The sequence below is a fragment of the Onychostruthus taczanowskii genome, unplaced genomic scaffold (assembly GCF_017590055.1).
Source record: "Onychostruthus taczanowskii isolate IOZ18803 unplaced genomic scaffold, ASM1759005v1 scaffold38, whole genome shotgun sequence".
Lineage (NCBI taxonomy): Eukaryota > Metazoa > Chordata > Aves > Passeriformes > Passeridae > Onychostruthus > Onychostruthus taczanowskii.
This window is the reverse complement of record NW_024501237.1, coordinates 14,258,254-14,387,713: the sequence shown is the minus strand read 5'-3', so window position 1 is coordinate 14,387,713 and position 129,460 is coordinate 14,258,254. Positions and strand designations below refer to the sequence as shown.

The window sequence follows — 129,460 nt, the reverse complement described above, 5'->3', positions numbered from 1 at the left end:
CAGTATGGCACTGCTGAGGGCTGCAGCAGCCCAACATCAGTGCTAACTAAAATTCCACACAAGTTATTTTTAGCGTAGACACCAAGTATACCTTTTATGACAAAACATTTACTAAAAGTCTTCTCCCCCCTCTCCACTCACTTCCCTCCCATAGGAACAATAAAAAAGATGACGAAAATATCAAATGTTAAAAATTTATATTGAAACAGAGAGGGGCATAGTCAGAAGCATGGGTTTTTGCAGGTTTGAGTAACCTGCAAGCTTTCACTTGTTCCTTCAGGCATCAAAGAGCATTTACCCCCAGGCCTTGTCCAAGGGACAGACATTTGGATTGCATTAAGCTTCCAGGGGGTATGTGTGCAAAACTCCAGTATGGAACAGTTATTAAAAAGGCTGCATGTTTGCTATTTCTGTGGTTTGTCAGAAAGGTCGTTGTTTAATATGTTTTCATTTAATGACAATGTGCCTCTATTCTTGCTATTATTGTTTGTTGCTTTCATGTCCGTTCCTCCTCCTCAGTATCATTGTTTTTCCATGTCCTGTGAAGTGTCTTGCTGTTCTGGTGCCATGGGATTGGGAAGATGTTATGGATTTGTGTAATTTCTCACTACAGTGGTGGTTCATTTACAGAGGGGTGTTTCCACCATAGCCACTTCTCTGAACTTGTTGGGAAGATTTAGTCTGGAGCAGGGGAAAAGGAACCATATTCATTTATGCAGAGCTTCATTACTTCAGCAGATGAAGGCTTGTTACAGTTCCCAGAAGCTCCTCATCGGATCACCACCTATCAGAACTTTCCTCTTGATCAAAGCCCCTACACTTGCATTCACACAGGTCTACAATAGCAGAAAATGGGAGCAGAATTATTCATCCCATGCAGAAAATATACCAAATACTAAATCAAACTCTTCTTTGTAAGCACATCTCCTGAACTGGCAGAAATAAGCTGCCCAGGCCACCAAAAATAACCAAATAAGGACCTGAAAGCACAAATTCCAGCTGAAATACAAGACAGTCAAATAGATCACTCAGTTATTAACCTTGCACAAACTGGAGGTGTGGGCAAGTGCTCTTTTTCTCCATCATATTAGAACTCAAAAAGGTGTTTTTTATTTTGAGATGGGAAAGAACAGTATGGTATGATATTTCCATCATACAAAGAAGCACACAAACAACTTTGAAAAGACAACAGGAAGCATTAACAGATGAGTTAACAGTAGCTAAATATTTATATTGCACGTTTCACAATTATCACAACAAACCCTTCTTTTTCCAGAAAAATATCTGGGTTAGGGGCTAGGACAGAGTATCCAATTTAATTGTTTCTCCTGGTATATCATGTTCTTTTAAAGGGGACAGCACAGCCAAGTGGTTTTCCCTCTGCAGGGGAAAAGATATGGTATCTTCATGTGTGAGCTACTGGGTGTGTTTGAGAGTCAAGAAGCAAACATCAAGGAGACACAGGAAGACAGCTCAGGTTCAGGAGATAGCTGAGAGCAGCAGGACAGGCCAGAAACCAGCCCCAGTGACAATGGGAAAAGTTCCCTAGGAACCACAGTGAGCTTGCAGTCTGCTTCAGCCCAGAAAGCCACAGAGCTGACTGAAAGCAAGACTGGAAGCAGGGACAAAGTGAGCAGCAGGGGATTTGTTTATAAACCCTTCCCTATGTCTAGTCTGTCTTTTCTCTCTCTCATCTCTGTTGCAAGAGGTTTGTCTGATGTAGGCTTAGTTCAAAGAAAACCTGAGGTTTGGGTTGAAAAGCTCTTTGAGGGAGAGCTCTGGACAGACCTACCTCAATGCTCTTGTCAAAGATTTGTATTCTTTAATGACAGAGGTACTTTGGTGTTTCATTTAATTATGCTGACAAAGACTTGGCTGCTATGTGCAGCACAGAAGTAGTGGCTTTGTCAAGCTTTAGCTCTTAGTAAGTGAGTGGGTGCCAGCATCACCAGCTGTGCATGAGGGCACAGTCTGAGCTCAGGAACAGCCAGGATCTCACAAGCAATTCCTGCACACTTGGAAATAAAGGCAGCACAAGGTTCTGGTAAAAAAAAAAATCATAACTTTCCAGTCTTCCTCCACTCCTCCTGTGCTCCATGTGAACTAGGAGCTGCTGATCAAAAGCTCTGGGCAGAGCTTCCTACAAAGGCTGTCCTGAACGCTAGACTGAGTTATTATACAATCAGCTGTGATGCCTCTCGGGCATGGCCAGAGGACAGTGATCAAACAGCTCCAAAACACAATGAGAAAAGGGCCTTTGTCAGTACCAACGGGGAACCTATGACTACCCAGGATCCAGAAACAGTTGTGTCTTGCTTTAACCCACTGCTCCCACCAAAGCAGCCTTTTCTCCATGTCCCTTAGCCTGTTCCACCCGCTCTGGAGAGGGCATGAGCCCAATTACCCAGCACTCAGCAGCCACCAATTACAGAGGGAACAGAGCCCCTGCATTGTCCATGCCCTGTCAGGCAGCATCCGCCTGCCAAGCGTGCTGCAGCAGCCTTTGTCACCGTGCTGTCCCCCCAGCAGCCAGCTGCACAGCTTGAGCGAGAGCGGGAGAGAACATAAGGAAGCCATTAGAGGTTGGGAGCAGTTGCCCAACGTGGCTCAAAGAGGGATCTGAGGAAATATAATGGAATCACTCATGAGCAACTGTCCGTCCGGCCCACATCTGCAGGCGGTCTGCAGCTGCTCTGCTCTCAGCACAGGCCAGAGCAGCTCTCCAGAACAGCACAATCTCTGCATTAGCTCAGTGTACCTGCCCGTTAGTCTTAAATGTGTCAAACATTAATTAAAAAAAAAAAAAACAAAAAAAACCCACTAAACAAAAACAAAACTTGTGGTCTGTGAGAGAGTGGCCATCAAGAGACAGTACTTGGGAAAACAAAAACCAGGAGGAGGAACAATGCCTTCCTGTTGAACAAATGGAGGGAGTTGGCTCCACCTTTTAATTACAATACCATGCCAAGCAACTCGAAGTAAATGTATTTGTGTTTATTTCATATTCAGCTGCCCAGTTGTGCCATGGGAAATGGAGGAGAATGAGCACAGTAATAATGATGGGGCAGGACTGCAGCTGGCACAGACATGGGTGGGAGGAAAAACATCAAGAGTGCCCACAGCCTTCCTGTGAGCCCTGCCTGTGCTCAGCAGGGGTCCTCATCCCTCATCCCATTCTTTGTGTCCTCAAAGAATTAACTCGTTTCCCAGGACACAGGAGGTAAGTCCTGATTCCACTAAGGAACAAAATAAGAACTGTAGTTAACTGCCTGAGACACCCTGCCACCATCACTCCTCCCTCATGCTATCTGCCTTTGAGATGTAACAGCCTTTTTAACAGCCATGCTATTTTATGTCCATAAACAACAAATATCCAAGTAACAACACTTCCACCTGCTCCTTTTCAGTTTTCTTTGCTGTAGATAGGATCAGTAAGGGAAGTCTTCAGAGGAAAAGAGGATCTCTTTTTAAAGTGAGCTGTAAACATTTATCTCACGGTTCACCAAAAGGTACCTCCACTCTACAGTTTTCAGCAGGCAGAAATCAAATTGTCAATCAGTTGACTTTCCAAAATACACAATGACTGCAAGATCAGATGCCAGCTGTACATTCATTATTCACTTGTGCCTATTTTGAGATAGATAAGTCCCTTTTTTTGTTAGACAAATTGTGCTGGGAAGTAATAACTAGCTGCATTCACAAAACCTATCAGTGTTACTGGGTCACTTAAACTTTCATTTATAAACAGTTATCTTTAAAAGAAATGGCCTGAAAAAGAGGGGAGGGAGGGTGTTTCCCACAGCCTGGTATCAGCAGTGGCTGTCTAGGCAGGCTGAGGATGATGATTATTATAGCCAGTGATGATTATTATATGATGTGGACTCCAGAGAAGTCATAAAAGCCTTCTTCCAAAGTAGGCTTTGGAACCATCAAACACATGAAATGAAGTAAAAATTTGTCTCCCTGTGACAGGATTAATACCACAAGTTTATAAAGCAGTCTAAACACTTATTTAGAAGACTAAACCATCCCTGAATTGTGTCAGTTGCTGCCGTAGCCTTTCAGGGATTCACTGAATCTCTGAAGGGACTCCGAAATCCATGGAGGACCTCAAGACAACCAAAGAAAGGCTCTCCTTACCAACACAGGGCTACTGGGGAAAGGGTTTAATATGGAAATGATGTGAAAATCTCAGCTTCTCTTCTACATATAGGATTAAATTACACAGCCAGAAACAGCTGCTGGAGCTCAACAAGAAAATCCAACATTTTAAAAACAGTAGCTCAAAAGGGCAGGGAGTTGGGAAGTCAATATTTACAACACACTCATTTCTACTTAACAGTTAAAGAAATCAGGAGGCAGAGTTGGAGGAGGGGGGAGGAGTAAAATAATTTACTTCACAAAAATATCTCTAAATAGAGAACTAAAAAAGAGTTTTAGTTCTCTATCCCTCTTTCACCTGAAATAATGTGCAATTCCATGTGAAACAGCACAGGTAAAACCAGTATTAATTAGGAATTACATTAAACTCCTGGGCACCAGAATCATATAATCCAGTCTCTCTGATCTTTGTCCCCCAACTAAAAAATCTATACTTTGAGAATTAGCAGGATAATTTCTTTCCTTCCATTCTAGAAGCAAAGCAAGCTACAACACTGTTGCTCCCACCTTATAACCAGATCTCACACAGTCAGACAAACTCTTTGCTACCACACTTGCTAGACTTAGATAAAGGATTTTAACACAATTAAAACAAGAATTCAGGTCTCTTTGCAAGGTATGCATTATGAGATTAATACTTAATAATCCTGTCAGCATTTATTTAAACTAAGGCATTGGAGCAGAAATTTACAGTCATTTTAGCTGCCTGTTGCTACAAACACATTTCTCTAAATCAAGGGAAACAATTAAGCATGAGACCACTTACCTCTAGCAGGTGTTACCCTACATGAATATCCAAACCCAGAATTAAGACACAGCCATAGTGTGTGTCAATACAACAATAAAAACCTGAAAAAACAGCAATTAATTATTTCCTCTCTATCAGCCTTTCAGCAGCTTTGCCATTATATTATCCGCACACATTTGGGATGCAAAGCATTTATTTGCTGTTTGCTCAGAGAACAGAAAAAATAATTGCTTGCTCTCTGAAGACATCGTAGTTAAACTTCTTATGCACAAGGTTAGCAGGTTCAGGAGACCTCATACAAGGAAACAGGCTTTTTTCACACTTTTCAGACAAAAAGAGATAAAAAGAGAGGGAAAATGTATTTTAATAGTGCCACACTATTAAAATACATTTTAATACATTTTAATACAACTGGCTGAAACACCCCTATCACAATACAAAACTAAGTAACTCTCTGGCAGAGTTAAAACACAAATGCAAAGCCTCTGAAGGTCTGAGCCTTCTCCTTTTACTTAAAAACAGACTTTAAAACAAGCAAAGACAGTCATACCCACTTACCTCTAAGAACACACTGCTACCCTTCTACAGCAGAGGAAAGCAAGGCATCTTCAGAGTTTCTGTGTAAAGGCTCCTTAAAGGAAGCAGGGTCACCTGGCCCCAGTGATGAGGCTCCTAATGAAGCCCAACTACATCCTCCAGGGCTCTGGGTGATGATTCCCTGGAGAACTGGCTTGCATTTTGTGTCACTGCTCAAATCAGTAGAAGTGGGGTAAAAGCAGATGGAAGGAGTTACCTTCTTTGGAGCAGTTTTATTTTGCACCCATGTTGCCATAAAAAATGTCGATATAAGAGGGAAAACCAGCAAAGAAAGGCATTTTTGCAAGGTTTTCCTCAGATTTCTATGGCCTCAGTTGCCTTTGCTGACATGCCACAGCCCCATGGTTTTTAACACAATCAGTTTTACTTGCCTCCCACAAGAGGAATTGCTCTGAGTTTGTTTATTGGGCAAAACTGTGCATCTTATTCTCCTGCACCTTCTACGCAGAAGTGTTTCAAAGAAAACCAGGAGCAAGAAGTAAGAGAACAAAAAGAAGTGTGCATTAGTCAAGAACAAAAAAATCATATTCCTCTAGCCTCCTAACATCACTGGAATGCCAGGACACCTCTCAAGTAATAGCAAACATTATCAAATGGAAGAGGACATCAAGGAAGATGGAACTTTGAATGAATAGCTGCGAAACTGAAAACAGGAGTTACCAGCTGCGCTGTGCACTGGGACAATCTCAGTCAGACCAGATTCATGTATTTCCACAAAACTGAGGGCTGATCTCTGCTAGCACAAAGGCTTCTGAAGGTGTTTCCAGGCAAAGAGAGGAAGAAGAGTTCAGGGTTCCTGGTACACAGTTCCCCAGCATGGCTTATGTGTTGAATTAAATAAAATGCATTTTCACATCCCATTTAACTGAGTGTATCCAAACATGATAATCCTAACCCTAACTAGTCAAAGGACTTTGAGAAACCACAACTACTGCATTTTTTGCCAAGTGCTAAGGTAAATGTTTGCTATTCAAAATAAGGATTTGCTTTCCCCCTGTCATGTTACCAGTCTTAAAATTGCTGCTTAAAACCCAGAGAAATACGGCTCTGAGACCCATCTGTTGTTGCTACAAGTGGAGTTCTTGAAAAGTTTGTGTGTATCACTGATGGATTTATTCTGCAGCTTTGCCACCATCATAACCTTTTGTTCTGTAACTCATGGACCATTTTGGGCTTTCTTAAGCTTCCATGGTAAGGCAGCTGCCACATTTTCCAGTGAGTAAAGCAGTAAAACTAAGTCCCCTTTGACTGATGAAGGTGTTGAAGATTATCTTGCTGTGGTTTGCAATGGCTCCCTGACTCTTTAGCAGCTTTGAAACAATCCTCATCTGTAGAGAATTTCTGTTACAGTCCGGCAATGGATGAGCCTTAAGGAAGTGCTGCCATCCCTGTGAGCCACCTCTGCTGCTTACCTATAGCCCTGTGTGTTCCTCAGCTGCAAATTTCAGCATGGCATTCTGTCCCAAAGGGACACATACCATCAGTATGAATACTGAACTCCATTTAACCTTCCATTTCCCAGCTTGGGTTTCTATTTTAATTAACTTGCCAGCTTTGTGCTTAAAAAAGCCCCTATGTATATTTGTATGTATATTTTTATATATATTGGATATACTGGCTTTTTTTGACCTTTTACATCAGGTATCCATCTGTTATATTCTTTATAAATTCTTTTCATATATGTTTCAATGTTGCCCATGCCATGACTTTTCCCATGGGCTCTCTGCTTTCACAAACACTCACTCTGGAGCTTTCCCAGCAGATAAGACCTATTCTACTTTAACACCTGCTTCAGTCACATCTCAGTTAAAGGATGACTTATATTTTCCCTGTATAAAACAGTGCCCTTATTTTAACTCCATCCTTCAAAGAACAGCCTCTCTCGGACTATAAAGACCTCAATAATGTGATGATTAGTAGATGTGGTACTAGTATGGTCTCAATTTCATCCAGAAGAATAAATAGAACTAGCTGTTCAGGAAAAGAAGAATTCCAGTGGGAAATAAAGACAACTGTTGCGACATTTTTCTTCGAAAACAGCATATTCAGAAATAGAAGCTGCACGCATCTTGGGGAGTTCTCTAAATTTGTGACATGCTGCAAACATAAGGGGTTAGCAGGCAGAAAAGCCAAGTGAGCTGGGTGAATATCCAAACAGAGAAATCTGGCCAAAGGGAACAAGCAGTTGGAATTGTGGTAAAACATGTGTTTTGAAGTAAACACCGTACTAGGCCAGTGGAAGGGGTACTGATCCCCACACAAGTGGCAGCAGTAAAGAGAGAAATGCATTAAAAAATTGTCTTTAGCTTAAGGATTCAATAGCTTTCAGGACTGCAAAATATAGGGAAAGTATTCCCCTGGCAACTGTTGATCTAACCTTGCTACCACTGTCCTGTTCTTGAGGATTCCCAGCTGGAGTCACCTGCTCCTGTACACCCTGGCACAGAAATCCAGCAAGTGTGTGTTTCTGAGTTCCTTTAAGGAATCAGAGATCATCTCCAGAGAAATCTCAATTCCCATTATTCCATTTATTATATAACCACATTAAACACAGCAGGTGTCTTCTGATCAGTCTTCATATGGTACCTACATTTTTTGTGGGGAGAATCAAAACAAACTTGGCACGTGGAATGGCACAGGAGCTGACAGGAGCCACAAAACCCTCCTGTCACCCACCAGTGCTGGGGGCAGCAGAAAGGAAAACACCAGGAGCTCAACACTGCGGGGCCAAGGAAAACTGGAGCTCACCTCTGCAGGGATGGACAGGTCTGGTTTTCCCTGTCAGCAACCTCAGAGGAACCTGCTTTCAGCCTTTATATGAATTTTGGTCCCTTTCCCTCCTACCTTCACTGCTTGAAATGGGGCTGGCCCAGCTGCTTCTCTGAGGAGTGTTTTCTATTAAGCAGCTCTCTGCAGGCTTTGAGTCAATGGAGATGACATGAAAAAACAAGACAATTTAGAAAATATGATATCTAGAACTATAATACCTTAAAGAAACCTACACCATGGAAATAACTGCAAATGAAAGTATCTGGGATTTTGGTAGCATTATCATTCTTGTCAATGGAAAAATACAGTCTTTTCAGCTTATTACTACTGTGGTCAAACCTGGCAGCATCCACAAAGGAAATGCTTCCAATGACAATCTAACAAAAAAAACAACAAGTGACCATACAAAAGACCTGCATGGCCTCTCTAACTCAGACTCCAAGCCACAATGAAACAAGAAAACTGAATTGAGTTCAAGTTTCAGCATGTCTCTTCTGTCCCCACATCTGTCTGCCGACATAGAATGTCCAAAAAAAAAAAAAAAAAGCCAACAAGAAGTCAATAATATATAATCTAATATTTTTTAATTTTATGTACAGGAATATAACGTTATGGCAACTTTGTACATGAAATACATACAGTATTTAAACATGAAAATCAGCTAGGTAAGAATTTACATTAGCAATGAAACTGCTTCATGTGCAGCCCAGTTAATACTTAGTTTAAATCTGTATTTTATTGGGGGGAGATTTTAATAGTTTACAATCATAGAAACATAAACATTTAAAACAAGACTCTATAAAATAATTTACAGAAACCCTACCATCTACACTGAGAGAAAGGGCATATGTCTGTGAGTTGTGTGTGTGAGTAACAAGGTGAACAAATGACGTATCTCAGCCTCTTAGAGTATAAAATAATTTAGAAGCAGTTCATGCAATACGGAAGCAAAGGCGTGCCAGTTCCTCCGAGGTTTTCTGCTACCTTGGACATCTACTGAGCATCACATGTGGGTCACTGGACATATGATAACACCGCTGCCAAGTGCTACCAGACAGCACCAGCCTCAGTTCCTTCAGACAATGACTTATGTAAACATAAATATACAAGTTGATATCTTTTCTACACAGTACAAATACAGGTCACAACTTCTCAGCTGTGCAAGTAGTCAATCCGTATATTCGGAAGCAGGATAATGCTCAGTCTGGAGTTCCCTGTGTTCCTCCATCCAGGGGCACTAACAGAACTTTCTTGTTTTCACCAGTTTGCTCTGGTATTTCACCGAATGCCCGCCGTGCCCTATCACGTAAACATCCAGCAGGTAGGACTTGCCAGGCTGCAGGCCTCTGATTGTCTCTGTGGTCACTGCTTTCTGGATGTTCTGGCTGTGGAAGTATTTACACAGAACCTTTTCCGACTTCTTCCTCGTGTCTGGACCCAAGCACTGGTTCTGCTCTCTTTTCTTCTGCTCTTCGTTGTAATTGTCATCCACTTCCCTCTTGTAGATGCAGAATTTGTTCCTCTCCTGCGTGCCCAGCCACGCCACGGTGACCGAGGAACACGTGCGGAGCTTGTCGAAGGCTTTGATGCGCGTGTCTTCGGGAAGGGAAGGGAATGACTGCTTGTTAGGCCTGGTTGTAGCCAGGATCTTCAGCATGGAAGCACCTTTCTTGCTGCCCTTCAGCCTAATAAGGTATTTAGCTTTTGCTTTCCCCCGGAGCTGGAACTGCCGCACACCCTCCACACTTTGAGACAAGAGGAGCTTTCCATCCCTCCTAACTTGGATCTGAACAGCATCCAGGCAGGAATGAATGGAAAAGGTGACTTTTTGGTGAGATGAAACAGGGGCAAAACGTAGAAATTTGGCTCCCTTTCTTTTGATGAACACATCTGTAACTTTGCCATCCTTCAGCTCAACTGTTTTCTGCTTCGCCTCTTCCTTGGTCCTGGCAAAGGTGCCGACATAGGCAGTGCTCATGTTGGTGTTGGTGTTCACTGCAAACATGTCAAAGTAGTACTGCGTGTCCGGCTTCAGGTCAGACACGGTGAAGATGTTCTTGTTCCCAATACAAACTCTATGCAGGTCAACTCTTGGCTTTGGGGATGTTTGCCGCCCAAACTTGGAGGATTTTAGGAAACCACGTTCTTTGCCAGAGTTGTTGTCTGCAGGGAAGCCAAAATGGGCAAAGTCAAAGGGACTGAAATCCAGACCTGGCTTTGGAGCCATCATGAAGGCATCATCAGAGCTGAGCTTGGCTTCAACAGCACAGAGGCTTTTGAAGTTGTGCTCCTTGTTGATGACTATGCAGTACTGGATGGGCTGTCTCAGTAAGGAGGCCGTGGGGCTCGGTTTCCATGCCAGTGTCACCGTGGTACGTCCCAGAGAGGTGACATCGATTCTGGGATCGTAAGGTAACTCAGGATAAGGCTGGTCTGACTCTGGAGTCGTGGTTGCATACACTTTAAAATGGGTGTCTTTCTCTGTCGACAGCAGATCCAGCTGGTACAGCCCAGAGGGGGAACTAGAGGACACAAAGTACTCCACGTCATTGCCTTTGTAGGAGAAGAGCTCCGTGCCTTCCTCATTGGTAATCTGCTGTTTCTGTTGCTCAAGGGGCTCTGGGTCACCTGGAATATATGCAAAAGAAAACATTTGTACAGACACTTTCAGCAAATGTGAAAAAACAGAACTCTAAAAGGCACATTTTACTACATAAAATATGAAAGTGAGATGGAAAAGGGAGGTTTTGTCTTCTGAGGAAGATGTAATTGATCAACACTTCTGTCAAATCAGAGGGGAAAATTGGTTTGGCACTCAGGTTAAACCCAAACACAAAAGAAATTCCACCTGACCAGCGTTAGTGAAGTCTCATGAATGGTAGCTAACTTTCCACTGGAGTGTCAGGCATCCCACTTGGAGTTGCCATGCAGTTTTCCCCGAGGGAAACTCACTCATCTGCCTGTTCCTGGATGTGGACTCTTGGCTTTGGCCATCTGAGTCACACTACAATTTTGTTCCCAAACAGAGTGGGGACCAGAGGTGTGTCTGCCATAGCAGGTGGTGTGTGGGACAGTTCAGCACTTGTGTCAGAGGCTCTGGCAGCTCTTTTCTCTCCTGAGCGGCAGCTACACGGCTCCGTGTCTGGAGATGAGCCCGTACGAGGGGTGAGCTCAGTCCTGCTGCAATGCCAGCCCTGTTTCTCCAGTTTTATCTTCTGTAAACACCTCACAGCACAGCCCCCATCAAACTGAGTCACTCTGGGCAAACACAGTTTGCTCTGGCAGCATCCAGACCCCTGTAACTGTAACCCCAGCATTTACTTCTTTGTAGCCCTTTTCCTTTTCCTGTTGCTGCCTGTTGTCAGTCTCCTGCACTGGAAGACTGAAACAGCAGGAGATCATAAAGACAGGTCTGCTGTGAGACTCAGTGTTTGAGGAACTTTAAATCCAGGAGAAGAGCAGGAAAGGGGACAGGGGAAGCTGCTGATGTTGTTACCTGATCCTTCCCCACTGGCTTCCTCTGGGAGCTCCTGCACACTCAGTTTCCACTCCAGAGGGGCATCACACGGTGTCACTGTCACTGCTAAGGGAGTGTTGTCCTCTTCAACCACAAAGAAATACCTAGAGGGAAGTTAACAGACCCACATGTCAGGAACTCCTGATGGCAGCCAGCTGGCAGGGATTGACTGGGCATGATCAGGGATGGTCTTGGTGGGGCCCCAGAGTCAAAAGTGTTACCAGCAGGCAGAGTGAGTATGGAAAGGCTGGCGGGCCAGAGCTAAGGAGCAGGGCTCACACTTCTGTGTCAAGGCAGAGCAGAGGGGTTTCTGGCCTCCAGCAGCTTTACTTTCTACCCCTATACTACCTAGATACAAATAATCACAGAGATATAAATGTGGAAAACTGATCTCTCCTGGGACTTGGGGATATGCTCTTCCAAGCAGGACGCACATTTTACACTGTATCCAGGAGAGCACATGGAGATACACACACACCCAGCTGCCCTCCCACATCCCCCCAGGCACCACACATCACCAATTGTGAAATGTTCCTCACCAATGAAGGCTGGAGGAGGTATGTGATATGAGGCAATGAAGCTCTTCCCTAAACTCTCTGGAGCCTCAGCTTCTTCCCCAGTCTAACCCTCAGTATTTTCTGACTCACAGGGTAAATTTTGGGAAGTGGGGATTTCAGACCAGGCTGCCTAATGCTGCTTCTTAAAGCACAGTAGGGAAAAAAGAAGAGGGACAAGTGTGGGTGGGTCAAGCCTGTAGTTTCTCATTTCCTTTCCTCTCTGGTTACCTCCAGACATGGTTAATGGCCCCACTTCAGAGAAATTCTGCAGTCTGGGGGAGCTCTGGGCTTATCCCAGAAATCAAATAAATTGGACAGAACCTCAGCTGGGCAGGGCAGATTGGGCTGAAGGCTCACAAATTTCCTTCACCAAACAGAACACTGGCATTTATATTTTTCTGGTTGGGATCCAGTTTTTCTCTCAAAGCACCCAGCAACCAGAGCTACTGTCTTCAATGTTTGGCTTCCTCACTTGGGCCAGAGAGAAATACCTTTTGGGGGTGTCTCGGAAGAGGTAGCTGCTGATTTCAGCTCCGTCAGGGATGACTGACGAGTCGTGGAAGAACGCCTTGTCTCGGATCTGCATCTGGAAGAGCTCCTCATCCCTGGTGGGCAGCTTCTGGGGCCTGGAGTCGAGCGGCAGCAGCAGCAGCAGGAGCAGCAGCGGGCAGCGCAGGAGGAGCATCCTGCAGCAACGACAGGGAGTCCCACCTCAGGAGGGGCACCACGTGCAGCTCGTCTGTGCTGGAACGTGGGCACACCTACAACAACCTCACGTGTGCTTTGTCTTCTGCAGGCACCTTCACTGCCACACAAACGCCAGGAAAACTCGCTGTAAGGACCAAGCTCGCACTGTTACAGCGCTTGGATAAAGGGTGTCCCCCAAGATTTTCCCATCCTGAACAGTGACCAAAGCAAGCCCAGGCACTGGTTTCAAATTGGAATCGCTACCAAAGAGCAAAAGCCTTGCACACGCTTTGGTGAGTTACACTTTGATGTTTTGCCACAGCAGAAACGGAGCTCGCTGGCCTTGGGAGCTCCAGTAAGCACAGAGCAGATGGAGGGTACATGGTCTTTGCTTCCCCTAGGAGACTTTGGTTGGGCTTCCAACAATCCTCTGGAAAGTAAATATTTCCAGTGAAACTGTTCTTGACAAAAATAGCGAATTAGGAAAACATGTGATACAAACCCACACATATTCAAAGCACATTGGTATTAGCATGCAATTCAGCAGGGCTTAATCCTCAAGCCTGATGGGAATTGCAAAACACAAAAGCAGAGAATCCTTTACAAATTAGGCATAATAATTCATAATCTCAGCCTTTTATTATTATGTCTATAACTAGGTCAGAAATTACTACCCTAACATGTACAGTGGGACAGGCTGGAAATCTTTCAGTTCAGTAGATGATCTCATATATAATGGCTCTGGGATGGGGGGCAGGGGGAAAGAGGAAACAACCCATTTCTAGTACAAGTATATCAAGTTTAAATTATTAAATTATAACCATTTTTCATTTGGAGAAGGGGGAAAAAATGTTTAGGCCATTACCTAAACTGTGCTAGCACTAATTTTGGGAAGAAACATGGTAAAAAGCTGAGCTGGCAGGAACAGTTTTATCTTGTCCCTTGGCTGAGTGTGCAGTCATGCACTGCTCTGGGTACTGCACTGTGAAGCAACTACTATTTTATAGCAAACTCTTCCTTTTACCTTTAAGATCAAATCTATCACTGAGATAGTTCTTTTTCCCACCATCCCTAATATTTATGTAAAAATAGCAAACACAAAGCTCCTTGAGAAGTGGCACACTGTAGTTCAAGCCATACTAAAACTGCTTTTCCTAAATCCCTCTCCCTGCTGCCTCCAGCTGCCCTTCTGCCTGTTCTGCTCTCAGGACAGCTACACACAGCCACCCACATGCTGCACAGCAGGGCTTCTGACACCAGCAAGGCTATGGAGGGCTATTTTCACCCTCATTTTGCTTCCTCTGCCTCTGACATTGTTATTTAATAATTCCTTCCACCAACATGCAGGTCCTCCCCACTCACCCCCTCCTCTCTGCTCTCCCCCAATATTAGCTCATTCCCTCCCCTCTTTCTGCTGTTTTCTCCAACTCCTGCTGTCCAGCTCAGTTCCTTCATCTTTCTCTTTTCCCATTGAAATCAGTGATGGGACAGGTAAAACGCATGGCAAACTCAGCAGTATCCATGAGCCAGGAGTGATGTGCACCCACAGAGGATGCAATTTTAGGTCTCAAATGGTGTGCTCTGTTATCATTTGGGATGGTTTAATGACAGGTTACTGCAGTGCTCTGCCCTGCAGAGGAGAAAGGAGTCCAGGGCTTTACCCAACATGCAATTGCTACCTACAGGTAAATCCTGATTTAACTTTCCCAGCCTTTATCAAAATTTATCCCAAACATGGTCCTGAGTTAGCTTTTGATGACAGTGGATATAGTTCCTCAAATTCAGGCTGAAGCGTTGATACTTACCAGTGAAGTTAAAGACATTTGACCTTTTGGAGCAAAGATCATAAGTCAAAATACTTGCTGGCTTGAGTCACCGAAGCCAGCAGAAAGCTCCTCTCACACAAAGCATGATGAGTTTCGTGTGCTCTAACATGCTGTTTATTGATTTTTCAAGTATTATTGTTGGCCAACAGGGATAAAATTCCTTCCAACTTAATCACAACAGTTACAGCAGATTATTTGGTTAGGTAAGAAATTCTGAGGCTTTCTGCAGACAGCGTCCTCCACATGAACCCCCTGAAACTGCAATCCTGTGTATTCCCATAGTCAGTTCCAGTGCAATGTAACCTCTACTAAAATAAACCATTTTGATTATAGGCTAAGCTTCACTTCTTAAATAATTTCACTAGCTAATGCACTTTAAAAACTCCCATAAACAGTGTTTCTGCCCCCCTTAACATCCACAGAGCAGTGACAAGGTACAGATTTGTCTCCTGTGTCTTTATCTAATTGTAAAAGCATTTCGGCTAAAAATAACTCCAAAAAGACACATTAAATTTAGTTCTATATCCCTGCCCGTCCCACACATGAAATACCTTGCAAAGTTGTCAACTGTTACTGAAAAAGGAAACTTTCATAATCTCTGTTCTTTGACAAATTAATAGAATTTTGAGTGCTTTCATTTTCACGTATCTAACCTCAGAGGCTTAAAATGGGCCCAATTTTCATGCACAACACTTCCAAAAGCGGGACAACAGCAAAGAGGCATCCAAACCTCGCTCAAAGTTTTTGGAAGCTGTGCTGTCAGTGTTACACCACTCTTTCACACCAGTTAATAAACAGATTTTAGTTTTTGCAGCACACTCATTATAATTTGGCAGGGTTTCAAACTAAACCCTCTGTAGTTTACTCATGCAAAACATCAAGAGCAAAGCAAAAAGCCCATTTATTCATCCCATGTTTGTTCCTGGGCAAGCTCACCAGTGACTTTGACAGAGTCCCTCAGAAAACGCACTTGCTAGATGTGAGCCTGTGAATTCATGCTCTGCCACCCAGCCCTCAGAAACCCCCCAAAAAAAATTTCCTTGCCTTGGATTTGTTTTTAGAAGCCAGGTACAAGCTGAGGCCTAAGCACTGCACTAAGCCACACAAATTACGTGAAACACATTTGTGAGATTTTTTGTTCTCTAGGCTGTGCCGCCTCCTTAAATGTCTTGTATTCCATTTTCTACAAGTTTGTCTTGTTTTCTTTTCTTTTAAACTCTTAGTCAATATTTTATTGATATATTCCTGCTGACTGGAGGGATTTTCCTGCTGTTTATCACTGAATTTAAGAGAGTGCCAAAATAAACAGTCCTAAGTGAAATAATAAGCACCGTTTTCCTTCTCCAGGATTGCAAAAGTGCCCTCTAATGGCCCGTCTTTACCTTTCACTTCTTCCCCAAACTGTCTCAACTGAGCCTTAAAGCCAGAGGGAAAAGTCCTGCTGGCTGACTGACCTGGAGAGTCAGACTGAGCCATGGAGCATCTGGAGGGTCCCATCTCCTCCCAGGCAGGGCTGCTCCCAGGGGAAAAGGCCACTCGGTTTTCCTGCCAGGCACCAGGACACTGAACCTGAGCAGGCTGAGGGATGCCAGGGCAGGTGGCCAGGGTTTCCTTGGATTTGAACCTGGAATGTGGCAGTGCCGTCCCCAGGTGAGCAGCTCCCAGGCTACACAAACACTGCAGTAGCAAGAGCCACACCTCAGGAGATGTTTGCTTAATGAACACAGCTGTATTTACCTAAAAAGATCAACAGATGAAAAATACGTGCTGTACATTGGAGAGGGAGATAGATGATTTTAAACACTTCAAAATTTACCACCTTGCCAGAGGCTTGGGGCATTTTCCTTCTTTCACAAAGTAAAAATAATAATTTTATAAATGGCATTTTATAAACTTGAGTTATAAGCACATACATGAAAATAATCATTAAGTCAGATTGTGGGTTTTATGACAATTATAATTAATTCCTACCTTTTTAATAATCTCCTTACCCAACCTTTCCAAAACCCCACCTATAAAAGCCCTACACAGCCCTCTCTCCTGCCTTTGAGACCTCCATCTGCAAATCTCCAGGTAAACTGAAATTATGATCAGAAATTGAGAGGATAATGGGATTTACAGCTGGCTCAGGTTCTGAGTTTAGGGACAAATCAGCTGGAGCTGTGGCAGCACCTCATGGGGTTTTCCCACAGGCTCAGCAGGGTGGGCACATCCTCAACCCAAGCCAGAAGCAGGTGGCCTTGGGGACAAATGAAATCACCCCATTTTTGATCCAGCAAACCACGAATCCATTTTGTTCGGCTTTTGGGGATCCAAGCAGTTGTGTCCTCCTGTTTGGGCTTCACTGTGCATTTATTTCACAGACACTCACAGGAAGGCTCAATCTCACCCAACACACCTATGCTGTGGAAAAAGGGAGCAAAGTACTGGATTCACCACATGCAACACTGGTACCTGTTCACAGTCATCTTCCTTGATCTATGGAAATAATGTGCTTTACTCCTCAGCTGTGGGCAGGTCACCCAGACCAGTGAAGGATTTCCAATACCAAAACAAAAAACATCTGGGTTTACCTGGAGCAAATGTGTCTGGAATAACCAAACCCTCACGTAAATTACAGAGAGTGGGAAGAGCACGACTGTAATTTAGTGAGGATAATTTCAAGGCACTGCTTGACACAGCGCTCTTGTGTTGCATTTCTTCTCTTTTTATTGTGTGGATGGTTAACTTTTTTTCCTCCTTACATCCTATTTTTAAACTCGGGTGTGCTGGGGGTGGGGTTTTTTTCTGTTTACATTACCCGTGCTGCATCTCATAATAAGTCTGCAGATTTATTGACGTGATTTAAGTCCAGCTTTGGAAATAAAAGGGCACTGTGTGACTTCTTTGACTTATTATAGGAATGCTGCAAGTAGAGGCCATGAGCTTTTCCCTTATACACTCCATTTCCAGAGATATATGCCACAAATGCACCTCAGCACACACAGTTATCACCTGAGCAACAGAGTTTAAAAGCACTTATAAATTTGGATTGTAATGCAATTAGTTATTTTAATGTGCAAACAAGGAAAAATAATCCCTTTGCAATTTAAGCATTTACTGGGAGCTGCTCAGTTTGTTTGTTTAGGGGGAGACCAGAGGGGAAAAGTGAAGGCCTGCTGTTTAATGCTGACTATTCCCTAAAGGATGTGGAAAACTCTTGGTATGCTTTTCATTTGGGCTTTTTTGTGGTTCCTTTTTTTTTTTAAAGCATCGCTTTTGGAAACTTGTTGTCTGGTCCTGCCTGGTGCCTGGGGAAAAGCATGGGCCAGGCAGGGCTGTGGGACCTCTCCAGAGGCTCGGGACAAGGAATGCAGCCCTAATGGGGATTTTAAAGACCTGTGGATTTTTAAGTCTCTGTGGATTTTAAAGACCAATTTGTTGTGTAGTGCTACAGCCAGCTTGACATGGCAGCTCCTGTTGGCAGGACCAGCTGTAACCGGGAGGGCAGGGGCTCTCAGGGACCTGTAATCCATGGATTAAAGCTCCCTAAGTACGCAGGGACATGATGGACTATAATGGTGCCTTTGAAGCATGGAGGGTCCACCGTGTCAATAATCTGTGGATTAACCAAGCACCTCTTGCAATTCCAATTCAACCCACAATTTTCCTTTGCTGGGAAAATTATTGTTTTAGCCAAGCAAATCACTGTGGCATTACAGGGGAAAAAATATAACCATGTAAAAACAGGAAGGTTTGAAGAAATAAGGGTACATTTCTTCCAAATCTTATTGAACAACAGTGGCAGTGAGCTACAGCTTGGGGGAGAGGTTAACTCCAAAGGGGCACCATTAGAAAATGAAGAACTGTCTCAAATTAGACTTGTTGAAAAGCAAACATACTCGGGGAGATATGGTATCAAAAAAATCAAATTTTACATGGACTATTTTGTTTCTAAGCTGAGACTTATTTATTTTTCCACTTTTAGTGGAAACAGATTCAACCCTGATCACATCAAAATCGTCAGCCTGGAGGTGGTGGCAGCTGGACACTTCAAAAACCAGTTGAGCCAGGAGATGCCATTTGGGATGCTCAAGGAAATGCCTCATAGTTTTCCTTTTCTCAATCAGAGACCACATACCAGCGCTTCTCTCTTTCACAGCCACCTCTGCCCACGAGACTCAGCGCCGAGCGTCAAACCCAAACAAACAGCGCGTCCCCGGCGGCCCCTGTTACAATGCTCAGTTTGTTCCTTGCCTCTCCTTGCGAGGGGGTGGCAGCGGCATGGGAAGCAGGGATGTGATGGAGCACGGGGCAGCAGCCAGCTGGCAGCCCTCCCCCCAGGACAGATGTTACCTCCCCTGGCCACTCCAGCACCGGCTGGATCCCTGCTGCTGTCCCTGCTCGTACAAAACCTCCAGGTGGCTGGATGTCACTCCTGGAGAGGGCAGGCGTCATGGGATAGGTGACTGGTACCAGCTCCTGCAGAGGAAAATATGTCACACTCGGAGAGTCTGACCCAACTCGGAGTAGAGGAATTTTTTCCATAGTCTCAGCAGGGGTTGAGCCCCAGTAGGAGAAATAAGGCAGAGAAATCTCAGTTTGCACAACTCCAGGCCATTTCAGATAACCAGCCCTGAATGCCATGCAGCTCCACCACAAATCTTTCAGCGCAAGCGCTGGCGGTGTTTTATAATGGAAAGTAATTATTATCCCCTTGTTACAAGCAATAAAAGTAGAGCAGAGACTTTCCTTGTTCAAGGAAATCCCAATATAATCCTTTCCTTTAATCATAAAACAATAGCTACTTTCCTTGGCCAAGTCATTCCGCCTTCAGCACAGCTCTCTGGGTGTAGGTTGCTCTCTCTCTGTAATGAATTTCAGCAAGGGGATTAGCGGGGACGAACACACGAACAATTACAAATTGCAACCAACACCAGCGTGTTGGTATTTGCTACAGAGCTTCCCACTGTTCCTCTGGAATACTTCAGGATGACATTACGAGTGAGCACCCTCGCCAAAATCCTCCAGGGACAGGGATGAAATGTCAGGGCATGATACAGAGCAGGAACAGAACCAGGGTCTAGGTCATGCTGTTGCATCCTTAAACCACCAGGGCAGGAAGGCTTGGAAAGGTGCTACAACACAAACCCAGAGTCATTCACTTCATTAACTACCAAAGGAGTTAAGGTTGCTTGAGCCATTCCTGGGGAATACCGCTGGCATGGCAGCTGCTCCTGGCCAACAAGGTGTTTGCTGAAGGGGAGAACACGAGGGGCTGGCACTGTGGGAGAGGCAGGGACAGGCAGGTCACCAGAGTAACTCCCAGAGCAGGAGTGGGGGAAACCAAGCTCCAGCAACAACCTGAGCACTCACATCCTGTAGAAAGCTGTGCCACAAGCACACTGGAATTCCTTATGCATTTCTCCCCTTCTCGTTTTTGGTTGGTGATTTATAAAGGGAATATTGCTTGGAAAACCTGTCAAGTGCAGAGGGGCTGATTCCCACAGCTTCCATCAGACATGCAGTCTCCCTCAGTGTCAGGAACACCACCACACAGGTACACAGGATTACAAACCACAGCCAGCCCACGGGCATTGCTATTCCCACTACCTCTACACACACAGTATTCCCACAACAGTGACTCAGGAATTCTCCTTTGCCATGTCACCACACTGCCCTTATTGCCACAGAGGGTTTCTCACCTGCCATGGCACAGAGGAACAGCAGCAGCTTTCCAGAAAGCTGGAAGAGCAGAGCAAAACAGCATGAACAACAATGCACAGTGCTTGTCTGCAATACCTGGGGAACAGACTGCATCCCTGTGCTGCCACCAGAATGGTGTCCTGCAGCTGTGCTGACCCCAAAGGAATGATGAATATTTCTACTGAACCCAGAGTTTGGCCCATTTGAGAATTGTTTAGGTTGGAAAAGCCCTCTAAGACCATTGAGTGCTGTCGCTAACCCGCACTGCCTATGCCACTGCTAACCCATGTCCCCAGGTGCCACAAGTGCACGTATTTTAGATACCTCCAAGGATGGTGACCACCTCTGCCCTAGAAAGCCTATTCCAATGTTTGACAACCCTTTCCATGAAGAAGTTTTTTCTAATATCCAATCTAAACCTCCTCTGACACAGCCTGAGGCCATTTCCATTTCTCTTATTTGGGAGTAGAGACCACTACATATCACTGGTGACCACTGTAATATATGCTATATTTACAGCTGATCCCTCAAAGTTTCCAATTCCTGAATTATCATCAGAATGCAAATCTTTCTGATTGCACTTACTATGCAAAAGTGGATTCAGTTTTAGTATTTTCTGCCTTCAGCTTTAAAAGTATGCAAAGGAAACCTTAGGCCCTGCAAGTCCTTAGTGAACCCTTAAGGTGCTCTCTCATAATGATTTGTTGCATATCAGAGTAATCCACAGATGCTGTGTCTCATTTTCCCTCGCTGGAAAAGGGCTGCTGAAAATATGTAAACATTTGTCAAGTGTTTGAAAATGGAAAGTATCAAATGTAGTGCTGAGGGTGTTGATATTTACATATTTCTACCAGCAAGTCTCAGTGTTAGACCTGGCAGATCTCAGCCACGGTTACAGCAGCAAAGACTCCAAGATCCAGCATGGCTATTGTCTCCCACACAGATCCCCACCATCCCCAGGAAGCAGCACACACCATTTCTTAGCCCTGGTTCCTGAGGGGTTACACTGGCTGAGAGCACAGGATGGCTCATCCTGGATGAACCACATCCCAGGGAGCACAACCACCTCAGCACTTCTGGGCATCACTCAGCAAATTCCCTTTTGCATGCTCACTTTTAGACTGCACATGGGTAGGTATGAGAAGGAGCAGGAATGCTTACACTGCCTAAATTTTGTATTTACTTCCCCAGCATCCTGCTTTAAAAAAAAGACACAGATTCCCACAGAAAAATTAGTGAAATGAGCTCAATAAATTAGTGAAAGTTGTTAATGAAGATCATGAGCTGCTCCAAATTTCTCGACATAGCTACCTGCTGTCCCCACCATGGTGCCTGACACTTCCCACCGCTTCCAGAGAAAATCCAAACTTCCCCCAGCTGCTCACCCAGCATCACTCAACCCCTCCAGCACTAAGAAGCCGTGTGACAGAGCAAAGATTTGACTCCAAAGGGCAAAATAATGGGGAGACAGTGAGGCAGAGCCATGGAGACTGCCTTGGCCAGAGCTGACACAGGCTCACCTCTCAGGAGAGGCTGGAAGAGCTCCAGCCACAGCTCATCAGCCCCCAGCCCATCACACCAAAGCAGGACAGGAGCACATTTGGGAACTGCCAGTCTTCAGTCTTCCTTCTAGCACCTTTTTGTTTTCTAAGCAGTGGACTTGTGCATTTCCAAGCTGGAAAGTCCTTCCCAAGGGCAAAAGGGATGAGTGCTCCAAAGGGATGTGGCACCAGAGGTTCAAACCTGCCAGGGTCACCTGCAGAGCTGTGGGAAGGGGTCTGAAAAATCAGATTATTGCAAGGGCTGGTTTCAGCTCCACTTTGCTGCTGGGCCAGTGTTTATTTGTGCAGGCTGGCAGGGGAAAGGTTAGCCCTTTATGTGCTGGCTGCCAACAAAAGCGGAGGGAAGCCATGCGGGCGGGGAGGCCGGGCTGTCATGGGTGAGCGAACATCCAAACAGCCCTAAAACCTCCGGCCCTCTTATGGCAACCATACATCCCGGGCTGACAGAGCAGTAAAGGAGGGAGAAGAAGGGAGGAGTTCCTGCATTCAGAAAGGGGGAAGACGTGGTGAGAGCTCTGGTGTGGGATCCAGCACTGCCTTCTGGGGGTGTCCCTCCGCCAGCGACTGGAAATGGCTACAACATTCTTGGATGAAAGCTACTGCTAAAGGACAGAACATCAATCCAGCATCACTGCTGATCATTGCTAAACCCAAAAAGCTGTAAAATCATAAAACAGTATCTTCTTCTTGGTGCTTTGTCCCCTCAAAGTATCTCAGCAGAGGCTTGGCCATGTGTGGGGCTCTGCCCACGGGGACGATGCCCCCGGGTCCCACTTTGCTCCCACACCTTTCACCAAGAGCCAGGAGCTGGGGTCTGCCCAGTGCCAGGGTGAACAGACCCACAGTGACCCCACAGAGTGGTGGGGATGCTCACGTACACTGTGAGCAACAGGCTGAGCCAGAGCATGTTTTGGGCTATGGAAACACACTGTGCTGAGGTCTGTGAATTGTGCATGTTCTAGTTTAAGCCCTAATTGCCTGGATTTTCTCATAAACACCCTGCAACTGCTTTTTCTTAGATGAGTGGGAATTAGAATGTGCTCCATAAATTAACATGGCACATTTCTTTCCCTGAACCTGCCACCCTGCTATCACACACTTGCAAGAGATGTCTTATTGCTTTAAAATACCTGCTTAATTCAAACATTAAATTTAGACTTGTTCACATGATGTGAGAGGGTCTTAAAACCTACTTATTTTCCCTCTTATTATTTTTTTCTGACTATTGTACTATAACAGGATTATAAAAGTTTTAATCGACTGATATTAAATCTTCCCTGCAAAATTGTAACTTTAATACCCCCTAGGAATATTAGACTTTTATTCATTATTTCTCATTACTGAAAAAATCAGTTTGAAAGAGCCCCTAGGGTCTTCCCCAAATAAGGATAAGATCCTATTAGTTGCACAAATCATACTCAAGTAATTCTTATCCAGGAGAGAAAATGCCCAGGGAATTAAACACAGATTTAGTAGCCAAAGGAAGGGAGGGAACAGGGACTAGAAACTGTTAATGCTGCACACTGATGTTTTCCTTAGCATCCAGAGACCAGCTGGCAGCTCCAAGACACTTGGCTTTCCCACACCATCACAATCCTGATCTGTAAACTGCTAAATTTCCATCAGGTTTCTGGATTTCGGAAGGCTGAGGCACATTTATACTGACTAAAAACAAATCAGCAGTAAATCTGCTGCAGCTAAATAAAGAGAGATAAAGAGAGGGAGCACTCGCTTCTTCACAATATTCTGCCTGCTTTGTACAAACATCTTCCCTGTCCAACATCCCTGCAAATGTGTGTGAGGAACCCACGATCCCGCCGCACCTCGGCTGGTCTGGTGCTGCTCTGTCTTGGTCTATAACTGAGCAAGTTATAGGTGAGAAAGATGAAAAGCATCATTTTTCTCACCCCCTAATAAAGTTTCAACAATGTTGTGTTTTCTCAAATCATACAGGGAGGAAAAAAAAAAGAAACAGACTCAATTAGGCAAACAATGCTTTTCCCCTGTAAATCACAGGGGAAGTGTTGGCCTCGGTGCTGTGTCACTTTGGGAGTGTGCGAGGGTCACACTGGAGGGGCACTCATATCCGGACCCGTGGAGCAGGCAATGAGGTAGGAGAGATAAATTATTGCCTTTTGCTTTTCAGTTTTCCAGGTGCTAGCAGCAAGTACCCAAGGCTTCCTATCTCAGCTGTCACACAAGCAACAAACATCTCTCTAGCCCCTGAGTTTAATTACCCTGAAGCCAGAGCAGTCCCAGCTCAGGCCAAACCTGAACAAGCCTGAGAAATTGGTGAGAAACGCTGAAAGAACCTGCCTGGGTGCAAGGGCAGAGCCCACGGCGAGATGCTCTGGGCAGGATCTGCTGCTCCCCGCTGGTAACTCAGGCAGTTTGTGTTCAGTGAAGCAGTCGTGCAGCGGGGCTGGCTTCTCAGGCCGCTCCTGTTGCTGATTACTCCAGTGTCATTTAAAACCCACCCTGTAAAATGCCCCCCATCAGGTTTTTGGTGAAGCTGGACTATCAGCTACCTCACACATGAGGTGACATGACACACTGCCTGTTTCTGACGTGTCCCACATGACTGACGTGCTCCCTGCAGAGCAATCAAAGCCATCCACAAAGTCATGAGATTTTCAGCTGGTTCCTGTTACAGCTCTGTGTTAACATTTATCCTTCTCCTGTTCAGTGGGTGTCCTTGCATGCAGCAAATGAGAAAATTAATTCTGAGAGAACCAACTTCTTTCTAATATTTGCTCTCTTTCTCTCCTGTCTGAATGTATTTCCAGCTTGAAGCACACTCTCCTGGAGTTATGATTTATTATCCTGACTTGTTTCCCAATCTAAGGGCAAATACTTCCTCTCCTAATGACATCTTGTTAAAGTTTTCAAACATAACATCTCCTAAGCCTTCAAAGCTCCTTCCATCCATCCACGAGCTTACTTGCGTCACCTTCTCAGGCAGAAACTATCCCTGTGTTTGATCTAGTGAGGATTTTTGCCACAGGAGTACATCTCATGATGTGAAACAGAACAGTTTCTGCATTCTGCCTTTTCCCCAAAGCAATGCTTGCACACTGACTGCTCCCCTCATGAGTTAGCAGAGCTCAAGCAGTACTTAAGTCCCTTCTCACTGGTCTTACTTGGGATATTCTCCTTCCTTGGATGTAATTTCTGATTTCTTCTGGTTTACTGCCGATACAGTTAGTGACACCAAAATACAGAGCTCACCAGCACTCAGTGTCACACCAGGTGCTCCACGATCAACGTAAACGTTGGTCTCATGGCCTGTCCATATGCTCTTACCTGGAACTTACATTCCAAACACGTATTCCTTGATATATAAACTACGTGGGGTTATCCTTCCTGATGCTGGGGCATTCCCAGCGGCATGTGCACCCTTCTGTAAGGGCTTGCAAACTTGCTTTTTTGTATAAAAGAGGCGGCCCTTCCCTCCTTCAGTCCAGTCTACTCTTCTCATCTGCATTTTACGGCCATACAGAAGAAGAAAGCAAACCCTCCCCCGTTACCTTAACTCTCACGAGTGGCCGAGCTGGTAGCCCCGAGCAGCTCTGTCGCCCTCCAGGTTACCAACCCCAGCCCCTTCGAGCGCCGGGAAGGAGAAACGCGCAGCTTTCGTGCGGCTGCCCCTAATGCAGAAAACGTGCGCGTTCGGCGGGGGCGAATGGAAACCCGCCCGCCTCTCCGGAGTGGCCATCGCTGCAAATTAGCAAAGCTGCCTCCAGCGAAAGCGAGCCAGGCACCGAGAAGATAAATACCCACTTAGCGCAGCGAAATAAAACCAGCCCCAGAAAGATGCGAGACCCCGAAGGGGGACTGAAACAGCCCCTTTCAAACAGTGAAGTAATGGGCTTACAGTTTTATTATGCGAATAAAGTTTAGTGACTTCAAAATGAACGCGAAGCCAAGCAGGACTTGTTATCCCACTAAAATCTGTGCTGTAACTGAAGCCAGTGCCCAGATGTTCCGTGGTAAAATCCCCGCCTCGCTGCTTAAAAGCACCACATACCCTGACGTACAGTCCTGGCTTGCCTTTATCCAAACCTACTTAGATTCTGGATTGTTTTTCTAGCAATCCTTTCAACTGCCATGGGAAGCATAAAAGGTGGTCTTCCTACAAAACCATTTGGTACCAGCCTGAAATGTAACCATTTGCAGAAATAAATCAGGATTTCATTTTAATAAACTGTTTATCACCAGCCTCTCGGGACATAAATCATGGAAGAAAAAGCAGGGTCTGAGTTTAATAAACATCTCATCTTTTTATATATATTAAGGCAGAAGACCCTGGCACACTTCAGAGTGAAACATCCAGCAAACAGCCTCCATCCAGCCCTGCTGAGGGCATGGCATGGAGCAGAAGGCAACTGCATGGATGGGGCTTTCAGGAAAGGGTTTATCCCTTCCTTTTCATGGGGGCATCTAAGGCAGGCAAACCTTCTAAGAAGGACAAAGAGGACTTGAAGAAGTCCTTTCTGCCCCTGCACGCAGTTTCTGGTTTGTGAGCCGGGGCAGCCTGGGCTCTCGGAGCGCTGAAGGATGCTCAGGCTCCAATGAGAGGGTGGTGCTGCACACGGAGCCAGGGCACCGAGCCTGCCCACAGCACCGAGCCTGCCCACAGCACTGCATCCCCAGGCTGGCTCGCAGGAGGAGGACAGGGGTGCTGGGAAAGCCCCGCAGATGGGCCGGAGCTGCGTGCCGGGACGACAGATGAACACCGGCTCTGCGGCGAAGGCATTTAAGCCGAGCGGGGAAGGCAGCGAAGGCGTGACGTGATTTTGAACAGCTTGCTTGACAGTTTGCACCAGATTGTATTTATAAACATTGGGGAAACCTCAGAGCTTTTCCTCCGCGTTTCCGAAGTGCTCACCCACAACAACACAGGCGCGCGGGGCGATCCTACACAGCTCTGCCTCGCCTCACTGACAAACTTCTCCCAATTAAATAAAGGGGCCCAGAGTCATCTCGGTGGGATCAGCATCCCACACAGTGCTCAAATACCCTCTCATCTCATCTCATCTCATCTCACCAGCAAATGCTGACCTTCCCCAGGGCGGCTGGGGCATGAGGTGGCCCGCTGGCCCATGACGCCAGCAGCACGTCACGCGCGTGTGCCACCGCCTGCCAGGTGTGGCTGGCACCAGGCTGCCACTGGCAGAGCCCAGCATGTCCCCACTCAGGAGTGGGACATGCATATTTTGTCACTTCACCGGTAGGGCTGCAATGATATGCTGCGGTGCCCACCCTCCACAGCATGGAAATCAGCGGGATTTCTGTCCAGGGCCACACAGAGACAAGGAGAGCGGGATGCACCCACAGTCCCCATGATGGAAACGTGACAAGGAATTTTGCAGACATATTATAAAGCTCTCACAAAATTAAGAAGAGCTCGTTATCTGCTGAGACAGAAAGCCCATGAGGAACAAGTATCACTGTGCTCACAGCAGGGTCAAACACAGCCACAGGACCCTGGATACACCCACACGGTACCCACACGTGATGCACTACTGCACATGTCACCACGTTCTTAATAGTCAAACTAGAAGGTAAAAAATCTCAGTGCTTTAAAAAGTCCTCTTCTGCTTCAAATATCAGCAAGTTTTAAATTCTAGACATTGCTCTGAGTACTTCAGAGAGTTGCAGTGGCACTAGAAAGCTGACCTGGGCAGCTTTCCTGCAGGTACATGTTTCGCTATGAGGCAGGAGAGCGCGGCTGGGAGGATGAGGCATTCCTGACAAGAAGCAATCTGAAATACCATTCCTAAAATAGTTCAGATTCAGCGATTTTCAAAGCAGGCTGAGCAGAAACACAAAGTTTTTCCCCCTGCTCCCTCACGGCACAGCCAAGGGTGCTGATGGTGTCCAACACCCAAGCACTGTCTTTATGGAAAGCAGGTTATGGCAAAGCCAGCAGCGCCTGCCCAGGGTCACCGATGCCATAAATCACTCACTGCCAACCTCCCAGGGAGGAATTCACCCTCACATCGCTCTCGCCCCTTCCACTTTCACAGGCACAACTCCACTGTCTCGACCAAGCGTGAAATGGGTGCATCGAGGCTGGGAGCCCAGCCTCAGTGCTGGATGGGCTGCCAGAGCAGCCTGACTGGGGGATGCTCCAGTGGAGACAGTGCCACACTTGTGCCACTGAACATCTCCTGCTCTCTGTGGCTGCTCACAAACAGCCAGCTGGGACAGGGAGGTCCGGGAATTTACGGCAGGGACCTTGCCTCCGCTCTGAGCTCGCCTCCTGCAGCTCAGTCGAGCCGCAAGAACAGGGATACTGTTTAATTGTTCTAATTAGCATTGTAACTAGATGCTAACCAGACACTTTGGTGGGGAGGGGAAATCCAAGGGAAGCTACAAGCTTCAGGACCCGCTGTCTGAAACCAGCCTTAGAGGCTTGCCTAGTCCAAGTCGGTGTCCATCGGGATGATTTCCAGAGCAGCCCCGGCAGCATGGCACAGACAGGATCACGGTCTGTGATCGTGGCACCACGCTAACCCGTCCGGGGAACCAGGGCATGCTACAGCTCAAATGTTAAATTCATCCAGAACAAACACGCTCAGAGAATCACAGCTTTTCAAAAATCTGAGCTAGCCTTTAACTGCGAAGGTTTAAATACATAAAAGTTCTATCTGCAAGTGATTAAACAGCGCTTTGTAGCCATTGTCTCTGCGCTGTCGAAATAAAAACAGAACCAAGCCTGCACGTAGCAAACCTCAGCACTTACATCCCACCGTAGAGTTTTCTGTCTGCTTTTTCTTGGTAGCCACTTTTTTTCCCCGAGAAACACGTATGATGCTGGCGGAGCCGGAGCCGCTGCCTGCCTGGCACACACCGGCTCCGCGGCAGCGCCGGAGGACGAGCCGGGCTCCTCGGCAACCCACGGGCTGCGGGGCACACGGCCGCCGCGGGCTGCAAGAGGGCAAAACCGGGGAGGAAAACACAAACCGCGAAGGTGGGGGAGGCACCCGAGAGGGCGCCGAGGTTACCCCGGCAGCATCCCGCAAAAGCCGCGGCGGAGCGGTGCCGGGACGCGGGCTCAGCGCCGCAGCTGCAGGGACGGCGCCGGGGTGGCCGCGGCCCCGGCCCCGCTCCGGCCGAGCGTCCCGCAGCCGGGTCGGGGCACCGCGCCCGCCGCTCGCCCCGGGGCAATCGGAGGGGGCTGCACGGGCGGCCCCGCTCCCGGTGCCTTACCTTGCGGCGTCCGGTCCCGTCCCGTGCTGTCCCTCCCGCGGCCGGGGAGGCTTGAGTTGTTTTTTTAGGGGGGCGAGTGGTGACCTAGCCCCCCGCTCCGGTGGAGACGGGCTGCAGCGGGGACTGTGTCACGCACGTCCCTTCGCGCTTTATAGCCCCTTCTCTTCCCCACCCCTCCCCGCGGGGAAGAAAAAAAAAAAAAAAAAGAAAAAGAAAAAAAGAGGAAAAACAATAAAAAGCTGAGGAAAGAAGCCGGGAGCCCCCCGGGCACCCGCCGCCGCCCGGGGCGAGGGCACGGCTCCGGCTTCGCCTCCCGGGAGGAGCCGCGGGGCGGCCGAGCGCCGGCAAAAGTTTGGCGGAGGGGGCGCGGAGCGGCGGCGCCCGGCGCGTCTCGCTGCTGCCGCCGGGGGGGCGGGCCCGGGGGGAGCCCGCGGCACCGCGGGGAGCCCGGCCCGGCCCGCCGCCCCCGGCAGAGCCGCGCAGGGGCAGCGCCGCGCCGCCCGGCTTTGTGCCCCGCTCGGCTGCTCTGCCAGAGCCTACTCAACATCCATCTTGCAGGGGTTGGATCCTGCCCGAAAGCAAAGCCGGGACGGGGGAATGCGGGGGCCCGGAGGACACGGCGCTCCCGCTCCTCTCTTTCACTCGGCCGCTGCTTGAATCGGTCGGGGCTGCGGGAACGCTGCGGAACATCCCAACAGCAATGGAGGCGGGAGAGACCGTCAAGGATGCTTGAGAAATGGGATTTGCTAAAGCCTCCTGCAACTGAGCAAACGGGTCTCGAAGCTACATGTTCACCCTCTCACCTTGTCCCTCATCACGTTTTGGTCAGAGGCTGCTTTCAGGTTTGGAGACCGAGGGACAATTTTCTTACTATTACCTGAGAGCTGCAATGAAAAGACAAAAACTATCCTTTGCCATTTAAAAACAAACCCATCTCTTTTTGTTTCCTTTCTGGCACATCAGTCGTAAAAACGTCAAGTGCTACATAAGCATTAAACAAGTTATTACTGATAGCAGCTGATGGGTAATTCCCAGAAGCTAATAATTCCTGCCCTTTTATTTCAACAGATTTGGAGAGCAAAAATTAAATAAACCTTTTTTTTTTTTTTCTTTCCCCTTGCAAGACAGCTGAGCGAATCTGACAGGAAAGCTTCAGTAGAGGGATGCAAATTGTCATATTCTGTAGGGTGACGTGTAGGGTGACAAACAGCTCCACTCTGTGAAGACACAGCCCCCAGAAGAGCTCATGCCTTCAGGGACACGCAGCTGTCCAGACTCCTGCTAATTGCCATTAGTTAGTGCCACTTACCTCCCACTCTGTCAACTCACAGAACAGCAGGGTCCAGCCAGCCAGCATTCTGCCCAAGGGTCTGCTCAGAAATATAAGTTCACCGAAAGAAACCCAGGATTAAGAAAAAGAGCCCCGTGGGAGCCCCTATCCAGTTATCCTTCTGTTTTCACGTCCCTATTTTTATGTATTTTAGAATTCTATTCATCATTTTCCAATAGGTTTTAAGGGTAGGAGTTTGGGGAAGGGAGAAAGACAAAGTTTAGGACAAATTTATGCATGTTTAAGGAGAACCAAAAAATACCTGGTAATACACAGCATCCCGACTTCTTCCCTTCCTAGAGGATTGTTTGCTTCCAACTGAAACACCTCAATGAGAAAATCTCAGCATGTGCTCCTCTTCTAATGCAGAAGAGGCAGAGATTCGATCATCCAAAAATGAAAGAAGCTGACTAAATGAGAAAGCCAAAATTAGTGAGGAAAACCTGGTGCATTCTGACGAGCTTCCCCCCAAGCCTTCGGAACGTGCAGGAGCAGCATGCAGGGATGTGCTCAGGTGAAGGCAGCAGCTACCTCCGGGTGCAATTCATGGCACAACAGGGTTTTGTAGAGCCTGCAAAGATGGCTGGCTTGGGTTTGAGGTCATTAGAGGTAAAATATTGCTACCCAGCCAAAGAGCTCTGGAGACCGTGCGCCTCACACACAGGCAAACAGATTATTTTGAAGCCAAGGACAGTTTTAGTGCTATTGTTCTTAGGGGGTATCACTGTCTGTGATTCCAGGGGAAGCAATGTGACATCCCTGGGATGTTATTTGCAGGGGTGTGTGCACACCAGCTCCTCTGCACAGATAACTCTTGTTTTGGATGCCTGCAGTTCCACCTCCATTGCCGCTGTAAATCTCCATTGTGATTTAAAGCCCAGCACAGAGCAAGACTCCCAGCCAGAGGCACAGTCAAAGCACTTCCACAGCAAGATTCAGCTCTCCCAAAATTTATAAGGTACAAAAACATTCACTGCAGATACAGGAAGCAGATTAGGGATTTAGATGCTGGAAACTACAGGAGTATTTGGAAGGTGCTGGGGCAGCCTCCTAAACGGAAACCAAGCCACGAAAGCCAAACACAGAAAATTCTCTCGTGTAGGTGATTACTTTGAAATCCATTAAATAGTAGCTGGGATAGTCCCAGCTGCTATCCCAGCTCCCAGAAAACTGGCACTGAAATACTTCCCCCTGGAACTAGAGATGATTCACAATCATTTACAGGAATATGCATGGTCACGTACAACACCCAAGGCAAGAAGTCCTCAAGTGTAAAATGCTGTTCCTTATGTCTTTGGGGCAAAACTGAGAAACTGAAGGGGAAGAAGAGCAGCAAACCTCTAAATGATTTCTCTCTGGGCACTCACCTTCTCCTCCCACCCTCTCAGAGGCTTCCAGGGAACTGAGTAACCAAATTATTCATCTACATGCAGTCTCAACCTCTGTCTGCAGCCGTGCATCGCTTCCTTGAGGGCTGAAACAGCTTTGATTCCAGTGCGAAATAAATATCCCAAATTTTGAACAACTCTAACTGGATCCCAAGGAGGGCTGTAAACTGTGTGGGTAAGAGCTGCACTCCTCACGGTTTCCCCACACTGGGAGGCCCCGTTAGAGCGGATGGATAGGTGCTACCAGGAAAAAAGATGTGTGTTATGTATGATGGAGAAAAAGAGCAGGAATTCTTTAATAAGCTATCCAGTGAAAGAAATCCTGAATAATAAATCTTTCCCAAACAAAAATGGAAACAGGCAATTGGATATTCTAGGAGGGGAGAAAGAAGGATAATTCATCATATAAATAATTCATTGCAAGTCTTAGCAGCCGGCGCTGCCCTGCATTTGGTATGGAACACAGATGACACTGGGAGTGCTTGCGTGTGTGCTTTAATTTGTGTATACACAATTTTTTGCCCAAGTATATGGTTCTCTTTGTGGTGCAGATCTGAAGATCTGTTATCAGTAGCCCATTGATTAGCATTTATTACTTAGGAGAGGGTATTGCTATTTTTTAACATCATAAACTGAGGTGCTAACCCAGCCTCACCGATCGATGCTGCCTGATAACGCAGGCTGTGATGGGTTTTAGTTATGCAGCATCACACAGAGCTCACTCTCCCAGAAGAGGGATGGGCGGGACAGCAGGGGCCTCCAGAGGCATCTTGGAAGCCTCTGGCTTGGGATCTGCCACTGCCTTCCTCAGAGGAGCCACACACGAGCAGCCGGGTGGAACCTGAGTGGTGACAGCACCCAGGAAAGGCTAAGACCGAAAGCTGTGAGCATGGAGATCATGCTCCTACTTCCAGTAGGAATACTAATGTTGCCTACAGGTTTCATCTGAGCAAGAGGTTTTTTTTCTGCCCTTAAGGGAGCAGGTGGGTGCTGCTTGAAGCAGTGACCTGTGACAGAGGTGACAGCCTTGTGGGGCCGGGCAGAGCACGGGTCTGAGCCAACTCCTTCCCCTGTGTGCTGCTGCTCCATGAGCACAGCCAGGCACGGAGCATCGTGCTTAGCACTCATGGCTGGCTCCCTGCTTGCCCCAACCCTGGTTTCTTTTCCTAATAAGAGGCATTTTCCTTCCTCTCTCCTGAGGGAAATCAAAAGCACGTGCGGTGGTTGGCGCGCTGCTCGCGACTGAACCCAGCATTTGTGCTGTTTCCCCAGGATAAAACAGGCACCCCAACAGCACAGCCCTGTTGGTACAGCACCACAGCACCTCCAGGCTTCACCCAGCTGCAGGGCAAGCTGATGATTTGCCACTGACCCCAAGAAATTATACATTTGAGCTGCCTTCAAGTCATTACTTGCCCATTGTATCCGACTATGTTTTATTTATTAAGCTACTCTTGAAACTCTCCTGGCGTTGACTGTTTTACACCTTCAGTGCATTTTTTTAATCCTACTACTTCATGAACTGATTAACAAGACTTACTGCTCCAACAGCACAAAAATACAATACAAATCCAAAATATGGTCCAATTGAATCAAGAATCCAGCACTGGTTTTTCCATATCACCATTGGAAAACACCTGCTGTTAAACACTACTGCAGCACTTGTTTTATTTTGCCAAATTTGATATATTATTAAAAACCAGTTTGAAGATAAACAACTTCACTCTAAAATCCCAAACATGAATGTGAAAAATAATGACAAGCAAAGCTTTCATGCTCCAAGCATTATTTCTTAATCATAACTTCATTCTACTGAGAAAGAAAAACGATGTTACTTTGCATAATTTAAATACTCAAATCTGCTTTCCAGATAAAATTATTAACAAACCATTGATTTAATCTCAAGTGCCCAACAGACCCTGTAAACTCTGATGCCAAATATCTATTCTTTTAATTAAAACAAATGAATTTAATAAAGATGACTGGTATGGTAATTAAAGCTATTATGAAGTATAGGCTACTTTGATCTAGAACACGCACCCTTTAATTCTTGTGTGAAGGTGTTCCCACAGTCACAGCCCAGACCCAAGCTCTTGTTATATTCCTGTCTTCAAAGAAGAATTGTTTCAGACATGTCACTGCAAAGTGTTGGTTTAAGTCACTCTTTTCCCAGCACAATTTACACACTCACACAATGGAGCAACAAGAATCAGCTGTTCAAAAATGGCACTTGAAACTAAATGCTATATTTTAAATTTTTTCTTTGTAGGTAATGCTTCACATGCCCTTACCTTCAGCTCTGCACATGTGTAGGCAAATAGGATATTCTGCTGCTCATAAATCCCTGGTGCAAAAGCAGTAATTGCAGTTTTTAGGGCCAATTTGAGGACTCCGTAGTGGTTGCCTGTGAAATGCAAAAGACAGCAAAACCTAGAAGACTGGAATGGGTTGGAAGAACTGATTTTGGATTTATGTGGTGGCAACTGATGGAGAACGATTTACCTTTACTCAGGAGAGACAAGGGATGTCTGTCATGTCCTAATTCCTTCCAGGTCACTGAGAAATCCACAGCATTAACCTCCTCTACTTATTCTTCCTCCCTCAAAGTGAGGACCAGCCTTTGACGTCCTCCACTCCCATCTCAAGACCAAGACTTCTCCCTTTCTGGTTAACCAGTGGCACCCAGGATTCTCAGGAAATCGGAATATGCAATTTACTGAATAGATAGAAAACACTGACAAAGAAAGACAGAAAGACAGAAAGAGAAAAGGGAAATTATCACTCATTGACCAGTGATACCATTACTGGGAGAAACTGAAACACAGCAGAGCTAAGATTTGATTCCCTGTCATTACTGACAGGGAGCAATGAGAGAGCAAACCTTTCTCCTGTGGGGAGCCCCAGGTTCCAGCTTTGTTCATTTTCAGGGTCTGTACTACAGCCTGTAACAACACAAAGAGAGGTTAAATTAAGCATGGTGCCACATCTGGCTACTGTAGAACTACAGCCAGCAATCAGAGCACACATCCAGCTCTGTTAAAGCACATATGCTGCTTTTTTCCTACCCAAGTGCATCCAGCAGCACTCAGCAATTAGCAGGGATGTTTTGTGTGCTGGCATTCACATGCACACAGCGGAGGAGAGCTCCAGGCAGTGACAGAATGTGACGGCCAGATATGGAATGGTTCTTCTAAAGGCTTTACTGAAGGCAAGTTCATCCTATATGATTTAGAATGAAAGCTCATCTGACTGGTTTTGGTCTCACAAAGTGTGGCATGAGGCAGGAGGCCCTGCTTGGTGCTGGGCTGAAATTAAAGCCTGTTCAGTATGAACAATGCATTTTTTGGTTGGTTGGTGGAGCTTAAAATAAATCTGATAGCGAGCGCATCTAATTCAGCTTCACCTTACCCCCAGGATGTCCCCAGTGCCACCAGGATGGGTGACAGGGAACAGAAGTGAGCTGCTAGGGCTTGTCTGTCCCATCAGGAGGTGAAACCAGTGGCATCCATTCCCGGTGGTTTCCATGCAGAACGTGACTCGTGGCCACCTCGGGCTGTGCGCAGAGCGGGGGCCAAAGCTGAAGGTAAGCACCACGTCCTCACAGCCAGAGTATTTACACTGCTCCCTGATGTATTGCTGGAGCAGTTTCATTACACAAATAACAAATGGGCTTCTAAAAATGTGTTTTTAAAAGCTTTTGAAGCACAGGGCTGAGAGGTGACGTGCACACCAAAATTAGCAGAGCAATGATGTGTAGCTGGACCTCTGAATTTGTGGATTACACCTTTGCAGACTAAGACTTGCTTCATTCTGCTTTCTTTGCCACACTCCAAAGTTTTATTAGCTGTCTTTTAGGTAACTAAGTTTAAGACTGAATACTGTTCCTTTCCACTCCTCAATGTTTGGGGTTTTTTTCCTTTTAGACCACTAAGGACGTTTTCCACTGCTTTGATTTTACATGGATTTAGTAACTAAGGGGTGTAGTTATTATAATTAAATATGAGAAGCATGCTAAGGGACAGATATATTTGTGGGAATGAGTGCTAAAACAGTTCTGCAAAATAAGACAGCGACAAGAAAATTAAAACATCAGTGAAAGCTCCAAGCACTTCTAGCTGCAAAAACATTTCCTTTTTCCACATCGTTAGCACTGAACATTTCCTGTTACAAGCAAGAGCTTAGGAAGCCAGGCTTGCTCAACTCACCCCTGTTACTGAAACAATCCAATAAAAAACAGGTCTATGTCCTATTTTCCAAGCTCCTCGCTGGCGCTTGATCCCTCAAACACGAGCTCCATCTGGTGGGCTTTCCCAAAAAGTCGGAGCATCCATCCAGCCCTCCCCGGGGCCAAATACACGTGCCCCAGGATGGGAATTCCAGCCATTACTTGCTTCAGGGGATTGATTTTGGTCCTCGGGGTCAAACCCCGAGGTACAAACTGTTCCAAGGAGAACTCAGAGGACCGACCATCCAGCATCAGCCCTTTGCCACAGAGCTGGTCTTGCTTTGGAAATCAAAGCTGCTTCAGTCTCCTGAAGAAAGCACCCAACACCCTCTGAGACATCTCTGGGGGTCCCGTTCAGTCACAGCTCCCTGTAGTGAAGGGCAAAACCTCCCATTGCCAAAAACACGTCTGCAGATGTTTTGGCTGCCCAGTGGCACCTCAGATGGCACTGGGTGACTGTTTTTAGATGGCAAAGTGAGCTAGGTGTGACACATGGCAAGCAGGGACAGCAGCCCCAACCCCTCAGCACCAGCCCAGCTACTGCCCAGAGCTTCACTGATGGGAGACAGCACAGCTCAGGAAGGACAAAGTTCCCAAGTCTGTGCTCCAGCATGTTATCACAGTTTTAAATCCTCTCTTATAAAACATGGTGTCCTGTGAAAGACATTTTGCTGTGTCTAAGTAGGACATCTCTTCCAGAGATCTATAATTGCTTCCCGTCTCAAGTGAGGAGATGATAAAGCCCAATGCAGCAGATTACAAGTTTATTGTAATAAATTGCATTGGCCAGGAAAGCAAAATTTAAAAACGCACGAGATAGAAATGATAGAGAACACAATTATGCAAAGCTTCAAGCCCAACATCTTATGTAACTGCAGGGATTTGCCTCTGCCTCAAGAACACGGCGTGTGGGAACGCACGTAACCATTTTGCCTTCAGAAGCGCTCAGTCCTGGTCTGAGCCTCCCCAAACTGGGCAGGGGAGCAGGATTCATATGGACCTCAGACATGCATGTGGAGGCAACCAGCCCCACTGGTGTGTCTGTTTTTGCACAGCATTCACATGTTGTGAGGAGCAAAAGGCACAACAGAGACGCTTCTGTTGATTTGCCATTCCCTGGTAGCCAGCTCATCCGAGCTATTCAAAGGAAGTTGTTTGCCACTCTGGAGAAGCTGCTTGTTAGAAGGTGGGCAATTAGCAGGAAAAAATGCCAGAGGAAGCTGAGTGTCTGTGTGTGGTCCCCAAGAAAGCCCATGGGACAGCTTGCCTCAAGACATCAAGAAATCTGTACAGAAGAGCAGACTACCAAAGGGCCAAGGAGGAATTGATGGGATACATTTAATTAATCTTTCCTGTCATTTTTACAATTCCAGCTGGAGGAACACACAGAATCAACTGAATCAGAGAGCATGGAAAAAGCACCCTGAACCAAGGCTGGAAATGCTTTTGGGGTGTTACTATTCCAAGTGGAATTGTTTGCTTAAAGATAATTATTTTTCTCAGCATCAGCCTTAAGGTTTTTCGTACAAGCTGATGAAATATTTTCCAGCCCCAGTTTCTTCTCATACTTCTCCACACAGAGCTGGCATTTATTGTCTGTAAACACCCCAACAGTCTGTTACATCTACCCCAAGGACAAGTCCCAGAAGATAAGGTCACCCCCTACCTGGCAATATCCCCAGTGTTGCTGGGAAAATGGGTCTTCCAGAGTTCCTTTTTAAGATTTGCCAGGGCTGGCTCACCAAGGGGAAAAGGAAAGGAAATGGCATTTTAAAACCAGGCAAAAGCCAAACAGCAAACACACCTCTTAGAAGACACTAATTTTCCCCATCACCACCACAATGTCTGAAAGCAGGGTTAGATGCAGCACATTTGTTTTCAAATGGCAGTTTACTCCTCTTAAAGAAGAAAGAGAGAGATGGCTTTAGTATGAGGTGCTTCCTTGATACATCCCACTTTTCCAGAGAAGGTAGAGTGGTTCCTCTGTTTAGCCATCAAGATGATGATGATGGCCATGTCCACAAAAATCCCGTTGTCAAATCAAGGGAAGACCAGCATCAAAGCACTTCAGCCTAGCACCAGCAATGACATTTCCATGTATTGATGGGATCAGCTGCCAGCCCATCAGCTCATTTATCATGCACTAATTCATCATGTTCTCCTCCTTTATTGACAGCTTTGCAGGTTTCTCTGGATTGTCCTGGATCTGGATAACAAATGTCCCACACTTTAGGTGCTTGCTCCCTATACAGCCAAAGAAGATGCTGCCCAGTGCAAAGTCACACATGCAGTTGTTTGAGGAACTTAAAGGTCTCCAAGGCAGAGATGAGTCTGTACAGCAGTGGCTCTACTTTGACACCCTCATTCAGACAAAGTTCCCACTGATGAAAATGGCCAGGTTGGATTCCATCTTCTGAACACACCCAGATTTTTACTTATACCAACATGCACGTGGTGTCACTGACACTGTCAGTGTGTAACACACATCCCACATTTAGGGGTTACGGCCTGCCTCTCCCCCTCAGACAACCCTGCAGAGGCAGGGATTCAGATCAAACCGGTGGCCCTGGCTCACTGAAGCTGGGACTCCTGGGGAGAGGTCCCACCTGGCTGAGGTCCTGTTTGCATTCTCTGATCTCCACCAAGCCCAGAGAACACGCTGAGATTCCCTTGAGCTAAAAGGTTCCCCTGTCTTCCACCTGCTCACCTCTAGGAAGCCAACACCCTTGGAAACTGCTGGCTTTGTATCAAATTTGACATTTCAGAGATGACATAAAGTCACTGGGAAGGCCTGGCAGACACGTGGCCAGCAGAGCTCCATAAACACTGCTCTGTAGGAACCCAGGCAAAAAGCACAGACCTGCCCTGCCTGGGTCCCTTCCCCAGAGCTCCTGAAAGTTTTCTGTTCCCTGTAATGAAGAGTTTGTGCCCTGCAGAAGGTAACCAGCTCCGTGAGGTGAGGAAATGGCTCAGGAAGCCTTTGGGGAAGGCAGTTTTTGTACTGTACTTTCTCTCTACAAAAGAGAAGTGTTTAGATTGCCAGGAATGGTTTTTCAGGCTGGTCTAAAATCACGTAATTTTGGACAAATCCTGTATCACTCTCAGCTGTGAGCACAGCTCTGCTGGGGAGGCACTGACCTTCCTCATCCTGGTGAAACCCCACACACTGCTGGGTGGAGGAGGCTGAGGAGAGGAAAGGTGTCCACAGATGCATCACTTGCCTTTCCACAGCCTGCAGGCAGGGAGGAGACAGTGGTTTAGCTCCAGAGGCCCCTCATCACCAAAGGAAAACCAGGAGTAAAGCAACAGCACAGTTTTGTGAGCAGGAGAGAGTGCTTTGGAGCCCAATTAAATTCTAGCAGTAAACTGGGAGTAGTCTTATAAAAGAGTAAATAATGGAAACACAATGGAAACACAACTTCTCCCTCAGCAGAGGATAAACATAAAGCCTGCACTGGGAAAACAGGCAGGGTGGCAGGGAAGGGGCTCTGCCAGCCCTGAGTGCAGCACATCCAACAACTACCACAGGCAAAGCTGCTCAGCCTGGGAAGACTTGAAAAATCAGACCCTGGTGAAGTCTGAACTCCAGGCTGAAGAGAAATCCTCATTTTCTCTCACTACAACACTCTATCCTGGGGACACTGACTCTTGTTATGTGGCCAGGTTAAAAGATTTAGCAACCTTGCTACATCTCTAGGAGCTTCCTCTCCTGGAGGGAAGAGCACGTGTAGGATATATTTAGCTCTTACACTCAAACCTTCATGAGTGAACGCTTGTTTTCTATGTATATAATAGAAATAGAAATATGCAAGTGCACATAGGAGCACAGGCTGTGCACCAACATCATCACCTGCACACACAGGCCCTAGACCACCTGGAAGAGCCTGAGTTTTCCACACAGGTTTTTCCTACAGAACAAGGAAAATCCATGCAGTTCAGCAAAGCCAGACTCAGTCCGGGCTCTGCAGAGCCCTCCCTCTGGGGACTTCAGAGGCAGAATGTCTGCACAATTTCAGGGGCTAATATGTCAAAGCTTAAAGTAGCCTGAAGAATTTAATGGGGATTTAGATGTCTGCAACTGAAATGTAGTATTTTTGAGAGCAGTTGACTGAGATGAATGGCATCTGCTCAGGAGTCATGAAACACCCTGCCAGGGCCACACCCTCCCAGCACACGCAAATCGAGGTGCAATGCCCGCATCATTTTCTTCTCAGAAGAAGGAAGGCTGACACTTATCATAAGCTGAAGCTGTTCCAAACCAAAATGAAACACTGCTCATAAACAGTAGTGGTGTTTACATACAGAAACTAAACAATTTGGGCAGAATAGACTGAATGAATATGAACAAATCAAACAAGGAACCCATAAGGGATATTGCTTCCTTATTAATATCCTCCCCCTCCCTGGCAGTACTTGGGTTTTTTGTTTGCATTTCCCACATGTCTTATCTGTGCTTTCAGATGCAGAAAGCCACACAGCATGCCAGAGCTTGACTGTTTGCATTCATCAAAGTGAAAATGCCAATTAATAAGAATTCAATTATTTGGAAAAAAAGTTCCTGGCAGTACAGCAGCACATTTCTAAGTTCTTTTCCAATGGGAATTTTACTTTCTGCAAACCTTGTTTGACTCAAAACATAAGAAAACAAATTACAAATAGATGGTCTGCTGTGACTCCAAAGTGAAGGGCTGCAAAGAAATGAGCATGAAAAGCAGAACCTGTCACAAGCATCTGTGGAACAGCAGGAAGTTATGGCCAGCTTGTGACAGTAGCACTAAGACTCCACATGGGAATACTATTAAATTAACAGCACATTGAGATTAATTGCCTTCTTTTTTTTTTTTTTCCTGAGGATTTTAATTTTTTTTCAGTTGTCCAACAGGTATCTTGTAATGCAGCGGGTTTGATTTGGTGGGGAGGTTTTCTGGGTTTGCACCTCTTTCTGAGCTGTGTTTCCAAGTCCTCTGTTATTAATTTATCACCCAGGAACAGAAAAGCAGCTCCAGTGCTCTGACCCGACCACACCCAAATCCTCAGGGAAGTCAGATGTCTCTTCAGAAGCCATGGGCAGTGAGATAACAACATCACACACACTCTTTGAATTTTAATTATCACTATTAAGGATTAGGAACCCTGTGAGCAACCAATTTTGCTGGCATTACTAAGCCAGAGTCAAGCCTGCTTTTAGTTAACTGTAATGGAATATTCATGCCTCAAACCTGATTTTAGTGAGCTCCCTTCCCTTCTGGAGCAAGTACATCACTGGAGGCTCCAAGTCCCCTCTTTGGCATCCCCACCCTCACTTAACTCTTGACCACAGGGGAATTTTAACAGGGAATCAACTAATGCCTCTCTTGCTACTGCCAACATAACAGAGTACCATTATTTCAGTTCAGAAGAGATCAGCTTTTCTCCTGTCAAGCTTTTCTTTCCTAAAAGAAAGCTGGAAATATGGGGAGATTGACTGCCCCTCCAAAGCTGCTTTAGTGTCTGAACAGGTCACTTACACAGAAAGAATTTTCTTTGAAATATCCTGGTGCTGATGACTGTGATTTTCTGCTATCATTGCTAATCCCCTCCATTCCATAATTAGGATTGCTTCTCCTGACATCATTTCTACAGATTCCATGCTGGGGCATGACTATAAAGGACAGGCTGCAAATCTGGCACTGAGGAGAAAGAGGAAAAAACATGAGGAATTGCAAAAAGAGCAGCTCTCATTTTAACCTTCAGAAAAGTGCAGTTTTCCATAACTTTTAGCATAGGGAAATAATCTGCCTGGTGCTTTGTGCCTAACCTTAAGTGAGAGTTTTAAGTGACTGCTATATTTAATCAAAACTAGAGCCGGTTTGGTGAATGACTTGCAAAGAGTCTCTGCATGTGCCAGCCCTGCAGGGTAATGTCGTTGTTTTAAATGGATTAATGTGGGATTAACATGACCAACAGCTGATACACGGGATGCCTGAACACAGGAAGGCACAACAGGAAAACTTCTTCCAAGAAAATTAAAACATCTCCCTCTGTTCTTCCAGCTAAACCAAGCAACTAAATGAAAAGAACCACCCAGGTGACAAAAAGGCCAAAAAAGGAGCTTTGCCATTTGCCAGAGCTGTCACTTTTCTCTCAGTCAGGTCAAGTGCTACAGACACGAGCAGCACACATCCTGCTTTGCTCCACAAGACTTCCCTTCTCCAAATCCTTTCCCTTGGCCCTGAGAAGACCTTCAGACCCTTCCTTGGACTGGTATCTCCCATTAGACCAAAATTGCAATCTATAGTGTCACTGTTGAGAGGTCTTAACTCCTGTCCTGATCCACAGACCGTGAGGAACCCACCAGGTCCCCTCCCTGGCTGCCCCAGCCCTGCTGTCACCGCTGCCAGCTCATGGCAGCGGTGACAAAAGCAGCCCTTGGACAGGAAGCACCTGGGTGCTGCCCTTTTATAGGGCAGGTGGAAGCAGGGCTGTTGCTGCTCTAAGTGAAAACACAGCATTAACCAGCATCCTGGCTCCTGGGGGGAAAGTGTTTTATTAATCAGAAAAATGCTTTCCACCCCGTGGTGTCTTGCAGACCTTTAAACTTGCATCTGCACAAATCAGAGAAATTCTTCTGTCATTCTCACAACAGTTAAAATACAGAAACCATTTTGAACTTGAGGATTACTTTAAAAAAAAATAAAAAAAAAATAAAAAAAAAAGAACTTGAATGCTATTAGAATTACCCTCCCAACCCAGGGCACATTCCCCACCCATGCTAGTGGGAAGCTGAGATTGCTTGACCAAAAGGCATGGTCATACACCACCTGCTTTTTCTCATTCTCTTCTAGACTACTGAAAGAGAGAGAGGTGATGAAGACCAGAAATTTCAGGCACCCCATTATCCTGATTACCCAGAAACTGCTGACCAGTTTCTGGGTAATCAGGACCAAGCAATGACTGACAGGAAGCTGGATGATGCAAAGATAATGAAGTGCAAGTCTTCGAGTGTGAGGATCCAGACCCAAAGGGTAAAAGAGCATTATTTCACCCAAAGTGTTCACCATGCATTTCTAGTTCTGCTGTTTATACAATTCGTTTCATCGGAGAAGAAAATATTTTCATGGGTGGTGTGTTCTTGCTATAATTCATGAGACTATGAATAAAAACAAAACATTTTTCTCCACAGGAAAAAAAAAAAAAAAAAGGGGGGGACAAAAAGTCCCCAAAGACCCCGTGTTTTTAAGGGAGAACTGGGAGTGTTGATATCCAGTTTTGGCACAGCTCGAGGAAGGAAAAATCCCTGTTAAGAACACTATGGTTGACTTTAACTAAAATAACTCACCCCCTCAGAGTTGTCTGGGTCACTGCAGAAAGCATTTCCTTTGGGGGTGTTTGAGCCTGGCAATGCTAATTCAGACAGATGACAGCACCTGCACTGGGGGAGCATACATCATTCCAAGAAAATAAAGCGGAAAAGCAACTTCCAGGCATTTTATGTGCGTTTTAAAAGATACAAACTCCCTATCATACAACACCAGGATTTGCGTGAGCCAAAGTTTACATCTTGCGCCGCGGCCTGACAAACATTAAAAGCCCGTGACTATAAAGACAGCCCAGCAAACACCATTTTCTCCCTGTGAATAGCTCGCGTTCAATCGTCCTTTCGGGCCAGCTAATGCCGTCAGACAATGAGTTAAGCGCCACGAATGGCCGGCGCAAACCTCGGCGGAGGGCTGGCGAAGGGAGCGGCAGTGAATGGAGCACGGCACAGAAGGCAGCGAGCACGGAGCGCTCCCGCTCCGGGCATTCCCGGCGCTCCGAGCGCGGGGTGCTCTGCCCGCAGCGCCGGTCACCTGCTGGGAGCTCCCATTGAAGGAGGTTACATTCTAATTGGATTTCCCGAAGGCAGTGCATTAGCATTTTCCATGATCTCACCCTTATTAGCCAAATCGCTAATCAGGAGGAGCGCGGTTATATTGTGCGCTGGTTGCATTATCTGCTGTTGCAGGGTCTGCAAGCCAGTCCCGAATTTCATGCGGAGATAAAAACTCTCTTCTCTCTAGCAGAGACTCGGGAGTCCATTGTGGAGCTAAGGTTGCAGTCAAACTCTAATCTTCAATAGTTCACCAAAAACAACTTCTCTCTGGGGGCTGCCTCGCTCAGTGCTTTGCTCCTGCTCTTCCCGAGTCCGTCCTGTAAGTCAGGAATGTCAGCTCTTTCATCCCTGTTGGCAGAAGCAGCATTGCTCTACAATGTAAAAGAAGAAGAATTCTTTCCCATGGACTGCTCCCCATTGAGCCCAGAATCAAATTCTGGACATGTTTAATGCTGTAAGGTTATTATTTCTATGCACAGGCCTCTGAATATTGAAAGGAATGGAAATACCTGTTCTATAAGCAGAAATGACACATGCAGGCCATCGTGTAGCTGAGGACTCTGTCTTGGCACAGCTCAAAAAACAGTTTGTGTCAGAACTTAAATCCACATGAAATACTCCTGAGCTATCATGAAAGCAGGCAGGACACCTCATGTCCTGCAAAAATCCATTTCTTCTTTCAGGTGGGGTCCCAGCAGGTTTGGATACCTGTTTCTCAACAGCAGCCTTCTTAAAAGCCTGAAGGGAAGAGACAATCTTGCACATAGATTATCAAATAATGTTTGCTGGACACTCATCCAGCAACATTTTCTGAAAAAAAATTATTGTCTAAATACAATTTCACTTAAAAAGCCAGGCTTTATTCTTGGTTAGAGGTTACACGACAATGTTCAGATTCATTACAAGAATAATTTGGAAATATAAAGCCATATTCACCGAGAAGTTAAACTCATTCAATATTCCTACTAAAATTCTTGCAATATAAATAAGTACACATAGAAAAAAACCCATGTGATTATGCTTTACATGTAATTTGAGAGCCAAAACAAAAGGAGATCTGACCTGGACTCAAAAGGGGAGGTGGGCACCTTTTACCTGGCCTGGCATAGGTGGTACCCTGATCACAATTCCACAAAGGAGTTTAAACAGTGAAGCAGATTTTCCTTTTACCAAGAAGGAGAAGACAGAATTCAAGGTGATCAATCAACAAACCATTCCCTGGAATCAAATAAAAACCCTCATCATTCCCAAACAACAACCACCAAAAAAAAAAATCACACCACTATTGGGCTTGTAAGCTCTTGAATCCAAACCAGATGTGACAGTCTGAATCCTCAGCAAGAACTGCCTCTCTTCTCATCAGGCTTCTAAAGAGATTCTCATAAGGCAGCACAAACAGCATCTTCAGAACAAAGGGCAGTAACGCTTCCCAGCAGAGTTTAACTGGATCCTGAGGATCACCAGCCTGTATGAGCTGCTTTTCTATTGTCCTCACAGGGATTTTACCAGACATAAATCACATGCACTGAAGAGATAAGGAGCTAGGAGCAAAAAAAACCCAGAAGAAAACAGAATAATGAAGTTGCAAGAGGCCCTTGCAGCCCTTGGTTTACTCTCCTGCAGGCTGGAGGCTGTCAGCGATGGGCTCCCTTCTTCAGGGTGGAATCTGCAAAAGCAAAATCAATGGGAATTACTGTGACATTGAGAAATACAACCCACTTAGGAGTAATTTTCCTCCATTTTGTAACACTTTCGTACACACACCCCCCAAAGCCAACGCTGTACTTCGTTACAAGGCTGTAATCAAACCAATACAAGTGGCAGGAGGAGTGAAGAAGCAAAAGAGAGTGGGGATATCAGAGAGCACCTCAGGAGTCTCTGTCTCAACCTTCCTCTAATCCTGATGGTTGACACAGAGCAAACAGTAGGGTCTAATGGCTTAAAGCCCCCTGTAAAACTTTTCCAGACTTCTAAATAGATCAGCTGACACTCAGCAGTGCTCAGAGGTGTACATTGGCATTAGGTGCATCCAAGAGAGCAGCTAAATCTGACAGAGGGAAAAATTAGGTGGTAGTACCCATGGCTAAGCAGGTGTCTGTGGTCCAAAAATGTGTTTGATAGTAAGTCACTCAAGCTAGGAAAATAAAACAAAATTGAAGAAAGGAAATATGATATCACTGGTGCAACACATGCTTCCTGAAGCTTCAAAGGTTTTGGAAAAATGCTCTAACACATCTCTAGTAGCACAAACACAAGTGCAGTCAGTATTCCACTTAAAGAGAAAACATCAGCAATGATGAATCCTGATCTTTTGGCTCATAGAAATAAAATGATCAAATATTGCAGCTGTTTAAATCACATATCCTGTTCCTCTTCCCAAGAGGCTTTTCTGCCTGGTACTCTGAAGAACTACAACACCTTCTGTGATCTTCAGCTCAAGCTGACTTTTAAAAGCACTTTAACTTCACATGTTCTGGAGTTAGGAATCAGAAGTGTGCTAATGGCCTTTTTGCAGTAGCAGAAATCAAGCTGTACCAGTGAAAATGCTGAAAATAATCACATTTTCATTCCCAATGGGGATGGCAAGCTGCTAATTGAATCTGTCTTGACTACTTGGAAGCACTGATAATTTCTCATGTAATGTATGCACTGAGGACATGCTAATACCAGAAATGTTAGGGGTCTGGGATTTTTTCTAGGAAAATTAACATGTCAATTAAATGACTTTTTTTTCTGTCTGGTTTTCACTGAAGACCTCCACAAATCCATTTTTTTCAGTTTTTCACATTTTCCCCCCTCTCCCTACAGATGTCATTATGTTCAATGGCAAACTCCATACTTCTCCCTCCTCTTCTTCCAATTAACTGTAATTATAACAACATTAGCAGCAAATTAGGTGCCTCCAGGGCAAAAATCTGGGAAGCAGCAGAGTATGGAAAGGAAGAGGAGATGAGATTCTAATGGAAGTAAGCAGGCACATGCATGTGCTCATCAGGGCACCCTTAGGGCTGTGCAGGTGGAGCTCTGCTTTCCCTGAGCCTGCCAAGATGAAGAGGTGACCAGCTGCTGCCACAAGCCTCCAGAACTACCCCTGGAGAGCAAAGTAAAAGGCTCCATTTGGGCTTCTCCCCGTGCCTGGCATCACTGGATCCAAGATAAAAACATCCAGCTCAGGCTGGAGAAAGCCATTGGTTATAGCTGATGTCCTGAAGGGGTAACTGGGGTCCTTAAATGCATCTGCTGGGAATCTTTCTGCCAAGGAAAGAAATGCAGTAGGATGAATTGTGCAAGTGAAAATGGCAAGACATGCCAGCAGTTGCAGCATGCAAAAGGGTTCTTGCCCCGAGTAGGCTTTTGAGCAATAAACCTTTTTTCCAGAGAATTTTGCATTAAATATCTGGGTCCAGGGAAAATCTCCAAGATCAAGCTCTTTTTTACAACTGTCTTTTCAATTTGTTACAGTTGGATAAGGAAGGAAGTCAACACTGCTTGCCAAATAAAGTGACATTAAGTACATTTGCTGGAAATCTTTCTGCCTTGCTCCTTAAAAATTTAAAAAAAAAAAAAATCCCAAATCATCAACAAAAACCAAACAGAACAATATAACCAAGAACAAAAAGGTCAGAATCTGACATCAGGAGTGTAACACAGCACAGAGAGACTTAAGAGCTGAAGTTCCTCCTAAGGCAGCACTGCTGGTCCAACAAGACAAGGCTGGGAAAACTTAAGCATATTTTAGGACTAAGACTTCCTGCACAGCAAGGTACCTGGGGAGGGATCAGTCCAGAGGTGGGAAAGAAGAGTTATTCTCTTGGAAATATATTGCTAGGGCAGTAAGGAAATCTCATCATCTTCCTTAATCTCTATCTTGTATCACCTACATTTCCACTTTACTTCTCCTTCTTTATTGGGACCTTAAAGGAAACACCTTTGCTTTTTTGGAAGACAAGTTGAACGCTGCTATGAGTTATCTGAGGTTCTAAGCAGCTTTTGGAAGGTTGGGGTTTTTATTTCCTCTCATTTTGCCCACCCTATTCCCCTCATACTTTCCTGTTTTCTAATTAATTTATTCCCAGTTTGTTAGAAAGGGCTCAAATCTACAAGTCCGAAACCCAAACCATCACACAACCATGAGAGCTCAGTGCTGGACACAACATTGCATAAGTGTTCCTTTGCCAACTACCAAAACACATTTCTGGGGAAAATAACAGTCTGGAGAGCAAACTTTAGAAAATAGTATCAAATAGTGTTCATCAAATTTCTGTAGCAAAGGGTTGGGGTTTTTCTTAATTTAAAAAATTTTTCAGAGATAATCCTATATATATAGATGACAGCAAAAAAAGTTTCCTCAAAAAACCAGAAAGACAAACTGGGCTTAACAGGGGCAGCAGTCCTTTGAGACAGCCTCCTCTTACCATGGGAGCAGCTAAGGAGAGTGCTGCCAGTCACAAGTACAGATATGGTCACAGGAGAAGCAGAAAACATGAGATTACAGCTGGTTACAAAAGTTCCCCTGCAGAACCCAATTCAAATGCAAAAGTACCTGAATGCAAACACCTTCCTTCCTCACAGGAGAGGGAGGAAAACACAATGAGGGTGCCTTATACAAAACTACAGAAAAAATTAGTAAGTCCTGCTTAGTGACATACACCTTTAAAGTTCCAATCACATCATGAGACTCTCACAGATTTCAGATCTCTCTAAACCAGGTTTTTAAAATGGAATATTATCAAGAATATCAGTTTCCCAACTCATTTCACTTGTGTTCAGCTCTGAAGTTACAACCTGTGACCTGTGTTTCATAAGTATTGCTTAACAAAACATGTCCAGTGTCAAAGGAAAATTTGTTAAGGGAAATTTTAAAGGTTTTCCCTAGAAATATCAATCTACAGAAACAGCATTCCTAAAGGAAACTCTTTCATGCCTAAAAGTTGCTTCACTGCTGATTTGTTTCCTATAATGAAGACCTAGCTCAGCAGAGAGAAGATTTATCTGCCCATTTGTAATCTACTGAGAAAATGAAGGATGAGAACAGAGAATCAGGAATGCTGCTGCACATACTGGCTCATTTAGACCCACCAGTGTAATTAGCTCTTGTACAAAATGGAGCTAAGAAATGGGCACATCAAGAACTCTTGCTCATCACATATTCTTGGAGCTTCTATCTTGGAAACCTTTCCCAAAATACTTACAGGCAGATTTAATACAGAAAAAATTATATATAATACATAAAGCCAGGCTCGTGACTCAGTATTTTGAGAGTGGAAGTCTGACCTCTGTGTGATCTATGGATAAATTATCAAAATCATCTGTTTTGGCGGCCAGGATAAAGAGAATAAAAGCCCAGAAGGTGTTAAAGCAGATATCCTACACTGCACTATGATGGGACTATTAAGAAATCCTCTTTAAAGGGACTGGATCAAAAAGGGAAGGGAAAAGTCTTCTAATCCTTGTCCTGTTGACAAGGAGGTGTTTGGATGTTCTGGACAAGGAACAGTAATAGAAAGACAGAGCACAGATTTTCAATAAGTTTTTCTCAGAGAGTGAGAAGTCAAGTCACGTAGTCAAGCAGGGTAGAAGAACTCTCTTTCTTCAGATCCCCCAAGTGCACTGCCCTGGACCACAGCTGCAGTTGGTGGCAGGACTGGTTTCATTCCCTGTTATAAACATCCTCCCTGTATCCTCTGGTGCAGTAAATCACTTGGAGTTTGAGTGGGAGGAATGGCAAAATTAATCTCCTCTTCTGTTGTGCAGGCACAGCACTACTTTCCCTGTGACCACATCAGAACTCTCCAAAGAGTGGCTGTGTAATTATGGGATGCTCATTTTGGTGAGCTACATTTCCACTCTACCCTCTCTTCTGGGGAAACATGGATGACAGCAAATAATGGAACAGTTCCTCTGCAGCCATCTTCTTCTTCCAGATGTAACAAAACAGCTTCTGGACTCAGCAGCCCCTGCCACCCCATCTGGTACCTCCTGGCACCATGGGATGGCAGGTTCCCAGCCAGAAGAGACCTCTTGTGGTGTCCATCTTTTGAGTGGTATGAAACAAGTACTTCAAAACACCCAGGAATGATTTCATATCCAGACACATATATTAATTACTCCTCCCTGTTTCCAAAAAATAGTTTGTGCTGACTCTTTGGCAAGTATTTAACTCTGTTCACTTGCATGGCTCTATTTTCAGACCATCTGAACTACCAGAACAGACGAGGAACAGCAATGGGCATTTTGTCTTTAAGGTGATACAACATCCAAATGCCTGCACTTTGTTACCAAGGTCTCCTAAATCTGACTATGCTGGCCCCCTGTTTTGGCACATTGTTAAATTCGGCCTTCACTGGAGCAACAGAAGCTCTAAGGAGAATTCTGAGGGTATCTTTTCTTTAGGACTATTACTAGGTGTTTAATGAGGCAAATGTGTGATCCTGTAATGTGTAATAGAGACATTTTATGAATTGCAACAAAGCTATAACATAGAGGCTATTACATCAGAAACCTCACCTGTGGTGCGCACACATCAGCCTTGACTCTCCAAGGCAAAGCTGTCACACAAGCACTCAACAGATAGACAGGAAAGTTTACTCTACATCCCTCAAAGGCCTCCATTTGAAAAAAAAAGTACATTTAATACATGCTCTGTACAGCTGTCGTCTTACCATTTGCCTTGTGCTGCACATCTGGCGGAAGCTGGTCAGGAACATACCACTGATAGTCTGGCTGCACAGAACAATAAAACATTATTGCAGCAATATGGACTTCACAGGCACTTCAAACAAAAGAGGAGTGACATGATAAAAACATAATTGTGCATAATTGTGTAGCCTCTCATTAGCCATTCAAAAGTGGTTTAAAACAAAATCTTATATTTAGGTTTGTTTCCACCGATCCCAGTCTCCCAGCTTGCTCCCTGTCCTATGGCATTAGAAAAATTGGTGCAAACCTTTCTAGATCCCACAAATCACACTGAAACATTAAGAGAACCAAACCAGACTTTAAAAGGGCTAAGGAATAAAGTCCAGCAGAATATACCAGCAGGCATCTACCAAAGAACCCCAGAGAAAACTGGCCCACCTGATAGGTGAAGCTGCTCCAGTTTGAATGCATCTGTAGCAGCTGTAAAATGCTCCAGTGTGACAGGAATGAACCATGGAATAAAGTTCTCTCCCCTCCTCCCTTTGCTCACAGGTTAGCAGTGCTGTTACTATAGCGTTAGCTATTATCAAATAACTTCCTGAAAATACCGTGGGATAGGGAAAATTCCCATCTTTCTCATAGGAGGAAGTACTGGGAAGGTTATGTCCATGCAGACACAGTTTTGTCCAGGGAAATCTTGGAAGAAATAATGCATTATAGTTTATACCACCCACTGTGGTAAATGAGTAGCAAATTACCACTAGAGAAAACAACTTTGGGACCAGCCATTTCAGCTGAAGTTGTGTTAGGTTGTCTGTCTGGAATAAGCAGTCCATGCAAGCTTGTCAAAGTCTAGGTAATTGCTGCTTCAAATTAGTTACACTGGAAAAATAAGTCTTGTTTTGCAGAAATTACTCTGACAAAATCATTGAGTAGCCCCAAGGGCAAGCTTGCAGATTTCAATTTGCAGGAACAAATTTCATAGACTCCTACAGAAATTTTTCCTGAATTAAGACAGCAGAATGAAGCTGTAGTTAGAGAAAACAGATTTAACTTTTATGTTTTGTTGTCACTCATGCTTATGCAGCAATAATCACTCTCATCCACTGTCAGGGAAAAAGGAGCTATTGCATTTTAACTTAAATTGTACCAGTCACAGGAATTATTAACTAATTCTGTGCTTGTGGGCAAACAAAGTAGACTTTGATAGAAAGTTTTAAGCACAGGTAGTTTTTCCACCAATGGCTCAAATTACACTCATTTGCATTGGTTTTTGAGTTTCTGGTGAATTTTATGTTCTCTGATCAATTCTTCTCTTTTTATGTACCTACACCCCACAAATCTGAATGAATTTCAAGAACAGGATGTGTATTTCACATCAGACTAACCAAAATGTTTCTACTAGAGTGTAAAAAGGAATGAAAAAGTGCAAGAACAGAAAAAGAATGAAAAAGCAAAAGCACAGCCTAAATATGCAGGATTACATATCAGGACACCCATTAAATTCTAACACCTTTCTTCATTGCTAACAAATTGCTCAGGGAGGTACCCAAAGCCCAGAGCAGCAACTCACACAGGCAAAGAATTGAAAAAAAGGGGTCAGAATGAAACTGGGAGTTACAAAGCAACCAGTCAGACTGACACCGGCGCTCCAGCAGGAATGACAAAGTTGTAAACCCAGTGATCCCTCACAGAATTAGAAACCCAGATGATGAAAGTTCAGGGAGAAGAGCCAAAATCATCTGGGCCAGTGTCCAAATTGCAGGGAAAAACATTCTGCAATACTTCCAACTTTGATAAATAGGCAGATAAGCACACTCCTGAAGCACAGAAATTACTTGTCCGACCACAGCTTTTCCTTTGGATTTCTACAGCCCGAAAGCCTTACATGCATTTTGCAAAAATTCAGCTATAATTTCTCAAATAATGAGCACCTTTCCATATGTGACAGCTTTATAGCCAGAATCAGATATTGTGTATTTAAAATGACATTCACCATGTTTAAATGCATTCTCAGTAGATTGGAACAAGCCTGCCCACTTAGATAACCCAAAGCACTTCAAAAATGTTCTTTGAAGCAGTATTTTCCTTGGAATAAATAACTCCCACTCACAGAACCTGCTCCAGTGCAAAGCTATTCTTCTTCATGCGGAGGAAGACAGGACCCTGTTGTGTTCCAGAAATAAAAAAGGCACATTTCCCATTGTGTTAGCCACACTCAGATAGAACTTCCACTTCTGCTGATTTGGTTTTTATTATCTTACGTTGAAGGCTCAGAGCAGATCCCTACCTCTGAAGTGGGATAATTATACAGCTAGAAAGGGCTCTGAATGTCTGTCATGGGAATAAATTAATCTAAGAAATCAGCAATACTCCAATCAAACAACCTTATTTTTTAAATTAACAAACAAATGTAAAGGATCCCTGTTTTTCTTCTTAGTGCTGTTACAGATAAAGAGTATTTGCCAAAGTGAATTCAATCTTGATCTGAACTAAACACCACACTAGGAAAGCACAGATTCAGTTGCAGCTGAGGATGGCAGGGTGATGGCCACCTGTGGTCAGCATGCTGTGAGAAGATCATTGTCCCTGTCACACAGGGGATGGTGAGGACCTTACCGAGCACTGCTGCTGCTGCTTCTGTGCCCTGCGAGGCACTGGATGTGCCCGAGGATCCGGACAGTGAAGAACCATCCCACAACCCCCATAAGTGACACACGGGGAGAGGAAGAGTGGAGCTGGGTAACTGGGCCTCTCAGGCTGTACTGGGAGGTTTTTTGTCTGTCAAGAAAATAAGAACAAGAAGAAATGCATTAGCAGTGGAATACAGCCAACAGATCATTCAGGTACAAGTGGGTTGTGATGCTGTTTGTTTAGACCCTTCATACTACTTATCATTAAAAAAATTATTTAAGACAGCTGACTTGTGCCACACCACAATCTTGACACCTTTTATGTGAGGAAAATATTGATCCCAAGATATGACAAGCACATTACTGTGTCTTTTATATTCAAAAACAATTCTGTATTTTCATTACACACAGTTGCTTTCAATAGTTTGAAGTGGAACTACATGGAAAGTCACTTTCATGACAAGATAAGTAAATTTTGGTATAGGACCAAAGTTATTTGCCTCAGATTTGGGTCTGCCTTTTCTTAGGCCCTCTGCATTCCAGTAGAGTCAACAGCAATTTGCCTAAGGACAGAGTAAGAAGGGGTAAAAGACGATTAATATTCTGTGACTCTGTGAGTCACAACTAAATAATTTGACCTAAGAAAACAAACCAATAAATATTTTATATGCTTGCTCTCGTCTTTAAAATCCTCCACAAGCTCTGTTTAATCAAATCCCAAGGCAGAAAGAGACAAACAGGAGGATCTCCAGTGTGAACTGTTGTTGCACTGCAGGGACAGACAAGGACAAGATCACTGAAACCAGCCAGAGCGAGCAGCACCTGGCCTCTGACACTTCAGCAAGACCCTATCACCTCTGAGGCATGTCTCAGTTGAGAATAAGACAATCCTGAAGTTTCTGTGTCACAACAATGTTGGGGAGGACAATAAATCACTACAGAGCATTTTGGTAATCAGCCGTTCCTTTAAAGCATTGCACAATTTCGTCAAGACAGGAAACCTCGGAATTTCGTCATTCTTAAATGGGGATTGAGAAAGCTCAGAGTTTTGCATGCCATGATTTTACTATGGCTTCCTACTGACACTACTTTGAAGAGATAAAAAGGATGTTGCAAGAAAAAATTATTGCAGAGGCTGCTCAGCTAATTTGTATGGAGAGCATTTTTTTCCACATTGATATTAACATCACTCCATAATTCAATTGCAGAGGTCAGGATTAACTACAGAAGCTCTTTATTTCAAAAGTTGGTTTGATCTTACAGCTCTTATATCATGTGCCAGTGAAACAATCAAAGTCCTCTGGATTTGTTTATGGTTATGTCCACCCTCCCCCTCCTCCATTTTCAGATATGTTTGAAAAGTTTTTGCAATAAATACTCCCTTATTTTGGAAGTCTTCTCCAATCGTTTCTCATCTTCTTACTGCATTACTTCAGAATGATTTCATCCCAGGTGGTGACCTCATATAAAATCCAATGTCAATTAATGGAAGCCAGAAAGCCTTGAGTTGTGTGGAAAGTGAGAAAAAAAAAATAAAATACACATGTGCTGGCAATGGGAGCTTTCTTTTGACTCATACCTGAGAGCTGAGTTTACTCAGTTGAGATTGCAATCTCTCATTAATTTTCTGCAATGCTTCTTTCTCCTCATTAAGCCTCTCCCGGTCAGATCTCTCCTTCTTGAAGTCTTCCTCGTATATTTGGACCTGCAATCATCATGAACGGTGTGTGAACTTCAGCACAGCCACTTCGTGGTTTGGCTGCTTTCTAAACACTGCCCAAGCAGAAGGGTGAATTCCAAGGGGATCCCTGCTCTGTACAATCCTGCAAACAAAAGTTTCCCTGGTCTTTTTTTGTGACTGATACAAAGCAACAATTAATGGCCATGCTCCAGTGGCACTCATCAATTGAAACTAAAATTGAAAATTGAAACAGTCCCCAGTGCCAGTTTTTGTACAAGCTTGCACATCAAAAAGCTGACTGGCAAATATCAGCTGCAAATATTACAGACGAGATAGCAAATATGAGTATCCATCTTTTTAAGGGATTAGCAGTAGGAGGACAAGCATTTTATCAACTTTTTTCCAGTTTTCTCTTCAGTTATGGGCCCTTTTAACTCCCTCCTGTATATCTCAGGTGCAAGGAGTTAGAGAAGAACCTCCTCAGCCCAGTGTAGAGGCAGAGGGGAGCATAAAGTACACAATTCCAAGTGGAATGGAATGTACACAACTTCCAATGGAAATACAGATGTTTTACCCTGTTCCTAGAAAATAAGCTGCCTTGCAAATGCTGAAGGATGCAGTGGCTTAGTTCTTTTTTATGTGGTCAGGAATCACAGAGCTTCTTCCCATTAAAAAATATCTGACCACCCCAGGCACAGGCAGCGAGCACACAGATTTGGAAACAAAGCACAAATCCATAAATTATTTTATGTGTTAAGACGTCTGCCTTAATTCTTCAGCTAATGGGCAGGCATCCACCTGGTGAGAAGCTGGAGGTTGGTGGCACTTCTACTGACAAACAGTAAAGGCATGTTTGGGTGGGAACCACCACGAGAACTTTCAGAAGCCCTTTCATGTCCTCTTGGTTGCTCACTAAAGACTGCTGACAGTCTCTTCCAAAAAAAACTTGCTTGCTATGTCTCATGCCCTGCCCATTGGACAGATTCAGTTTTCTTTTTTGCTAGAAGCAGCGCTATGACTTCACAGGAGGACTAGAAAAATTTCAATACCTCAGGGGAAGAAAAAGGTCAGCAGAGGGCTCTATAAATTCTTTTCCTTACCCTCCAAAGCAGAGACAAAACTGTCACTTGCTGAAACTCCTGCATCCCTTGTCCATCTACACATTTCTCTCCTCAGTATTTCCTCATTTCTTCTCTCCCAATTCCTTCTCTGCTGTCCCACCTCCCTCCCATTTCCCCAGCTGTACAATCTGCTGGAGCTGCAAGGGAACCTCTTTGGCACAGTTTTGCCATTTATCCTGTTGCCCTGAGAAAGAGGGGACACTTTCCAAGGAATCAATGCCTTCATCTCCACTGCCGTGACCAGGGATGGGCTGATGACAGCCAAGCTCCTGTGGGACTCTGTCACGTCACTCTTTGTCCCAAGAGTCCCTCCTCCATCCAGTTAGAGCCTTGTGCTCCATTTTGTGTAGAAGGAAGTCTGGACTCACTGTACTGATTTATACAACTAGAAAAACACATTCATAAAATGGATACCCCATGAGAATTTTGGAAAAAAAAACTGGTTTACTCTATTTTATTGTGTAGAATGAAATAACTCATTACTGTACAATCAAGTGTAGGATTTTGTTCTCCAGCATGTGGCAAGCATTACATTAGAGAGCGAAATCTGGCTCTGCTGTCAAACGTGACAGAAACAAGTATTTTATTCCCATTGAATAAAATTCCCATTCTGATCACATCCATTTGTGTGTCAATAATGTTAACCCTGACACTGTCCAGGACAACAGACCTGAAGTGTTAAAATTAGCTGAAAACGATATTGTTTTTAAACAGATTCTTTCATATGGAAAGAAAAACAGCTCACAAAGCATTTGAATTGCTCAGGACAAAGATTAAAAAATAGATACAAATCTGTAGTCCTTGGGATGCAGGTTATGGATGCAAATGGTGTGCCTCACACATAGAAAAACGGCAGTACCAATGCTCTAGTTTTCAAGGCTAGGATCTTTGGACAATTCTCTACACTGGCAACTTCTAAGATAAAAGGATCAGAAAACACAACCAGTAATTAATGAAATTTAGCATTCCCTCTGGATGTCATTCAGCCCCTAACAGAGAGCTGTCAGGACACCTCCAGGAGTCAGGAGAGCCATTCTGCTGTTTTGAGTCCTCCACAAGTCCTTGCTCCAGTCCTTTGCCCAGAGCCAGTTTCACTTTGTGGACTCTGCTGTGATGACAGAAAACATCTGGGGAAACATCATTCCAAACGGCTGTAGCTAAACTGGCTCTTCCTTACAAAAGCTCTACACAGCAAGTCTACCAAGCACAATACGTGGGAGAGAAGGCAAAATAATGCGGTGTGAAATCCATCCAGGTTCACTTGAGCTGTTCTTACCTGCTGTTTAAGAACTTCGAGTTGGGTTCTCATCTCCTCAATGCTGTTCCTGTCACCCTTCCCTGGAGGAGTCCCAACAACTGGTGGGTGCTGCTTTATCAGTGTGTCCATAAGGGCCTGCAACATCAAACAGCAAAATTACTAAACAGAGATTCACTACACAAAAAAGAAAAAAAATATCCTTTAAAATTATTAGAAAGAGGTTTCCCCTTCACCTGTAGTTGCTTCAATTATATACATTGGCTGTAAGCCCACTTTACTACAGTAAAGTCTGACTGAAACGTTTTTTGCACTAAAAGTAGGGATTCCTTCACGTGGAACAAAGCAAACCCCCAGTTTGAGAGGAAGGTGTGTAGTCTCCGTAGCTTGTCACTAGAGGGAGTTACGAATACACACAACACTGGCACCACTCTTACCTGTTTTACACTGAAATTCTGCCACAGTTCTTCACAGACTTTACTTTTACAGTACTACACAGATTTCCCTTGGACTGGAATAATTAAATCACTTCTACATCTCTCTCTCTCTCTATATCCACACATTATAACTATGTATTATTTTCTTTACTCTAGCACAAATACCATTCAGTACTTTTCATTCTCTCACATAAGATACAAATCCCTGACTTCATCCCTTTTAGAAGCTGAATTCATGCTGATGAGCCTCAGCTCTCCCTTGCTACCCACACTCACGTGGGAAGGATGGAAGATATTTGGAGAGGGAAGAGGCAAACGGGGAAGAAGTGGGCAAGCAGGAGAACCAGTACCCAAAGTAACCCAAGGATTGATATTAATTACAAGGCCCAACAAAAACAAGCACTTTGCATGGAAGCGTAGAAAAGGAAAGCTTTTTATCTGATGAGGTGCTGTCCCTAAGAATTGTGCAGAAATGAACTGGTTATAATAGTGGCAAAGCTTGTGTTCCATGCCAATACATTCAGAAGGTTGAACCTAAAACTGGGAGGGTGAAAATACAGACACCCTGATTACTGATTAACCCTTCTTGTGCCCCTTTGAATCCCCCTTCAATACTTTTTTGAGCAGATTCTACAACACAGAATTATGTAAGGGAAAAAAAAGGAAAAATCCGGAAAATTCAGTCTTCAAAAAGTTTATCCTAACGGGAAGGTTATTTTTAAACTGCATTTGGACACAATACTGTGAGATCCTGCTTTATCCATTCACATTAAAAAAGTTGTTTGATTTCAGAGAATTTGTAATAATTTCAAGTAGCTGAACCTGAAATAGCAGGGGAATAAAGTTAAATGGCACAGAGGGTCCCCTTCCTGTCTCATGTGTACTCATGACATGAGATTTGAAGGATGCAAATGCACAGAAAATCAGTAAATTACTGTTGGGAAAGTGTATATGAATTTTATGCTTCATTTAAAAGAATGGTCAAAATACCCATCTGTCTTATTACAGCCACACCATAAGACAGCAAAATAAAACATTTAAATAAGTTGTTTAACAAACAAGGCATTGAATTAAAGTTAGACTGGAGCTTTGAGCAAGTCCTGTCAATGCATTTCAAAAGGAGCTAGAGATCATGGGTTCTGTCAGATTTTTTCTTATGGCAGCATTATGTTTTTGGCTTGACTTTTGCACATCATGGCCCTTTAGCTTATTAAAGCACTTATTCAAGTTACACAGCAATGGTTACTGCAATGCATTTCCTCAGGAAGTGTTTGTGGTTCACCATTAAATACAAAATTGTTAGAAAACACCCACCACTTTATGTGATCTTTTGATTAAACAAAATTACATTTATTACTTTCCCTCAGTTAAAAAAAAATCCATGTAGATATTTAATGACAATTTCCTTAGTGAGACATATACACACATAATATTACAGGTATGAATATGTGTGTATATGGATATAAGCAATAGGACAGGACCATGTCTTCTGAAGAGAAGCCATCATTCTCAAACACAGAATACATGTTAAACGAGTTTTTAAGCTGTGTGAGCTTTCTTTTCAACCACAGTCTTTCACCAGGTGCATACAGAAGCATCTTTGTGCCATTTTATCTTTGCTCTGAGGAGGGAGGGTGTAGAAAGGACTTAGACATGACATGTAGAGAGGTTTCCTAGGAGAAGCCAAATACTCCCTGAATTTTTCTCCTTGCAACACAACCCTGCTACCTGCCAAGGAATTGGACCCTGCATGCACAGGTCTGAGATGATGTGAGTTCTTGCTCATTTCCCCAGCTGCCAGATGGTGATCACGTGTTTGCCACCAGGTTGTTCACCCAGAATTGAAAAGCTGGTATCTGGTAGGTCAGTGACACCAGAGATCCCAGAATTAGAGGAATCAGTAGCTCACTTCTGTTCCTACCTTGTTGAGACGACTTATTTCACTCTCATAGTATTCCTTCCTCCTGGTCATTGAAGCATTCTTCTGCTTCAGGAGCCTGTTCTCTTCCTTCATTTCATGGAGAGCTTCACTAAGGACCTCTGTATCTTTCTGGGATGCAAAAACACAGAGAGATGCTGCAGAAATGCAGATGGAAGCATTTTTCAAAAACAATTTTCAGAATCATCTTCTGTCTGACAGATGTGCTGCATTTTTGCTGTCCAAAACACAGTTGGGAGGGGAAGCAGCAGGAAGACAAATCATTGGCACACCCAGATATGATAAAGTCTGTAAAAATTGTTTTGACCACTCACCATATGATGAGACAGAGACCACATACCAGACTAAATCCCTGCTCTTTGCAGTTGCACGAAGGCATGGGAATGCTGGCAGGCCAAGCAGATCAAAATGACATCCACAGTTACCCCAGACCTGCATTTCTCTTATGTACTCAGAAAATAGGACCAGGGCTAAATGCTGGTGGAGGCTCAGCCATTCCCAGTGCCATACAACATTGAAGAACAAAACAGAAAAAAAAAGTATTTCAAATATTTTCTGCAGCTGCTTTATGTGAATAAAAAAGTGAGATCCAACAATCACAGGCACAGAACACCACAGGAATGGGGTTTTTTCTGTGTAAAAGGCTCATCTCTGTGCAGCCAGTTGCAGTTTGGGCTCATCAGAAGTTCATCACTGTGTGCTAACTGAGCCAGTGAAAAACACCCCTGAGTAACTTGCTTACGCATGAGGAAGCTTGACTCTGCTGTGGTCTAAGCTAGCTGGGACATTGCATTTTCTCCAAACACCAGGCAAGATTAGCAGGGTATCTCTACAGTAAGTACAGGATAATCCAGCAGCTAGCTCAAGCTGACAAGCACTTACTGGCTGAATGTGTAACTTAAAAGAAATTGCAGATTTAAGACCAAAGTTCAATGCTGGTTAACCTGTCCCCACAAAAAAAATTGGACTGTATTGTCATTTAGTCCATTATTCATGCATGCAGTAAAAAAAGTCTGAGAGAGTGTACTACTGATCCCTATTTTTTATAAAATTGTAGTTATTTTCCCAGGTATCCTACATTAAAAGGCAGTAACATGAACAAAAATATGGACTGTCTCACACTGAATCAACACTCAGAGCAAATACAGACAGTGATTCAGCAAGTGCATAACACAGTTTGTCTTAAAAGAAGTAAATTGCTCTATGGATTTGGAATCAAGTATGTGCTTGGCTGGGACTAATTGATAAGCAAGTCAGGTGGATGTTGCGCTTATGCAGATGTAAGCTAAGGAGGTTGCATTTCTTTTCCTGCAGCAGCTAACTTGCATCTCATCTGAGCCTGGAAGTGATGCATTTGCCACTTGTTTCAGGTTACCACCTGAATAGAGAAGCCCAACTTCAGCCATCAGCATCATCCAGAAACTCTCACTAGAGGTCATGAAGTACGTGATACCATGAAGCAGAATGAGAACAGGAAGCACCATTCTGTGGGGTTTCTAAAATGGAGCACAAAGTTTTGTGTAGGTGCCCATCATTCAGGCTGGTGGTTTTACTAAGGTGGGAATCCAGCTCAGGGATCTAAATTGAAATGCAAAAGCCCACCACAAGAGGCAGTGCCCAAGGAGTCCTGAAAGGGCAGCCCAACCACTCTGAGGGTGAGGTGAACCCCACTCTGGAGCAGCTGATCAGCCCAGACACTTCCAGACCTGATAACTGCACTGACAGTGTCACTAATATTTTCAGGGAGCTGAGATAGCTGCACATGGATGAGAGCCTGTACTGTCAATACCAAAACCTGGGGGACTGGAGCTGCATTCACTCCTTGAGTATTTCTTGCCAAGCACTTGGTGTAGCATCTGCACTGCTGTTCCTCTTCCATTTGAAATAACCACAGCATTTTCCTTCACAAAGAAATTCACCCTGAACTGAACTGTGAGGAGGGAAATCTGTGCAGTGTAGAAATCAACCTGCTCTTTACTCCCCCCCCCACACACTAATGTTGTGCTGTCTGCCAGTCATATGGAAATGACTCTCTCTCTACACACAGTTCTGTGATGAGGCAGCTCAGCAGCCTTGGGTAGGATATTGAGGAGCCACAGTCTCACCTCTGGGCTCTGCACAACCCACACAAGGAGAGAAAGATGAAAGGCAAGAGAGAGCTCACCACAGAGCACAGGGCACCCTCCTACCTTTTCCTGCAGCAGCCTCTCTCTGCCCAGCACTTGCCACCTCCCCTCCTCCGGATGCTGCTGGTGCCTCTCCTGCTCCAGCTCGCTCACTCTCCTCTCCGACACGTCCAGCTTTGCCTTCATCTCTGTCAGCTGAAAAGCAAGTGACAGACCATGCTGGGCTCACTGGGGATTCTGAAAGGCACAGCACCCTTTAGGGTGTTGAGCCAGAGCCGTAAAACAGTTCCAGATTAAATGAGGAAGAGCCATTTGGATTCCTCTTCTCTTTGGGAGAAAAAGGAAAGGCATGATTCAGATCTCAGCAAAGCTTTCTGGAAAATATTAGAGAGAAAATTTTCCTGATAAGCACATGAATTCATTTTATAAACTTCCTGTTCATAGCAGGAAACAGTTGATGAGAAGTGTCAATCAATGAATCAACTTGGGTTCTGGAATACCAGACAAAATTGTAAGCACTGAACTTCACTAGACAGCTGATGATAATGTCTGCAGCAATGACACCACACAGCCATTAGCAAGGAATAAAAGCTATGTCAATTGGATCTTGGATGGAAAAAAACCCAGGAATCAAAATATTTCTTTACAACTCATTTTGAGAGTCTCTGCTTACAGAGGGCAACTTTCATGGAGAATTTACCCAGACTTCACAAGAGATGGGACAAGAACCAGCATATATGTGATGGTGTGGATCAGGGGCTGGGCACACAAGGCTGATTTTCAGTTGATTGTGCTCTCAGTTATGTGCATTTTTTACTATAGTGTGGAGGGCATGAAGATCTCTGCTGTCATGTCCACACTGGTCCCTACTATTTTAGGGACACCTAAACTGCTTATCTGGTTTTGTTTGTCCTACTGAAGACTGACACACATTGGCTTTGCTTTTATATGATGAAGCTTTTTCAATTTATGAGCTCAAGACAAAGTAAGATATTTACCATGGCTATGGCTGGTATTTAAACACAGACTTAACTGTCAGCAGGTGGCACACATATTGCAGCAGAAGTTGTCAGCATTGTTACCTGCTTTTCATAAAGCTGTTTCATACTTCTAAACTGATGATCCCATTGCTTGTTCACCTCCAAAAGCTGTAATTACCAGGAAGGCACAGTAAATAACACTTATTTCAACATTTTCAGTAAATCAAAAACAGACTGGCATTCTAATCTTCTGTCAGTGAGTGTTCCCAACCTCCTCATCATCTGGCCAGTTCATTTATTTCAGAAGAAGCAAGTTTAAGGTTTGGCAAGCCTTGCAACCCATCTGCCAGTGCTTTGGTATTTTGGTTAAAGCACATGAACATTCAGGAAGCAGCACTCAGAAAACATGCAAATACACAACAAGCTACAGGTGGATCATTTCCAGCACTGCACAAATCCCAAGCTACAACTCCTAAATGGCCAAGGACTTTCCTGCTAGTTTGCTACAAGTTCCATGACCATATTTCCAATTAGAAGGTCTTTGACTTCAAACAAATGAATGGAAGACTCCTACTGGCTGTGATACTACTGAGTGCAAACCCTGCTTGCTGTTCCTTGGCCTTTAGCAATAGTGGTCATTAATCAAATTTGCCCTTTGTACTAAATAAACCTCTGCTCTTCCAGATTCATAGGCATGGTACAATCAGTCATCAAGTGCTTAAGGGTATATTTAGGATTACCTCTCGTCTCTGTCTTTCCAGTGTGAAGATCTGTTGCTCCAGAGAATTGGAAGATAAAGGCTTCTTTTTGCTCAGTAATGTGTGCCTTGACTGGAGACAAACAATGTTCAAAAATTAATGCTTCTGGCCTGTTCTCTTCAAGATTCTCAGGTAAAGCTCCCATCCACCCTGACAGGTGCACATAAAGAAACTGAAACAAACATTTTCTTACACCAAATTTGTATCTAAATACCTTCACACCTGCTGGCAGCTGATTCTGGAGCATGCATCTGCTTTAAACCCACTCAGGCTGTGTTTTAATTGAAGCATTATGCAAGTAGTCACTGAAATAACCAAAATTGTATCTATTTGTACCATCTGAGACACAGAACGCGAAAGAGGATTTTAATTATCTTGCAGATGGCAATACAAACAAGCAGTACAAGCCACAAAAGTTGAGCATGACTTGGAGAGGGTGTAAGTAATTCCCCTCATTTACAAGAACTAGAATAATTAGTAGGATTGCCCCTAGTAAGTGCTTGCAGGCCCAAGGTGATAAACTTTAGCACAATGGGCTCAAAACAAGCAATACAGAAAAATAGGCCATTTGGAGAAATGTAGAAGATCAGTCTGCAATTGTTCAATTTTTTTTTTAAGTGAGGAGTTTCACCCAAGCGGGACAGCAGCAGCTAGACCCTAATTTTTATAATGGCAGTGTTCTAGATCATAATTTCCAAGAAGTTTGTATGGATTGTCATGAAAACAAACATGTGATCTATTAGCAAGGGAGAGAGAGAGAGAGCTGTACTGGAAAAAAAGAGAGAGCCTCATGAAAATAGAACATACTTTGGTCAGATACATGCTCAGCGATTTTTGTTTTCCTCCCTAAATTCTCAACCACTACACGAAAAACAAGAATAATGGTGTGAGCACTTCTGAGGTCTGGAATAAATTTTCTGTAGATACAGAATTTAATGCTGAATACCAATGAAGATCAAAGGACAGTTTTACTGTCTTTTCAAAGGCAAAAAACCCAGCCACATATTTGCCCCATGGCCAGTCCTGCTGAACTCTGATGTGGAGCCCTTGACTTCCAAGCCAGAAAACACTTAATCCCTCTTCTTGTAGCTCACTGACATGTTTAATTTAGAGTATCTGAAGCAATACCTGGCAGCTAATGGAGTTATTCCCATGCTGAATTGCTTTCAGCATCTGGGCCTTAGGCATATATTGAAGAGCATGTTTAAGAATAGTAATAAAGTGAATAGGACAACTCACAAATCTAACAACTACATATACACTTGGCACCAACTAAACCAAATACTGCTCACAGAAGTTGTGGGGCCACTCAAATGAACCACTTTGCACCCTTTGTGCAACTTTTGGAGGGCAAAAAACTCCATTAGGAAAGGTCTTCTTTCTAAGAATGCCATCTGCAAAAATATTTCTAACATTTCCTTCCACTCTTGCGCAGTTTAAATAACTCAGAAAACTCTAGTGGAGCACAAAGGTCAGTCCATAATTGTCAATCTACAAAGTGACCTGTACCAGCTCCTGTTACTCAGACAACACTTCAGAGAACAGCCAACACAGCCACTTACCTGCAATGGTTCTGCTGGAGCTTCCATGTCACTCCCACCTGCCCAGGTGCATCCAAGCTGGCCTAGAGCATTTCCTTCACCGTGGCTCTTTGGAGGAAGAGCAATGAAACAGATTTTATGTTGGCTAAAGGAGAATTTCTTTCAGATCCAGAAGATCCAGGAGTGCTGCCTGTGGAAGCAGCCACAGTCCAGAAAGTAGTGGTGGAATTCTGATTTTAACCTTTTCCTTCTTCCTGGCTGGGGCTTCCCAGAATGGATGAAGCACAATGCCTATGACTAATGTGCCAGGCAAGGCAGCTCTCTGCTTTGTGTGCATGGAAATCACAATTGCCTGGCCAGTTCCCCCCAGAGAGGAAGTTGCATGTAAGGGAAGGAAGGGTATTTGCTCTTTCAGTAAATAAGAGGACAGGCTTTCCATCCCTGCTTCCAGTTATAAAAAAGGACCTCAGAAATTACAACAATTATTGACACTAAGAGTGAATTATCAGAACAGAAAAATGAGTGAGTCATGCTTCTAAAGGAGCAATAGCAAAGTCTGTTAACAACTACAGGGAAGAGCACCCCCATACAAAAACCCCAAGATGTTTAGGGGAAAACCAACAATGGAAAATTGATTTGTTTCCCCAAAGAAAAGCTGCATAGATGAAGAATGACAGATGTTTTATTTGCACTTCTGCCACTTGCCTTATCTGAGCACGGATCCACCTTCAAGATACTCAAGACTTGGGTACTCAAAAGTACCCAACACTCCAAACCTGTGCCTCAGTTTCCCATTTGGAGGAAGATGTTAACCCTACCAAGTTAAACTCACAGAAAAGATTAACAAAGAAAAGACTTCCACAGACTTGCTACACAAAGTCAGGATGAAACAGAAAAGTGCAAAGTGTTCTCATCTTCATTTGTGGAATTCTGAACAATAATGGATTTCAGAGGGAAGCATAAAAGAAAAATTCTGCTCCCTATTGTGGAAAGATCTCTGGGTCTATGGATTTTGCAGTGGCAGCAGAGGTTGCTTATTTCCTTTAGAAGGAATGAAATGAAAGCTAGCCTGTGAAATTTGACATAAAATAATAGAAACTCCTCTTTCAATTTCCAAAAACAGATTTAGAGAAAATAAAGCAATCCTGTTAAATGCTGAAATTTTGCAGCCACATTCCAGATCTCTGGTTCACAATGTGTGACTAAGCAACTCTTCTTTTTGCAAGATACAAACTCCAATTTGGAAGAAAGCTACTGTTTTATAATATTTGGAAATGAAATATGTCCTGCTAACCTGAGGTGCTTTCCATTTTTCTCCTGGTTTATGGAGCAGCTGGAAAACTTGTGGTGTATCAAGAGAAAAAAACCAACGGTTATTTTAATGAAGATATTTCAGATTCTACATAGGAGTCATTCTACTCAACAAAAACTTGAAGAATTTTATCTGTACCTATAACAAAACTAGACATTGAGCATATGGGGTACAGCATTGAAGACTATAAACTGGTGCAGAAAAGCACCAACACCGGGGCATCTGCTTAAACAAAATTATAATCACAAACCTTCCACCTTGCACATCTGCTCTTGAGGGCGATGCCTCTCGAGCCCAGACACTGTCCCTTCCCCAGCTCCCACTCTCACCAGTCTCATCCCCACTCCAGCAGCATGTTCACTTTTGGAGAAAGCTCAGGTTGAACAGCTGCATTTTAAGGCCTGACCTGCAAGGTAAAGCAGCCCCAGTTTCTGGTTTCCTCCCAAGAGCACGCTGGGATGTGGTGAGTGAGGCTCTGAGCAGTCTCCGCAGTGGGGACAGAGGAGCAAACCCAGGGCACAGCCCCAGTCATGAATCACAGCTCCCACTTGAAAGATATTAATGCTCAAATTGAAGAGAGGATGAGGCTGAGACCTTGTTTGATACTGTAATTTAGGTCACAACGGTTTCCTGAAGAGCTGAGTAGTTTCCTGGAAAGCTACCTGGACATTAGAACACCAAGTCCTTTGTTAGTGATTTTTTTCATGACTGCAATAATGGTCACTTAAAGTGAATGATTTTACATAAAATTGGACAGAATAGAACTAAGACTCAAGTACTTTTCAGTGCCTGTCTCATCCAGCTTAGCATTCACAGGGATAACTGGTTGCCATGTAAAAACAGATTGGAGAGACAAGAGTATGTCTGAAATCTGTATGACTGGAAGAAATGCCAGTGAGTAGGGAGCAAAAATTCAAGCTCTTCAGAGATGATGGTATTCTTCCAGCAAAAACAGGGAGGTTGAAGCAAAGTCATTGCCTGTCTCTGAAAACAGTTAATAGCACCAAAAAAAAGAGAAGGAGACGACAACATTCATTTTCATTGATATGGCAGTGATAAAGACACTACATTTGTTTAAGTATACTGCTATCAAGAAAAGCTTGGTTGTAGAACAGCGCTGCAGAAACCTGAGATATACAGAAATCCTTGAAAGAAGGACACTTTGAGACCTATCAAGTTTCAGAATTCAAAAAGACCCACAAATCTTTTAATGGTTTGAAGCTATTGAACAATACAGACAGTTTCAAATTGCTTGGAAAATTCCAGTTGACAATCAGACTGTAAATGCAGTCACAAACCTAAAAATCTGTTAGGTATGGAAAAAAGCTTCTCAGGAAGTAAATGGGAGAATTTGCTGCCCCTCACACTTCCTAAGTTAACTCCAAGTGGCATCTTAAAACAACCTAGAAGCCACTTTTAATTTCTATTTTATTTCCACGATACTCTGTAATTTCTATAAGTAGCAGCTTTGAGATTGTTGTTTGGTTACTTTTAATGTCCTGTTGAAAAATGAAAAATATTTTTGTTTGCATTCTAGGAGGACCTGAGCAGCCTGAGCATAAAGGCCTTTCCGGCATCTTTGGGAAGCTTGCAGTGGAAGAAAAAGCAGAGCCTTGGAGCTGAACCCTCTCACAAGCCTCAGCACCACAAGATGATAAAAGTATAAAAGTTCTCATTTTCAGAGTGCTGGATCTTAATTCTGGGAACTACTTGTGTCACAGTATTACAAAATATCACTCAAATTTAGATAATGAAAACCATTTCTCACTTCTGAAAATTCTGTTTAGTAACTGCAGTGAAACCAAGAATCACTAAAAGGCCTGATGTAAGCAAATGCGAGGCTTTCCTTAATGATAACAAAATCATACAAAAATACCAAGATTTTTTTTTTCCTAGCTAGTCATGCATCTGCTGTGAGGTTTGTTGGGTATTTTCTTTTATTAGATTTTTTTTTAATTTATTGTTCAGTTACAGACTTATAGAAGCTAGATTAACTCTGAGATTACTTGGGTTAAAATTTGGTGGCTTTTGGGGAGTCTTCACTCTGCTTATGTTTCAACTGAGCTTTGTTTTTGGCTTTATTGCTGAAGCTGTTATGCCAGGAGTGTTTGCCACAATATCCATTTTCCTATTCTGAGGCTCATGGTAAAGTGGTAAAAAATGAGAGATTTTAGCTGAAGAATAAAATTGGCTCTTGAGCCAGAAGAAGAATCTGCCTCTTCCTGCCCCAGCCTGGCGCCTGTGGCTCATCAGAGAGGTGTGCTAGGAAGGGATTTTCCCTTCATTAAGTGTGTCAGCCTCAGCCGTTTGTGTTGCTCAGTTACATGCTCCCTCTGACAGAAAAATAGGTACAGATGCAAATTTGTGTCTTGATATGTGGGAAGCAGATAAAATTAGAGCAAGACGTGGTTTCAGAGTAAATCAAAATATTTGAGCACAGGCTCCTGCTTCAGGATTTCCTTTCTCCACTAACCATAAGGGCATGTCCTCCCAAGTACCCAAGCATTTGCAAAGTCAAGCCTGTTGATGAAAATCCAAGTTCCATGTGAAAATAACTGGATGATAATTTGCAAATCTAAAAAATGTAAATCTATTCCCTTTCCTGGAATGGAGAATGCAGCATCAGGACAAGCTGCAACTGAAGGAATCATTGACTGAAGGATGTGCTCAGAAGTTCATAAATTTTTATGGCAGAAAAATCGTGGCAAAAAGGGGAATTTGTTTACAGACACTTATAGATTAGTCTTGAAAGTCATTTAAGTTCAGATGGAAATACCCTTCTGCAGAGTGCAATTTGTACTCTTCACTGCAGAAAAAAAGTTACATGAATGAAAATGACCTGCTGTCTCTGACAAATAACTTCCTGATGAATGACTGACATTTATGGAAGGGTACACTTTTGTTTCATTATTAACTTTTTCTTAACTCTTAAACATTTCATTTGCCCCTCATTTTAAGTCCTAATCAGCATAATTTCACAAACGGTTATTATCTGATGTGGGTTTTTTTAAAATATTATTTCATAATCTTCATAAAAAGTCTACTAGGTGTTAAAAATATGACCTCCTTTCCCAAAACACACAATCCAAGACAGGTACTCCTAGCACCTTACACTGAAGTTGTTGAAGCTCAACAAGACTGTCAAGCTGTCACTCACTTGAAGCCCAGCTCAATAACCAGCCAAGTGAAAAGTTGCCTGACTTAGAAATATAAATAAAAACCAGCCAGCATGTGTCTAGTGCAGAAATATCATGAAATGTCCCTCTTGAAGCTCTGAAAACCACACACACTTCACAGGCAAGAAGTGCTATAAATGCAAAGAGCATAAAAGCACCACAGATTAAATACTGCCAGTCTCCTGTGTGAAGCGCTGCAGCACATCTCAGAAAGGGTCCAGGTGAGCGCTTCTTTCTCTTTCCTCCTCACATTGCCCACATCCCCCAAATCCTGTCCTACGTCCCCTGCTGGAGGAGAGGCTAACACGTGGAACCCGGTGTTTCCATGGATCATTTGTGGCTTGTAATTTCACAGCTTGGTTCTGCGCCGCCTTGTGCTTCGCCACGCTTGTTTCTCCCCCGCCTCCGGGAATCCCCATCCCTCCCTATGGCTTCTCTCTCACCGTTGCTGATCCCACTGGTCTGACCCTGTGGTGTCTCCTTAGGCTCGGCTCAGCTCCGTGCCCCGAGGTCATGAGTCATTCTGGGGATGGCGGTTTGCATGTGAAAGGAGCCGTGTGTAATTTCGGATTTCGTAGAAGAGAGTCATCTCCCTTTTACCTCCTCACCAATTTCCTGCACCGTGCCTCGGCGTGCAGCCTTCAGAGTTTTCCTTTCCCCATCCCGTGCTGGAGTCACACAGGTAAGGGTGTCATCCCTTGCAGGTGGATCATTCACGGGTTAATCACTCCTCTCTTCTGCACCACTCCCTCCTCCGGTTCCCAGTTTGTGGAAAATGGGGAAATTCCTTCTATTCTCGCTATTTCAGGGGAGAGGAGTGAAACTGAGAGGGAAACCCAGAACAAGTTTCTGTCAGGCTTGTTAACCACTGCTTCACTGCAGGCAAAGACAATCGCCTTAGCAGGTGGCTTACGATTTTCTGCTTGCAATACCACAGAAATGTGGGTTTGAATCATCATCATCATCATTTTCCTTCTCCTCTCTTCCTATTAATCTAAAAGCCTTTCTGACACTTTCACAGGTCTCTGTGTACCACATATCTGCTCATTCCCACCTAAATCAGAATGTCAAAATGCATCAAACTGACAGCATTTTGGGGGTTACACAGTTCCAAGGATCTGTGTTATCCAAAAGGCACATCTGACTACAGGGTTTGACACACAGTGGGTTTAGCTGATCTTTTAAAGCACTATAAAATGCACCTTCTCAGTCGCTCTTCCTCATACCAGAAAGTAGCTATATCAGGAAAAAAAAAAAGTGTAGCAAGTTCATTGCATCATTTCAGAAATCCTAAAGTTTCATGCACAGTTAAGTCCCACAGAGAACATCCCCTGAACGTTCTTTCCTGGCAGATAAACATTGCAAAAGCACACTGTGATTACCTTAAGGGAACACGAAGTTCTCTGAGGGCTCAGCCTCTCTTGGGCAAGAGGTTTGGGGTCCTCACAGGGCTCCAAAGTGCTGCTCTTCCCTATCAGGTTCCTTATTTCAACATCCAGCTCTTTGCTTTCACACCTGCTTAGGAAGAAAAAGCAATGTCAAACTCTACACCAGAACTTGAGGCTTTATTCTGAATGTGAGAACACAGATCTGGTCCAGCTCCCTTCCTTCCTGGTAACACAAGCAGAGAGCACCAGGGCAGTGACACACAATCTCCAAGTGCTTTCTGGCAGAAATTAATTTAAAATGCTTACACAAGAAGCCTTTATGAATTTTACCACTTTTCACCTACAAAATCCAAATCGACCCTTTTGGGGATTATATGAAGACTGCCATGTGCCCTAAACCTCACTCACTCACAGTTTCAAGAATTTTAAATTCAGCTTCAGAAAAAAATGCAATCAGAATAGTTGAATAGGTTTAGAACTGCAAAACCAGGTGCTCAAAGTCTTTTGAGTTCAAAAGTCTCAAAGTTCACAAAGTCTTTAGACGGCACATTTTGTTTTCTCTAATACTTCGTAGCAGACACCTGACATGCATTTTCAATTTTTTTTTCCCTTAAAGATTCCTTTTAAAAACATTCACATCTTGGAAAAAAAAATTGGTCTTTTGAGAACATTTAAAATTATAATTTTTTTGGTGGGAAAACTCTTTTCTTTCAGTCTCTCTGATAAAGACATACAGGACTTAGGTGCACATAGGGGCTTGTTCCAAATTCACAGAACAAACTTGCAACTAGGGCTGATTCACTTGATACACTGTCATGGTGGAAAGTGACTTCCAGATAATTAACTGAGATACAATTAACACAAGCCCCTAAATCTCCTTGATCAACCCAAGTTATCAAGAAAGATTCATCTCTTGTGTAAGCTTAGACTTCATTGCCTAATCAGCTTAAACCAATTTAAATATAATTAATGCGTGACCAGAAAGCAAACTGCAAGGCTCAAAAAAAAAAAAAAACCAACCTGTTACAGCAAGAATACTTCTTGATTTCAACAGAAAATACAGAATTCTTTATTTGAACGACCAGAAAAACTGAAAGCTGTAGGAGTTTGTCAATTATACTTCCTTAAATTTAGACAGGCAATCCCCAGGGATTGAACCTCAGGTTCTGAGGAAACTCTTGAAGCAAAATGGATAAAAATACCCAAGAAACAAACCCATTTATCTTAATCATAAGAGTAAATAAGAGTGGTGAATGTCATGCTGATACCATAGGATGATTCATTTAATGCTCCATATTTAAAACACAGAGACTGTAGCAGAAATATATTTTCACTAAGCATGGATACAAAATCATTTCCAAGAGGAAATAAAATACCAAGAGTAGCAAATAAGGACTAGTAAAATTCTGGAGTTGGTGGGGTTTTTTTTAACTTGCTGCTGGTAGTTAGACAAGCTGTACTTTCATGGCCATGAGGATTAAAAGCAAGACCTTCCCAAGGCACATTTTCTTGAGCTCCACGGCGGTGCAGGAGGCTGCAGCTGCTCTGCGGGCTGGTGGCAGGTTCCAAAGGCTCGGCTGTGCGTGGGTGGCAGGTGAGCCCCAGCAGCAGCACGGGCACTGCGTGGCAGCTCAAGGAGAAAACTGCAGCAGGAAAGCAACGAACCTTGCGACAGAAATCCAGCCCTTCTCTGGCCGGCTAAATGTTGCAAAATCCTGGAGAAGCCAGGGCACTTTTTATAAGCAATTCCGTGCTGAAGCAACGAACCTTGCGACAGAAATCCAGCCCTTCTCTGGCCGGCTAAATGTTGCAAAATCCTGGAGAAGCCAGGGCAAGCGGCACTTTTTATAAGCAATTCTGTGCTGAGGTTCCCACACCTCAGGAAGCAGCCAGAGCAGGCACTCTGCACTTTCAAGTGCACTTCCATGGAAAACAGCACCTTCGGCTCACTTGACTCCAGTTCCTGATGCCGTCTGAGACAGCTTTGTGCAGCAGGGGTGCACATGCCCTGGGCAGAGCCCTTGCTGCTTCCGAGGTTGTTCAGAAGAAATGAAAAGCCACAGCACGGAAGCAGCCACTCGCTGCTGCAATTTACCACCTCCAGTTTCCAGCACAACCTACACCCCCAGCTCAGGAGGAGTAGCCAGTGCTTTTAAAGTCTTTTAAGCCAAATGAAGCAGCAAAGCCAAAGAAAAAAATACACAGAATAAAGGAACAATGCCTGGGTGCAGCCCTGGGGACAGTAAAAGATGAGCAGCAATCTGGCAGGAGTGCAGCAGCAAATGCTTAGGCAGGCTGCACTCAGCTCTGCTGCTGGTTTAGCCATTGCAAGTGGAGATGTGTGACCACAACCTCCTGAGGTCAGAACACGAACCAAGCTGAGAAATACCCCATAAACATAGGGGGTTGGCTTTTGATATCTTTTTTTCAGCCAGGAAGTGTTCATTCCTCTGCTCACCACAGTTTGATGTTGTAGCTGTAAATGATAATCACCTCTGGCTGCTCCTACCCTTGTCTCTCCCTACACTCTTCTTTCTGGACTTACCTGGGCAAGGGCAGGATCCAGCTGTGCCTGGGCAAAAGAAAGAGAACTACAAAAGGCTCAGATCTCTACAAACCAATTTCTGCTCTGTGTTTGAAGACCATCATCCAAGTCAGAAAGTTACTTCATTTTTAGACTGAGAAACTATTACTGCATTTATCTGCATTTTATTATCAGCCACTTTGCTAATCAGAAGGGTACATTTATGGTGAGCTAGAACATTAATCAGATCTGCTGTGTAGATGTGATTTGGAATCTGGACTTTCAGAGCACACAGATGCTCTGAGCGCTTGAATATATCAAGGGACTCATGATCAGCAGCTACCCCAGACCAAGACAAGCTGACTACCAGAGCTTCCCCCAGAGAGCTCTAGAGGGCACACAGCATTCAGATTCTGCGCAGAACAGTTTTCAAAACTGCTTTTGGTTTCCTGGAGTTCACAGGTACACCTCTGCAGCATCAAAAAAGCATCAGAAAATATTAAAACCATTTTTCTGTGGTCATACAAGACAAAGTATATCCCTTCTATGTGCTAAAGCTTTCTAAAATATACAAAGATATAAAAACTACATAAAGCAAGCTGTGATAACAGCAGGAGGCAATAAAAGATTAGAATGTTGACTCTTCTTCGTAAACTTTGGGTTAGTTGCAAAATCTCCCTTTTTTTTTTCGTTAAAATATTTTACATTGAAGCAGAATGTATACAGATGTAATGAAGGAAGCTGGCCTCCCAGCACAAGTTTTAGCAGCTTGCAGGGAAAGAAGAGAGCCCAACCTTCCTCACAATTTCCATGTCATATCTAAATAAAAAAGCCATATCCTCAAAAAATAAAAAATGAGGTGTGTTCCCTTTGGTTCTCAAGTTATCATATCCATGCAGAACTTCACTGTGCACTCCACTAAAGCTACTTTCCTTTCTCCTACGTGTTCAACTTGCTGCCTTTAAAATGGTTTTTACTTCTTGCCCCATGGTACATCTTTGCACCACTTCAGTTTTTAGGCTCCACTGGCCTATTTATAGTTTTTGATATCATTTATAATAATATAATGCTCTAAGTAATAATGATTGTTGGCTTATAAACGGTTGCATACTTTTTACAGCAATTCCATTTTTATGTGGAGAGCCAGAATATGATCAGCCCCATGCTTTGGGCTTGAGCAGCATAGATTGAAGGCTGAAAAATAGAATTTCCTCAAATATGAAGGTAGAAGCTCCATAACAATCCCAGTTTTGCATCTCTTGGCTTTCCACATTTTTTATTGGAAACTGGCATTATTCCTTACTCATAGCAGTTACATGGCAACAATGGACATACCTACAAGATGTCCCAAGGCATTTATTGCACAATACTAATACCAAAGCCAGAGAATTCTATTTGAAATATTCATTTCAAGGCTGGTGTGCTGGGGTCATTTTCTTGTGGTGGTGAAAGCACAAATACACACCATAAACAATTGTGAAAAAAGGCTTTAAGCCAGGATTTACAGCCAGATGCCAACACCATGGAGCCATATTTTGATGGGAAATGAATTCCAGAGCTTAATGGTAAAACATGTGCTTAATCCCCTTGGGTGGGCGTTTGGGATATAGGATTCTTGCTTGGCTAAGCCTACGAAGTAAATTCATGGAAAAAAAGAAATTTCTCCATTTGAATTATGGAGAAAGAACTAGTCAGATAAATTTAAAATGTGCCAAATTTCAAGACAAATTGTTTCAGCTAATATTTCTCTTATTTATGACAATAGTCTTCATGTCAGAAAAAGGCCTGTAGAATTACGAGGAGAATCAGATTGAATTACAGAATATTTAATCTAACTTGCACTATAAATAGACTTAAAATACAAATAAAAATAGGGATATAATTCTTTAAAATGACAGTTTATCTGTAGAACAAGCCTATTCTCTTATGTTCCACATAATTTTGCAGAACTTTTGATCTCTTTTAATTCAGTTTTGTAGAACTCTTAGATCTTTTTTCATGCAAATACACTGGGATTTTTATATTGAAATCCCATCCAGTTAAGACTAAAAAACAGCAAAGAATTTCCAGTCCAATAAGAAATAGGAAGAATAAAATTTTGCCAAGAAGACAAAAAACCTTTTGTTACTGAAAAAAAATTTTGGAGCCCTGTAAGCTCTTAGAAGTTTAGCAGACTCTGAGCTGATAGAGAATAGTTTAAAAGTGGTGCAGCTCCCTAAGGACCAGTTGTGCTATTCCAGTACTCAACACTCCACTCAAAGTTTCGGCTTGGGAATTTAAGCCAGAACTTTTGAAATTGAGCTCCACTCCTTCCATGTTCCACCTCACATGTACCACCATAAAAAATAGTTTATTGGGCGTAAAACATACTGTGCTGGGACAAACACAAAAAGCATACCTGCCTTTGATGATTATGAGTAGATACTTTAAAAGAGAGTTTGGGGGGGGGGGAAGGAAACACGTTATTTCAAATTGTTTCTAGCTTAATATTTTAACCTGAATTTCACCCCCAAAAATTTATCCACTATTTCAAGAGCATAGCTGGAAATCCAGGCAAGCATAAACTGAGATCTACCTGTCAGAACTGCTCTGTCCCAGATTAGGGGGATTAGGAATAATCTCACCCCAGTGCCAAGAAGAGAGCTCCATAAGGTATATGATAGGGGTTAAAACATGAACTGTGACCATAGCAGAGAAACCACTTAAAACTTTCCCTCAAATCTGATGTAGCCAAAACATCTGCCTCTCACCCCATAAACGTCCCTACACTTCTGTTCCCTTTACGACAAAGGAATGGGCCTTTTAAGGCACATTTAATAGCCAGCAGCTGTTGGGCTGTCAAATGCCACATCTGGAGAAGCTGTGTGCTGTTAATGTGAGCAGAAACAATTATTCCTTAATACTTTTGCTTAATTTTAAGAATTACACAAATGACAACAAAAGGGGGGCATGTTCTTAATGGAAACACATCTGGTTCTCTCCAAAAACAAGCCAAAAAAAAAAAAAAAAGGGGGAGGCCCAGTGATTAAGTGAAGCAGCACCTATAATCCATCCCAGCTCAGTAAGGAGAAGGAAAGCTAGTGATATACAGGCACACAGTGTCTCTCAGTGTTTGACTACTCCCCTCAGGAAATTTGCAACATACAAGAAGACCATGGTTGTTGGCTTGCATCAAAAGATGTTACTTATCACACAGTGCTGTTCCTGCTATGCTTGGATATTCCTGTCCCTTGGGAAGTTTCCATGCTGCTGCCTCACTCCTGTATCTATACAGCTTGTACATCAGGAAAAGAACATCATTCCCCTTTCACTTGGATCTTCCACTTCATTATACTACCAAGACATTGACTGTCTTCCTGATGGACAGCATTTGGGCTGCATTCCAACCTCAGGAAAGCCAATTAAATTATTTCCACAAACTTTCTCAGGCTTCAAATGAGCCCTAAGTGAGTTGCAGACAACTGTCTCCCTGGAGAGGCAGCAAGTGGGGCACTGTCACCCAGACTCAGCCCCAAGGCCTCACGTAGCTGCGTGTGGATACCAGTGGAAAGGGAATTGATTTTCTGCCATGAAAATCAATCAACTGGAAAGCTTGGCCAAGCAGAGCCACCAAGCAGCATGTGCTCTCTGAGCAGATGAACCCCCTCCACTGAAAGGCACACATGCAGAAAGCTGTGGGGAGGTGGCAGGAACATGTTGAAAGAACTGAAAGCTGAAAGGACATGAAGGGAGGCAAATAGAGATGTTTTCAAGTGCTCACTCCTTTTCTGTGGAGATCAATGCCTGGAAAATGTTGTGCCCCTTTCAGGGCACTTTGCTGGCCTGAAAGGGGCACAAAAGGCACATGCCTTTTTGGAATGGTGTCCCTCCCATGGCCCCTTCTGGACTGGCTGCTTGCCCTGCACATTCAGCTGGAGCCCCACGAGTCTGTTCACGTCTTCCACGTGCTCGTTCCTCTGGGATGCTGCGACTCTGGTGCCGTGCAATTGCACAGAGCTGACGTTTTCAACTGGTACTTGACACCACTAGTCTCTCTTCAAATCAGGGATCACCACAAGCAGCCCATTCTGCCTCCTATGTCAGCCTGGGCCAGGATGGGGATGCTTCACCAGCGCCCTGCTGAGCTGGGCTCACAGCTGGGCCGAGCCTTTGGAGGAAAACAAGCCCATGATTCATTTGAGTCAGTGTCTACCACACAGAGCTGAGGTATTTGCAGTGATCTACCAACAGCACGAGCAGGACAGACAGATGAAAACCATTTGGAAATGCAGCCAGGAAATGTAACATACAGTAGCTGACAGGGGACAACCAGGTCTTGAAGTCAGGTCAGCTCCTTGCCTGTGGTGGCTGCCAGGCAGCCTCAGCTGAAAGGCAGAGGACACTCACTGCATATATTACAGTATATACTTAATACTCCCAGTGTCATCAGTAGGACTAATACTACCTTGTGAAACTGCAAGTGCCAAAAAAATTTTAACAAAGGAGTTTTTCCACGTAACATGAACACAGTACCTTTCCATCTCAACAGACTGATGGGGGCACAGCTCCATGCAATCCTCTGCATCTTTCTTCTTCATTTTGAGCTCCTCACAGTGAATCTATTAGGAAGAGGGAAGGAAAAAAAAAAAGGAGTTTTTAAGGGGAAGTAAAAAAAAAAAAAATCAACAGTCTAAGAAGAAAAAGTTAAGTATCCAATTACAATGGGAACAGATAACAGTGTCTTGTATTTCTATTTTATTCTTTCTAAACTACAACTGGTTGGCAAGCAAGCCAGGAATCTGCTTCCTCCTTCCCAGCGCCATCCTCTATTAAGTCCACCACTGTGTCAGGGACAGCTCTGCAAGGGGAGGAGCAGCAACAATCTCTGGCTGCGGTGACAAAAATCTACCCAAGGAGCAAAGCTGCCAGCAGTTGCAGGAACACTGGAAGGGCTGCAAAAAGGGCTTTTATTAATCACCCTAGAGGAATCAATTACTTTTTCATACTCTAGAATTCAAGAATGTCCTCACATTGTCCAAAAAATTCCTACACTTCATGGAAGTGCTCAGTAAAACTACTGCTCCAAAATTAAGAGAATTTGAGTAATTACTCTGATCTAAATCATTTGGAGAGAAAAGGAGCTACATGAAAGTTATTGAGAATGACTGTGTTGTTCAAGCACTCCACAAGCTCCTAACAAGCTTCCCTCTGGTCAGACAAGTTACTCTCCAGCACTGTATTTCCAAAGAGAAGGGAGACAAATACAAAATCCCAAACCAAGCTCTCAGAGAAAAGGGCTGCTACAGGGTAACAGTAAGCAGTCCACATTAAGATAATCCCTTGAAACTGGAGATTTTGAATTAGAACTCCAAACATGAAAAAAGCAAGCACCATATCTCCTGCTCAAGTGGGAGAAGAGATGGTACAAAGAGTGAGCCAACATCACCTTGCCCAGAGGAATCATTCTGCTCCTGTGCTGCAGGCTGCTGACAGCCCAGGGTGTGTTTCCTCAGACACATCTAGTTCATCAGAAAAGGAGCCCAGAAGACTTATTCTTTTCTTTAGATCAAACAACATCATTATGGTAGTTGCTAGAATAGAAAATTGACAGGTTTCATAAGACCTATCTTAAGGACAGCAAGGTGACCACTGAAATGAAGAGGGGAGCCATCCAGAGCTAAACCTGCTATTTATAAGCAAATCAGTTTTCAATTACAAGTCACTCTCCTTACTGGTAACATCAACTTAATGTGAAACCACAGCTGAACATTTTATAGAAACCATGCTGCTTCATCTATGTGCAGGGCAGAAATTTAAAATGAAAGGTGGCCAGCAGAAGACCTGAGGTGTTTGGCATCCCTCCCCCTTCTTAATTCCAATTCCTGCAGGCATTTCACACATTCTAAATGCATCTGGTAATCACTAATTACAAGGATCCTATTAAGAAAAAAGAGTCAGTTCAGTTTCATGTGAAACCTGATTCCAGCTTAATGAGGATTAAGCCTTATTTTGGAGTGCCTGAACTTGGCCTGCATGTGTCTGACTAGATATAAAATTTGAAAAATATTGACCTGGAATGAACACTCTACTACCACTGAAACAACAACAAAAAAAACAAAAGCAAAATGACTAAAAGGAAGCAGAATGAAAAAACCCAAAACTGGCCCAGAACACCATAGAATTCAGACTGCTACTCCAGCCCTAATTTGTCCCACTGAGCTTTGACATTTCACCAGTTTCAGATCTATTTTCCAAGCTGGGCACAGTAAAGGGATGCAGGTTAAATGTTACTGAAAATATGACACCCATATTGGTAAGAATCATGTAAGAAGCAACATACCGAAAAACTAGAAAGGAGAAAAGCAGTGGTGAATGAACAAAAACATATTTATTCAGTTATTTTGTTCTTTCGTGGTTCTGCAGTGTGAGGCAGGTTTGGGGACCCTGCTGGGGAGCTCTCTGGGGCTGCAGTGAGGGCACCCTGGGTTTTCTGTGTTCCTGCTCCACTGAGCCAGGGAAACACAGAAAAAGCTGCTAAAAGCTGACGAGCCCCACATCCCTGCATGGCCCAGCTGCACACCCAGGCAGCACAGACTTGCATTTCTCCAGAAGCCCTGCTGCTCACGCTGCTGGGGTGGGGGATGTTGTGCAGGTCTCCTGACTCTTAGTCATATGCAGATTTTGCAGCTAAAATCCAAACCTCCACTTGAGAACCTGAACCAAAGAGATGCGACCCAGTCCTCGTGGCACATGCAAGTGTTTGTTATTAGGACAACCAGAAGGTTTTACAACCATAATATGCAGTGTAATGCTGTAGGTTTTTATTAGATCTGGCAGACTGAAGCCTAGATGGCTAAAATTTAGCTACTTCAAAGAATTAAGGCTTTGTAAAAGAGAGGGTTGTAATGGTCATGTAAAGGATTGCCCAGAATTACATAAATTTTCTGCTTTCTGTCAAAGCTTTTAAGAACAGGAACACCCTGAAGTAAAACAGAATCAGCCCTGCTCACAGATTTATGGGGTTTTGCAATAATTGGAAATGTTTGTTAAAAGTGTGCAGAATTTCCTTGGTGCTCACCCACCAAATTTATCACAGCTCCAAGCCCTAAGTATTTTGGAGATACACCCAGAATAGGTCAAAAAGGCACTTTTTTTGGCTGGAATATTAATTTGCATTAAAAACAAGTTTCCCCCATTAAAAAAAAAAAAAAAACACATTTGGGGATGAAAAAAAAAATACATTATTCAAGAAAGACAATGAGACTCATTAATTCTAATGGAATCTTAACTGTAAAATTGATTACAACCAGAGAGACACTCATCACACTGGTGTTTCAAAATATTTTCCAAAGTGCTTTCACAAACATCCTTATTGTAAATGTTAAATCCTGCACTGTTCTTGCCCCATTCTCTTTTTTTCCCCATGTCTACTTCTAGCTTAGAAGCATCTGATGTTTCCAAACCTTTGCTCATTTTACCCAAACTTGCTCAGTAATTCACTTTTATTTCATTTGTAGCAAAGCAATATTTTGTAGGAATGCAACGTAAAATGAATGCTAGAGATGAGCCAGACTAAAAGCACAGAAAAGGGGAAAGGAGTTGTTTGGTTTGGTTTTCCTGCCTAGATCAACTCCATGGTTCAATTTTACAGATCACCACCATTGCCAGACATTGTCCCAGTAGAGAGAACAGAAAAGAAACAATATGCCAAATAAATTAAAGTACATGCTAACAAAATTCACACAAGGAATAAACCCACTCATTAAGTTACCTTTCCAGTAATATACATTTTTCTGTTGTGAAAGTTGCAGGGCCTGTCACAGCCAGGCTGATTAAATTTACCTCATTTAAGCTTTACCCATATTGCAAAATAGCTCCAAAACTAAATGGAACAAACACCATCACCAGTGCTGTTGATAAACAAGACAGCAGGTTACACATTATTTGTGTGTGGCTGTCATGTAGGAGGAGTGGGAGGAAGAAATGCATTATTACAGTAAATGTGATCAAAATGGAAGAACAACCAGAGAAATAAAAGAGCATTTGATGAAGGAGAGCCTAAGCAACACTCACTGAAACTAATCAAAAATGGGAATAAAGCCTTCAAGATTTTTTTGGCATGAAGAATCAAACATAGAACATTTCTGCCATCTCCCCCTACTTAAATATTTCTCAGGTTTGGTTTTCAGAGTAGCACCTGAGCCAGCCATTATCCTGCATGTTTGTCTGCCCTTTGCTGAAAATGCAGCTTCATACACTCAAATGCTGCCTAGAAAAAGCCACAAACACAGCAAGATCTACCAATTGTCTCCTCCCCCTGTTATTTCCTGATAAAGTGCTGAGACTTCAGCATAAGACAGTTTCTAAGTAAGATTTAAAATCCAAAGCTTGATTTTAGCCAAAATAAAGAGTAGATAGTTTTGTCTTGACTAATTTAATTTGGACAAAATGAAACTGGTACCTGCCCTGTGTGATGCAGGAAGATTTAATGCTGAATACCTTAAGCTGATCTCCATATTAAGGACAATTCTCCTTGATTAAGGTAACAGTTTGAGTAGCAATCCCCTCAAAGAACTTAATTTCCAGATGCCCTCCCATGGAGCTGTGATATCCACAACTTGATAAACACTGTGGGCTATGCTCCCCCATACTGGGTTTGTGAAAATTCTCCTCTTGACTCACACAAATTCGTGTCAGTGGTGAGAGCAAAACACTGCTTTAAACAACAGGAACTTATTCAACATCAATACAACACTTGTTTCTTGAATTAGAACTGAGACAAAACCCATTTGCAGGCATGTTGCTCCCTTTGCCAATCAGCAAATTTCTAAACATCTTTGGACTGAAGACCTCAAGGAGATCTAAAAGTCAGAAGATGATTTCCCAGTGAGCATAAATCCCTTCTTCAAGTTGAAATCAGTTGCACAAACGACATCAAAAAGCCACCACAGTTGTGCTCAGCCTCAGGTGACACACATTTTACATTTTACACATTTACATTTGGCTCACCATGTCAGCTACTCCACACAGGCACCTGCACAAGTGAGTTTAAAGCACACAGACTCATTTGAAAGGCCACAAAACACGAGCTCAGTGCCAAAAATATCATCACCACACTTCCAACATGCAAAAGAGTCACATAAGAAGTGACCAGAGGAAGTTGCAAATATCATCTCACCGAGCCATCAAAGTCACACACAGCCTACCTCAAAACAACCTCAGTACTTCTGTTAAAATTGAGACTTCTCATTTTTAATACATTTAGAAGAAATCTTGTCTTCATGGCAAATATTCAGTTCAGCTAAAGCCAATTAGTGAACAGAGGTCTGGGTACAAAGTCCTTGACACTTTGAGCACACTTACTGTACACAATTTCTGTGGAAGCAAATGGTTAATAGATTACAAATTATTTTTTTTTAAACTATATAATATTTTGATAAAATAAAGCCCTCAACTATTAATACCTTTTCAATGCTATTTTCTCATTATCTGTGTCCAACTTTAATTTGTTCAAACAATTATTTGGAGGTGGGCAAGATGGGACGAAAGTACTTACTTATTTGTTAAATGTCAACTGTAAATAATGTAGTAAAAAAATGCTTTTTTATTATTATTCACTACCAAAGCATGGATGGGAATCTTCCAGAGAGATAAAAAACAGAATTGAAAAGGAAAAATGCTGCAGGATGAAAGCAAGATTAATAACTATGATATTCATCGATAGCACCCAAAATGTGGGGTTTTTGCTAAACAATTTTTAATAGGCTGTCACTGCAGTGAAACTGATGTCCTGACAGGAAAGGACGAAACTTTCTCATACAATCCAAACCAAGAGATAAAAGTTAGGAAGTGCAAATTCCATGACTTTGGAATCAAATCTGTGCAGTATAAGGAGGTAGGATATAAAAGAGTAACAGAAAGGAGATTGCTCCAAGTACAGGAGCCACGTGCCCATTAAAAAAAGGCACAGGCAGCCCTAGCTACAAAAAGCCATGCGCCAAAAAGAAGGGATGTTTAACAGCAAGAAGACAAGAAGAGTTGATTTAGAAGAGGAATGCAGCTCTGTTCTGCATGTAAGATTCATGCCCTCCAAACAAGCTTCAAAAGTCCAGGAAAAAAAAAAAAAAAAAAAAAAAAAAAAAAGAAAGAAGAGCCCACAGAAAGGTAGGAACAATCCAAGCAGCCAGTTGCAAAAAACTGGCATTGCTTGACTGGCAGGAACACCAGTCCTAAACTCAGAAGCATATATTGCTTTCCACACATTCCAGCACCCCCACATTCTGGATATGTGGTACTACTGCTCCTGCCAGAAATTTGGACTGTGCCAGCAGCATATCATGAGGTCCTGAGGATCCAGAATTGAGCCAAGGTAAGATGAGAACTTTTGCTTTATTTTGGGAGGGAGATAGAGCAGTCTAGAGCTCCTACAGCTGCCACAGCACAAACAGCAATGTGCTCTCTGGCAGCAAACAACACGGGCCCTGGAAAAAGGAGGCTGTAATATTGCAGTTCCAAGTATTCCTTACTCAAGGCTAAGATGCATCAAAACTTCTGAGGTGCAGCTTTAAAACCAATTTACAGCCACAAGGCAAGCAAAATGTCACCTAGCCCATTCTCAAATGATATGTGGATTATAGAAAGTAATTTGTAGTAGATGTCCTAATGAGAAAACTGCCTAAGAGAATCCTGTGCCTGCTCCAGGCAGAGTCAGTAGCTCAGGGAACATCCCAAACTCCACAGAACAGATGAAACTTGACAAGTTCTCAGCAGAAACCTTGGTCAGACCCAGTATAGGTGCACTGAATCTTTGTAGCACTAAATTTACCCCAAAAAAACTGTTTCATATAGTCAGTAACATATATGGCAATACATCCTTTACTAGTGCTGTACTCTTCATTGTCCAACTTTATTCAGGAAGAGTAAATAAAAGAACATTCCTATAGTCATTCTATATAAACAGTAGGAAGAAATTAGAAAGCCACTTAGGAAAAAATAAACCTTTAAAATATCAGGTTTTGGATTTGAGGTCATTTTGGTAGATGAGAAGGGAAAAGAGGCACATGACTTCACTCTGAGGCTGGGAAGAGACCTACCAGTACAAATTTCCAATGAATGCAGATGTTACTCACCATATTTAGGGAAGGTGTCCGTCTCTGCACTGCCAGGTTAGGACATCCCAGTTTCAAATAAAGGCTCTCTAAATCAAACGAGAACTAAGTGGTTTGGAGGCAAAAGGGTATCTGTGTATATATATCTCAAGGTTTAACCTACACCCCAGGCTTAAGGGAAACCCCTTTCCTAAAGTCATTCTACCATTGAGTGCACATTCATCTCTCTCAAACACAGCCCACACAGACCTACTTGAAAGCAGTGCTTGTAAGAGACCACAGAGGATTCCCTCTCATTCTTCAGATTAGCACGGAACAGTGACACAACGCTTCGCCCACGCACCAGCCAGAGCTGCTCTGTGGGAAAAGTGGTGGTCGAGCACGGTGGAAAAGCTGCATCAATTCAAATTCAATAGAACACAAACATCAATCTAGAAGCAAAATAATTTACTGTAAGGGGCAAATAGGTCAGGGAGCCATTTCTAGGAATGTATTTTTATTTAGAATTTATTCTAAAGGTTTCCTTTACAAAATCAGTGCTCAGTTTGACCAGCTACAGTCTCCTCATCAGCAGTGACATTCAGCTCTGCCCCTGACCAGAAACACCACCCTATCATATCTGATTTTCATTCTGAGGAAGAGCACTTATAGAGGTGAAGGCTGCAGAAATGTCTCCCCCTCACCAGACAAGAAGTGATGCAGCATTTTCAAGAATCTACTATTTCAAGAATCTACTATTCATTCCAGGCTATAGCCCACTGCACACAGGAGTTGATTAGTCAAGTTTCACAGATGATAAAAATTATCGTGCTGTTACCTAGAAGCGAAAGATTCACGATAGGTAAGCTCAGAAAAACACTCATCTCTAAGTCTGATTGGTGTATCAGTTTCGGTTTTGATGACAACAAAACCTGTGCAGTTCTGCACCGAGGACTAACAACCCTGCTGAGATTTTTAGGAGATTCCTGCTGTAACACTCGTGATCTAATTGCCCTGAGAGCATTCCCGTCCTCCTAGCAGAAATATCTCAGCTGCTCAGGAGAACAGGGTGGATCTTTTTCTGTCAAAGCACTTACTCTTTTCCTCATATGCACACAGAGAGAAGTTATTTGCAAATTCACGTTCAATTCACTGCAATTTGTTCAAACAAAACTATTCTGGAGGCATTTGCAATTATAACAGAGGAAACAAGAGGCCAGGGTTAGGATCAGGATGTGGGAAACTAAGGTCCAATTCTTTCCCCTGCCTTTCCCTGAAGGGAGTTTAATTGTGTTTGTACCTCCTGGATCAATGTTTTAACTGCTGGAGATGCAGGATGATTTCTCCAGTCTTTTGCAATAATAGTCTTCCACTCTATATGAAGCATTTACTGTCACTTTCTCAGACAGTAAATGCTGTAAATTTACTGTCTGAGAAAGTAAATTAATTTCTCAAATTAATTACTTCAGTTTGATGGTTCACACATTTACCAACAAGAGATCAGATGTACTGTCTGCCTGCTTAAAATAAATTTTTAAAAAATGCAACAGCACCAACTTCTTCCACTTCTCAGAACAGCATCCTATACACTCAGCTCCACACCAGTCACTTGTTCTTACCCTGGCCTCTTGTTTAATTTTACCTAAGTATTTATAAAAAGCTAGGCAGCCTCAACAGGGGACATTTGAAACCCAGCAAAGGCTCAGTAGCAAAGTGCTGGGAGGTAAGTGACACATACTCGAATCCAAGCAGCAAAAGAAATCAAAGACAAGAGGTAATCCCCTGAAGAAAAATGCTTTTCCCACTGGATGACTAAATAAGAAGGGAATAGATTGAAATATCACTCAGCAATGAATTCATAGAGAATACAGTGAATTTAGCCTTCTATGATTTTGGCTTTCACTGCACTCCAACACAGCTTTCACCTTTGGACTGACGAACATGCTTAATTGCAATGGGACTGGAAATAGTTCAGGGCATGGCTGTCACTTTGTCATCATCTGTCAGCTCAACAATGATGAGGCTAAACTAAACTTTGCATGTGTGCAGGTCCTGGGTTTATTACCCATCGCTTGTTCAACAGAACTACTGTGGTTTCTGCCAGGGACACCAGGAACAGCCACTTTCCTCCTCATGCAGAACAAGGCAAAGCCAGGACTCTTAAGGCTTTAAGGTCAGGTGCCTTATGCCATCCCACAAGCTAAGAGAAGTGACCAAAGATGAGAATTGATTCTGGGAAGCATTCCCTGAATGAAATGCAAACCACAAATATTTTAACTGGAGTTCTTCTGAGCCTGGACATTTCCTGTTCTGCTGGGCTACTCCAAGCACCAGCCATGCCCAAAGCAGGCACAGGCAGGAATGTGATGTTCCATCTGTGCAGCAGAGGTTAACAGGGCACAGCATCCTTCCTGCTTCCAGAGATGAGGAGATGAACGTGTGGGCCCTTCCTTTCCTGTTAACAGCAGCTTCACAGCCCTCCTGACTCAAACAATTAGAAAGTTTTCTTTTTTACCTCCTGTAAACATTGATGATACAAAAGTATTGACATTTTCAGCACAGCAAGGCAGGCACAACAAAGTGTTTGGTGGAGGCAGAGAAAAGCAGTCAATGGAAAATTTGAAGGGGGAACCCTTTCATTTAACCTCCAGTGGAAAAACTGTGGGGGTACAGCAGAAATCACCTTTTTACCTGACTTTCCCACTGCCCCCATTCAGAAGAAAACCCCTTTGGCTACACCACACAAAACTGAATAATAAAAATTTCATTGGTTCTTAGGCATAGCCAAACCACTTATCTAAAAAAAGGCCACGTTGGATGGCTGCCATTCAAATTATTTTATTGTCCACTGAAGAACTGCTTGTTTAGGGCCTTCCCATAGGGGAAAAATAAGGAAATGAGTTAGAGAAAATTTAATATAATGCAAAGACAACAGCTTAAAGTACCAGATCCTTGGTGACTTGTAAAGGGCTTAATTGACATGTATGTATTATTCAGGCGAGAAAAGAGTACTATAAAGAAGAAAGAATACTGGGAGAAAAAAAAAAAAAATAAAAAAAAAAAAAAAAAAGGAAAAAAAAAAAAAAAAAAAAAAAAAAAAAAAAAGCAAGTTCAATAGTGCTCAAAACACTTTGGGACTGCAGTATTCTGGAGAGGCAACTTAAGACAGATTTGCTGCCCAGAAATGTTCTGAGATTTAGCATGAAGCTGACACTTGGATACCACACTTAGGGCATTAGGAGATTGTTCTGCTGTCCTCCACACAAGCCTTACTCATTCCCTGGCTGCCTGCAGCTGTCCTCCTCTCTCTCTGAGGCACAAATGAGAACTGCTCCCACGCACTCAGGGCTCTCTCAAGCTAAAATTCTCTCTTCTGCTTCACTCACAAGTAGGTTGGCTGCTCTTTTTTACTTACCTATGTCTTGAACAGGTTCACATGCCCCAGATCAAGAGGTAGCAGAGAGACAGCCAGTCCCAGCTATCAGGTTTTTAAGGTGAACTAAACATTTAAAGGTGAGGTTATCTCTTATCTGCTCTTCATACACTATTAAAATATATTTTTGTGCTCACAGGAGTGGCTTTCTGAGGGAAGGAGATGCTGCTGCCCAGCTCTACCCTAAATTTTAGTGAACTGCTTTGATTTTAGTTTGGACTAAAACAGCTTTTGCCTGAGATGTATTAAAAGTCAAGGCATTTCCCACCCATTTTGTTCCTGCTCACTGTGTGGCTTTACTGCTTAGCTGTGAAGAGAAGACCACCCACAACAAAATCTCTCTTCCTTATGGAAAAATTGGAAATGTCACAGCTCCTTCATGAAGTCTTACATGGTGATTCTATGAATTCTTTGCTTTTACTCAAATATATTGTGCTATTTCACTGGATTTTCCTGAAGGTGCTCATGAAGTCGATATAACATCAAGTATGAAAACAAGGCTTTACATCAGGCCAGCAGCAGGTTCCAGCAGGAGCAAAGTTTGTGGGATCATGGGAACATCCCTTTTTTGTGCTTGTGGGAACATCCCTGTTTGCTTTTTGTGTTTGTGGGAACATCCCTGTCATGACATTTGTCAATCCCACAAACTTCAAGTATGCAGCTTACTGTCAGGAAGGTTTGACTACAAAGCTTTATTTTTTGGCAATAAGACCACCTTGACTGGTTTCCCACTCACTGGTCTCCAGCACTACATTTTTTACTGAAGTACTGCAGTGTTTAACTTCTGGTCCAAATTGGAATTAAACCTAATTTTAAGCAGTGTCTAAATCCACCAAGAAAGCATCTTCTCTTTCAGCACCAACTTCTGAGAGATTTCTTCCCTATCCATACACACTTTCACCTGTTTGCCAGCTACCCAGAGAGAAAAGTCAGCCCTGGAGCTATTCTAAATTTACTACTGTCTACGTCAATGAGATCTTAAAGCAACATTTAGTGGTTTGACAGAAAATTGACCTTTACTATATGGAGACATGGTATTTTTGCAGGAAGCAAAGCATTTTCACCCAGATTCAGGGACTGCCAAAACCTGCAAGTTGCAGACACTTGCCTGCCTTTTGCTATTTCTTGGCTGAGCTGCAAAAATAAAATCAGACACAGATCCCAGAGGACTCAGAATTTTCTCAACAACTTGATCTACCACAAAACTAAGTTTTTCTGGTCTCTGATTTTTATCTCAGCAGCAAGGAATTCAATGAACTACTGTGTTCACCCAGAACAGTGGATACCTCCACAGACAGGGCTGAGAATGGAATATGATAGACAACAACACGAGTCTGAGTTAAAAATAAAAAGAAAAAAGAAGCAAAGTAAGAAAAGGAAGAAAGGAAATAACTCTGATGCACCCAGTGAGAGATAGTGTTGTTTACCCTCAGCACAGGTGGCTGAATAGAGGTAGATGCCTCCACCTGGGTTTGCAGCTGACCAAGGACAAAGAGAAGTGAGGCTACCTCAGAGGAGGTATCCTGGCTGCTGGTGGACAGGAGGAAAGGCGCTTTGGAGGAGAGGAAAGTGGGGAGATGTGACACATCTACACTTCAGATGAGAATTGTACTCTTTCCCAGCTTCTCTGGAGGATCTGATGACCTTTCCACAAGCACCAGCATTCACCATAGCACTGAAGCAGAAGTTGTCTGCCCCACCTTCCCCATGAAGCATAAGAATCTAATTTTCCCTTTTTGTGAAATCAAGAGTAATATCTGCTTACAACTCTGCAATATTGTTCTCCAAGTGTGTGGTAAAGCTAATAACCACACAAGAGAGAACTCTCTGGCTGTTAGAAGCCAGATCCAAATATTCCTAATGCAGCTCTCCATCACATAAGCCTGTAGACACACACACAAATCTATAAAGGCAAACACTCCTATATATCTTACAAGTAAACTGCCTTAGAGCTGTTTCCTGTTACCAACCAAAAGGACTATAAAAATGAAGGAACTCCTGATCTTAGGCTGCTATTTCCACCTCATATGACCTTAATTTTGTGGAAACTGTACCCTTGTGTTATTTAGATTTTACTCATAAAACATAGACAGAGGCAGTGTATAGGCATTGGGGAATAATCAAGAAAAATGTAAAACTTCTTTGAACAGCAAAGAAAAAAGTTGTTAAAATGATTAATTTTTATACACGATGTAAGGAAAAGCTATTTGCTGGAGAGGAGGTAAGGTGGGGTATTTTTCTATTTTCCTTTAAGAAATAAAAAAAAAAAGAAAAAACCAAGTTCTTGGAGCACTGAAATGTTGTAGCAAACAAGGCTCTACTTCCCTTATGTACTTCCCCAGCAATTATAACCTAAGAAAATCATTAAACACTGAGGATTGTTTTATAATGTAGGGATATTTATCCACCTATTAATCATGACCTTAGCCTAAGCTTCCGCAGTTCTCTGTGCATCCTATTTTGAAAGAAGCCTTAAACCACAGCAGAGTGTCTGTGAGTCTGACAGATTACTACATGTGAGTCTTCTAAATGTTTGCAAGCATTCAAGGTTAGTTCAACCTAAACTCCTAAAAAAGCATATTCAGTCTTTGTTCCCATTACCTGAGGGCAGGCAAGCAAATCAGGCATTATAGAGCATTGCTATGGGATTCTGAGTCTTCAGCATGAAATACTTTTGAAGAGATGCTAACCCAAAAGCATTTTGGGGGTTGAGGGATGGAGCTGTGTCCTCCCATTCAGCACAGGCACTCAAGGAAGGAAGTTAGGAACTGTCTGTCTCCCAGTCTGGTTCAGAGCAAGGCCCTTTCCAAGCATTCTTAAGCATTCTTCCTTAGGAAATCCCCCCACCTTCAGCTCAGAGTGTTTTTTTAACTGCTCTCTTTCTTACAGCATTAGTCAAAGGCCATGGGAAATTGTACATCTTTGTGGCTTTTATTAACTTATTTCCTTTCCAGCAATATGCTGTAAAACCAGTAGTGAGACTCTCTTTAAATTCAAGTGTTACTGTGGCTCTATCAGCAGCGTCATGGTCCTTTTCAATGCTCACTAACTACAGCCTTCTCTATTTTAATACTGAACACATTGATACAAAATGCCTCTAAATGGTGCCTCTTGTAATTTGGGGGGTTGTTTTGCTGTAGTCTGCAGAAGTTCTCGGGTGAACTCTAAAAATAAGGAAGGAAATCCAGAGCTGAAAGAGGGTGCAAAGTCAGCATTCAGAGGGTAGACCTGGATTACCTGCATCCCTGACCGGACCAAAGCCTACTTCAAATTACAATCTCCATCTCCTGTATGCACACACAGGGGTTTGGAAATTGGTCAAAACTCCAGCATGACAGAGCTCTGCAGCAGTTACTTCAGATGAAAGAAAGTGATAGACTATGGTTTCAGAACATTGCAGCTTAAAGCAGAACGGCTAAACCAACAATAATATAGATATGAGGATAGCCAGATTTATAATGAAGGAAGAAAACGGAAAGCAATCTTCCACATCTAAAAGAACCATTCTTAAAGCAATTCAATTTTGAATCCCTAATGAACATAGACACACAAAAAAGCCCAAACCAAACTAGGCTTCTTGCTGAATGGATTTTAATAGCCTTTGCTAGAAACAAACAAACTATTATGGTTTGGGGGCTGTTTTTTCTTCTTTATGCTCAGCTTCAGAGATACAGAACTGCTTTTCAGCTAGAGATGGGTTTTGCTCTACTAGACTCCTAAGCTGCTTACTTGTTACTGGAATTGCCATTAGGCCCGTAGTAAACAAATTAGCAGCAACACTGCTTGCTCACCCTACAACTCCCCCAGACCTTTCTCTGCTTTCAACTGCAACCTACGCAATGGAACAGGGTTCTATTTTAGCAATAATACAATTTCATAGTTGGAACCCCCTTCAGTTTGAAGCAAACAGCAGCAGTGACTCATCACAAGGCTTTTTTTTTTTTAAAAAAGGGGATTTCCTACTGAAGTAAAGCACCAATGAACATCACAGGAGGCAAAAATCAAAGATCACAGTAAAGAGGGAGACTAAGGATTCCTCAGGGAGGCAATATAACTACAGAAAAAAATGGCTTTTATTTCAGCTGGAGGCTCACAATCCAAACTGGGTTTGTTCTTCTGAAACTGAAATGAGACACAGCAGAGCTTGAGGCTTCACTCTGAAACCTAGCAGAGCCAACACAGAGCTGTTTACAGCAGCCAGCAGTGGTTTTGGAGCTTTTGATTCGTTCTGGATTCTGGCAGAGACAGAGCCATCACACACATCTTCAACGTGGTACCTGACACAGAACTAGGCTTGGTTTAACTGCTGGACCAGGCAGTAGAGGGAAATGCTATCATTCCACAATACCTGGGCTCCTTCCATGAGTCACAACCAAGCACTCTGCTGCTTTCAGTAAGCATGAAGGCCACTTTCAAGTTACTGTTTCTAGTAAAGATAAACTTCCCTCCACAGTGAAGGCAGGAGAGTGCTTGCAAACTACGTGGGCTGTTTCCTACGTGGGCTGTTCCTATGAAGGAGCTGCCTCCTGCCTTGAGTACAGATGCCAGCCATCAGGATTTTTAGTAACTGGGTGTTGCCCAGTACGTGAGGTTTTCAGAGCACTGGCACACCAGGAAGTCTTCAGTGGCATCTCGTTTTTGGGGAAACGACAGCAGGCAGAGCCTGAACCCAGTTCTGCCACTGGACCACAGTGCTACCTCACCAAGTCACAAGTCCTGTCTGCTTCAGTCCAGGAGAGAATGACAGCTGCCCAGCTTCATGGCCCTCCTGCACTCAGCCAAAACAAGAGCTGTTTTAGGTATCAGCTTTGTACTAAGCTTGGCTACAAAAGTTCTAATTCTTCACTACAGAGAGATGGAAACTGGAGGCAACACCAGCAGGCCAGTCTGTCTTCTGCCTCTGCCCTCTCCCTGTGCTATCTGCATGCAAAGAAAACATCACAAAACTGAACAACAATTCAAATATCTCATTTTCAAGTGCCAGGCATGGAAAGCAAGAAGTAAGCAGCAAGTATCAATATACATGAATTAAAAGGAAAGCAATATAAGGGGTGCAAAACAGCTTCATCTCTCCACAGGAGCTGCAGAAGACCTGGCCAAAGCCTCCCCCAAATTGTTTGTGTATTATTAATTACTATATAAATTAGAGTTCAAACTCACCCCTTTGTAAAGCTGTTATTCTTTGACAGTAGAATTTTGTGGAAAGCCTTTGAATAGAAAAGGTTCTCTGGACTGACTCATAGATTCAGGTGTTAGAGACCCCTTTTTACCTTTCTCAGGCTCAGCTGGTCCAGTGCTTCCATCTAGGGAAAAGTCATGGAAACAAAACACTCTCAGTGGAATCAAGGACAACAATTAAAGGACTACTCACACAACTCCACAGAAGCCTGCAGTGGCTAAGGGAGGGGTAGAAAGCCAGAGGCACCAGGCATTTAAGGGAAGGAAAGGCTGAGTGTTTAGAGAGAAAAAAAAAAAATCACTTCAGCTGAGCTGTGCTGGAAGACAGCCCACAGCATTTTCTAGAAGTCTCCAATTCCTTCTTCTCAGTCAGTAAAGGATCAAGCTAAATTTCCATTCATTATACTTATGCACAGGAAGAAAAAATACTCTTCTGAGCAAGTAAGAAACATGAAATCATTTTCAAATCTCTTTTCTATTCTCTTTCCCAAATTGTCTTCATGTAGCAATTTATCTTGCTACATCTCCCCTGCTATAATCTCCACACCTACAAGCCCTGCAATAAAAATTTATTTTTATTTTGTTTGAATTATTTCAATTTGGTTCAAATTTTTCTAAAAAACTGGTCTGTCTCAAAAAAACCTGCTCTGTTCCCCCAGGCTTAGCTGGGTTTCATCTGCTGACCAGTATTTTGAAATGCCAGATGGGTGAAGCTGCAACCAGCATAGAACTTCAAGAACATAAGAGATATCAATTTTTTTACATCCTCTACAGGAGATTTTGTTTACCCCCAGACTTCACCATCTCCACAAAATGAGAGCAAGCGATAGGAAAAAAATCTTTCAACACATCTAGCCAAAATAGTTATCCAGTATCACTCAATAGGAGAAAAAGATCTTACCAGTAGGTGAAAATCACTAGAAGCTTCTAAAAATGAATTATTGGATATAATGAAATATCAATTAAAGTTCTCTAAATACTCATTTTTGAACAGCATTTTTAAAATTGTTTGGGATATTTTTCCTGGCCAGTTTTTCCTCAGAACATCAAACCTTTACCAGGCAGGACCATGAGCTGCGTACTGAGTACACCCAAATCATGCCAGCTGCAACTGATTTGCAACATCCCCATGTCTCATTGTTTCACTTGAAAGTGAATCTGAATATGTTTATTTCAACAAGTTAAATTTTATTTCTAGATAATATTACCTAGATATAGATTATATGTATACATCTACAACGGTTTAACACCGCAATGGACTAAGGAAGGACAACTTCACCATGAGAAAGTTTACCTGTATAGTTTATTTTTAATTATAGGTGAGTGCAGTGCTTTAAGTGCATCTCACTATTCGGGCAGCTATTTGCACAAGCCTTGCAGTTTATTCCTTCCCCAAAAGAGTTGAAGACGATTCCGTTAAACATCCCACAAGGTGTCACTAGAGATTCATCAGCCAAAATACTCCTCGAACGCCCTTCCCCATCCTTGCTCCCCCTGCCTTGGAAACACGCTAGGCAGCTTTGGAACGGGATCAGCAAGAGTTAATGCCTCAGCAGGAGCGTCCTGGTGCAGCGGGGCCTTTCAGCTGCAAGCAGCAAGGCGATGATTTGAACAGTAAATGAACCGAGTACACACAGATCAATGGGAAATGCAAACAACTTCAGGCATCAGCTTTTCATGAACTACCTCAAAAATTCACCCTAATACAGAAAAATAAATCAATCGTCAGCTCTGTCTCAGTTCCACACTAGTGTTAGAAAGGATGGTTTGTCTCATTTTGTTTTGATCATTCACAGTTCCGTGACCATCTTTCACACCTAACCCTGAAAACTACACACGTCTTGCAAAAATCTGCTATCAGATATAATTACGTGCTTGCTCCTCATTTATAGTTATCATTAAGGCCCCTTCTACTGAACACTGCATGAACATAGGATGAATTCAAAACTACTGTGCTGAATTTAAAAAGAATGTACTCCCTACCACCCCCCTGTATTTCCCTTTCTTGAAAAAAAAAAAAAAGACCCAAAAAAACCAGACCAGATCTCACTTGTGAGAAGGGTTGCTTTAGCATTTGAAAACCATCTCTGTTGCAGCTCTCAGGCAGAAATTACAATTCAGTATCTAATTTTTCATAATCTCTAAAAAACAAGTAGTATTTGGAGCCTTAGAAGATGACATAATTACTCACAGGTGACCAGAGGCACGGCTGACTCAGTACTCACCTGCTCCAAGTACACCAGGTGTAAGGACTTACCTTGCCTATTGCCTGGCAGACACACAGCTGCAGCACATCTTCCAGGTACGAAGTTCCAGGAGCATTTGAGACCTCCAAAATGTATTTAAAAAACCAGGAAGGAATAACATGGCTACTCTGTAAGTTTACTTTGGAGAGGAAAATACCGTATGCCAAGAAAACTAACTTTAATATGTTCCCAAAAAAACCAAAAAAGGCAAGCCAGTGTTTGCCTTGTTTTTCACAAGCTTATAGAATATTTCCATTCAAAAGAGCTGATTACTGTAAATTCATAAAGGTCCTTTGCCTGTTCACGTTATTTTGCAAACAAATCACTTTTGTGACTATGTCCTTCTATGCTCCTCTCCTCCACTAATTAAGTGGGTTTATTCTACTTCAGACTTTATGAACACACATCAATACCTCACTGAAAAAATATTATCATTCCGTGAGCAAATTATGAAAAGACTTTCCACTTTTTTTCATGGCTTGTGTTACCTTGGATAGTCAGGAGTCCTATCCTCCATTTACATTCTTAAGAAGAGCAAATAATGTTTTCATTTGTTCTAGTATTTATGGAGCCTTAAATCACTATGGCAAGACTTGTATTTTACAGATGATCTTGACAGGCTGCTAAATTTTTTTCCCTGCACAAGGTTATTTTTTGCTTTTTTCCAACTTTGACAGCAAAGTTCTTCCACTCCCCTTGAGAATTTAGAGTTATTTTCAGTGTGCATAAAATGTTTAAATGGATGTCTGTGAAGACCGTAACAAAAACAAATCACTTTTTGAGACTCTTTATATTTTTAAGTTCACCCTTTAGGAACTGAGATTTCTCCTGATTGCTAATAAATAACACTTTTTTCTCTTCCCTTGTAATTTCCCCTTTGGCTTCCCTCTACTATATCCCCAGATTTGGGAAGAGGGACGCCTACAGCTACAGGCTTTTTAGTACACTCAGGGGAATCTGGGAATGACTTGTCTCAAGGATTTCAGAGAACCTTGATCTCTATTTTTTTTTTTTGTAGATCTACTCACTAATTTGTATTTCACATGCTCAGCTTCAAAAACAAGAGACCTAAGAGTGGTATTCATTTGTTTTGGCAAGCAAGTTTGCAAAGCAAAAGGGATGACTTCTAGATGAAAATTTAACCATCTGAGATACAATAAAACCAATTTTGACTGGGTTGTTGATATCACTGGTCCTCGTTCATTCATGAGCTCCAACTGTTTTTCAAAGCACTATTTCACAAAGATAAAAAAGAAATCCAACACCTCTCTCCATGTTTCTCCCTAACCCTAGGGAAAGCACTCTATCAAACCCTTACCAAGATAACTCCCCAGGGAGGGACTGGCAGAGCTCAGCTTTTCATGTGCAGCGACGGTGCCATCTACAGCCCAAGCGAGGCCACAACCACCCCACCGAGCTGCTGGAGCCACAGAGAGCTTTCCCATGGGTTTTTGCCACACAGCTGCTCCTCCAAAATTCAAGTCTGCCTGAGGATGAAACTTGAATATGATATTTAATACTGATATTTAGTAGGATATGTTTTATACTTTACCCGTGGAGACACTAAATATTTTATAGCTGTTGATTCTCAGGCTGCATGGTTTTTAAGAGTCTTCAGTTATGGACTGAACTCATTAATAGCTAAATTGGGTGTTTAGATGATGTTTCTATGGAAACCATGTGTTAGAGGCAAGAAGCAGAAGAACATTATATTTCTGTTGTCACACACACACAAAAGACACTGCACAGAGTTGTCAGGCTACCAGAAGAAAGTTACTGGACCTTTTTAAAAGCCATAGTTTAGCTGTCATCTGTACAATAAAGACTGACATCTATGCTTGTTATTTCAAGCAAAAAAAACCCCAACTCTCCCAGTGCAGCTGGCACATTACTGAGAAGCTCCACTTCCTAGGAATTAGAAATTTGTAAAGTCAAAGAAAGAAATATTAAAATGGAAATTTGTCAATAAGCAGCCTGAGAAATAACATTTCAATATATAAAGTCAATTCAGAAATAAAATATACACATGCAAGCCTAATGTAACCAGTACTGTGGGCAAGGTCTTTCCAAGGGTGCCTGAAATAAGGACTGGAAATGCAGTTTGTAATCTGATAATCAGACTTGATGGAATAAACATTCTGAACCACAGGGCCGCTTCACTTTGGTTTCAAAATTAATTACCTGGTTATTCTAATCTGTATAAAAGAGATAAGGTCACAAAGAATTGCTTCAGGGAAAGCAAAACGGAAGAAAAAAAGGAAATAGTGAAAAAGTAAAGCAAACCAATGAGATAAAAAAAAGGGGGCAAGGCAAATGGCAGAAGTCAAAGCTCAGCTTCCTACTAAAACAAGATTAGTTTTTAGGAAAAGAGGGATCTTCAGCAAACACATGTGCAGAGTTCAGTAACACCATGAAAGCAGAAGGGTCCCAGGGATGCCAACAAGCAGAGCAGCCCTGATACAAGTTGAGAAGTATAATTCAGCCTCTTCCCACACACTCCAGGCAGCAGCTTCACCTCACCCTGCACAGCAGAATCTGGACACTAGGGAAAGACACCTTAAAAAGAAATTAAGAAGAAATTTTTTTTAAAATCCCAAACATACTGACCTTTTTCAAGTAGAAAGATTGTTTAGGATTTTTTTTCTAAAATATTTGAAATTTTTTTCCCCTCCAGTGTGATGGATCTGTAAGTAAGTGCACTTCTGCTTTATTAAGTCAGTGAAGAATTTATTTGTCAACACTGGAAAATACAGTTCAACCCTGACTAATTTTTGCTTGAGCAAACTGTTGAGGCAGAAAATGAAATTAAAATATTGCACCTGTGATACCACAGGAGAACTATCCCTTATGCTGCAGCAGTTCTGTGTCCATACATTAGAATATTTATCAAGGTGGCATAAATGCAAATAGCAAGGATGCCTATTTCAGATGGGAAAATGAAATGGATTTACAAATCAGATCCCAGAGCACTGAAAAAGCCTGAAAGTTTTCTTATGCATTTCCAAGATGTAACAAGAGATTTATGGAGACTGTGCCATAAATTTTAAATCAATTAATTAAGGCTTTGCTCAGGAGCATGGGGAAACATGGTGTAAAACCATACAACTTAACAAAGCATGGAAAAGATTAGAGATAGAGAAAAAAAGGACCATGTGCAAGGGAACCATAAATTCACCTGAGGAGAGTGAGTCCTGAGAAACCCTGGTGAAATTAACTTCGAAAAAATTAGTGATGGCATTGGAAAGAGCAAATGAAAACTAGAAGGCTGTAAAGAGATTTCAACAGAAACTTAAAAAAATAAAAACATTTTCCTCTAACAAGTGCTAATGTAAAAAAGCTTTTCAATGCAAGCACATGTCATTTTAGGACAGGGTCCCTATCATAAACTAAATATATTCCACAATATGTTTGGGGAGAAGGTTTTATGATTATTTCTCCAAAGAATAGGAAATTAGCGGAAGTTTCAGCTTTGTGGGGGGAAAAAAAAAAAAAAGGAAAATGCAAGGAAATAAGGGCTTTTCATAGAAAGCTTTGTATTACTCCACAGGAGGCTGAGAAACAAAATCCAACCTTTTTCAGGCAGCAAGACATCTTTTCAAGTCTTGGTTGGCATTTTAAGCACCCTACAGGGCAGAGATGCAATTTGTAGAAGTTTGTTTGTATCTCTACTAGATTTCTTCTTTTATGAAAGCATTAATACATACAAATACCCTTAAACCTCAAAAACATCCCTGGCTTGTAGGACAGCACTTTTGTAGCAAAACAAACATTGTGAGCCTAACTTGTAGGACTGTGAGTCTGTATTTTTTGGAATGAAAGGAACCAGGTTTTACTGCTTTTGACTGAGCAGGTTTTGTTGTACTTATGTGGACGAGGAGTTGGGGGAAGATTAAACTCTCATAATAAACCAGCACGTCACCCTTCATCTCAAACCACACCAGAGCAGTTAAAATAACTTCATAATCCATCAGCTTCACTGGAGCTTCAACAGAGGAAGTTAATGATGGCATGAATGTCCAGCAGTACTCCTGGAAGCCAATTTTGAGGGGTAAAGCAGGACTTGGAGTAAAAACAGAAATAAAGAGATTGTTATGTCATTGTTTCTGAAGGGCTTTACCCAACCTAACCTCTTTAGTGTGTATTAAATCCACATTTACCTGTCCCCTCCTCAGGCTGGCGAAGCTCCTGGTCCCTTCCACTGCTCCCACCTGGAGAGGCACCAAAAGGGCAGCTTCCTCTCTTCCCAGCCTTTTTCCCTGTGCACTGAGATGCTGTTCTGTTCACAGATCTGCTCTCTGAATACAGTTCCTAAACTCTCCCAACTTTGCTAACACTCCGATCAACTCTAATTGATACAAAAATATATCTTGCCATGATTATCTTGCTCTCCCATCTCTCCAAGTCAACAGCTCTACTAAATCCTTTTCTCTACTTTTTTTTTTCTCCCCTGAGAAATAATCATCTAGATGTCCTCTGCAATGTATTTCTCTGATCTCTAAGGTGTCCCTTTCACTCTGCTGGATCACTTGTTTCAATGGCTTCTGCCATGCCCCAAGACTCTGCCAGCAGCACATGAGCTAATCCTGTCATCAGCACACAGGGCTAACACATCTCCAGGCTGAGAATTTATGTACTTACTCCCTGGATGCAGGCACATCACACATCTCTGCTACTTTGGCCATCATTGGCAATTGGTAATTCCTTGGAACACACTGACATTGGATTTTTTTTTAATTGCTACTGTTACAATTACTGAGAAGGTTTACTCCCTTCTACTCACTGTTTTCCTTGTTAATACTCTGGTATAAGTTGAACAAGCTGACACTTCTGACATGTCTTCCTCATCCATTCAGTTTCCAGAGTCTCTGTTCAGTTGAATGTGTCCTTTCAGGCTCCTGTCTTCATCAGCCTGTCAATCCCTGGCATCATCTCACTGCAACTTAAAGGCTTAGCCCCTTGCAGCTGAGAATAAAAGAAGTTCCTCTTTAATTTTATCAAAGACATAAGTAATTGCTAACTAACATCATAAAAAACTTGAAGAAACATTTTCCCATAAAGAACATGACAGCTTTGATAGATATTCTGTTTAGGGAAATGAGCGTGGTTATTTTTTATGTTCTCTGATAAATTCATTAGCCAGGAATATTTTTGTCATCAGATGAACCATGCAATTCTGTCACTGGAAGATGGAAATAAGCACAGGCAGGCTGAGGGACAGCAGGGCTTCTCCTGGTTTGAAGCACTCACAGCCACACTCAGGGTAGAAGCCACTGCAAGGGATAGGCTAACCAGCCTGGACTCAAAACTGACACACTTCAACAGCACCACTGGTTTTGTTGGCTAAATCAAAGCTGAAGCTCTGGCAGGTTTAAAAAACATGGGCAAAATCCTGGTGGTGCTTATGCCAATAATGGATCTTTTATTCCCTGCAGTCAGGACAAGATTACCTGGCTTCAAGACAACTACTCTGTCAAAAATGCACAAATAATATAATTACCATTAGGAACGGTATAAGAACTGTCTTTTGTATTTTGGTTTATATTTAATCTAACCATAGCCCCACACATCTGTGCTGAAATATTTATCACTTCTCCTCTACAAAGAGACTGGACTTCCACTTTCTCACCTTACTCTGTGAAGTCCTTTAAATCACAGCTCTCAGGATTACAGGAGCAGCTGGCACCTGTAACAGGACTGGAATTGCAACACTAAAGAGGCACAGATAAGCTCACATGAATCTTTAAACAAAGAGAGACTCAAAGTGAAGTCTACAGCAGATATCCCCTAGTGCAAAACAGCACCAACAAAGCCATAAAGGAACTTTAATGAAAACAAAATGAATACTACAGCAGTTATTCATTGACACAACGTTTTATGAGACAACAGAAGCAGGGAAGACAAAACAAAGACAAAGATACTTGGAAGTTCTGGTTAAATGTCTGTTAAAATCTGTCACTGAAATTAGCAGTGCAAATGAATCAATAGCTTAAAATAAATTAGTTTTCAGTCACAGATTCTATCCAAACACATAGTTCTCACCATCAGGCAGTTAAACTTTCCATCTGCTGAGGAAAACTATGATAATAAGCTCTTGATTCCTGCCCTCAGGACAAGTCAGGAGCTTTCTGTCACTGCCCAAGAGTGTATCATATAGAATATAAAAAAACCACATGTAAATAAAGTGTGTCACAAACCCATTGCAATCTGTAGACATTAGAGAAGAATCAGATTACGTCCAAATTATACAAGGATATTTTACCCTAAGTTGTCATTTACAATGAAGTGTAAAGTAGCAATGTAAAAGAATCTTAAATTGACTGCCAAGGCAGCATCAAGGTCCCATAGGTGAGGCAAGGAGTGACAGAAGAGAGCACTGACATTTTACAGGCTGTTAAAGGATCCAACCTAACCTCAGCTGGAGTGGCAAATTCTGTATTTCAAGGCCTCATTTATGGGATCCCAGTGTACCAGTTCAGATCACACTTCTCCCCCAGTCCCACACTTGCAAACATACTTTTGCAATTTTGCAGTTTGGCCCACTGAGAGCAAAAACATTTAGAATTCCTATGGATATCAACCCCACAATTTACAGTGAAGTCTAAAATAACAAAGCACTGGCCCAGTTCTCAGACAGCAAACACCACCCTTTCAACCTGAGAGTCACATGTCCAAGCATGACCGGAAGTTCAATTCAGTGTTTACAGACCACACCTCCTGCATCTGCACTTTCTTGCACAGCACTTTATCAGCTTCTTCATTTTTTCAGAAGAACAATGCAGTTTGCAGGACAGTACAATGGCATCTAAATTTGTACCCAAGAATAAATCTGTAAAAAATAGCAGAGTAATTATGCATGCATTGCTAATTACTAATATGCTTTCTGTTAACGAAATATGAACATGCATGTGGTGTTTAAATCTTTTCAGAGTCATATTCTGGATAACTCTTTCATATTCCCTTTTTTTTTCTGAAATAAAATTGCATCTCAATCTCCATCTTTCCTGAACTCAGATCTGAAGCTGCTCTGTCCTCAAAGCTGCAGAAAGTAGATCTTACAATGTCATCCTCATGTCAGACTTCCAAATTGTCCCAAAAAGGTGCACATTCTCTCCATAATTCCTGTCTTCTGGCATTCAGCTGTGTACAGTCCAGACACACAATAAATGGAGCAAACAGCAGTTGTTTTGTTTACCTAAAGCAGAGCACAAATAAGCCCTAAATTAGGTCAGGAATAAATTATTTTTTTCTCCTGGAAATCACACAATGTTGTTTTCCAAAGTTTTACTTCTTGTCATAAAATAAGCATTACATTTTCTCAGCCACTATGCCAACATTACTAGAATCCACACATAATTTTCCCCCCTCATTTCAGCATGCAAAGCAGCAAACTCTTTTAAATGGCTTATTGAAATGTTCATAAAGAGAATGACTTCTCCATTCCCAAACCCCTTGTGATGCTACTGTCCATTTCCTACTGCAGAGTGCACAGTAAGTTCAGAGCTGAACAGGACCAGGTGCCTTTTCAAATTCCTTTTGGAAGCTGGCTGATCACAGAACTTGACCTCGATGTTGCCATCACTGAATGCCTCCCTCCTGCCTTCGTCCGAATCCATGGGATCTTTCTGAGATGCACCTGGCTTTTGCCTCCTCATGGTAATTCCTGAGTTCCCAAGCTGCCTGCTTGGGGATGTGTTGTCTTTCACAATGCAGAAGCAGAGGGCAGACAGAAAATTTTTCTTGAAGTTCTCATTCATGAAAGCATACACAATAGGGTTGCAAATGGAATTGAAGAATCCTATGATCTGGACAATTGCAAAAATCATTTTGATTGTCACATCATCATACTCCTCCTCAAAATTACCTGGACAGGAAAAGAGAAATATGCTGTAAGTACAGAATGTCATAAATGCTTACTACTTAGCCTGTTTATATCCAGTTTGGCATTAGATGTTTTTCTGTAAAATGAAAAAAAAACCTATGCTGGAGCTTCTTAACATTAGCAATTGAGTTTCATCAACAAGATAAAATCAAGAACTATCACACAGTCCTGCTTTGTATGCAGGTAGTAACAGAATCAAAAGAAAGAAAATTTATGAGCAAAAAAGCTGACTGGCTGAACTATTGATTTATCTGCTACAATCTTATTTGTGATGGGAGACAAAGAAACAGCTCCTGCCTTTAGCAAGTAGAGTACAACTACTAAAAATTTCCTCTTGTTCCTGCACATAGGCTGCTCCAGTATCCATGGAGGAAGTGGGAGATGAACAGTGCAAGACCCCAGAGGAAAAGGCAAACAGCAAAAAAAGCCAAAAGAACAAGCATTGAGGGCATTTCAAGACAGTTTGCAGTAAAGAGCACCAAAAAACTCTAGCTGTATTCTTTGGGTACCATCACTGTGATGTCCAGTATTTATATTTCCAATATGCCTACCTCAATAAAAGTAATGTTTCCTTTTAAGTTTAACTCAAAACAGTTAAATTAAATGTCATTTAAAACTTCAAGACATTTTATGCTCAGAAATAACTTTTACCTTCCAGCCAAGTCCTTTTTAACCTTTCAGCAAATGAGGGCAGCATAGCAGACACGGTAAGGAAAAAATCTACACAGAGCTGCTCACTCCTCTAATACTCCTGTTTTTCCTTTTTTTTAATAAGCAGAACATCAACCTTTCCTTGCAGAAGGTATTCTAGAGCTGAACGCTGTAGCATCATTAGCTTTTCACAATATCAAGTTCCATTACTTAAAAAAACCCCAAAATCCCGACTTTATTCTACGAGACACGGCAGGTACTCACTGTACTCCATCATCATGTGAATCACATGGAAAGGGGCCCAACAGACTGCAAAGAGAAACACCACTGTCACCATCATAACAATTGCTCGCTTCTTCTTCCTGAAATTGCACCAAGAATTCCACACTGAATCACTGGGAACTGGCTGGCAGTTACATATCTCTCTTCATGTTAGATCTGTGACTGTGTTCTGATGGCTGCAGATTCAAATAAAACCCTCAAGGAAAGCTCAGAAGTACACAATCCTCTTGGAAAGAAAAAAACGCATCATCATATAAACTAGCAATTTATTTCTCTTTTTTGGGACAGCAGAGCACTTTGCAGCATGACATTAGTATGCCTTGCAAGCCATTTTCAACTATTCAAGAAGAATAAAAAAGTCAGGAAAAAAGCTTTCTACAAGTCAAATTTCCAAGTGCATTTTGCTTACAAACCTTGATATTTTAGACATTTCACTCCCATGAATGGTTTGAAGAACTGAAGCATCTCCCACTCGTTTCTTAATCCAGAGTTCATAGCCAATTTTAGTGTACAAAAAAAGCATCAGCATCAGTGGAAGAAGGAAGAGTATAACAAGAATAAAGGTTGTATAGATCTTCTGATAAATGGGACTGGCCCATTCTTCCAAGCAAGAAACATGCACTTTTTCATACAGGAAGTCATATTTAACCTGTAACAAATGTAAAGAAGATGAGTCACTAAGGTGTTTATCCCAAGTGTAAAACCCAAACACATTCAGATATTCCGTTTTTAATGGAACCAAAATTCAACAGATTTTTTTCTTGAGTGTGACAAAATTCTTCCAAGCACTTGTCCACATGAAATACAGGGTTTGATCCAAATTGACAAAGAGAGGCTGGGAGATGCTCTGATTTGCACTTCAAGGAGACCTTGGCTACACATTTTGCAAGTAAAGATGGATGTATAGAAACCTCACACTTAGCCAGTTTAAAAACCAAGAAAATTATTGACATTCAGACTCACAAGCAGCAGATTCTGCCAAGCCTCCTGCCTAACCTCCAAACGTGTGCGGTAACTCATCAACTATAATGAGCAGCTAATTAATTCTAAACTAAGCACAGTTTTTCCAGATCTTGGGGAGCACTGTGGCATCCTGAAACAGCAATCTAAGCCCTCTATTTCTGTGTGCCAGGCGCCTATAAACCAAAGGAAAGCCAGAGTGGAAGCCACAGATTTCTGTTCTTGGACTTAATTAGGGAGAATAGGCATGACAAGTCCCTGCTTGTATTCCCTCTTCCACAGTGCATGCAAGTTCTAACCCTTAACCTTCCCCAGGCTGGCACACATAACTAAAGCTCCACCTCCCTTATCCCCCTCTAATTTCATAGGAGTTGATTCAATTTCACCTAAAGGTATAGGAAGATCCAGCAAGGACTGAGTTTAATAAGCAAATCCCCATTTGACCTAACCTACCTCAAGCCTTTGCACGTACCACATGGGCGACCCAACAATGAGAGCCAGCAACCAGACTATGCCTGTGAACAAATACATTTTTTCACACTTGGTCCAACAAGCAGGATTTGGTATGAACAGTTCAACAGCTTTGAAAAGTCAGACAAGGTAGAAAACTGCAGCAAAGAACAAAGTTTTCTATGAGGCATTCATCAGTCAACACTCACATCAATAACAGCATGCTCTTTTGACATCAACTTTGTCTCTCAAACTACCACAATGTATGGATATTCCACAGGAAAAGCACTTAGTCTGCATAAGGAGCATTAAGTAAATCTCTTTGTGTAACAATGGAAGGATCATTTCCCTGTGACATTTCTTAAGCAGTGTTTGTACATTTTGAACTTTTCTTGAAAAAAGGAAAAAGAAATGGCTGCTAAAGGTTTATCATTGTTAAGTACATTTTTGACTTCAGATCCTAAGTCCCTTGTGAGAGTTTTGGCTAGTGAATGCTTTACTTGTAGGCACTACCCTTGAGCTATTTTATAAAGGTCAATTAACTCTGCCTCTGAATCACTGGTCATATCTGTGGATACCACGCCATCCTCACTGAAGATCACTTCCCACACACAATTATTGGAGATGCTTAAAATCTTACCAAGCATCGTGAAAGCTCTTTTATTGGTGTACTGCCACTTCATTTTTAGGGGATGCACAATTCCCTGGTGTCTTTCTACAGCAATGCAGGTCATTGTAAGAATCTCAGTTACAATAGCAGTGGACTGAACAAACGGCACCATCTTGCAAGCAAAGGCACCTGCAATAATCAGTAAAACATGCAACAGTTATTAACACTAGACTCCATTACTAAAAATAACAGACCAAGATTCTTAGATTCATTATAACATCTAACCTGCTGAGTCACCTATTTAAGCCATTTGTCAAATGCAGCTCTGCACAGCTGTTCTTTATTGTAACCATCTGCAAAGCCAAGATTTCTAAGGACGTATTCACTCGCCCTGTAACCAGTCTGACACTTACTCCTATTTCACTTTTGACCAAGTCTTCCATCATCTGTTGTCAAACATGCCAAGTTACAGAGCCATTTATTATTTTTTTCATTTTGGCAGATTACTCTCCAGTTTGTGAAAGTCTGAGTGTTACCTGTTTAAAAGTTTGCCTTTTCTGCTGCTGCAAACGCATTCCTTAAGCTCGTTTATATATCACTCTGTGTGTACATTTCAGCATTTAATGCATCATCCTGTCAAGTGAGATATATAGAGGAGGAGGCAAAAGAGGAAAAATTCAACCTCTTCAACATCCTTCTGTTCTCCAAGTCTCCCTCTCTGTTGATTACCAAGTTATGATAGCGCCACTGTGCACAACAAATGCAATTTCCCACCTGCATTTTCTAAGTTGTACATATTCCTATTGTGTTTATGCAACTTCAACTTATATTGCTGCCACAGCTTTCCAAAATCCATATTCAATTCTTAACCTATTAGTCATTCTCCATTACCCATTCTCAAGTCCTAGCCATCTTAGAAAGTCATATAAACAATTCTGCAAAAAAATTAATGCCCTTCCCAATCTACTTCTCATTTACCTGTTTTTTCACCCTGAGATAATTTTCTCTGCCCGTATTTCCACAGTTCCCTTACACTCTTATAGTTCAGTATCAGCTATTCATTTCAGCAACAGTCAGGGTTATTGTCCTTACTAGACCATTATTTATACCTTACTCAGATATAATCCATAAACCCAAAACAGCCTAAGAACTATCTGATCCAATTTTCAGTCAAGCTTTAAGATGCTATGGACACCTTAAGCAGTAACAGCACAGAAAACAGAAAACAAACAGAAAACTCCAAAACCTTAATCCTACCTTCCATGAAGGGAACAAGAAACAATGAAAACTTTTACCAGGCTAGAAGCCACTCTACCTTACAAGAAGGAACTGGTTTGTTACTGGTCTTGCCAATTCTAGTTGCCCAAAAATCCCTTTTTCTGTGGCTCCACAAAGGAAAGGAGAGGACAAACAGCAATGGTTGGAAATTAAGCACTTTTCAAGCACATATTCAACACCAGCAACACGATGGATGTGCACACAGGTCTGGCTTAAACCAGAATAAAAACACACCATGCAGCCCAGTTTCAAGCTCCTCGAATGAAATCTTAGCATGGTCAGTAGGAAATGCATGGCTGAAGGTGCACTGGGCTGCATGTCTGTTTTTCATCCAGTATCTACTTTTCCAGGGCATCAAGAAGAGCAAGACAAGACATCTTCATATGCTGTATCAACTGCAATTTATAAAATAAAATTCCCCCTGCTCCTTCCTTGGCATCAGTGATGCCTAAGGAAATGCCTCATGAAACAGAATCAATATTTTACTAACTCAGCATCCCATCAGTTTCTCACTACACCCAGTACAGAATGTGCTGCACATACAGCACCAGACCCACTCTATCAAATTTATATCCTTCACGCAGTGGGCTTAAACTTCTGTTGTGAGATAAAACCAAAGGCAAGCTCAAATCCTACCTACTCTGCACATGGCAAATGGTGAATGTGACCAAAGAGTCGGTTTTACATTTTTGCTTCACTATGTTAGAAGGGACTCCTGCTACAAATAACAAACAGAAGAGCCAAACTTGTTAATGAAATGTTTAAGTTCCTGTTTCACTAAGGAAATGAGTTCAAGTCCGAGTGCTGAAGCTGGGGGAAAACCGAAAACAAGCAAAGAAACAAAAAACAAAGCTAAAAAACCAACTCAAACTTTTGCCATAGGCTATTTCTTACAGTTTGAAAAAGACCAGACTTAAATTAAATACACTTGAATTATATCTGCATTACAGGGATTTCCCTGAAATGCAGTACTCCTCCACTGAAGTCCCAGCATCCCAGGGTAACCAGCTGGTGCCCAACTATTCAAAGAACAAAGGGAACACCCCAAATGGGAGAGAACTCTCAAATTCCCAGATGCTTGTTGGTTTGGTTTTTTTTTTTACAGAAGTCTTCTCACTTTCTTCCCAGCAACCACACTGCCAAAGAGCACGGACTACCACTCACTGTGCCTTGAGCTGAACTCCCAGGAGAAAAGGCTGCAAAAAAACCCTAACTCACCTTTTGAAGACAACCACACAAGAAGTAAACACTTAAACTATACAAAAGTAGCTAAAAGCAAAAGTCTACATAATGCCTGCAGGTTGAGCCTGTTGAGCTGGACAAGTGACATGTGCATTTCCAGAAATGGGAAGCAAAAGTTTTTTTTCCATTAGACACAGTTGGCTGGAATAGAAACACCTGCTCTGAGGCACACAGCACACACTTTGGAGACTTGGAGGCCACAGAAAAACAGCCACAAAGTTTTTATATGAACAAGCAACACCATGATATTTTCAAATGAATAATAGGTAAAAGCTAGTCAAAAAGCATCTACGTATCAAAAGTAAAAACAGAACAGAACTTCAGTTTCCCTGAAGCTTCTGATGCCACCATGCACAGGGTCTCTGAGTGTCACTGTTATCAACAATATAATATCCCTTCAGGGCTCTTGTGCTTGCCCTGAATTGTAACTCACTACACAAATGCTTCCCATTTTCTGAAATGATGAGACCTTCAAGTGCCTTGAAATTCAAACCTCCATCAAGGTTAAGAGACTGTTAAGCAAGGAAGTCAACCCTCATTCACAGAAGTATTTAAAACAGATTTGCTTAGGGGAAAAAGAAAAAGAAATAAACTGTTTACAATACCAGGGCCAACTGAAGAGCTACCAACTTCAATGGAATTCTGCCATCAGCACACCTGAGATCCATCCACCATCCTTACTGTGTTTGAATGGGATTTAATCCTGAGTCCTTGTACTTGGCAGAATAATGAGTGTTCTTCACATTATGCCTCTTCTTAGTATTGAAACCCATAGTTTTATTTACAAATCTATAGCAGCCATTCCCAACTACTTTGACAATTACTAGAAACTTTCTCCAGATCTTTCAATAATTTAAATTATATAACTTATGTTTTCAAATTACAAACATTAACAGGCCTTTACACATGGAAAATGAAATTTACTGTGAAATAAGGTAATTATTTCAGAACAATGCATGCACATTTCACTTAATATTCAATCCATTTGGGTAGAACTGGCTTCACCTGCAGCAAGAAGAAATAGATACAGCCCCATTCTCAAGTGTCTGTTAGTTCAAAGCCTCTTATGGAAAAACTGAGAAAAAAGTGCCAAATTTCATTACAAGGAAGACATGGTAAGTTTTGAGGAAAAAAAATAATTATGCTACTACATCATAGTAAATACAGTGAAATTAAAATAAGACTGAGATAGGCAAAAAGCCAGCTGGGTCAAACAAATACATTAAAACCATTTCAAGGGAATTTTCACATTTGTGTTCAGACATAACACAGAGTAACAGAAGATTTTAAAGGAATATACTAGCTTAAATGTTTGTTACAATCCAGCTGACAAAAATGTGGCTGTTTGGAGATTATATGACTGACAGACAAACACAAAGAATAAAAGTCCACTTCAGTGAGGTTCAATCAAGGTTATTGAAACCTCACTCTCTCAGTTTTCCCCGTGCTGGGTTAAAAGCTAAAATGCTGGGATCACCTCAAAATCACTGGAACTGCATTAATTTCTGCACTGGTGGCAGTACAGGAAAGTGTTGACTCTTCTGAATAATTTAAATAATGATAACACTTTAAATAATATCTTAAGTATGTATCAAAATGTTTAAATTTCTACTGTGTTAGGCTTTCAGAGAACACTTCCAAGGGACTGTTAATCAAGACAGCACTGCAGCATCTAAAACTGACTACCTTCAACTGGGAAAGAAAATCATTTGCAGCAGAACACCGGGAATGAAAATAACTAACTGCTTCTCTTTTTCAAGAGGCTTAAAGTATTCCTCATGCACTGCTTGCTAAAAACTGCATTGATTATTCAAGCAGTGAATAGTTTTCCCAACAATAACATATTCAGAGACTGCAAATAAAAATGGCATTCCCGTAAGCGCTTTATGCCTTCGTTATCGGACATGGTGCCTGCAACTGTGATTTAGTCATTTCAAATATCACTTCTTTTATCAGAGTTACAAAAGTAAAAGCCTGAAACCCTTCTCTGATAAAAGTCAAATTGCTCCTTCCTCTGGTAAAACACTGTTGATCATGCCCTTGCACTAGAATTTCTATCACAGCTTGTAATGAGCTCTCTCCACAGCACTTGAAGCAAGCAAGATGATTTCTCTCATATTTTGTAACTTGGGCAGTACACATCAGTCATCATCACACAGATGATATCCCTAAGGGTGTTGCATACCTGGGCAATGCATTGTTTTACATCAGTTCTTGGTATAGCTGCAAGATTTAGTTCCCATGCCTCAGCGAGGAATGTTTGTGTGTTCTCACACAGGGAAGTTCTAAGGTAACACACTGCTGGACACACGACATTTGCTAAGTAAGAGAAAGCACCTTAAAGACTCAGCTGGGTAGAAAGTGTCAGTTTTTCACCAAGCCTTTAGAGAAGAGGAAGCTGTCACATCACCAGGCACCAGATGTGACAGCAACATACGGAAGACGCACCCCTCTCCTGAGGGGCAGCTGGAGGACAGACAAGATACACGAGGGCACCTCAGCATTCAGGAGTGCCTCAGATGACTCACTGCTCTCAAAGTGACAGGCAAAGTCACCCTCTGACACCTGTCTTGAGAATACACACCCCAACTGGTAAGATGCAAAATTCACAAGGATGTAGGACGGTGCTGGCTGTATTGTAAGCTCAAGATGTGCGCTTATCTTTCACCAGAACTGATTAGACAACATTAAATTAATTCTCCCGTTGGCCCAGGCAGTTCTGTAAAGACAACACTCAGCTAAACAAGCAGTGTCAGGAAACAAAGCAACTCTTGTAATATTTGACCCAGAGACAAAAGCCCAAATTTATCTTTAATAGCGCTGTCATCAGTAGGACAGGACCACTACTGCTGCCTCCCACCTATGACTACATGACAGCAAGTCCTCAACTGCTTCAGCTTGCACCAAGACAAACTACTGCTGCATGCATCCATTTACTCCCACCTGAGCTCCCTTTTCATCCTTCTTATCAATAAATATGATCCCAGAGATCATTTATGACAAAGCCACGATCTTCATTTTCTCCTGAATTACAGAGAGATGAGAATGCTGGATTTTCATTCAAAGCTCCCCATGAAATTACAGCCATTTCAGCTGTGAAGTTTAAATTGGGAAATTAAATCATATACTGTCACTATTACACTCACACAGCTACACAGATTCTTAAAGACATCAGAGAATCAAAAGCAGGACTGGTTTAAACCTATTTTTAGTCAATATGGTGCTGCTTCCAGTTGTTACCCATAAAGAGTTAAAGGGTCTGTGTTAATGCTGCTTGATCATCAGGCAAAGTGAGGCACACTGAGATTTTTAACTGCAGGTGAAGTTGAGTGTGTGAGTGAAAATACTATGGAAAAAGTCACAGCTTCAGCTACTCTGAAATTGTTGCTGGTTTTTTTGTTTGCAGTCCTCTCCTCCCCTCTCCCATTCTTCTGTGAGTTTCAGAAGGGGAAGAAACAAACACACATATACAAGCATGGAAATAAAGAACCACTTTAAGTACAAAACATACACACCTCGGTTCACATCACCTAGTACAGATGCTTGTTTCAGTGATGCAAGTAAACCAAGATATAAAATGACTAAAGGCTTAGAATTCCCAGTCAATTTCTAGCATCAAGTGTCTCAGGATGCACCAGGATGCTTTGTCCACCAAGGATACATCGCAAGTCAAACCACCTTTTCCATAACAGAGTTGGATCTTGCACTACTCAGTGATGTTGCATTACAGTGGATGAGAATAAGATTTTCTCAGACTCCAAAATTAAAGGCAAAAGGCATATTAAACCAGTTAAGCCAGTAAGGAAAAGACTCCTCCAGAACTGGCAGGCTCTGATTTGCAGTACAACTGTCAACACCACTCACGCTTCACCATGTAAGCATCAGGAACCAGATACCCTTGGGATACCATCAGTTCATGTATTTGTTTTCCTCAATTTTACTTCACACCCCCCCATCCCCCAGAGTAAAGGGTTAACACCATCCATGATATTACTTATTATGTCCTCCCAACACTGTGTCAGTTCAAGGTAATGATTTCACCAGATCAAAAGACCTATGGATTCACTTGTACTTAAAATGCTCTAGCAAAGCAAAGAGGGCAGGCAAAAAAACACAGTAATCCCCAGGGAACAGTGTACTTTAGCTGTCCAAACACTGAATATCTGAAGAGATTTCTTGTAACTATGTCAGACCTTCTACATTCTCTACTTCTAGATGTTTGTCAGGCACCCTCAGTAACAGAGTGTAAATAAAGACTGTTCCACATGCCCATGCCCTATCTCCTGTAATTCAGCCCACACAGAGGCTTCAGTTGATTCTGAGCAGATATTTGGTTAAGCTGCCAGATCAGAGCCTTCCTTAGGCGAGAGAAGAATCACAAAGGTTATCTTCCCCAAAACAGCTCATAAGAAAACAGCACAGTTGTCCTTACTATCAGTAGTCCCAGGAGCTTGGGATTCATCATTTCTCACTGAAGTTTCTGTAATAAAGCCCATTTCTCACACGTGCTCCAAGTCTCCTCTGACCTGTCAATTCCCACCCAGCATTGTAGTCTGTGGGAAGTTCCGGAATTAAATCTCCACGTTCTGAAACCTTCACTTTTGTCTCCAAACAACAGAAACACAGTAAGCCTTGGAAATTGAAATATCAATGCGTCACTTTATCAATATCTTCATTGATCATTCTGATATAGTCTGAAAAATGTTTTAATTTGTGATTGTACAAGATGTTGCCTGTTACTTGCTGCAAAACCACCCCTTTTATTTTTCTACTTATAATTGTCAAATTCTGTTTAATTAAAAAAAAAAAAAAAACAAAACAGGAAAATAAGTACCATATACAATTCTACTGCACCTTTCTCTGCTTGCTTCTTACTACTTTGGAACTAGGATGCATAGAAAAGGGAAAAAATTCCTTCTTTCTAGGCATCAGGGAAACTTTGCCAAAAGGTTCTTCACATCAACAGGACTACACAACATAGCTCCCAAGAAAAAAATGAATTAAAAAAAAATGAAAGGATACATTATTTCAGCATAAATTCTACACGTTCCCTCAGTCACCTGTTCCTTCAAGGACATTCTTTTTTCTCACAAAAGGTTAAGGAGGACTGTCTCCGAGCTGACAGCTGTCAGAGGAACTTAAGCGGCATGAAGACTGATACCTCACTTGCCAGCCAGATTTCATTACTAAGCGAGAAAAAAAAAAAGAAAAAAAACCCAAACAAAACAACACAAACCAAACAACAAACAAAAAACCAAACAACAAAAGCCAAACAAAAATAAAAACCAAACAAAAATACAAACCAAAGAGAAAGTAGTACGGCAAGGCTCCCTGGCCAGCTCCACACAACGAACCGCTTCCCACACGCACACCGCAACTTTGAAGGAATACAAGCAGGAAAGCACACTGGGTGATTGGAACATAACCTGAGGGAGGGAGGGAGGGAGAGGGTAACCCTCGCAGGGGGCGGGAAGGGAAAAGGTGCCTGACTGAGGGCAGGAAGGGTCCCTCAGAGAAGGGGGAACGCAGGTCCCGGCGGCGGCGCTGCCCCCTGCCCGCAGCCCGGCCCGGGACAGCCCGGCCCGGCCCCGACACCCACCGCCGAGCCAGTTGGAGGAGATGTTCTGCAGCATGGTAAAGGGCACGCAGAAGAAGGCGATGAAGAGGTCGCTGAGCGCCAGGGAGCAGATGAAGATGTTGGTGACGGTCCTCATGGCTTTGCTGCGGGTCACCACGTAGAGCACCAGGCAGTTGCCGAAGAGCGCCAGGGCGAAGATGAGAACGCAGATGAAGACGAAGGCTACCTTGGTGCGCCCCGGCAGCTCCGGGATGTACACCAGCGGCTGCAGCCCGTAGAGAGCAATGAACTGCTCCCGCGTCACGTTGTTGTCCCGCAGGAGCTGCGCGAACTGCTCCGGGGTGATGTTCAGGGACCGCATGGCGCCCGCTCGGGGTCCGACACCCTGCCCTCAGCCGCCTCAGCGCCGCCGCCCGCGCCCTGCCATGGCCGGACCACTGCCCCTCCGGCGCTCGGGCGGGCCGGACCCCGCGGTGCGGCGGCGGAGAAGCAGCGCGCAGGGCCGGGAGCAGCCCGCGGGCTGCGGCGGCGGCTCCGCCCGGACACAAACTTGGAGCGGCGGCGCCGCCCGCCCCGGTCCCGGCGCTGTGGAGCGGGACGGGCGCGAGGCGGCCTCCGTGAGGAGGGAGCGCGCGGGGAGCCCCTCACATCGCCGCCCCTCACTGCAGCGCCGCTCTCTCACAAGCCCTCACAGCGCTGCGAGCCGCCCCTCGAACCGCTGGGACTCCTTCACAACTGCCCCTCACAGCGCTGGGAGCCCCCTCAGAGCTGCCCCCCTCACAGACCCTCACACACCTGCCCCCTCACCGCGCTGGGCCCCCCAATCTCCCACTGCACTGGGTCCCCCTCAGAGCTGCCCCTCACATCGCTGCCCCCCTCACAGTGCTGGGACCCCCTCACTGGTGTCTCCCCAGCCCAGGCTCGAAATGCCCAAGGGAGGTGCTGAAACTCCCAAACCAGCCTCTCCTCACGTTGGGATCAGGCTGAGAGGGAAAGGAAAGAGATGATGCTGTGGGGAGCATGGCCTCCTGCGTGAGGGGAGGCTCATGCCACCCACAGCAGGTCAGGCTGCTGCTGTTTCATGCCCATCCCAAACAAGACAGCACGGGGATTTTATCTGCCCTTTCAGCCCCCCTTGTACGAACGCCACAAAAAACTCAAACAACTCCCCAAAGCTCAAATAGAAAAGTAGTTTTCTGCACTTCACTGAGCGGACAGGAGCTCGTGAAGACCCCTTTCCCAGCAATACAACCACGCTTGCCAGAGGAGATGTGACCGAATTCCATCCCACACAATCTGTCTGGCAAGGCTATGCAGGTAAGGTCATGGAGGCTACTAAGGTGCACTCAGCTAAGTGGCTGAAAAAAAAAAAAAAAGTCTCTGCAGTTTAAATATGAATAATAATGATAGTTAATGTCTAACAGAGGGACCAAGTTGAAAATATGCATTGATTTCTCTTCCAGCCTAATTTAAATTGCCCAGTGCGGCTTTCTCACTATCACAAGTAATATCCCCTTTTTACGGTATTACATTGAATAGCAACAATTTTCTTTAATCAGTCGCATAAGAAATTACTAAAAAGTATCCAGAGAAGGCAATAACAATATGAGAGCCTGTCTGGCAACACTTCCTACCCTCATAGAAATAGATGTTTCATAGGGAAACCACATCACCAAGGAGAATGCTGCAAAATTACATTTTGTATAGAATGGATGCTCCATGGCCTGGGTACATAATTTTACCTGTACAAGGGAATGTCTAGAAAAGCACGAAGAAAAGTCTAGCAAAAGCTGGTTTTTTGTAGAGTGTCTGGGTTGCCAAGGAAAACTGGAGAAGGAAGTCTTCACCACCAATTCCTTTTCAGCAAAATAAATATGCTCAATGAGACCAAAGGTATTTTGTGCCGTCTTTGGAAAAAAAGAAATTCTGTTAAGTGGTAATCAATGGAGAGAAGCTCCAATGCCTGCACTAACCTGTGCTGCTTCAGTCCTCCAAGTGCTGACAACCCTCTCTTAAGGTGTAGGTCCGTGGCAAAGACTGTCTTTATTATCCCGTGGTCAGAGGAGATGTCAATTTTCTTGGGTGCAGCAGTGCTGTGCGTTTTCCACTTGAGACCAATGCCATCAGGCTCCCTCTCTGACAGGCTTTCTAAGCCCTGTTCTGGAAAGCAAATGCTCGTTAGACTGACTTAGATGCTGACAGCCTCTTTCACATTCCCTTAGGCTTGCCTTCTCGGCTGGAAAACTTGGTCCTTTATTCCCATCATGATCCTGCTGAGCTTATGCTCTGTATCACACAGACAGACTTCTTCTGAGATCAATTTTCCCAGCACTTTGCCTTGAACTTTCCATTAACTACACCAGGTACAGCCTGAAGCCACCTTCATGTCCTCTGTTCACACATCCTTCTCTGTGCCTCTTTTTCTTTTCCCTCTTCCCCCTCCACTTTGTGCTGGTAACAGAAACCTCATTTAGGAGCTCTTCTATTAACAAACAAGCCAGATGTGTCTCAGCAGATTTCATTCCTGTTCTGGAAAAGGGCCAAACCTGGAGGCCAGTCTGTCATCCTGGACCACAGTGTTGTGTTGTTCATCGTAAAAAGCATCCAAGTGTATCAGGAACGAATACATGGGAATAAGCTCTCACCTAAATACTGCCGATATAGCCTGCGTTTATGGTTAGCATGGACATTGGTTTTTTCATATATCCTTGTTTTATTACTATGATTGCTCATTACAAGTAATCAAACGGCATTAAAAATGAACAACATCTGAATGGTTATTCCACAGAATATAAACAAATTTTGAAGCTGTAGGCAATGGAAGGGTGCCACTGCATCTAGTGCAGATTTAGCTGGATTTTTGCGAGCAAAGAAAGGCACAATGCAGATCATTCTACAGATAACTTTTCTTGCTAATACTTATGTACATGGAGAAGACAGATGTAAGATTTACAGAAACTTTCATTTTCTTTGAGCATTATCCATCCTCAGCTGAAACAATAAGAGCAGAGACATCATACAGGTTGTAGGGCAATCACTAGTAACTGTATTTCCCTGCTCCTTGACTTGAATCAAATTGTATTTGGAGTTCAAAGGGTTGAGTTACAAAATGTGACCTCATCTCAAACCTGTTGAAATTACTGAAATGACTTCTCTGCTTCCTTGGGCTACAAATAATTGGCAGGTAGTGAAAAGTGTTTACTCTTCAGGGGAGTTCTCATGTTCTGCCTCATCCTGCACCCACTGCTCCAGCTTTTGCTTTTGAGCAGAGCCGTGTGGGGCTGCCCTGACTCTCCCCACACGCTGAAATCACCAGCCATGTAAAAATGCCTTGTCTTGAACTGGAAAGAGAGGCTGTGTAAGTCTTCTTAACCAAAAAGGTATAAAACTGCTTTGTCAAACAAAAGGGGTTCTTTTTCCCTAATTGACGCTCCTAATTCAAAGATTCGAGCAACTTCCCTGCTGCCTTGCTCACCAAAATGTGTCTGTACGCACAACCTTGAGTTGTCCTGCATGACTGCTTTCAGATTGTAATGCTGATTTTTCCCAATTCTTATCAGCAACCTCCAAATCCCCTTCTGATACCCTGAAGCCTATGAAGTGCTAATATTTTCATCAACAGGACATGGGTCATGCCCTTACATAATCTCTGCAATAACAAATTAATCTCTGTTCTAAATTTTTAGTAGCCCGTACATGATAATAAATTACAAGGCACCGTTCTGTTCCTTTGACAATTATGTATTAAACTGATGCATTTATAAATATAAAACAGGGTTTGAAAAAGCCCAAAATCTTCTAGTAAATAATTGATTATATGGAAACAACGCATTTCTCATTATTCTTAACTGAAAAAAAATTAGGCCTCCTACTAATTAAGTGGCTAGAAATATTTTCTTTCTGTATCTAGAATCCCAGTGGAAAAAAATTATAACTTCAACACAGATCAAACCTTGGGTAATTCTCCTTTGGCTTCAAAAGGATTGTATACTCTTTGGTCACCAAGTGACAGGCTGATCAGCACAGAAAGGTGTGAAATGTGTGTTATACCAGATTGCACTCTTGACAAAACCACTCATTGCTTTGTGCCACCATATGCTAATTTGTTTTTTGCCTACGTGATTTATTTGCATGACCCTTCCTTCTCATTCAAAAGAGACCGTGGATTTTCTGCAGACTGAGAAATCCTGTTAGTCAGTGAGGAACCTTTTCTCTTACAGAGAGGAAAAAAGCTGTACTTGCACTTGTTTCCCCTCTAACAGCCCACAAAGAGATCCACGTCTGGCAGCTGTGAAAAAGGGGTGACAACAAAGACTGTGCCTTCACAGTTTTGCATAAGTTTTGACAACTGAGCATGAAGTTTGTAGAAACTGTGAATGGCAGACATTTGGAACTCTAACAAAGCACATACTTACTGCATAATCCTAAACCAGAAATTTTAAAACACATTTTCTCCCCTTCCAAATCTCTACTTGTGCTGTCTAGTTCAGGCAAAAGAGATGGTAGAACTAACAAAGAATCCCTTTTCTCCTCCTCTTTCATTCCCTTGACACATCAAAATACTTTGGAAGAGACAATTCAGATCCATGTTACCAACTTCTAAATAGCCACTGCAACTAATGATTAGTAAACCTTCCTGGCCTTGGATCCTTTGGTAGATACCTTGGGCATGAATTCCTCTCTAATCCAGATCAGTACCTCAGGTTTTAGGATGATTCTCTAAAGCAATGGAACGGCTTACCATCATCATTAGGCAATTTTAGATTAAGTCAGAAATAGAGTGGCTCTTAAAATCATCAAAGCAGCCTCTGAAACATAAATTTAGATAAAGCATTTGCTGTTGTTGAGCATATATGTTTGGAGAAAGCACTGAGGCTAAGACTTCAACTTTAGATTTATATGCTTTTATACAGTTAGCCAAGCCATAAATTATATTGGAAAAGAGAAAACTTGACACTAATTGGACTAGAATCTTACTTGGTATCTAATGATACAGCTCAAAGTTGGTCTTACCAGTGTATACTTAATTTTGGCTGTTATCTCATCTTCATGCATGGTTTACTTTCCATCACTTGTGGAGACAGGCAGCTTCCACAAAACAGTATTTATGAAGAGAAGCATCAGTCTCTAAAGTAGAGTAGCCCACAGTTGCAAAGTATGTTGGAGTGGCTGAACAGAAAATAAATTTTTTTAACTTTAGCACATTGGCTTAACTCTTAATGTTTTGTCTCCCACTGTGTGGCTGTGCTGATAAGCACTGCTGCCTGCTAATCTTTGTTCTTGCGAAGGCTTGTGCCTCTGCATCTCTAGATTTAGGGATCCCCACTGAGCTTTACTACCCAGCCCCTTCTATCAGTGATTCTAACTCACAGTGTGTGCATGGCAGGGTGGAGGACACAAACCCTACAGCCCCATAGAGCTTGCTGGTCATACTTGATACAGCAATTAAACGACAAAGAACTGCATGCATGAACTGGTCTTTGTTTTAGCCTGGGAAGCCCAGCCTCACCAGGCTGCAGGGACTCCAACAATTCCCTGTGGGAGTCTGCCACTGTGACACTTGTGAAGAATTAACATAGAGACCAACTTGATGTCTTAGAGAAAAAGTAGCTACTCAGTCCAGTGCAGACTCTTACTCACCCAAACCAAGACTTTGTTGCTCAGGCTGTTCTGACATGATTTGATTTACAGTTTCAATCCCAGATTGCATAGCTGGCATGGACATTGGTTCATTGAGCAAGAGCCTTTTCAAATCACCTTGAGCAACTGTTCCCTTCCCTCAAAAGAAGCACATTTCTCATAGTTCCTGGTGCATATGACACCTACCTCCACTTACTTTTATCCCACCTTCTGACAAGCTTCCCTTGGACTCGGTCCTTGGGTTTTCTTCCTACTGCAAATGAATACTTTTTTTTACAGAGTCTGTGCTGGACTAGGACTTATTCTTTTAGACACTTTGACTCCTTTTGCCATTTGTCATCCTAACAATGTTTAGTGAACTTGTGGAATCAACAATAAGATGCAGCAAGCACAATGCTCAAAGGAAGTAATTTAAGGTACTTGCTTTTTCGATTTTCCTTCCTTTTTCTCCCCTATTCCCTTTCCTCATGCAGATGAAGTAAAACAAGAAAATGGTCAATATTTTTGCAACTTTAAAAAATGACATGTTATATAAAATATTTAACTTGTGAGGGTTTGGGGTTTTTTTGAAGAGTGAGTTTAATTTAAAAAAATTAGCTAATCATGACATGCAAGTAGTATTTGATATACATGCCAAAATACTAAGCCATATATTGATTGGGTTTTTAAGTTCCTTCCTTGTACTGAGCAACAGTTCATCCATCTTCAATTCACTAAATTTTTTCATTTCCATAGACAATTCCAATTAGTATTCACTTTTATCCATACACACAGAAAGCCAGCTATTTTTTGCCACCAGTTATCAACAGCCAGTTTGCCTAGATATGAAATTAAATTTCCTCATCTTCCCATTTAATACTAAGTCTACACCCTGGCCCAGTCCCTTTTGTTAGCAATAGTCACAAGTCCCACAACAAGCAGTGTTCTCCCTGGCCAGCCACAAATCTATTTCTGTTGTTCTCAGGGCATCAGGAGACAATGGCACCAGCACCATGATGCAAATATCCTCACTCCGTGTAGCCGTCATGTCACTTTCATTTCTTTCAATGATTTCCAGATGACTTGTACCCAAAAATCAGTTCTAAACCTCCTTTAAATCTCATTTGCACTTACAGAGAAAGATTTGCAAGAACAACTCCTTTCAGCTCCAAGTATGTTAGAAATTCTAAATACCCCTTGTTTGTTCTGTCACTTTAAGTAACCATTTTGTAGCAATTTTAAGACTTTGGTTGACTGTCACACAAAGCCTTACCTAATTGTAAAAGGCCAATTACCTGGCACAAATTTTAGCTGTTGCCTTTCTATTTATCTTGCACTGGAATTAATTCTCCATCTAAGAGCAGACTAAGTCATTTCCACATTTTCATTCAAGAAATATAATCTAACAGTAATTTCTTTTTCTGCTAGTCCAGTTCTCATTTTCTTCCTTTCTATTAATGTCAGCACCCAGCTTTGTCATTTGCAAAATACAGTGTTAAATGTCTGTACTGCAGTGACCTGGATCTTTTGCTTCTTAAGTAGAGACCTATTTAACACAAACAAACTGATTCAGTTCTAGATGTCAACTTAAAATTGAGGGAGTCTTTGGATCTAAGCCTCCACAGGGACGTGCAAAATGTGGTGTTACAGGGATTGAAAAGGCAAGCTGCACCATTTTAGAAAAAAAAGCACTTATGAGAACTGTTATTAGCATTTTAAATGTAGGTTACCGTTGTGATTTGGTGTATTATTATTAAAATACTGTGATATGAAGATTATCAAACTGTAATGCTCTCAATTTTAAACGTTTCTATTTCTAATCATTAATTTCATGTTGTCAAGTAGAGAGTTCAGCTGTTTTCACCTATAATGACTGTGTAACAGAATTTCAGGCTCTCATTTTCACATGTCAAATACACCTTGGGATAGGTTCTTTTCTAAAAAATAAAATGCTGCAGATCTCTATGTCAGGTATTCAGTGATACAAATGACCCTAAATTATTTCTGAAAGAGAAATCTCTGTTAGAAAATATACTTTAAAAGGTGAAATGAGCTCACTGAATTTCTGTAAGCAAGATACCAGAATCCTACCTTCTGGCCAAGTGAAAACACTGATTCACCAATAGTCTCTGAAAAAGCTCACCAGAAGAGCTTGAGATGTGCAGGAGAGTTCAGGATAGTTCACTGCTGGCAATTTCACATCAGTGATCCATATTTTGTTTTAGGATAGTGGATTTCGTGCTTTATAGCTGCTGCATCTCCAAGAATGGCTTTTGCTTTCTGAAAAGATACTGGCAAGTAGTTTATGTATGTTTTACAAGCTTTAAAGGCTGCATATGCCACACTCTGGAGCAAAGCAATTGACTGACTCCCTTTTTACTCTTGTCTTACATAAACACTTGAAAATCACAACTCTTGTTGGGCTAAATGCCATCAGTAGCAGGTAAACAAGATGCCATATTGACTTCCATGTAATAATTTCTTTTCCATGTTAGATTAGTATTTGCAACCTTTTAAAAATCCTTTTACAAATTACAATGCATTTATGAAGGAAAAATAACTATTTCAAATGCAAGGGAGCGTTGCTGAAAAATTACTTGGGGAAAAAGCTGATGAATAGAATAAGAAACTTTGGAAACACAGACCACAACAGAAATAACTGGGGAAGATCAACATAAAAGTATGAGCAAAATTTGGTAGTATTGTTTGGCCTCATACTTCCCTTCCACACCAGGGCTTTCAGAGCAAATAGAGTGAAAAGAAGGTGGCCCACAGGAAGATAAAATATTTCTTATCCTTTTTGATGAAATCAGAACTACGCTCTCAGATTGTTTTCATGTAAGAGTCCTCCTACTGTGATTAATCTGCACTTTCTCTGAGAAGGCAATTAAAACAATCCCACTTCTACAAAGGATTTTCAAAAACCATCTGATGGCTTAACAAGTACCAGTCTCAGTGAAAGGCACCACCACTTAGGAAGCTCTCAGGAAATGACTGCTCCTACCCTTTTTGATGTGGGAGTTTGCTGCTTTGCCATGATTTGAGGAGCAGCTGAATTTGTCCCTCTAAACTCCAGGGGGTTTTATTACATCCAAGAACATTCTATCACCCACATGTTTGGTTGGATTGGCAGCGCCTTCCTAATTAAAAGATAATCACAATATTTCAGAAAGGATTAAAACAAAATTATTTTATTAAATACCCTGTGCACCACTCTACTTCAAACAATCCACATGGTATTCAAGGATAAATCCCAGACCCAGCAATGTGGGGCTCATGTGAGAGCTAATGAGGCTCTTTGACTGTAAGCTGGGTATCATTTAAGCATTCTTTAATACTGTTGTGACTGGCGACCTTGCTACAAAGCTATTGCACCATGGTTTAGTTAGATGTGATTAATTTCATATAACCCTTATTATTCTAAATTAGATCAGCTTGCTCTGAATGAACAATTTCTTTCTTTCAATTAGAATATTAAATCATTCCTCTTCCCTTCTAATGTTTTCAATAACGTCAGCTAGACAGGATGCTATCATGTGCTACACAGCAAGAGGCTTGTGCTAGCACATTCCTGCTGTTTGTATTGCTGTTACCACCTGCTGTCCCCAAAAATAAAATTTAAAAAAGAGGACGTATGTGCAAACACACAGATTTCAAAGTACAGGCAGATTCCAGGGTGTAATTATAAATAAATTGTTTTAAGACATTTAACTGAAAGCATATTAAAAATGCCAGGATCAACAGCATACAGAAGCAATTGAATTTTGGGCTTCTAAAGGTTTGGGGGTTATTTTCCACTTGGCTAAAGGTGATGGTGATGACTTCAGGGACTGGTTGGGTAATTTATTTTCAGTTAACACATCTCCATGAATCAAGTTGTCACATAACACCAGATAAGGTTAACAGTAGGAAGAGGGACAATTTGTCACACAGTCACAGCAGATTAACAAGGTAGTCACCGGGCTGGCAAAAGGATTGGCAAGTAGAAGGCTGAGGGGAAAGAACAGGAGCAGGAAGAGATGGGATCTCACTCTCACAGTCCCCATGAGCAAAACGAGGGTTTATCTCCCCCTTTAAGCACCACTGCAGCACTGGGTTATACCTTGCTTTTGAATGACAGGTTAGAAGTGAATTTAGTTACAAAAGAATGAAAAATATTCAAGTCTTGAATAAGCAAATGACATAATCAACTACAAAAAGACATGTAGGATTTTCATTGTCTGTCACAGAATTTCAGTTTAAGGCTGAAACAACAAAAAGCTCCGCTAGGTAAAGCAACCACCAAGGACCAGAATTTTGGACAATTTTATCCACTGGGGTGGTATTGAACAACACGAGGCTTTTATAGGTACCTAAACTGTCCATAAGAGAAGAGTAATTTGCAAAGGTAGCAACTTGTTCAGAATATTCCAAGGATAAAAAAAAACCATGGAAGTAAGAAAAAGCATTAAGAATTAAATTGTGAAAAAAATCCAGAGAATCTTAAATTAACTGCAGTGCAATGGAACAATCTGATCTTTAAATGGTGTCAATATCAATAAGCATTTTTGGCACAATTTACTTTTCACATTGCAGAAATGTATTCAGGGCCACTGTGGTCTCTGTTTTATACAAATGTGAGTAGTTTACAAAGTGAACACCAGGAAATAAATCTGAGGAGTTTTCTCCTGAAAGTAACAGAGACAAGAAAAATAGAGCTATGAATCATATCTTTGCCATTTAATATTTCATAGCTATTGTTTTATTGTACACTGCTCGGCGTGAGCTTCTAGATTTATATGGAAAAAAGTTCAGAAAATATTCAGCCTATTAAGGAACCAGCGGCAGAGAACCCTGCATTTTTTCAAGCAGTATTTTGACCATGGCTCTATGAATGGTTCCAGTAATTTACTGGGTAAATGAATTATTTAGTTGAAATAGGAAAAACATTTAACAAAAAAGTCTAGTAAATCAGAAAGTCTTATGCCAGCACACAAGTAAGAGGTTTCCCAAATCCTCAAAAGTTTAACCATTTGTGTATTAAGAACCTCATCCATGTTTCCCTGGTAGTGCAAGGAGTTTTCCAAAACAGCAGATTTGTTTGGACAAATAAGCCTTGGACAAGCTTTTGTGTTTGCGAGGGCCACAGATGAGGTAAGGGCATAACTTCTCTTCAGTCAATTCCTAGAAAAGTTCCTGAAGCTGTGAGCTTTCCCCTTTCACCTATGTCCAGAACCAACTCGCAGCTGAAGTCCCAGCTGTAACATTGGTGAACAAAGACAGGTTTTAACAAGGAACTCTTCCTTACAGTTAGAAAGGACAGAATAAGGACAGTTAATGGCAAGTGCTTGTGATGCCTCTGGAATGCAACCTGGCAGGCCCACAGACTCTGTCATCGATTGGCATTCAAATGCTTGACAAGGAGAGCAGTAAATGCTCTTAAGGGGGAAGCTGAGGTACAGAGAGAGATGATTTCCTAAAGGTTATTTCATAGACAAAACCAGGCTTGGCACCTGGGCATTAGACCCATGCTTTTTCCACTAGACAACAACTCCCCCATTGTGAGAAGTTTATTGCATAGGTTTGCTCTTCTTTCTGTCAGCTCTTGTCTAAGATAAAGTGTGTGCCATTTGACAGTGCCCACCTTGGCATGGGGGAAGAGGGTTCTCATCTAAAGAGCTTCTCCTTTTCCTAGCGCCATGTCCCATATCCCATCCTGGCAAGCTGGAAAACTGATCTGGGACAAACATGAGTGTGGAATCATTTTAGTTTAGGAGTCAGGAAAAGTCAACATTTTTGCAAAACCTTACCAGTGCATCAGCCTATGAAATATCAATATGTTGAATGTGAAATGCAGTTCTGATTACTCTCAGTATAAAGGCAATCAAGGCAAGCTGGAAAAGGTGTGGAGAGGATGGTTAATAGGACCAAGTTTTCCCATGTCCAAAACTTTTCAGCTTGGAAATGCATGCATAAAGCAAAAAGAGAATAAGAGTCTAAGAATAACACTGACAGAAGCTGGTGATGTGAGCATGGCTGTTTCTTAATACAAACAAACAAAAAAAAACCCAAAACCAAATTAATTTCCCTGGTTGTTTTTTTCTTTTCAAGCAGACTACAGCATAAAATAAACATACAATTCTGAGAAGCCAAATAGTGTTTAGTTTTCCAGCTTACTGTTAAGTCTATTATGTTGAAATATTAAATGCCATGAAAGAAAAAAAAAAATTATTTGACCCAGCCCAAAAACTAGAGATGGCCATTAATAAATATCATACCTTGTCATTGTCAGCTCCAGCAAGCTGCCAAATCTCAATGACTCGGGTTTTTGTTCATTGCTAACTTCAGGTTCTAGGCTGACAACATTTGACAAGCTTTGGAAATTGCCCTTCCTTGACTGTTATCCAGAGAAAAGTAAAAATCATCCCAAAACTACGCGAGTCATTAAATGTGAAAAAGAAAAACTTCTGAGCCACAGCTAAGTCCAACTGTGAAGTGTCCCTTCCGTGTCACTGCCCAGCCTGCCTGACATCAGCTGCTGCTTCAGTCTGAGCCCTGGCATGAGAAACGGAGCAAGACCTGAGTGATGGGTGACAGCTGAGCTGGTGCCGCTGCGGTGAAACAGCTTCAGATCTGCTTGAGAAAAACAGATCAGCAAGATGCAGTAACCAGATGGACTGAGGCTTGAAGAACTGAAGGAAAAGCAGGATGGCTGCAAGAATCTTTTCCCTAGTGCAGGCTCCAGCTGACTTCCTGTCTGGAAACCCAAGTCCTCTGCCCAAGGGCCCATTTATGAGTTACGTTCCCAAATGGCAGGAACCTGCTTCACTCTGTGCTGCAGGGACACAGATGAAGAAACATGGGATAGAGGAGAGAGGGAGCAGGAAGTGGTTACTGGACATGGAAATAGCATTTTCACTTACCACTGATTTTAAATGACAGCTGACCTTTACCCGTGTTGAGGAAAAAACTATTTTTTTCTAATTACTCCATCTTCCACATCCTCAAGTTTATGACAGTCAAACTATTTCAGTGCACAAAAGATTTTTTAAGTTACTTCTTTTGAATACGAAGTATGCAGCTTTTGCCTAAAGACATTTTCTACATAAAACAACATTTGAAATAATTACATTTTTTAAACATAACCTAGAATTTTTAGAATTGGTAATTAAGCACCAACATTGTAAATAATGAAAACCACTGCATGAGGAAAATCACTGACTGTGGAATTGGTAATGGAGTTTTTTGATAGCTGTCCAAGTGAACTGTTATGAATTGGTACTATAGACTTGGCTTCCCTGCAAATCAGCTCACTACAAAAGTTATTCAGTGCAGCTCAGCTGCTCATTCCAAACGAATTAAGGAAGAATTCTAAAGGAAAGGAAATTTGGGTATGAAAACACAATTGCTTCCTGTTTTGCTTTAAATCACATTGCTTTATATCACTCCTCATTATTTGTTCTTATTTGCCATTGCAGAAAAGTATCACTGAGGTCCTTTTCTTATCATTTCCATGTGAAAACAAAGAAGGTATTTTCCCAAAGATGTTATTATGGATTTTTTTAATTCAGAGGCAAAATAAGTACCATGGCAATCAGACACTTGGAATTTAATATTTGATAAAAATAGAGACCTTCAGAGAACCATCTGCCAGATATCAAGATTTCATTTGAGAAGGGCATATTCATATTTTCCTAGCTTTATAAAACTCTGCTAACTCCAGAGATTACCCTGCTTCATCACTTGAAGCTTCTTAGAGAAGAGCACTGCAGAAAATTTATAGCACAGTTTTTCTTGCCATCTCTCAAGATCTCACAGAGCCCTAGACTAGAACTCTTTTCCATTTTAATATGTTCACTGAAAATATTCTTACCGACACAAGCTGAAAGTCTGAAACACCACAGGCAAACAGGCACCTAAGAAATGTTTCAGAAGAAAGTGGTCCCTGTTTCACCTGCTCCTGAGCCACATTAGTTTTTCCCAGCTTCAAGTAGCTGCTCATACTCTCAAGTGTTCTTAGTGTGCTTGGAAAGAGCTGTCACCTTCTCCCTCAGACACTGTTTTGTTGGCTATTTACTGGAAAAATAACTCTGGAGGGAACCGCACATGTGTAATTTGTCAGTTCTGTTTTGTTCTTATTTAAAGGCATGACTCATTGAGCTGAGGTATACAGCATAAATAAACAGCATGTCAGAGAGCAAGTGCTAGGTTGGCCTGATATCCCTTTTTGTCCTCTGTTCCCGTCGCTTGATCCACAAAGGTTTGCTTTCTCCTGAGCACAGTGCAGCTCTTAATCCTCTGGGAATGAGAAAGCCCTAATCATTTTCCAGAACCACAGTCCTTTGGGATCTGGCATAAATAAGTAGCTGTCACTGTTATTCCATTCTCCTCAGACTTCTCACAGGTAGCCCACAGTAGCCAGGCTGAGCCTTTTCTGTCACAGGGGCTGCACCAAGTGACAAGTGGCAGTGACACACAAGAAAGGATACCTGAAACGTGAATAAGCTCCTAAGAAAATAATTAAATCCATAATATTGGGATGGTAGACAAAGCAAACACCTCTGAACAAAGGTTCCTTCATGTTGTCAAAGGCTGAGTGTAGTAGTGTCAAAAATGTGGCATGTGAGAATTACTTTTTACTTTCTCTTTAGGTAGATCCATTCCACACATGCCTTTTCCAAGTGCTGAATTTACTAAAGCCTTAAAAAAAATTTTTTTAAAACATTTTCAATGAATGCTTCTTTTGTCTGAGCCTAAATTCATAGTTGCAGTAAGAGCCACTGAGTCCTTCTCTCTGTTGTAAAACAAGGTAATGCACATCTAAAAATAGGCCCACGTTGTATAGCTAGGTAAAGGAAATTCCTTCCCACCATTCATCTGCTAGCCCATATTCAACTGCTTAGATTGGAACATCAGGACTACAGTAAATATCTTTGCATTTTGAAATCTATCATGTGGTAAACACAAATGCCACCATTTACTAAGGAAACTGAGTTCTGGGGCAATAAAATTTTCATTACACTGATCAAATGCATATTTATTTATTTTGACTCAAGTTTATGCATTACTCTGATTAAAAAAAAAAAAAAATGGGAGGAGGACCAAATCAGATTTTTTGGTATATGCGTGTTAACTTTCTATACAAAGCCTGTCCTTGGAAAATAATTCCCTAGTTTTCTTTTAGCAAACCCATGTGACTGTGTGCCAAAATGCTATTTCATTTGGTCAACCTTCATTATATAACTGGGTCCTTTCACTGATTTCTATGTGTCAAAAATTGCAGCTCAAAGAAGTGGATTTGTTTCAAGGGTGTGTGGTAGCGAAGTTATTTCAGTCATCATATCTGTTATCCCAGAATAATGATTAGGATCTGGTACCAT

The 129,460-nt window shown here is 42.6% G+C and overlaps 3 protein-coding genes across 9 annotated transcripts; all 3 read right to left on the bottom strand.

The window, feature by feature from the left end:
* Positions 1–8,842: 8,842 nt before the first annotated feature.
* Positions 8,843–13,078, bottom strand: NDNF (neuron derived neurotrophic factor). The gene is made up of 3 exons (XM_041412096.1): positions 12,841–13,078; positions 11,772–11,896; positions 8,843–10,903 (listed from the first exon to the last, which is right to left on the bottom strand). The coding sequence occupies exons 1-3, from the start codon at positions 13,032–13,034 to the stop codon at positions 9,513–9,515; spliced, it is 1,710 nt and encodes a 569-aa protein (XP_041268030.1). The 5' UTR covers positions 13,035–13,078; the 3' UTR covers positions 8,843–9,512.
* A 31,911-nt stretch (positions 13,079–44,989) lies between these two features.
* On the bottom strand, positions 44,990–101,293 carry TNIP3 (TNFAIP3 interacting protein 3). Of its 2 annotated transcripts, XM_041412190.1 has the most exons (14): positions 101,179–101,293; positions 100,333–100,514; positions 78,142–78,227; positions 71,100–71,232; positions 65,251–65,337; positions 63,671–63,760; positions 63,033–63,098; positions 62,014–62,145; positions 59,807–59,935; positions 57,470–57,586; positions 54,971–55,096; positions 53,378–53,539; positions 50,782–50,842; positions 44,990–45,785 (listed from the first exon to the last, which is right to left on the bottom strand). In XM_041412190.1, the coding sequence occupies exons 2-14, from the start codon at positions 100,399–100,401 to the stop codon at positions 45,754–45,756; spliced, it is 1,290 nt and encodes a 429-aa protein (XP_041268124.1). In that variant the 5' UTR covers positions 100,402–100,514; positions 101,179–101,293; the 3' UTR covers positions 44,990–45,753. The 2 variants fall into 2 exon arrangements, with proteins under 2 accessions (XP_041268124.1, XP_041268125.1); XM_041412191.1 differs by lacking the exons at positions 100,333–100,514; positions 101,179–101,293 and adding an exon at positions 93,289–93,352.
* Positions 101,294–101,391: 98 nt separating this feature from the next.
* QRFPR (pyroglutamylated RFamide peptide receptor) lies at positions 101,392–115,004 on the bottom strand. Of its 6 annotated transcripts, XM_041412184.1 has the most exons (9): positions 114,504–115,004; positions 114,208–114,330; positions 106,415–106,573; positions 105,778–105,839; positions 104,778–105,013; positions 104,347–104,444; positions 103,115–103,413; positions 102,609–102,744; positions 101,392–102,378 (listed from the first exon to the last, which is right to left on the bottom strand). In XM_041412184.1, the coding sequence occupies exons 1-8, from the start codon at positions 114,841–114,843 to the stop codon at positions 102,619–102,621; spliced, it is 1,443 nt and encodes a 480-aa protein (XP_041268118.1). In that variant the 5' UTR covers positions 114,844–115,004; the 3' UTR covers positions 101,392–102,378; positions 102,609–102,618. The 6 variants fall into 6 exon arrangements, with proteins under 6 accessions (XP_041268118.1, XP_041268117.1, XP_041268120.1 ...); XM_041412183.1 differs by having other exon boundaries at positions 101,392–102,744; XM_041412186.1 differs by lacking the exon at positions 114,208–114,330 and having other exon boundaries at positions 101,392–102,744.
* Positions 115,005–129,460: the final 14,456 nt, after the last annotated feature.

Bases quoted from the DNA above. Each gene is read 5' to 3' on its own strand.
- NDNF (XM_041412096.1), bottom strand. From the start codon at position 13,034: ATGCTCCTCCTGCGCTGCCCGCTGCTGCTCCTGCTGCTGCTGCTGCCG. The intron at 11,897-12,840 runs GTATTTCTCTCT...ACTTCCCTCTAG, and splicing joins TTCCGAGACACCCCCAAAAG to GTATTTCTTTGTGGTTGAAG. The intron at 10,904-11,771 runs GTAACAACATCA...CATATATTCCAG, and splicing joins AGCCAGTGGGGAAGGATCAG to GTGACCCAGAGCCCCTTGAG.
- TNIP3 (XM_041412190.1), bottom strand. From the start codon at position 100,401: ATGGATGAGGAAGACATGTCAGAAGTGTCAGCTTGTTCAACTTATACC. The intron at 59,936-62,013 runs GTAGGAGGGTGC...TTTGCATCCCAG, and splicing joins AGAGGCTGCTGCAGGAAAAG to AAAGATACAGAGGTCCTTAG. The intron at 50,843-53,377 runs GTAAGGTCCTCA...TGTTCTGTGCAG, and splicing joins AGCAGCAGCAGCAGTGCTCG to CCAGACTATCAGTGGTATGT.
- QRFPR (XM_041412183.1), bottom strand. From the start codon at position 114,843: ATGCGGTCCCTGAACATCACCCCGGAGCAGTTCGCGCAGCTCCTGCGG. The intron at 114,331-114,503 runs GTGGGTGTCGGG...TCCCTCCCTCAG, and splicing joins CTCCTCCAACTGGCTCGGCG to GTTATGTTCCAATCACCCAG. The intron at 105,840-106,414 runs GTAAGATTTTAA...ATTTGTTCACAG, and splicing joins AAGAGCTTTCACGATGCTTG to GCATAGTCTGGTTGCTGGCT.